General features: G+C 39.3%; 2 protein-coding genes across 3 annotated transcripts; one reads left to right on the top strand and one right to left on the bottom strand.

The window, feature by feature from the left end:
• Positions 1-37,092: 37,092 nt before the first annotated feature.
• LOC115787031 (platelet-derived growth factor C-like) lies at positions 37,093-90,086 on the bottom strand. The gene is made up of 6 exons (XM_030739596.1): positions 89,909-90,086; positions 59,708-59,900; positions 53,628-53,808; positions 41,056-41,263; positions 40,643-40,863; positions 37,093-39,511 (listed from the first exon to the last, which is right to left on the bottom strand). Exons 1-6 carry the CDS (start codon positions 90,084-90,086, stop codon positions 39,398-39,400), a joined length of 1,095 nt encoding a protein of 364 aa, XP_030595456.1. The 3' UTR covers positions 37,093-39,397.
• A 12,978-nt stretch (positions 90,087-103,064) lies between these two features.
• Positions 103,065-131,021, top strand: LOC115787404 (glycine receptor subunit beta-like). 2 transcript variants are annotated; one of them, XM_030740096.1, is made up of 10 exons: positions 103,065-103,379; positions 105,742-105,880; positions 108,314-108,420; positions 109,883-109,950; positions 116,778-117,004; positions 118,834-118,916; positions 119,413-119,553; positions 123,174-123,326; positions 126,185-126,477; positions 129,891-130,187. In XM_030740096.1, exons 2-10 carry the CDS (start codon positions 105,759-105,761, stop codon positions 130,185-130,187), a joined length of 1,491 nt encoding a protein of 496 aa, XP_030595956.1. In that variant the 5' UTR covers positions 103,065-103,379; positions 105,742-105,758. The 2 variants fall into 2 exon arrangements, with proteins under 2 accessions (XP_030595956.1, XP_030595957.1); XM_030740097.1 differs by lacking the exon at positions 103,065-103,379 and having other exon boundaries at positions 105,759-105,880; positions 129,891-131,021.
• The last annotated feature ends 13,158 nt before the right edge of the window (positions 131,022-144,179 follow it).

Below are 144,179 nucleotides of genomic sequence, written 5' to 3'. Positions count from 1 at the left end.
TAATGCTATTTTCAAAGCATCTCACTTGCAGCCACCCAAATTTGAATATATATAAACTGCGACAGCAATATTTACAGTTTCATTTTTTTTCTCTTATATTATTCACGAACTAAAGCGTTTTCCTTTCCTTTTGTCACTTCTCAGTCACACATTATCAGGCTAGAAGTATGCAGTGTACTAATGTGGACAATCTGAGACTTAAAGGTTAATTAAATGATGTTACCAGATGAGATATAGAATAATAGGATAAGCATCTAAATGAAAATGTAGAATGTGATGGAAATAGAAAAGACTGGTGACATTATGCTTAAAAATATTTTTATCCTCAGAAATTACAAAGTACAGTAATGTTTTTTTCCTTACTTCTTTATTAACCAAATACCCACATATACTGTAGCTCCTACTAATCTAATCAGCATGATGTATTAATGTACTTCATATATAATGGTTCATTGTATCATTTTAGAGGATTTTTTTTATAGTTGTTTTGGCTCTATTTTCACTGGCCAGGGTTTGTGAAAGGTGCTGCACACTAAGGAAGGAGAAATCCACTGTGACTCTCCACTGGTTCACTCTGAACACATTCACACACGCAGCAGGGGAGCATGTGTGTGTGTGAATGTGTTCACTCTGAACACATTCACACACACACATGCTCCCCTGCTGCGTTTGGAAGGAAGTCCCTCGTGAAGCTGGAAACATCCTGAATCCTGTGTTTCATTTGTGACAAATATAAATCTACTCTCTGCATAAAAAAAAAAAAAAAAATGCCATTTTGATTAACTCATCTGAAATTTACTCTTACATTTATTGTATTTGTTCAGTATCAAGCAAAATTGTGTTGCATAATTACCAATGACAAGAAATAACCCGTCTGGTTTTAAATGTGAACCATGCAACCTCGACTTTGCCACGAATAATGTATCTTTATTGTGGTGAGTGTTTCCACATCCCAGCACTTGATTCACACATGCCACCTTTCAGCAACAACAACAGAAGAAAACATGTTGAACTATGTCACTGTAACAAAATAACAAAGTGCTGCAGAGGACACAAAGTCCAAGTTAGGTGGGACTTTTGAAAAGGTGTTTTATTCACAACAAAATGGCTGCAAAAAGAAAAAGAAATAACAGTACCTGCCAGCGATGATGCATTCCTCCTCTAGGTGGCAGTGCTTCCTTTTTAACCAGTTATCCTCCTTCTGGGAGGAACTGCACAAACCCGCGCTTCTCATCTCCACCACTGGAATCACCATTTAATTGTCACTGGAAATTTATATGCACTATAACTGCATTAGTTTAAATCAAAACGTCAAACCCTGCTGCTGTATAAGAAGGGAAACTTAATTGTCAGTTGACATCATTACATTACCCCCATATAAAGCATAGCCTACTGTTACACTAATTTGATAATGGCATTTTTAATGAGATGTAAATGATGACCCTTGATGACAGCTAACAAGTCTAGGAATACTTTTTTCAGATCAGCATCAGTTCTGTTCTGTAGCTGCCTCCACCCGCTGACCTGTGAAGACTCTAGAGCCTGGATCCCAGTTCCACAATGATGCAGGGATGACCCAGACATACATAGAGACACTGTGGCCACCCTGCCTTTGTCACTTACCAGATAACGTCAGTTGAGGTTTTAGTTCTCCTTAGAAATTTGGGTGGGTAACTGGTCTGTGGACTATAACGATTCAACAAGTGAGAGAGAGCGTATCCCTCTCTATCCCCTACTTTGGTCATAAACAACAAATTTGATGTAAGGAAATAGGCTTATGGGAAAAGGATACTCTGGAGAGCTAAGTCTATTAGAATAGTGAAGAGCATCTGCTTCACAATAAAAAAAATATAAGGAATAAAGTAAATATGCACTTAAGACAAGTATAAAAAGTAAAAATACTATACAATAGAAAAAAATAGGTATAAACAGGTTGGTTTTTTTTTGGGAGGGGGGGGCCTCAGAGAAAAAAAAAAACAAAAAACTGACAGCTACCCAAGCCATGCAGCACGAACAGCACGAACAGGAAGGAAACAAAAAAAAATAAATCATTTATGCTATCTGCTACAGGCTGGGGTATCTGTCAGTTGATAGTGTTTTAATACATCATTGGCCCTCTTTTTTTTTTTTTTTTGAGTGTGTGTGTGTGTGTGTGCTCATGCTTGCATGTCCCTGTGCCCTGTACGTGCCCATGTTCATGCTCCTGCGAAGGCATGCATGTGCACCCTTCCAAATTTAACGTAGTGATCCCAACTCATATTTTTATTTTCTTCCCCTTTACAATAAATAAATAAATAAAGAATATAATAAACAAGAATGAAAGCACCTCAGTGACAACCTGCATCCAGACCCCTGAACAAGGACAAGGAGTATCAGAAACCAAATCAGTCAGTGTCGTGAGTCCAAACATCACAACACAGGATGGCAACAAGAACCCAAGTGTCAGCAACCTGCACTAAATTGTTTTTATTTTTAAAGAGGTTATAGATATTAATAACCCCATTTGAATCAACATCTCTGTCAACTTCAAAATAAATGATAAGCAGCAGTAATTTTACAGTCACCCAGCCGGCCTGTTTTCCCTGCTGCTCGAGATCTGCTGGGGGGGAGCTAACGGCGGCTAAGCTACCATGGTCCGCACCCACTACAGGGGCCTGGCTAGATACAGGATTTTCCAGGGTGCGGAGCCGAGTCTCCAATTCAGAAAGCCTGGCCTCCAGAGCTACAAACAGACTACATTTATTACAAGTACCGTTACTGCTAAAGGAGGCCGAGACAGCAGAAGAAGTCATGCTGCTAATGAGTCGGCTAAGAGCTAAGCTACTAGCTGCGCTAAGCTAGCGAATTTCTAAAAACAAATAAAGTGAATAATGTGAATACAGGTGATTCAGCAAAGAGTGTGCTCTAGATAAAGTAGGTGAAAATTACACCAAAATATGTTGTTATCCAGATAGATCGAGTTATACAGCTAACAGACAGCAAAACACGACTGTGCTCCGAAACAGGAACAGGAAGTGATACAATGGCAGTGGCGCAGTGGGTAGGCGCTCGCTTTGCAGCTGGAAGGTTGCAGGTTCGAGGCCCTGTCCCTGCGCTACGTTGTGTCCTTGGGTAAAGACACTTACCCCACATTATCTAACGGTAGTGCCTGTAGCGCATCAGCATGACTGCAGATGCTCGTCTTTGGATGAGTGATCTGGAACGATCATTTTGTGCGCACAGTGACTTGAATCTAATCTAATACCGCAGTGAGAGCCAACACCAAGTAATTATTGGGCGCTTATTTTGCAATTATTGGGCTCTTATTTTGAAACATTCAACCTGTTTTTTTTTTTTATCTCAGAGAATGACATAAAGATCTGGTATGGAATCTTGGGCATCAAAGTCAACACGCAGCACTTACCGAACATTTCATTTGTAGACTCACTCTGCAGCGTTACAACAGCTGAATTCAACATCTGAATATTTGCAGTGTTTTTTTTTTGTACAAACATATAAATCTACAAAAACCATGTTTAATAAGACGATAAACGTCCTTCATCCTGCGGCCTCTGAGCGAAACTCAGGTATGTCAGCTGCTGCTTTTCATGCAGTGCATAAAGTTTCATATGGAGCCTTTTATCTAGATACTGGTCATTTTAAAAACACAACTTAAAAATCTGCCAATGATTTGAAGTATTTACTACAGTTAGGATCATTTCCCCTGGCTTTAGTGCCGTAAGCTGCATTCCTCTTTTTTGTCTTAAGGTACACTTTCTGAATGTTATTGGAAACAGATCGAATGTATTTTCAAGGCAAGATTCTTCACGTTTTAATGAAATACAATTTTAGGACTCACTGACAGACTTGCGTCACTTTATCAGATGGACTGTATTTGCAGTATGATGGTGCTGTGATTTCACAGCTGGGCTGTCAGAGTCAGTCACCTGTTTAAAGTGTCCTTACCAGGGCCCATGTTCACATTTCAACTCAGGTTAAACAATGAAAACACTTGTGTGCACTTCTGGGTGTTTTATATTACAAATGTTATTTTATTCAACAAAAAACATACAAATTTTATTTTACAATTACATCCAAGCAGCACCTTAGTGTCTCTGTTGAGGTGACTTCTTCTTAAAGTAGCTTCTACAATGCTAAATGCTTCATGTGATGGTGTAGTAGAAGGTGGAGAAAGTAGAAATAGAAGTAAATACCTGGAATAAGTGTAAGTGTAGTACTTGGGTAAGTGTACACAGGAACCTTCCACCAGTGCTGAAGGTGTAAATAAAATGCTGCTGTAGAATGTGTGACTGCAGACAGGTGGTTGTGTCCTGTCACAGGCCTGAAACTAAACTGCAGTCTTTCTGCAAACTGTAGCTGTCATTTAGTTTTGTAGTGATTTATTTATTTTAGATTTTTAAAATGCTGAACATTAAAACTGACACTGAACACCACCCAGACTTTTTGGGCATAGTTTGATGATAGAAGTAAGAAATCTTGATAATAACTGGGTTTATCTCATTTGTAGAGAGCTGTGGCATCACCACCCAACTCAACGAGAGCTTGGGACAAAATTGCAGCGGATCTGCAAAGAAGAGGAAGGCCGACACAACATCCGAATCTCCCAGAAAAAGGCAGAGGTGTGCCAGTGGAGCTGCTCAGTTGGCATTCGAGGCTGTTCCAGCAAAGGGTGTCAAAAGGAAGGCCAGCACCGAACGAGAGCCACTTGGAAAAAAGCAGAAGTGTGGACCCAGCTGCACAAACTGCGATGAAGCCATCGCGGGGGCTAACTTGAAGGAGCAGGACAATGCCGAGAAGCTGGTGGCATCACAGGCTCCCGAGACAGCAAACAGTGACCCCTCCCCAGGTCCATCAAACTCCACACAAAAAAGAGCGAGTGCATCCCTCCAATTCGCACACAACAGAGGTAAACTGAAAGTGTGATAGGCAGTGACAGTTAGCTTAAGCTTGTATTGTTTAATCATGTTTGCAAATTCTTTATTAGCCTGCAAGTTTTAAGCCTTTTCCCATCAACACTTGCCACATTTACCCTTCCTGAATTTCTTTCACTAATAGTAATCATAGTAATTTGATACAAACAGCCGTCGGTTTGAGGGCTCAAAGTGTTATGATTAAATGGTCAGTAAGCAGTACAAATATGCAAACATTTCAGTGGTCAAACAATCATTTCTGAGTTGTGGCACAGCATTGGTCTCCTCCACACCAACAGTGTTTTGGAGCTGTGTTTAGCTTCCAGGTGCTTTTTCTAAATGTGAACCATTTCTAACAGTCAAAAGTGTATCTGTGTTTGTGTAGCTTGCTTTGAGAAGAAGTACGTGGAGCGCGGCCTGCTTGGTCGAGGAGGTTTCGGTTCAGTTTATGCTGGGAGGAGAAAGATGGACAGATTACCAGTGAGTAAAACACATAATATTCTTATATCTTGTGCACTTTGCCACCATTCCACACACTAACCAAAGTACCCCTGTCTTATCTGTAGGTGGCGATCAAACACATCCGCAAGGAAGATGTGGACTGTCAAGAAGTGGTGAGTGATTCAAACATTTAAAAATGTTTCCCCTTCCTGTACCTTTGCTGTTCATGAGGAAACAGACAGAAAATCTCATGCACTCATTCACGTTTCTTTTTTTAGGACTTCAATGGCAAGACATGCATAATCCCGCTGGAAGCTTTCCTCATGCTGAAACTGGGAGCTGGAGCAGCATCAGTAGGCACTTGTGCAGCTGTCTCTATACTAGACTGGTATGAGCTAGAGCGGGAGGTTCTTCTGGTCATAGAAAGACCAGTCCCATGTGTGGACCTGCTGCACTATTTGGCGTACAATGGTGGATACCTGAAGGAGGATGTTGCTAAGGTACTAAAATCCAGTCCAGAGAAGCTCCACGGAGCTTGTCTGATAGTTGCCACACTGTTGGGAATCAGTCCCTTTTTCAGCTCTCTGACTGTCCTCTTTGTGTTTAAGAACATCATGAAGCAGCTGGTGGATGCAGCTTTAATGATGCACACCAAAGGCGTCTTCCACCGTGACATCAAGGCCGACAACCTGCTCTTTGAGACCGGCTCCAAAACCCTCGAGTGCGCATCATAGACTTTGGATGTGGCTGCCTGGTACAGGAAGAACCATACAGCAGCTTCAGTGGTATGACATCTGACTCTCCATTCAGCCGTTGCTCTGCAGAGTGATGATTTTGATTTCAGTCTGAACCTGTTCCTTCCTTTCTGTCTGCGCGTTGCAGGGACCAGAGTGGGTTCCCCTCCAGAGACTTTCAAATGCAGGAGCTATGAGGCTGTCTCCACCACAGTCTGGCAGCTGGGCATGCTGCTTTATGAAATGCTGCATGATGTGGAATGTTTTACCATCTCAGAGTTGCTCCGTGGGAAACTTCCTTTAAACATTAAAATGTCCCAAGGTGAGACAATGGTAGAATAGCTGTGTTTTGGTCCTGACACTATAAACATTTTGCTTAGAAGTTCCAAAAGATTTCTGCAGTTTACTGATCTTTGCTTTGTTTTCTGTCCTCTCTCCAATCAGACTGCTGGAATTTTCTGAGGCTCTGCTTAACTCCAGACCCACAAGAGCAGGCCACCTTAGAGCAGCTTCAGCAGCACCCCTGGCTGCAGAATCAAGCTGTAGTCACACCTGAAACACCTGGTGATATGCCTGTGTAACCCGTGTGGTGTTACGCCCATTAAAATCAGCGTTGTGTTCTGGCGTGAAGTGATGAAATACGAGTCAGAGCTGGATCTCGGGTTCATTTAATGATGACACACTGCAATACAAAAACAGAAAAGCCCATGAACCGTGGGTATGGTGTGCTCAGCCAGACCTGGCTCTCCTCCGGCCATGTCAGAAGGTTCTGTGTCCACTCAATAACCCGAAATAATAGAATATTATAACAAATAAAATGAGCAACTGGCCCTTTAAACACCAGCTCTACGTTACAAAAAGCATAAAAGAAAATAAACACACCACTATAAATGAACTTACAAAATATAACACACAAAATAATACACAATTCGAGCATTAAATCAGGAAAACAAAAAGTCTCACTTATGATCTAAAACCTTATAACAACCAAAAGGGTATCACCCACTACAACACAAACTTATTCTATTATGAAAAACAAATAAATACTTCCATACCTGCAATACAAAAACAGAAAAGCCCATGAGCCGTGGGTATGGTGTGCTCAGCCAGACCTGGCTCTCCTGGCGAAAGAAAAAAAAAAATGCGCCGTTAAAGCACAGCAGGTACCCGCCCTGCTCGCGACCAAGCTAGCCCAGCGCGCCAGGTTTAGCCTCATACATTTGAAATTGAACTCGTGATAAAGAACACCAAATAACACTCAGACCTCTGCGAAACTCGCATAAGACGAGCCGAACAGAAAATAAAACAGAATACAACGGCGAAGCCGTGTACATTACACAATCAGTGACTTTAGCGAGCTTCTATCGGTCAGAGTGCGACGTGACAACCTACCTCCGGCCATGTCAGAAGGTTCTGTGACCGGGGCGCTCACGCGCGTGCCCATGTCATCACGTAATGCACGCATACCCATGGACTCAGGAAAAAAAACCACAGGCAGGAGAATATAACCCAAAATGAGCATACAACATAAAAGAGGGATTTTGGTGAATATTCATAAGATTTTTTACACACCGCTACACCTGGCCTGTAATCTTTCTCTCTCTCTCTTTCTTTCTTTCTTTCTTTCTTACTTCCTTATTTGGATTTTGTTAATTTACTTTGGTTTAATTAATTACTTGATAGTTATCAGTCGCGGCAGATGACTGCCCCTCCCTGAGCCTGGTTCTGCTGGAGGTTTCTTCCTGTTTAAAAGGGAGTTTTTCCTTCCCACTGTCGCCAAGTGCTTGCTCATAGGGGGTTTCTTGTTATTCTTATTAATATTGTTGTTTTTCTTATTAGTAGCAGTAGTTGCTACTAATAATAAAAACAATTTGTTATTTTCATTCGTCTTCTTTTGTTATTCTTATTAATATTGTTATAATTGGTTTTGTTCTTCTTCTTATTATTAATAGTGTTATTCTTCTTTTTTTTAAAATTTGTAACCTGGGCCAAATATTACATAACTGTGCCCAAATTTGAACTATAAAAAAATAAAAATTAAAAAGAAATCAACTCCAAGTTTCTTGATATGAGTTTTGTTTTGTTATGTAGTTTGTTGTTGTAATTGTTGATTTGTCAAATTGTTTCCACCTGGTAGAGTCAGTGGCCCTGACAGCTTTTATTTAAAACAGCACAAATGTAAATGAATGAATGACTTTCAGCACAGAATGACCACAGGCCACAGTGAGGTTGGACTTTGGTGCAACGGTAACATGTGTTGGTAAGACAGGGGTAGAAATGCTCAACATAATGTCACTTAAATTGAGACCTCATCAGTCAGCAGTTACTTGCAGCTATGTAGATGGTGACTGGAGAGATTCATCTCAAAAGGTAAGCATTACTCAGCAAGTGATATTTGACAATCCTGGATTTAACGTCCTAATGCATGTTAACTACAGTGCATCTGTAGCTCATTGGGACTCTGAGTGTGGCAGGTCTTCTGATCTACTTGGATGTTCCTGCCCAAACATCTTTGGGTTTTACAGAGAATGGTGTGAAAAAGAGAAAACATCCAGTGAGCAGCAGTTCTTTGGGTGAAAACATCTCGCCGATGTCAGCGATCAGACAAGAATGGGCAGACTGCTTAGAGCTGAAATGAAGTCAACAGTGACTCAAATATCAAGTTGTTATAACCACGAGATGCAGAAGAGCATCTCTGCGTCACACCTTAAATATGAGCTACAGCAGCAGGAGACCACACTTGGTACCGCTCCACTCAGCTGAACTGGAAACTGAGGCTACAGTTCACACAGACTCACCAAAATGGAACAACAAATTGCAAAAACCTCAGAGAGTAAGAATTTGGCATACAAATGATAGAACACAAAGCACATTTAAACTAACATATTCATCCTGCTGTAACCAAGTTTCTGTAAGGCAGAATAAATCAATATGTTGATCAATTATTAAGTAATTTTCTAATAGGGACTTGGAAGAGAGAGACCTAATGTTTAACAATCCACATTTAATTGTTTTATTCTTTGGTGCAGTTGATGAAGCTGTATTATTTATTGTTTTTGAATTTTTCTGCTTAAATAGCTTTTTGCTGATTTCAGCTTTGGTTTTTGGTGGTCTGGGAGCAGGCACCGACTCTATGGGGATGGGGTTTTGGGGGGATGGCAGGAGGAGAGAAGCTGCAGAGAGGCGTGTAAGACTGCAGCTCTGCTTCCTGGTCTCAACCCTGGGTAGTCAGGTTTTAGGGTTAATAAATTTGGCCAGATTTCTAGAAATGAGAGCTGCTCCATCCAAAGTGGGATGGATGCCGTCTCTCCTAACAAGACCAGGTTTTCCCCAGAAACTTTGCCAATTATCTATGAAGCCCACGTCATTTTTTGGACACCACTCAGACAGCCAGCGATTCAAGGAGAACATGCGGCTAAACATGTCGCTCCTGGTCTGATTGGGGAGGGGCCCAGAGAAAACTACAGAGTCCGACATCGTTTTTGCAAAGTTACACACCGAGTCAATATTAATTTTAGTGACCTCCGATTGGCGTAACCGGGTGTCATTACTGCCGACGTGAATAACGATCTTACCAAATCTACGATTAGCCTTAGCCAGCAGTTTCAAATTTCCATGAATGTCGCCTGCTCTGGCCCCTGGAAGACATTTGACTATGGTCGCCGGTGTCTCTAGCTTCACGTTTCTCAAAACAGAGTCGCCAATAACCAGAGTTTGTTCCTCGGCGGGTGTGTCGCTGAGAGGAGAAAAACGGTTAGAGACGTGAACAGGTTGGTGGTGTACCCGGGGCTTCTGCTTAGGACTACGCTTCCTAGGTGTACTTAATGACTACTGACTGTTTATTGTATAGAATTTAGACTTCAAAAACTGGAAAACATTGAAAGGTTAGAGTCCTCTTACATGATGGTATAAAATATGCATAAAAACAAGCCAGAAATGGCCAAAACAGAGTAAAGGGCAATCATTTTGACTTGAGCCAAAATTCTTAACCTGCCCTTTGGAACCAGGGGAAAAATATATATATATTTTTTATAGATAATTTCACGGAGCTTATTATTTACCAAATTAAAAAGAAAATAATAAACTGTTCCTATCCCTGAGACAGATCCTTGATCATTATCCACTGACATAAAAAAAAAAATCTGCCTGTATAAATCAATGTTTTTTAATTTGCAAGTTTCCCTAACAACATGATTTGGTGCACATCCTGGTCCACCTGTCTGTCTCATGTGTGTAACATCTCGGTTTACTGCAATGTAATTTGACTAAATATATCTTAATTGTGCTCTAACAGCATCACTGCATCCAGTCAAGCAGCTGTCTTTAGTATGTGTACAGAAGTATCCAGGCAAGGAATCACTAAGGCAAAATACAACATCTACAGCTTAAAATATGACTTAAGCTGGCAGCAACCCTTAAATCTCTGCTTGTTCTCTGTTTCTCATGCACATTAGAATTACACCTTATATATTTGCAGATGTGTATACTTATGCATTTTATGTACATCTTATTTACATGTACTAGCATGCAGAAACAGTGGGACACAAGCTTTAGTGTAAAGGAACTAACACAGATTTTCAAAAGTTTTTGAGTTTAAATACCTGAGGTCAACAATGCAAAGCAACAGACAAGAGTGATGAAGGAGAGAGTGCGGGCAGGGTGGAGCGGGTGGAGACGAGTGTCAGGGTGATTTGTGACAGGATAGCAGCAAGAGTGAAAGGGGAGGTTTAAAAGATAGTAGTGAGACCTGTTATGATGTGTGCTTTGGAGATGGTGGCACTAACAGAAAAACAGGAGGTGGCAGAGTTGAAGATGTTAAGATTTTCACTGGGAGTGACCAGGAGGGACAGGATGAGTCGTGAGTACATCAGAGGGACGGCTCAGGTTAAGCCGTTTGGAGCCAAAGTCAGAGAAGCAAGGTTGAGATGTACAGAGGATCTTAAAGATAGAGCTGCCAGACAGGAGGAAAAGAGGAAGACCACAGAGAAATATTCCTGCCTAACTGTCAATCAAACTTTTTCTTAAAAAGAGGCATCAATGCTGCACTTAATACAGTTTTGATTATATGTGCATATTTGATGTTTTCCAAGGTTAGCAGGGATGCACTGTGCATTGAATCTTTATTTAATGAAATATGTGGTACACACTCTTTGAAATATGTCTTTTAAAACAGATGGTACAAAAGGAATGTTCAGATTTCAGTATGTCTGATATTGATTCTAAATTGGACTTTTGCTCCTCTATAACTTAAACCTGCCTGCAACAGTGTAGGCGACAGAGATGTTTCAGTCCTCAGCTCTAGATGCTTTTATGATTAACTGCAAAAAACATACAATTTGGATACAATCCAAAACTGCTTCTTTATGCAAAAATTTTATGTATTTTGCAGTAAGTCAAGCCAAATGGCTGCTTATTAGAATTCAGCTCAGATTTCACACCACAGAGGCCCACAGCAGACTACTTGTAGCTGAAAACCTCAGACTGGAAATACTTTTTAAAAATATGTTTGCATTTGCAAGGCTTGAAACCTCAAAAGTAAAGAAAAAACAAACAAACTAGAACAACAACAAAAAAGAAAACAAAATAAAACAATCAAGCAGAAGAAAAAATCCTTCTACTTGAGTTGACATGGAAATATTATACTGCATTATTCAGAGAAAATCACGGGGTGCTGGTAAACAGAGTCCTGCTAATTGTGTTTTCTTCTTGGTTTTCTTCCTAACCTAAAGGAAGGGTGACTAATTAAAGGGGAAACCTGAAACATTTAACTTCTGGTTATTCTTTTATGCTGAGAGGGGCACTTGGCTTGCTTGGCTTCCAAGATTACAGTCCTACATCCACGAGGCCACAGGATTACTAAATGGTTTGATATGTACGGAAATTATGTAAATCACATGCTTTGGCCTTCGCAGTCATTGTATCTCAACTCCATTTGAAAAGTCATGAACAGTGCTGTCCACCACCATCATCAACACCAAATGAGAATACCTTTAGGAAAAAATGATGTTGCATCTGTACAAACTATAAAACTTGTACTATAAACTTGCTGAATTAGTATCTCAGGACACAGTGGCCCATTTCCTTACTAAGACATTTTTTGCTGGATTTTCTTTGAGTTTCTCACTGGTCTGTAGTTGTTTTGGTTTGGAATATAAAGAAGTGAACCAAACGAATGCCAAAGCAGTTCAGTGCTTTTTTTTTTTTGTTATCACCCTATATTGACCTATTGTGCTTGACACACTAATTTATCTTTACTAAATGCACATTACATTTAAGAAGTGTCCTGTCTGACTACACTGTGCTTGTAGAGCTCTTGCCACCAGCACTGATCATTTTTTTTATTGTTTCTAATTATAAAATTGAACAGCTATTGCAAATCGTAGCAATACAATGTAAGAATACACATAAAAAGAAAAAATATTTATCAGTATATGTGCTTACTGTTCAAATGTCACTCTTTTCTTTCATTCATCTTCTTGCAGTCTTTATTATCATTTGTCACATTTTATAGCTGTCATGTATGAACACTACCAGCCTGTATGATTACATGCTGACAACTATGATGCAATGCAATCAAGGGGGACTCACTTGGTGCAACAGGTACACCTGCCATTGTAATATGATCTTTCTCTTTAGCGCTAACTTTTCTGGGATAATCACACACCCACACATACACCAAAAATGCATGGTCATTATTTTGCCCGTTGCACAGCTAATCCTTTGATCTCGAGCCTTGGTTTTTAGGGAGCTGCTGTGCTCTCGGCTTCCTGAGGCTGCATTTGAGTTCTATTATTTATCACAGAGTGTCATGCAGCCCAGAAGGGAAAAGAAGACGAGTCAAAACAAGGATCGTCTTCTTCTTAGTACTCTTCTTTAAAAAAAAAATGGACAGATGTCGGAGTGCTTGGTGTAAGTTTTAATTGGTCTGTTTCAGTCGGTGTTGTTGCTTTGACAGTATTTTATCTGCCGTGGTCCGTTGTTTGGATAACACTGTGGCTGAAAAACAAGCAAACAAACAAACAAACAAAAAACAGAAAAAACAACAGTCTGAATCATTCTCTCATGCTTCAGCGCTACAGTCATCGCTTTTAAAGTGTTATTAATGTGTAATACCGTATATTACCTTAAATACATGCAGTAAATGCATGTAATAAAATGGTCCTCCAGATAAACCGGACAAGGATTGCTCCAAAGGCAGTTGACTGAATGGATAATTAACTTGACCCACTGTTGCCATTTAGGCTGCTCCCACTGTCATTATGTCTTTCCTAAGTACCACAATTGTTAGTTTCTTACAGAGCTGCATAATGTTTTTGTTCTTTTTTTTTTTTTTTTAAACTTTGGTGGGTCATAGCTTTTACACTGTACAGGCGCCTGTGGCATTATGTTTTCTCATGTATCACCCAGTGCTTGATTTTTCATTAAAACACAGCTGCATGACATACTATCTGACAACATTTAAAATACTTAAATGCTCTATCTGTCTGCTAAACATGAGGCTCCAGCCAGCTGCTTGGCGTAGGAAAAAATGAAGCAGCAGGGCAAACAGCAATCCTGGCTCCATCCAACAGTAACAAAATTTGCCTCCCAGCAGCTCTAAAACTTTACAAATTAACACATTATGTCTGGTTTATTCCAAAAAACACCCCATAAAGTTTTAAGGCAACAGTTCATTTTACAGTGGATTATGTGACAGACTAGTTCTTGGCCGGGGACGGTGCCTTCCCTTTTCAGTTGCCTGGCAACTGCTCAGTGACAAGAAACAGTCAAGCTCAAAAACACATTTTTGCTTTTATGCTTTGTTTTTTTTGTAACAAACAAATATGTAAGTCTCTGCCAGAAAGCCAAATGTGCATGATTTACTCAGGGTAATTTCATCAAATACAGCAATCAAGAAGGAAAATCTTACAACACTTAATGAAGATATTTAGTATCTGGATCTTCATGTGTCTGAGGTGTGTCTCTTCAGCTTCTTCCCACAGCAGCACAAGACACTCATGGACCTCTTATTGAAGAAGTTAAGCACTGTTTAACCACTACCCTCCTAACGCTATAATCCTCATTAGCCTGCACATCTAAACATACTGTAAAGACAATTATAAGTTACACAAAATCAAAAACACACCAGAAAGACAATGTTAAAATTAACAGAAAATTGCAATTTAGTTCCAGAAACGGTCAAAATTCGAGTCTGTGCTGCAATCCAGATGCATCCAGACATAATTATTTTCCACAGTCTGCTGCAGTAATGACTTGGTTAAAGAGAGTAAACAAGTCCTGTTGTGTGTGGACAAAGATAAATTGCATACACCCTCTCCTACCCTTAACGGTGATATTTCTGTCTGTGTATCCAGCTGGGCCTACAGGAGTGCGGGTTACACTTTTTCATGCTCAGCCTTAGAATTTCAGTTCTGAGCTAAAAGATAAAGGAGAGGCACAGGGAGCACATGGGGAAAAGGGATGCTCTAATTATTTAATTGGCCACTTGTGGTCTGTCCTCTGTGGAGATGGCCTTGTAACGGCTCTGTAATGGGCTCTGTCTCACACAGGTGCTTTCCCAGTGCGACTTAAGCCACCAACACAGATGGAGGAACTTCATCATAATCTTCCTTCCACAGTCATTTGGCTTTTGTTCCTTTTACTGCTGAAATGTAGCAATGCTGTTCCACACCATTTTGCAATTGTTTTTTTTATATCTATAGTATTATGACTTTCTCTCTTTCCCATCTTTTCCTTTAATTATTGATTGAAATAAGCCACATATCTATAGTCTTCTATTACACAAGACAATACATACACTCACTGGCCATTCTTTTTTTTTTAGGTGCACCTGTTCAACTGCTTGCTATTGCAAATAGCTGACCAGCCAATCACATGGCAGCAACTTAATGCATTTAGTGTCATAGTCCTCCTGGGTTGACCCACCCTTTCTTACGTTTCTCTCCTCTCAGCTCTCTCTGTATCCTCTCTATCATGTGTGTCTGTTTATTGAACTCACCTTGTGTTTCAGGGGTGGGTCTAACCTGTGTTCTGACTTCCTAGTTTACTCACCTGGTGGCCATCAGCTAATTATGGAAGGTCTTATATGAGGAGAAGACCTTCAGTCAATGTGGAGTCGTTGCACCTACAACAGTATGGTGGATTGCTCTTCAGTAAATGTGACCTGCCCCTGTGTTAGCGTTCCCTCATCATCTGTTCTCTTCTGCACAGTAAAACCTGAGAGAGCTGTGGAGAGTTCAGAGAGGAAGTGCTTTTGTTTGTGGAGCGGATTTGGTTTGGAGCGTGGCCCGACCGGCACCTGAGCATCAGCTGGTGGAGCTGGACCTTTTTTTTGGCATTTGGCTTACCTTGGTGTAGATAAACTTGTGAACATTTCCCTCAGTCTCCACACCACTGTTCATGACATTTAGGGATGTAGACATTGTCAAGGCAACCTGCTGCAATTCAAACCAAGCATCAGAATGGGGAAGAAAGGTAATATAAGGGGCTTTAAATGTAGCGTGGTTCTTGGTACCAGCTGGTCTGGTCTGAGGATTTTAGAAACTGGTGATCTACTGGAATTTTCCCACACAACCATCTCTACAGAGAAAGGTCCAAAAAAAAAAAGGATCCAGTGAGCTGCACTGGGTAAAAATGCCTTATTGATATCAGAGGTCAGAGGAGAATGGCTAGACTGCGTCGAGCTCATGGGAAGTGAACAGTAACTCAATCACTCGTTACAGCAAAGGTGTGCAGAAGAGCATCTCTGAGTGCACAATGTGGAACCTTGAAGCAGCGGAAGGAGAGCACACCAGGTGCCACTCGTGTCAGCTAAGAACAGGAAACTGAGGCTACAGTTCGTACAGGCTCACCAAAATTGAACAGCAGAAGATTGGAAAAAAAAAGTTGCTTGTTTGAACGAGTCTTGATATCTGCTCAGCATCTGCTCAGCTTAAACGACATGAAAGCATGAATTGATCTTGTCTTGTAATAAAGGTTAAGGCTTCTGGTGATGCTGGTGTAAGGAGGGTGAAATGTTATTTTTTCTTGGCACACTTTGGGCCCCTCAGTACCAACTGAGTATCATTTCAATACCACAGCCTACCTGAGTATTGTTGCTGATAATAATAATAATGCATGCCACAAAGCTCATGAATATAACAATGAGTTCACTGTACTCAAATGCCCTCCGAGATCCCCTGGTCTCAGTCCAATACAGCACCTTTGAGATGTGGTGTAATGGGAGATTCACATCATGGATGTTTAGCAGACACATCTTCAGCAACTGGGTGAAGTTATCATGTCAATATGGAACAAAATCTCTGAGGAATGTAACCAGCACCTTGTTGAAATTATGCCATGAAGAATTAAGCCAAAAGGAAGTCTAACCCAGTACTAGCACCTAATAACACCTGTTTACCTAATAAAGTGGTGGGTGAGTGTATACTACACAGTATAATTACATTAACTTGTTCTACAAATGTAAATACACCTCATGGGACAGTACCTCAGGGTACTTTCTAGGTAATGTTTTCTTAGCGATTGTAAAATAATGTATTGTTGTAAAACACTTAACTTTGTAACAGTTGTGCGTAAGAGTGAAATGATGGATTGTTACATGTTAGTGCAATAGTACCCTCAGATCACAATGAGCTCCGGTGTGCTCAGGCTGTGCTTTACTTTTGAAAAGCTGGCCTCATAAGTCTGGAAACAGCATAAAATAAAAATACCATAAAAACAGAGACTGATTGTATTTTCTTCTTCTTCTCCCTCAGAGTCTGCTCCTTGCTCCTGGAAATAAATATAAAAAAATAAATAATCCACATTCCCAGATGTAGATAAAATCTAAATTGCAAGATTCATTATATGTACAAGCAGTATCCTGATACATTAACATCAACATCAGAGAAAAGCTGAGCTTATGATATGTATAAAAAGCCTCACAGTCTTGTGCTAAACTTGATATACAATCTGAAATGACATGAAATACACACAATAGAGAAATCAAAACTTAATGGGCTCGTTTTCTGGTAATATCACTGTAATAATACAATACAATTTCTGATGCATTAGTCATAATGATCTTAAACCATCCATCTAGCAAATGTGTTTGCTGGATGGATGCACATAAATGAACATGAAAAGCCTGCATGTGTTTTTGGTGCATCGCTGTCTTTTCCTTTCATTTCGTCCCTTCGACTGATGATGTGAGGAAACGCAGAGAGAAAAAGGGAAATTAAGCATCTGCTTCAGTCTTGCTTTCACTGTATTCACATTTGTGACTGCTTGGAAAGCATTTTTAAAAATATTTTCCAAATCTGTGTAGTTTCCATTAAGAGAAGTTAAGCATCTTTTTTAAAAACCCAAATAATCACACTCTATCATAGACTATTTAGCAAACACGAGACTCAAAAATGTACTTTATTAACTATCAAAACCTTTTTTGCATATGTTAAAACATGCAGTCAGTCACTCACTTTCATTGATCACTCTGTGATCAATGAAGCCTTTTACCGCAGTTTCAAGACTTAGACACCAAATATTTTTTTGTTTTTACTTTTATCAAAACATTACTGACTCTGGAAAGAGTGCTGCAAAAACGAGTGCCAAATGTAGAGTAAAAAGTGTTCAGACACAAAAATGAAATGTGAAGGATTTATTTGAAACTTTACAAAATTTCTGAAATCACGAAAGGCAAAAATGATACTCTGGAAACTTTATGCATCAGAAAACAGAAAGACAATATATACAATCTGAGAACATACTGTAGCACCAACTATTGTATAATCCAGTAAGGTCATGTTACATAGATTCAGCTGCCACTTTATTAGGTATGGCTGTTCAACTGTTCATTAATGGAAATATCTAATTAACCGATCATGTCTGCAACTCAAAGCATTTAGGCAAGAAGTCATGATCAAGACAGCCTACTGAAGTTCACACTGAGCCTCAGAATGGGGAGAAAAGGTGACTAAATGTGGTGTGGTTCTTGGTACCCCATGGTCTGATCTGAGCATTTCAGAAACTGCTGATCTACTGGGATTTTCCGACACAACCATCTGTAGGGTTCACAGACAATGGTCTGAAAAAGAGAAAATATCCAGTGAGCAGCATTTCCCTGGGTAAAAATACCTTGATGTCAGAGGAGAAGGGCCAGACTACTTCGAGCTGAGGCAACAGTAATTCTATCAATCACTTGTTACAAACAAGGTGTGCAGAAGAGCATCTCTGAACACACAACACATCAGACCTTGGTGTAGATGAGCTGTAGCAGCAAAAGACCAGGTGACACTCCTGTCAGCTAATAACAGGAACATTTCACATGGACTCACCAAACCTGGACAATAGAAGATTGGAAAAATGCTGCACTCCAATGGCCTCCACAGTCACCCAGTATCAGTCCAGTAGTGCACCTTCAGGATGCGATCACAAGGGAACTTTGGAGTAACAGCTGACAAATTTGCAGCAACTGTGTGGTGCTATCATGTCAATATGGAGCAAAATCTGAGGAATGTTTCCAGCACCTTGTTGAATCTATGCCATAAAGAATTAAGGCAGATTTGAAGGCAAAAGGGGGTCCAACTTTATACTAGCAAGGTTTACCTAATGAAGTGGTCAATGAGTGCATATAAATTAGTATATGCTCGTGTACCTGACATGTACCTGTATTTATTTCTAATTTATTTGTGGCAATTAAAACTCTTCTGACAATGTGTTTATATTTGCTTTCACTGCTACCACTGACTTTAGTGTCCTTTGCACAGGTGAGTCTGTGTTAAGAAAAATGCCTTAACTTTTTTTCAGAACTGCATTAAGAGTGGTGAAAATAATGTTCCTGATGTGACAAGTGTTTGACATACTGTAATATGTCTGTCTTAGTGACAGATACACTTTGTGCTTTGGTTCAACATAGATTAAAGAGTTAAAACGTTGTCTACTCTTAAACTAGTTTTTCTTAAAAAAGAAAGAGAGAAAAGTGAAATAAACTTCTTGGGTTACTAAGCCATGCTTAGAAAGAGTTAGAAAAATTATGTAGCATCCTGGGGCCCTTTGAGCCATCAATCCACTTTTATATTGAAGCCTCTGAGAGAGCATGATCACAAAGAGCTAAAAAGAAAGAGAGGCAAGAAAAAAAGGTGTGGGTGGAATTTATCTCCTGACCAGACAGCCAGTCTTTAACGAGGCCCGAAACGTCTTCAGGAATTTTAATGGGTAAATTTTCCAGGTCTCAGCAGTCACCCACACTCACTCACAGCAGTGCGTACTGTCAGAGCCAAACGCAGGAGAAAAAAAAAATCTAACAATGAAAAATGGCACGTAATGTCATTATATCTGAGCTCTAGTCTTACATCAGCAACAGCAGAAAAAGTACTTTGAGAAATTAAGGGGAAATTGGAAGTCAGAGACAGGGAGCTAATTAATTGGGGTAGTAAAGCCTTTCAAATGGGCTGTTTTGTGAAATCTGACAGAATAATTTGCAGCAGAAATTTATGCACAGCAGATACAGTATATTACTGTTCAGAGAAATACCTCCTGATTCAAACCAATTATTTTTTAGATATTTTATTTATCTTGCTATTGCCAAGGTATCTGTATGCATGTTTTTGGCTTTTATTGCCTCAGATAGATGAACTTTATCAAATAATTTAATAATTTATTTTATAGACTGTTTTGTGTGTCAGCTTTGCATGTTCTTGTTGAGTGCAGCACCATACATTAAAGATACTCAGTACATGAACTATGTTGGTGTGGAAATCTAAGTACCTTTAAATAGTGCTGCATCCACTTATTGTACACTGAGAAAGGAAAAGGAGGAGGAGGGAGATCGATGAGGAGATCCTTGATCCTTTAGATCCCCAAGACTGGGGTAAGAGGAAGAATGCACAATCTCAATTTTGTGACGATAACATGCAAAAACACGTGTGCTTTTTAATCTAAAGACACTGTAATAGCAACATTTAAATTGCTGAATGTTTATTTGTGTGTCTGCCCTTATTGCCTTTTAAAAATCCAGACTAACACCATGCTCTTCTGACTTGTTTAATTAAATGTCTGGCTGTGTTTGGATGGCTTCCTTTTGAAATTTGCTTCGCAGGAAGTTTTAGTCGAAGACACTCCAGTTCCAGCAGCTCTCAGTGCAGTTGCCTGGTAACCATTCATACAGTCTGTAAGCTGCAAGCTCAAAAATATAAACCCACTCTTTTTAAAATACCAAGCTGGGAGTTCCTCTCTGCCAAACTGGCATTCAAGTGTCCCTGTAGCTGTATACTGTGTCATTCTAGAGAATGGAAGCTCCCATTGAGCTTACATGAAAACATGGGGCACGTGAGACTCATATCTTATGTGTTACAATCAAACTAAAATTATGGCAAGCACTAATTGTTGTGTTACTTGGCAACAGTAACCCTTTTATGGAAATTTTACACTACATTTGGCATTTAACTGTCTTCCTTCCCTAAATACTCATTCATGTGCTTTGATTGCTGTGCAGCTATATCATGCATGTGGACTGTGCTGCTCAAAGTCAGAGCTGTAAGTGATGGTGACTTTGTGTCTCCACTCTAACATTGATTTGTTATGTCACTGCTGAATGATGTTATGTACTCCTATATCCAAATTTTCAGCTTAAATTTTTTTTTTTTTTCACATTTTCTGCAGTTTATATGTCAAAGCGATCACTAATTTCCCTTCTCGTGTGAAATGCAACTGTGTGTGACAGTTAGCTGTAAACTAGCCAGAGTCAGATTATGATCGCCTTCAGCTCTGTTTAAATAATGTTTTAACACCTGCATTTTCTCAGGATGTGTCTTAAATCTCAAAAGGATTGCTTGTCTAGATAAAATAAGGCATTTGTCACACAGCAAGCACATGCCAACATCTTGTGCAAAACAGTTTGGCAATCAAAAAGAAGAAAAATAATCATAGAGAAAGAGAAGAAATAGAAGAAACCCTGAAACTGCTGGCTAAGGCTAAATATAGATTTCATAAAACAATGAGTCACATCAGTAGTAATGACACCCAGTTATGTCAATTGCCAGGCACGAAAATTTGTACTGAATTGTGTGTAACTTTGCCAAAACAATGTCAGACTCTGTAGTTTTCTCTGGGCCCCTCCCCAGCTGGACCAGGAGGGACATGTTTAGTCGCGTGTTCTCCTTAAATTGCTGGCTGTCTGAGTGGTGTCCAAAAAACAATGTGGGCTTTATAGATAATTGGGATACTTGGGGAAAACTTGGTCTTCTTAGGCGAGATAGCATCCATCCCACTTTGGATGGAGCACCTCTCACTTCTAGAAATCAGTATTATTAAACCCCCCCCAAAACGTGACTATCCAGAGTTTGGACCAGGAAGTAGAATTGCAGTGTTTTATTTGCTTCTCTGCATCTTCTCTCCTCCTGTCATGCCCCCAAAACCCCATCACCATAGAGACTGTGTCTGCACCTAGACGACCAAAACCAGACCAAAAATGAGCAGAAAACAATTTGAGAATAAAAATTTACAAAGAACAAGCAATATAGCATCCTCAGCTCCACCAGTGAGTAAAAGAGTTAAATGTGGATTATTAAATACTAGGTCTCTCTGTGGATGACACACAAAGGTTTTCAGATTCACACTGAGGGAGACACTAGATTATAGGGAAAGTTAATCAATATAAAGCTGCTATTTTTTCCAGAGGGTATTGATACCAGCAGGTGGCCTGCTCACAGTTAATCAATGACATTCTCTAATAAGTATAGACTTAGTCATGTCAGGAGTGGGATTTAAACCCCTGCTTCCAGGGGAGACTGTGACATTAACACAGCACTTTAGACCACTTAGCCATCCTGACACAGTGTTAGCTTATTCAATGCCATGTGCCAGCACACGACAGAGCAGCTACCTAAACTCTACTCCTACAGAGGTCGATCATAGTGTTGCATCCTCATTGCGTACGACTCTGGATACTGTGGCTCCTCTGAAAAAGAAAGCCTCAAATCAGAGGTGTTTGACTCGCTGGTATAACTCACAAACGCGCAGCTTAAAGCAGATAACCCAAAAGCTGGAGAGGAAATGGCATCTCACAAATTTAGAGGATCTTCATTTATCCTGGAAAAAGAGTTTGTTGCTCTAGAACAGGGGTGGCCAACTCCAGGCCTTGAGAGCCGGTGTCCTGCAGGTTTTAGATGTGTCCCTGATCCAACACACCTGAATCAAAAGGCTGAATTATCTCCTCAGTATGCAGTCAAGTTCTCCAGAGTCCTGCTAATGACTTCTATATGTGATTCAGGTGTGTTGGATCAGGAACACATCTAAAACCTGCAGGACACCGGCTCCCGAGGCCTGGAGTTGGCCACCCCTGCTCTAGAAAAAAGCCCTTGGTAAAGCTAGGACATCTTACAATTCATCACTGATTGAAGAAAATAAGAACAACCCCAGGTGTCTTTCCAGCACAAAGAGTCAGAGCTCTGTTGAGCCGAGTATTCCTTTAAACTTAACTAGTAATGACTTCACGAATTTCTTTGCAAATAAAATTTAAAAAGAAAAGGAAAGAAAAGAATATTCACAACCATCTCATAGACTTATTATTATGTACAGCTTCTTTCAATAATACTGATATTTATTTAGACTCTCTCTGATTGATCTTTCTGTTAACTTCAGTAGTTACTTCCTCCAAACCATCAACGTGTCTATTAGACCCCATTCCTACAAGACTTCAAAGAAGTCCTACCATTGAGTAATACTTTGATCTTAAATATGATCAGTCTCTATTAATGGGCTGTGTACCACAGGCCTTTAATGTGGCAATAATCCATCCATCTTTTTTTTTTTTTCTCAAGTACTGATGGATACCTCTGTGGGGAGAAGAGTTTCCAGCTTCTTCACTGAAGTGGAGCAAATCTGGAAGCTCCCACCTTATTCCAGCTGAGATGAAGAGGTGTTTGTGTGGTTGCAATGCTGGTGCAAAGGGGAAGGCTTGGAAGTGGAGATACTGTATAAGCCCTTTCTGCCAACAGTCATCATAGGAAATATCAACTCTGCCCAGCAAACATGATGAGCTGGGGATATTGGTGAAGACTCAGAAAGTATAACGTAAGTGCAGTCTCATGTGCTTTACTGAAACATGGTTGAATCAGAACATCTCAGACTCTAATGTGGCTCTACCTGGTTTCACCATCATGCGGTCAAACAGATGCTAAAGCTAGTGGCAAGAAAAGAGGTCTGGATTTGTTTGTGAACCAGAGATAGTGTAATCCTGCACATATCACTGTCAAGAAGATGTGCTGTTCTGATATTGAATAATTGGCAGCTGCTATGTGACCATATGATGTACCAAGAGAATTCAGTCATATCATAACAATACTCATGTACTTTCCACCCAAAGCAACAGCCAAAGTTCCATGTGAATTTCTCCATGAATATGTTGCGGGGATACAGACTAAACATCCAGAGGCACTCTTCATAATTTCAAGAGACTTCAATCATGTTTCTCTCTCCTTCCACCTGACTGGATTCACACAATTTGTTGACTGTCCTACCAGAGAAAATAAAACACTTCATCTGCTGGATGCCGATGTCAGAAGCTTACAGAGCTGCTGTCTTGCCACTACAGAAGCCGTCCTGAACAACTCTGATCACCCACTTTATAACATCTTTATGGAACAAAAAAACAATCAGTACTGGAAGACTCCTCTCTCTGTTGTAAAACAGAAAGATACAGAAATCATTTGTATCCACAGCTATCTGTGTTTATACACCACTCTGCATTTAATCATTTAGTATTAATCTCTGGCTGTTTTCCAGATGGTGTCTTTTGTACCATCTCCCTCCCCTCAGCCCCAACTGGTCGCAGAAGATTGCTGGCCCTCCCTGAGCCTGTTTCTGTGAGATTTCTTCCTGTTAAAAGGGAGTTTTTCCTTCCCACTGTCACCAAGTGCTTCCTTATAGGGGTCGTCTGATTGTTGGGGGTATTCTCTGTCATGAAACACACTGTGGTGGGCAGGTTTTAGGACCCCAAAGCAGGACTCAGGACAGGATGTTACTTTATCAGCTTTAATACTGGAAACTCAGGACAGATGGAACTGGACCGTAGCCAGTAGAACAAATTACAAACTCACTTGGAATAAGAAAACTGACTGACAGCATGCACACAGCAGGAAGGACCCGACAACAAGGGCACAACAGAGAAGAGAAATGCAGACAATAAATACACATCAGGTCAATCAGGGAAATAGGACACAGCAGGGAGCACAGCTGAACAGAATCACCCTAACAAGACTGAGGAAGCAAAACTGAATATCAAACCCACGGCACAGAAGACTATCAAAGTAAAAGAGGAAGTGATTAAATATGATGGACAGCAACCAGGACTAAGCCATGTGGACTTGATACAGAAACCAGACAGACACAGGGCCACAGAGATAGAGACAATACCAGACAGAAACCTCAGGGAGTCAGGCAATAACACTCAGGGAACAGAACCAGAATTAACAAAGCAAAACTCTAGGAACATAAATACCAGGAAACAAATCAAGAATTATAATACAAAAGGTACCAAAACTGCAAAATCAAACAGAGACAAAACAGAACTTCAAAGTCCAAATCAGACACACTGGATCCTAGACCCAGCACCATGACAATACAATATGAAGTGCTTTGGGGAGACTCTTGTTGGGATTTGGTGCTATATAAATCAAACTGAACTGAACTGAATGTAGTCACTGTCTTCATCTTTTTTCTGCTGGCATATGCATAGAAACATCTTAAGGTTTTCATAAAACATAGTTTTGACTTTATTCATAGCTGTTCAGCTACAGTTTTACTTACAATACTACATGTTCTTCAAGTAATGCATCCTTCATTGTGTGTTTGATTATTATTGTCTCTAAATACATTCTGCACCTGAATACAAATGCCAAATGTGGACCAGAAGAACTTTATATTGTCAGCAGGGGCGCTGAAAGACAAGGTTTATAGAAAAATAAATGTGAGTGCTTTCATTCAAAGTGCCCGATGATACTGCCTCAACGTGGCAAGATTCTGCAAAACAGTTGTGGAAGAAGCAAGATGAACTTGCATCTCTCCTTCATTTGCATTTGCATTTGTGTGTGTGTGTGTGTGTGTGTGTGTGAATGAGAGATATGAAGTAGTCACATGTTTACTCATGTCAGCATATCTACCATTCACAAGTTAATCCTGCTATATATGAAAGCAGCACGATCTGTTCTCAATCACTGCCTCCTCAGACAGCTCACTGTGATTTATGTGCTGTTTAGGGTAACTGTGCTTTTAGGGGTCATCTCCCTTGTGTGCTAGCCAAGATGACAATTACCATGGCAACACAACCCCCCCCAACAAAGATGGAGTGGTGCATTGAACAGACGAGCAGGTTGCTGTGTCATTTGTTTGGAGATATGACTAATCAATGACAGAAGAAAAGCCACTTTATTGATCAGAAATGCACTTAAACAAGGCGCAGTGTTATATGATGTGTACATCAGAGTGCAATGTCTCAGGAGCTTGTATTGAGTCATTTTCTACTGAAATTACAGGTGTGAGATGGATTCTTTTTTTTTTTTCCAAGTGAATGAGGTGGTCGGTTATATAAAGCAAAAAACAAACAAACAAAAAAGTAAATGAAAACGACTTGGTTTGTACTCAATTTATTCTGTTTGTCTGTGTATGTGTGTGGGTGTGTTATCATCAGGCATTGTGGTCCAGAGAGATCTAATATTGAAGGAATTACCATAAATGCAGTCTGAGCACTTTCACTGGTTTTAATGTATATGTCTGTGGACAGATTCTGTCACAGCTATGGTGTTAAAAACATGCAAGGCACAAAAACTTCAGAGGTGTGTTGGTGTGAAAATGTTCATTTGGACTACAAGACCAAGCTGCTATCTAAATGAATGGGAAGCAAGCCGTCATGTCATTTTAAGGACATAAAATCAGTTGTGAGCTCAAAACTAATTAAAAAATTTGTTGACTTTGCTGCAAAATAAATTTAAAAAAAAATTTGTTTTGTTTTGGGTTTTTTTAACCCATGGATTTCACCTCAATCCAGAGCTTAGATCTTGCAAATACTTAAAAATCACCTACCCAAATATTTACTACATAGTGGTAGTACTGAGTAGATATGCCTGCTGTCATACGTACAGCTGAAACTGCCGTGAACTTCAAATGTAGTCCTGTATCAGTGGAACAACTGGCTGTAATATTCCTCATTTCTACTGCTGATTGGCTCGTTGGGGTGTGGCAGTTTTTGGCAATATTAAATTATCCCATAGATTTATATTCAGGATCCTTTGAGTGCCATATCCGCTTCTTATAATGTCTCACTTTTAATTAAAATGAAAGTTAAAATTGAAGATAGATGTGGTCTGATCATGAGTAAGGGTACTGGAATTAGGGGGACCAAGTGCCCTACCACGCTACACCCCTGTCCCACATTCTTCCCACAGCCTGTAATGTATTAGTAATTCTCCAAATAAGCTATCCTCATCTGGTGTGTAAACATATAATATAGGTTGGGTCCTAGAAGTCACTGGTGTTACAATGGCGTGATCCTGCTATGAAATGGTCTCAAATTAAGTTTCCATTTTCCTTCAACATAGAATGAAATGTGCCTGAAGGATGAGACCACTGCAGATGTTTTGTATATAGTTTTAGCATTTTTCAAGTCTGTTTCATATTTTGGCACATGCCAGCATAGCATAGATCATCCCTAAAGTATGTGAAAAAAGCCACTTGATCATGAGAAACAAGTGTTTTTACAGTTCAATGGAAGAAATGTCATTGCAGTAAATATATCACAAACTTAAATTCAAATTTGAATTAAGCGAACTAAGAAACTATACTAATTTTCTCACCATTAACAAGACCATTCTTGGTTATTTTCCTTTCATACCAGCACAGATGCAGACATGAGTGGTCAGAGCTCCAGTGGGCAGGGGTGTGGTCAACGGCACGGAGGAGTTTGTTTTATTAAGTCCTCTGTGAAAATCCTCATGGGAAATATCATGGATTCTGCTGCAGATGTTTCTCTGTGTTTGCATGCTTGGAAATGGGGTTGGGCCCTTTGATCTAAATGAAAATGCACCACAGAGGTTTGCAGTGTGGGCGAGTCAGAGCTCTACTCAGAGAGCAAATCAGAACCTCTTCCCACCTCCGGATTTTCCCAGGTTTTCCTGCAGAGTCTACCTTCTGTGATCAGAGACATGGGAATACCACGGCCTGTCGCCTTGATCCATCTCTCTCTTGGCACAACCTGCAGCCATTTGGCATCTCCAGTGGAAACACTCACAGTCAGTGCCAGCAGTGGCAGACCACCAATGCCTGCATACTTCCTCCCACAGAGTTCATTTTTATATCAACTCTCCTCTATCATCAATCTTTCTTTTCACCACACACAGGATTCTCTTTTGAAATGTTTAAGTAATAAACCAAACAGCCCAGAAGTGGATATATTTAGGGGAAAGTGCAGCATATCTCTGATCTCAGACAGTCAGTGACTCTCACCTTAGACTCAAACAGCAGTCCAATTAGAGTCATATTCGTGGGTTAATCTATGAGTAGCTACAACCCGGAAGTACACCATACATGGCTCCACACAGCTCTCCACAGCGCACTTTTGACCTGAGTGATGCTTGGTCCCCTGGCAATTAACCGTGGCCTGTCTGGCGTTGCCCTCTGCTGATATTCCTACACTCAGTTTGACTGCTGACACACAGCGTTTCCTCCCTTCTGTCTCCACTAGATAGAACAGATGCGTTTTAAAAATCAATTTTCTTTTCTTTTTCTGGAGAATCCATTCCCTGAAATACTCTTCTTTAAGCTTTTAAATCAGAATAAGAATCTTTTTCCCCAAGGAGGACACACGGTGATGCCACAGTGTGTGTGTGTGTGTGTGTGTGTGTGTGTGTGTGTGTGTGTGTGTGTGTGTGTGTGTGTGTGTGTGTGTGTGTGTGTGTGTGTGTATAGATATATATGAGGTCTTTAAAAAGCATCTTATGTCACCTTTTCTCTGTCTGTTAGAAACTAAAATCAGAAGCATTATTTGGTCTCTTGTTTGAAAGTTTAACTAAAGTTTACTTGAGAATGTGTAAGTAGGCAGGAGAGCTGGGGTGGGGCAGGTTGGAGGTGGTGTAAATCATAAGCCTGAACCTGGAGACTGCGGTTTGTTGTCCTGTTTCACTCACTGCTTAAACTTATTTTCATGTACTTCTGCTAGCTGTTTTGTAAGGTCAAAGCTCCATGAATACTGTGTTAGATTTAGAAAAAGATCAAGGTTTAAGTGAATGCACTAATATGTTTTCTCTCATCATTTCTTAGTTCTTTTTACTACTCATGTTGATTGTTGTTACTTGTTTTCTTCTGTATCTACAAAAATAATTTCTGTCTCACACTGTTTTGTCTCATGGAATTAAATTTTAGGTCAACATCACTGTGTCTTTTTGACGACCTGAAATGGCACGATAACACGGGGCATTCTTGGAATACTTTTCACAAAGAAACTACAATTTAGCAAAAGACTCTAAAAGGCTTCAGCATTGTATTTCCCACATAAGACCTTGTCAGCATTTAATCTTAATAATTATCAAATCCAAGCGCTGTGCATCACAAAGTGAGAAGGTGTTCTGTTTCATTTGGCCTTTTGGCAGCTTCACATTAGAAATGTCTTTGGGGGCTTTCCTTTGGGCCTTCTGTAAGTGTTGCATGGTTATATGCAGTTTGCTTCTTTCACTCATAAAGCAACAGGACCTGACTTACCCTACCCTGGAGTTATTTCCTTAATAAATTCAGACTCACATGCACAAAGTTGTAAATGAGGTAACTCCTAAGTAAAAATGCCCATTAAATTTGCCACAGTAATACCAAGGAGCTCAAATACAAGAGTTCATAGGTATGAGCTACTAGTACGTCATGCGTAATGGCATGCTGCAAAAAAATGGGACACATGTGGAGGCGAAGCTTTTATCAGTTACATGAAATATGCATAATTGTTTGTGGCTGAAATAATTACAAACTGCCTCACTCACCGCTGAAGTTGAAAGCAAAGTCAGGACCTCGCAAGCTATTTAACACTACAGGCTCTGCCTGCCTGCTCAAGCTAAACTCACCATGAGCCAAGCACTAAGGAGCCAATAAAAACAGCCTCATTTAAGGCGCAGTAACTTGGCACAGTCTGCTTTCAGATGAAAACAGTCTCTCCGCCCTGTCAACTTCATGTACCGCTGTGAATGTACATTGTGCAAGCTGAGCAAAAAACATAGTTAAATGTACAGTTAAGTCAGTACTTGTTCTTTGAACAGCCAGAATAAATTACTGCAGGCCTAAACACAGCTTAAAGAATTACAGTGCGCCAGTGCCAAACTACTTATCTAGGAATCAATTTCACAGCTAACTCAGTGTAAAAAAAGGATATAAAGGGTATGCTGCAAGAAGATCCTTTTATTTGCGATGCCACCAACCAGAGCTCGATGACCCTGTTGTCTTCTTGGTGGATGTTTCTGTTACTGGTGGCTCAGTCCATGGTAAACGCTGCGTTGTCCAAAAAAAAAAAAAAGAAAAGAAAAAAAGGTAATTTATTTTTCCCTCAACAGGTTGTCAGTTTGTTTTTGTGATCTCCATTAACAACAAGCTCTTTAAATGGAATAATTTAAAGTTAGTAATTTTAAAATTGCACTATCATTAAAAACGCTCATTTGCAAAGTGCGCACTTGTTGGCAGTACATAGCATTTGTCAAACAGCACTGGCACATCGCTCATCTACAAGTCCTGTCGTGCCACTTCAACCTATTGAAGCCAATACCTGGGGGATTCAGGAGGCTTTGATGCCTTCTCAGACAAAAAAAAAAGCAAGTGGATTTTTTTTCTTGTTCTGTGCTTTTTGTATTTAATAATTCTCTAACAGATTTATATTAGAGTGTTTGATCTTATCGGAGGGCAACTTCAAAGACATTTTTGTTAGAAAAACTTATGCAGTTAGTGTTGTATGAAAAGCCATGCCGCACACTAAATGCCATATAGTCTCAGCGGAAACAGAGAAACCTTGAAAAACCAAGGTAAATTTTTTTTTTCATTATGTGAGCAAAGGTTATTGTATTACATCAAATCCTGAATGCAATTTTTGCAAATGGTTGTGACCAGTATTTTCACTGGACAATGAGAAATGAGCCTGCAACAAAGGGTAGCATCAATTTGCTGAAATCTTCAACTCACCTGAACATCTACTGCAGCTGAGCCCCACTGCTGACAAAAACATGTTTATCACAGAAACCTGTATGAAAAATAGAAGTAAAGTTTAACCCACACACTCCCAAATGTCAGCGTGTGTACAAACAAATGCAATTTCTCCCCCAACAACCTCAAAGAGGTACCCAGCTGGTGATCACACTCAAGTGCCCCCTTGGGGACCAGACCGGGCCCTGGTAGAGAAAAGTGCTAGCACAGAGCATAAACTGAAAAGGGGAAAATGTGAGCAAGCAAGAAAAAATGCAGTAGAAGGACTGAGATAAAATAATGTATAAAACAGAATAAGATTCAGTTAACGGAGCAAGGGGCCGGCAGCGCAGGCAGACACTTGGTATCTGCTGTTGTCTTTGGTCTCTCTTCAAAGTACGTGGTTCCCACCATTATGTTTCAGAAACTGTGGTATGTTCAAACATTGTTCTTCATTCCTTAAAAGGACACTGGCTGGTCTGTGTTTATGAGGTCATATGATGAGTTTATTTTAGTTTAAAACCCAGGACTTGGAATACATGTCTACATTGTTAACAAGGTGTGTGTGTGTGTGTGTGTGTGTGTGTGTGTGTGTGTGTGTGTGTGTGTGTGTGTGTGTGTGTGTGTGTGTGTGTGTGTGTGTGTGTGTGTATGGGGTGGGGTTAAGTTGTGCTTGAAGTTGTGCTGAACGCACTGATATTTGGTGTTCGGTGCCTTGCATAATAATGAACAAGGTCCAGAAACTTAATGATTAGAAAAGAAACTACCACATGTGATCAGCTTCGGCCCCTTTCCTAAATTTGTGCACTTGTGTTACTTAAGGATAAACTGACCCCATGTGTTGTGTTTTTTTTTTTTTTTCCCAGTGACCACATCAGTCGAGTAGATTTTAAGCACTGGCTCAGCAGTGCTTCAACATGAATAGGACATTTAGCGGACTGCTGACTGGGACCTGTGTTGTGCCTCACATGTGGTCTGTGACCCCTCATTTCAAACAGTGTTGAAAAAAGAAAACAGGATGCATAAACCATTTGACTCGGCCCATTTACGTGTGTGACTCAAGGCGATGGGGCAAGTCCGGGCTTGTAGAAAAGAAAATAATTCACCGATGGTCGAAGCCTCCTGTGCCTGCTGTGTTCAGTCCATGATCTAATGTGCAGCCCTTTAAAGGTGTAACACAAACTTTTTACCCCTGGCTTACACACATGAATTTAGTCATTTCCCCCTCTTCCTGTGAAACCATCATTTTAACACAGAACAAGGTTTTTGAGGATTTAATGTGTTTGTAGAATTAACTGTCTTTTTAAATTTTAAACACTACAATTGCACAACAGAACAAGTCATTTAACAAGTCAAGTTGATTTTATTTATAATCCATCCATCCATAAAGCCAACATAAGCCTGATAGAAATAAAAGTGATGTGTCATCTTTTTGCCTCGTAGTGTTTTGTGACAAAGTTTCCGCTTTGAAGCAATATTGAATGTGGTCCCCAGAGTCAAAGTCAGCAGGTGACTGCTCTGTGTGATATTTACTCCACACAATCAAGACTGTAATGAGTAAAAGCACACAGAAGTGGAATTACTCAAAATAATATTTGTGCTTTGATACTTTTTATGTTTTTAAGTTTAAATGTAAGGTGAAAACAGAAGAAAAATTATGAAGTTGAGTTATTGTTGATAAAAGCTTTGCTGTTCTATGATTAATCTAGAATTAAGGTGATGATAATAATTTAGTGGAAGGTTAATTTTCTCCCCCGACTCAAACATCTCAAGAGGGAGAGCAATGCAAAAGCAGTACAGGTCTTCCTTGAAGTGTCTTTCTTTAACTTAAGCTTAACTATCCTGAAATCACTTCATTCATGCTTTCAGCAAATGTATACAGTAGCATGTGACCATTATTGTAAAAGCCAAATAATATATCTCTTGTAATGTGAATAATTGTTACCATTTTAGCCACATTCATGTAGTCAATTTGACAGCTTACATATAAGAAAGTATAACAACTAACTAGTGGCTTCATGTATTTTGGGCTGGATGGATATCTGACGGTCTCAGAGGGGTATGAAGATCTAAGTCCCCTGGCAGACACATGACACTCCCAGTGATAATCTGATTCTCCTTGGGGATTATGTGACCTTTACATCCTACGGCCATATGGAGCCCACATCTGTCACCTTGATATGTAGCCATGACACATCACTCAACTGCCATCTCCAGCTTGATATGCATTTACTGCTGGGATTCATAGTCATGCAATAAAAACATGCAACAGGCCTTTCCCACAGGTGCCAAATTCAAAGGTGTAATATTAACATTAGCTCTGTTGCTCTTAAATGTCCCAGTAATGAGACAGCATGCATGACACCAATGATTTAAGTGACCAATGCTTTCTGCAAATTGCTCAGTTGAGTCAGATTCAGCAGTTCAATATCACTGAGTTCAACTTCAAGCTCTTTTTCCTGACTTTACATTTAGATTAAATTAAGTGTGTGAACACAAACAAATGACACTGTGAAATAAAAATCATCACACTACACACTATGAAATAACTGACATATCATTAATTTGCATTTAACTTTATTATTATTATTTTTTAATAAGTAATGCTGCAGTGTCTTACTCTAGCCTGACTCACACGCCAGTGAATTCTACTGTGTGGATCAACTCTGTAGTGTTAGCAGTGAGCCAGAGAGAGAGACACCATTGTAACATTACATGAATTGTACATTTAATGGCTTTAATATAGAGCAGCTAACAAAAGGCACAACATTTAAATGGCTGCTACACTGATACTAGTGCAAATCTTATAGTTTTCTTTATAGTAACTTAATCACTGCTGTCAGCATCTACTTCACAGTCACTGCAGCTACTGATAATATTTTCACCTACTTCACAAACTTCTCTAAAGCCCTGTGTAACATACTTTCTTTAAAGTGAAAATGTCAGTTGGTTCCAGGAGCATCACTCCACCCTAGATTTCTGCCATCTGTGTGTGTGTGTGTGTGTGTGTGTGTGTGTGTGTGTGTGTGTGTGTGTGTGTGTGTGTGTGTGTGTGTGTTTTAAACCTCTTTTTAGGGGAAAATCTAAAAAAAAGTGGTTTATTTACCTGGAAACGTCTTTACTGCTTTTATTTTTGGACTTTATAATTTTAAAATAGCAGACTAAAGGCTAAAAAAAAAAAAAGCTCTGATTTTCCAAAGCTTGAATTCATCATTAGAGACCCAACAAGTTCACCTCCAGGGTTAGCAAATCACTGCTAGTTAACTGGATGACACAGGAATCAGTGAAACTTTGATCTTCTTTCTAATAAGGATGCAGTCCCTTATGGCCATCTGTGCTGCAAGTTTGCTGATAATAGTGTCAACTATAAGAATCTTGTCAGAATTCATCAGTCCTGGACCAGCAACATATTTGCCAGCATGCCCTGCATGTATTATAGGAGACATGCAACACACTATCACTGGCCGAAGGGTGTCTGCAGGTGAAGCAAGGCACTTATTCAGTATTCATTTGCTGTGCTATTTAAAAAGCACACTGTAAAGCAGAGGTCATGACAACTTGGATAAGTGGAAGGAAACTGGATGGATGGATGGATGGATGGGTTTCATAAGCCTATATATTTGATTTACAGCAGGATGTTTAATGTATAGTGTATTATAGAGTTCAGGGTAAATGCAATAACCTTTCATCTTTGTGTGGTAAGGTGGAGTGGTTAAATGTTGGATGTAATGAGGAGATGAAAGCTGAAATGGGAGACATCTGTCAAATGACTTAACCTACAGTATATTTAACATAAAGCTCTCCTCTGCTGTGCTGCTTTGTAAATGATGCCTTGACCCATGATTAACTCTACCTAAATTCAAGGACCTTACATTCCCAGAAACAACAGCTAATTCTCTGAAAACCACCACTGCAACACCCTATAATTATCAAAACACAACATGCACCCATCAATTTGGCCTTTCCATCCATGTACCGTGAACCAATTAGGGACGCTGGAGATATCATCTAGATGGGGCTGCCAAATTTCCTCCATCAGGCAGAGCTCCAGCACAGTAATAAACAACCTCAAGCTAAGATCAATTCACAGGCTGCATGTTGAAATTTAGAGTCAGCTGCCAGTTACAGGAGATGGATGGCTGCTAATGTGAAGGCCCCGAAAGCTGTAGTGAACCATTTTGTAAATAAAATAGGATAACTTGATGAAAAATAGTACAGTAATTTAACAATTCTTTAAAAAAAATTGTAAGTAGTAGCATTGTCATGATGTTTCAGGTATAGTAGACTATGTTTTCATGAGACATCTGTCAGGCTTGTGTAAAGAATATCTTTTATATCTCTTTTTTAGTTTTTTTAGACTCGTTGAGATCATGCATAGTGACCAAAGCGTTAATGGGGGGCATGATTACAAAACCTGCAAGCCACTTCAGGGAAACTAAGAAGAATAGATGCAAAAATCTCCCCCCCAAAAAAGTGCTGCAACAGCCCTTTACTGTTTGATGAGTTGGAATCAAACGTTCGGACAGTATAATTTAGTTAGGAGTGATGGAAAATGACAGTGCCAGACCACTAGTGTGGCTGCCATTGGCTAAAGTGCTGGTGGTTGATATCTGAGACAATGTCAGTGGGTATTCAAGCTCTTGGGTACAGACAGTGGTGAAAGTTTATTAAAAAAAAAATCTACAAAACAAGCAGAAATAAATTAAACACGAGAAAACATGAAAACTTGAATTCAAAGTTGATTTGCTGTGCTTACATCAATCAAAAATCCGTTCAGTAACTTGTCATCAATTCAGTAAAGCCAGGAATGCATTTAATTAGCGAGCTTTAAAAATACAATGCTAGTTGTATTTCTAGCTTTTTCATTCTTGGTGTGAAGCCACACTGCCTCTGTCTCTTCCTGTTTGTGTGGCTACTTCGTTTACAGGTATTGGACTGAAGGTGTGACTTGTGGCTGCCACATTTGCAACAGCTGGCAGTTGTTATGGAAAACACCTTCTTGGAGCTCAGTTTCTGATGTGTTCTCTTGATTGAGTCATTTTACTATGTTTCATTCATGTGTCTGCTCATCTTGGTAGGAGTTTCCATGTTGTGCTGAGGGAGGTTAATGGCCAGTAGTTGGATGGGACTGGTCCCTTTTGGGGATCAGGACTGTCCGGTTTTCGATCAGCCATTCTGGGTGTGTCTTAGCCTTTAGCAGCTGGTTCATTTGTGCTGCCAGGCCCTCCTGGAGTGAAGTTAACTTCTTTAGGCAGTAGGTGTTTATCATGTCAGTGCTTGGTGCTGTCCAATTCTTCACATGTGAGACTCTTTCCTCTTTTCCTCTTTTCTTTCCACTGTGATGGTTAATGGAGCCTGTTCATGGAGGTTGCTGTGGTCTGCTCTTAGATCCACTATATCACTTCAAGTGGTTAGCCAAACCAGCGAGGCTTTGCTTGGCAGTTTCTAAGGCCTCAGGTATGGACAGCCTGTTGTACTTCTTAGGCATCCATTTCTTCATCACACCTTTTTGCAGCTCTAATAGCAGGTAACTTTCCTCCGTGCTGCGTTGACTTTGGCCTCTACTTCTCCATAGAGAAGCTCCTTGTGGCTTCCATTCATCTTATAGCCAAGCATCTCAAGGATCACTGTCACTGTGGTATAGATCTACTGGTTGGTTTCAGTGATGGTCACAGTAGGGATTGTCTACAATGCTGCATTCACATCTTCTAGTAGACTTTCAAAGTCATGGTAATCGCTATGGAGGTTGCAGGTTTCCAGCGTAGCCACGATCTTCTCTTTCAGGTCAGCTGCTCTCACATTCAACGTAGCAGTCATTCTTGGAGCTTGGTACCCAATCTCAGGGTGTGGGGATGATGATATCTTATTCCTGACCTGATGTTCTGGTTCCCCCTTACTGGAGCATTTGTGTTGTATCTCATCAATCTCTAGTTGTGACAGTAGTCGTGATAGTAGTTGCTTCTTGCGGATGTTGAAACACTGAGATACTAGGTTTTTTTGTGTGTTAATTGGTTCCTTTCTGTGTGGAGTTTGAATATTTTCCTCATGTCTCCATGGGTTCTCTCCCAGTACTCAACGACATGGATTTTAGGTTAATTGGTGATTCTAAATTGGCTGTAGGTGTGACTGTGAGCATGAATTGTTGTCTATCTCTCTGTGTTAGCCTTGCAGTAGACTGGCATCCTGTCCGGGGTGTACCTTGCTTCTAGCCATATGGCAGCTGGGACAGGCTCCAGCCCAGCCGTGACCCTGAATTGGATAAGTGGAAGAGGAGGAATGGACGGATGTATATCCATACAACATATATTTTTCATGTGTGTAACCAAGACATGATTGATAATTTGAGAAGTCCAACCAAGTGGGTTATAGAAACTCTTTCCACAACCATCTGTGAAAATGCATCTGTGAAACAATTCATTGAGGACTGTTTTTATTATGTTCCTGTGATTATTTGGACGGATGTGTAGGGGGCTTAATCTTTTCAGCTACTGAGGCATGCAGAGGCAAGGTCAAAGCTGCAGTTTATCAGAGGTTATAGGGATTTTGTTAAATGTGTCTTTGTGGGCAGAATATTTGAACTGAGTGTCTTGTATTGCAAAAACTGATTCATTTATAAAGGAGGCAGAAAAAGAATGCCCTTGTGCCTCAACCTTTGGTCAAAATAAGTCCAAAAGCCTCTGCAGAATCATACATTATTACCTTTATTGCTGTGAATCACTGATGTAGAATCAGCTCTAGACTACAACATGTCAGCAGTTACAGCACGGTTCTTAGTAAGGTTTTTATTTTTTTAACCTGACAGAGTATTTCATAAAAAAAAAAAAATCCTAAATTTGAATGCAGAATAAGAGTTTATTTTACTTCAGAGAGAAAATTATTTTAAAATTGGTTAATTGCCAGACGTATTGTGCTTAAGAGCAGAAGGGCACGTGGGTGAAGGATGGAAGGGCTGGATTCAATTGTACACATCCACACTCACACATCCACAAACACAACAAGAGCCAGACCAACTGCCCATATAATGTCACATCTCATGCCAGTGCAGTGAGGTTTCCTTTGCAAAGAAACACTCCACCAACAAAGGAAGACAGTCTGTTTAATATTATAAAAGCCGCACTGGGAGCCGGCAAGTTTATGCAGTAGCATCTGGCGTCACCGCAGATTCCTGCCAGGGCGCACATTAGATCAGAGTAATTGGCCAGGACAGCAGTGTGAGATGGACAAATGAAAACCTCCTCCTGGGTGACCTGATGGCCAAGGGGAGAATGAACAGTGCTGCTCAGAGCCTGATAAAGAGCTCGTGGAGTGAAAAACACACTTTTTCCCCACAACATATGCTTTTAGGGACAAATGCTGACTGCTCGTCAGGTAATGTTTTGGATTAAAATGTATACGCATACATAATCATTATTATCATTTTCTACTGTTCATGTAATTCTAATCTGCGAGTTTAGTCAGTCATACACAGTCACAAGATCCTATTGCAAACCATGGTTAAGTGTTTCTAAGTTTGTAATTTAGACTTCCACTTGGTCATTTAAAATCCACTTGGAATTTAATCAATTCAGGGTTTAAATGCATCACTTTACATTCTGTTATATACTTTGAACAAGAAATGGTTGTGTAATCGGCCTCGGGGTATTTTTCCCACCAGATATTACATTTGATGGATAAATCCAGCAGATTGCTGACTGGAATATTAGCATGTAAATAAATATAATGTCTCATTGGCCTTTTTTTGGTCTAACAAAAAAATTATGGCTTGCCCTAGGCATTATTATCTACCAGGTCATTTTCTATGTACTCGGTAGATAATACCTCAGTGTACTGTACGTCAGAATAAATCCAAACCCCGTGCTTAAAAACAAAAAAAAAATCCTTTCAATAATATAATATGCTACAATTTTCTATTTAAATAAGGAAGCTCTCTATTCACGTTATTTGGCAATACTGTTCAGTTTTACTGGAAATATTTTAGAAGCTAAACATTTATTTTCATGAGCATTGTGTGCCTTTGGTTTGGTACTCTGGTATTTATCTCAGTGGTCGGATCAACATTTCCAATCCCAAGTAGTGCATATTCAGATAGAAATGGAAGAATTTATTTTTGCTATATAAAATGCACAAATAGTTGTAGCAAAAGTAGAGATAAATAATACTGGCATACAGAAAATGAAACCATGAGAAAAATCAAAATATAAAAATTAGAAACAAAATGGAGGCTAATACTACTGTACAGTGAAATATGTAGTAAACAAGGCATCTTGGACCTAAATTCCCTTTCATTAAACAAATAAATATTTACTATGAACAGCCTCAAATGTTGAAATGGTTTGATGGCAGGCATTTCTTAAGGAAGCAGGTTTAATTTAATCTTGCTGAGATGGATCAAATTAAGACTTAAAGAACTACTTCGAACTGATTCTGCATGTGCAACTTTTATCCTTAAAAACTTTGGCAGAAAATGCACACCGATAAAGAAAAGAAACGTAAACAAAATATTTACACATAATGCAGTCTCATTAGTGATGCATTTCAAACTATACTGTGGCTGTACATTGCCACAGATTAAATCTGTGGTAAAACAAGAGGGGAGGAAAAGAAAACAGCTCTGAAAAACCACCTTTTTTTTTTTTTTGCCTTGATGGTAATAATAGAGGAGCCAAGGGAGTAAGTGCGGCTGGAGCCAGCTCACTTATAGACATAAAAAAAGGACTTGAACAAAGAAGCTCCCATTTTTCATGACAGTATCAGCCCACACTGACTGAACTTTAAAAAAGACCTCAGGAAGAAGAGGCACAAATGCCTCAGTGTTCTTATCTCAGAAGAATGGAAGAAAATAGTCTTCAGAGCTCATAGGTAATGGTCCAGATCTGCTCCAGTGATTTTTTATTTTTTTTTGGCCTCTCTAAAATGCACTCAGAGCACTCTATTGGTATTCCACAGCAGTCAAATCCATTCGGAAGATTTATTAGATTCCAGTCTGTTCTGCTTCATCCAATTAGTAAAAGGACAACAGGATAAAAGGGGAATCTTGTTAGCTTCCAGTGGTAGTGGATGAGATAGGAAGAGCGGCAGAGCTTCATTTCTAACATCCCGTGTGCTTCCGTTGGCAGCTATTACACATGTCTGAGGTCAGTCAGAATCATCTTTACACACACAGGCACACTCCTCATGGTGCTCCAAGGCCACATCAGTCATGGACTTCTGCAGGCCTCTTCCACCACTTCGATGTTTCAGCAGTAGAACCTGTTTGAAAAGAGGATGCTTAAGTTGACAGATGCCAGCAATTATTTATTTTAAACATGCTTAGTGGATTGGTTATTTAGAAATTAAACTGTTGTTTTGCACAGAGCCTTGGAATCACAGTGTGCAAGATATCTTGTATTTAATGGTAAAGCATGCGTTTAAATCTGTTATTTGTTTTCTGGCTGGTCATTTGACAAAAATGTTTAAAACTTAGCTTGATTCATATACACAAACCAAAGGTTTTAGAAAACTGGCATCTTCCAGTTTTGATTGAAACACAAACACTTTGAGACTTGTAAATAATAACTTGGTATGCAAGTGGTAAACTGTGGGAAAATTAGATCACCAAAAACTGAAAATTCCCAAACCAAGAAATGACAAGTGTTTATAAAAATAGCTTCATGCAGCAGCCTGAGTACCAAGAAAATGAAAGAGAAGCTTGTAGCACACTGGAGAAATCTGCCTTCTAAAAACAGAAGTTAATGCAAACAATTCCTACTACTGCCCCAATTTTTGCTGGTCTTACTAACCAGTAAACCTTTTGTCTGCACAAACAACCTATTTCACCTCCTGACATGTTAGTAAGAGAGAAAGTAGAATCCATATTTTTATCAGAATGAAAAGTAAAAGGAAAGTAACAGGGGAAGATACCATGATGAGGATCCAAAACAGGTAGCCAGGAGGTTTTAAATGAGGAAAGACCAGTTTCCAGACTTAAACCTCATTGACTTGGTTTGGAATGAACTGAAAATGAAGCCACTGATGAGTCTGAAATTTAAGATGCATTTAGAAAGATTCCAAAATAACTTTAAAAAGTTATTATTATCTATGTGTTCATGTTCTTTTATGTTTATTTACCCTTTTGTTTCAGAGTACACTGGTACATTACTCTATGTACATTTTAACAAATTGTGGAGATTGACTGACAGGACAAAGTCAAATGTTTTTATTGTTTCTAAATTAACCTGAGTAAAACTGCAGTAATATACAAGTATTCCATAATTAAAACCCTTGTTTAACTGTAAATATGTGCACAGGTGTCTTTGACGTCATTTTGTGGTCAAATGAAAACTTACTAACAAACTGAACATCAAATGGCTTCCATCACATTATGATTAAGTCGATATTTACCTCATGATATTTCTTTGTAACTCTGGCAGGAGTGCACTGGCAGTCATAGCAGCGGTGGGAGCAGCAGGCGCAGTTTCCACCACAGCGCTTCACCAGGAGGCAGCCGGGCCAGAAAATGGCATCTGTCCTTTTCAGCTCTTCACGCAGGGATACGGAGAAGTTACGTGGAGTGCAGCTGTACAGCTGAACTTCTTCCCTCAGAAGATTGAGATCAGCTCCACCTCAAAGACATCAGATATTTTCATTTCAACACATCACCTGCATTCATTTATTATATGCTCAGATATTCTTTTAATATTAAACATTTTTATTACTATACAGTATGGTAGCTGGCTTGTACTGAGTTGCTTATATTACTTTTCTATCTTTCCTGTCTAAATTGAATTCTAACATACATGTTAATAATTTCCTACCTCTGGCCTTCCTAGTGTGGATGAATGATTTCCCCAGCACATGCCATGTAGGTTTGTACAACTCCTCCATATCCATCTGCCACCTTTCTGGTTCCAGATACTTCATGACCTCCTCTACAGTGATCAGCTCTGCCACAGCCTCTGACAGCTCCTCGATGTCCTGCAGGGATGGAGGGAGAACTGCAGGGGCTTTGGGCTCTGATACACTCTGTGGGAAAACCAACAAATCAAATGAAGAGGGATGGAACAGACGGGTCATTTGCATACCAAGGTACAACAGTAAATGTATTTTTAATATAAAGAGTCCAGCTTGCATTGGCTTCAACTCTGAAAAGAGAAAACATCTTTGAACAAGCATGAAATAAATACATAACTTTCTCAATAATATCAAGTTTGAGACACATAATAAGGTAAAACTAATTATCTCATTACACAAACTGCCTCAAGGATACTTACATCTCAGCCACTTTGTGTGACATTTAAAAACTTGGAAGTGTACTCTAGTCTATGAATATTAAAACAGGATAATTATAGAGAAGGAACAACTTTGTCACTGGTGACAAAATGCAAAAAATTACCGTAGACTGCTATTGCACATTTTATATCATGATAAAATATAAGATTTACATTGAATTATGGGTCATTAATTATACAGTGGTTTGGACTTGAGTTGAGTTATACAGAAATCGTGACAGCCCAACGTCACCGGGGCCCAATTTAAGCTTTGTGTTTGAAAAACGATGTTTCAATTAACAGTAACTGCAGCCCCTGAGGATCGCAGACACATACAGGAATTTCCACACTGGACTGAATTGTAAGGTATTTGCCTAAATTTGACACAATTATACTCTTCTGGAAGCAATAATATTTTAATTAAATAGTCCACTGGGCCGCCAAGGTGTTAGCTTCCTCTAAAGGTAAATAAGAGATTTCTAGACTGAAGTTCATTTCAGTCCAAATAAAAATGAAAAGAAAGAAGAGACAAGACCCAAAATCACAACTACATCACACACAACTAAAACTGTTGTAGTTTAAGACTGAAAAGGTACACGGTAAAACTCCTTTTACACCCATTACATTTACAACCATTAGTCCTCACCCTTCACCCAGCATTGGAGCCTATTTCAAGACTACACCTGCCATACAACCCTGAAAATTGCAGGTCACAAACTGGGTCAGGTGTTGAGGAACCAGGAAATACTGAAGATAAGTAGTCTACTGGAACAAGGATACGGCATAAATGAACATGAGCTGAGAACTGTTGGAATGCTACTACACATGTAATCCCTGTGAAAGGGGTTGCACGAAGAGGATGTAGGACCTATGGATTCTTCGAAATCCAACATCCAGACTGACTTTGAAACAACTCGTAGCTCAGTGTTCCAACATTCGCAAGAATGCTATCGCAACTAGAGACTGACGAGGTACAACACAAATGCTAGGGAGATATCATTATCCCCACACTCCAAGATTGGGTACCAAGCCCCAATAATAACTGGTACATTGAATACCAGAGCAGCTGACCTGAAAGATAAGATCGCTAAGCTGGAAACCTAAGCTGTCAAATGAGCTCACATCTCTGTCACCTCTTTTTCTCACTTTGTATACCAGCATTTATCTGTATAGCTTTTGTCGGCAACAGTATTATTTGTTTCAAGCTCTCGACTCTCCAGTGAGCTACAGTGAGCAGTCACGGAGAAGATTGATACCTGGTGCGTTGTGTTTCCCGTGAGAGAAGAGGCTAATCTGTTAGACCTTTCAGTCTTGTGATGGTGCATTTGTCCAACATGTCAGCTCGCTGGTCTCTCTAATCTTACGTGACTGACAGGTAGAAGGCAACATTGTGACACTTACAACAACAGCAACATAAAAAAAAAGAAAAAGTTTGAAAACACTGAACACGTCAGCTTCTGGCAGCTGTGTTTTAAAGCTTTTGGAGAGGCAGAAATATATGAAAAGAAGAAGAAAAAAGACACCAGAAACCTGCATCTTCCTTTTAATGACTTATAGGAGAGAATTACAAGGGAATAAGTGAGATGAGTGAAGGTTTTCCTTCTTGGCACTAACCTTGTGAAGATATGTGGCTCATCAGCTATTTCTGTTTTCCCCCCAAAATAAAGAAATTGTTTACACAGTAGATATCATATACTTCTGTTGACTACTGAAGTACATTACATCTCAGCATATGGAGGCAGTAAGATTAAGATAGATATATACTCCAGTCAGCTGGGCTAGAGGCAATTAAACTGTAAAAAAAAAAGATCAGGAAGCGCTTTGACATCTTCACAATGAATGAAAAGGTAGAACACCAGCACTGATAAGATTTATTGGCAGCATAAATGTGTTCAAAATCCAAGCCCCTTTGGCAATGACTTTAAAATGAGATGCCAGTGGTTTGACATGGCTGCACCACAGGCTGGAAAAATACAGCTGACGCACAGCTGTGTTCACGCCACAGATTTGAGTCATACTAATGAGGTTTCTTTTATAACCACCGAGCATATCTTTGGTTTATTTGGCACCAACTGAGATAAACAGTCACAAATGTGACAGGAATATTTATGGGAAATGGAATGGTCATATAGCACCATAAGAAAGAGTGATACAGTATTTCCAGACAACAGACAGAATCTGTGATTCTTATTAGTTGAGCCTTGGCAGCGGCTAACTGCATGGAATGGAAGCCATTAACAGCTTGTGAATGTCGATGGTGCAACGCTCCCCCAATTAGCAGCTCTCTGCAAACTCAGCATCAGAAAGAGAAGCCAAGCAATCCTCCAGAGACACATCAAGATGGTATGAATAAAGCTATAAGTAGCAGATGACGGAGCTCATTTAAGAGAACTCAGGAACAAAGTGCTTACATGGACCACCGTGACTGAATTCACAGCAGTGTCTGTGTCAGGTGTAACACATAAACTCTTGGTGTACAAACAAATTTGATGCATTCTATAATGTCTTTTCTGGGTTAAATAAAATCATTAGCTATAGAAAAAAAATGTGCACGTTCCAAAGTAACTGAAGCTCCTCAAGCCATTTTTTAGCACGTGCAGCTGATGCATAATTAAGATTTATGATGTAAGAATTTTGATTGTCTGTATAAAAACATAATCACTGCCACTTCACAGGATCTTCATTAGTTGTAATTTTGCGGTAAAATAACATATAAAACAGAAATGGCTAAAACAAAGTGGGTGAAATGACATTTAACAAAGGCTTTCGGCTGATTCTTTCCTTTTTCTAAAACCTTATTTTGTTTTTTTAATAAAGCGTATAGTTTGGGCTGAGCCTGAATCATCCCTTAGTTATGCTGCTGCAGACAGGCTGCTTGGGGACTTCTCATGATGCACTGAGCATTCTCCTCCACTCAACCCTTTTCACTCCTCGTGCATTTTTAAGCCACTACTGCATGTCTTTAAATTTCGTCTTCTCTCTCTCTCTCATAGTTTTGTCCTTGTCTATCTAGACTTTTCTTTCCCCTCACCCCCCAATTAGTCATGGCAGATGGCTGCCCCTCCCTGAGCCTTCTTCTACCAGAGGTCTCTTTCTGTTAAAAGGGAATTACTTACCAAATGCTTACTTGTAGGGGATAGTCTTTTTTTTTTTTTAAGTCATGTCTGGCAGATATTGCAACCAGAATTGTGATCTGAATGCACTGCTGTGCTAGACATATTTACTCTTCCAAGATGAGCTCTCTAGATTCTCTATGGGCTTCTCTTGTTAATGTTGTCCTATTATTTTATTTATGTGTGTTATTTATACATATACATATACAGGGTTGACAGGCTGAGAGAGAAGAAAAACAAGGAGAAAAAGGAGAAAGTAGGAAAAGGGGATACCCCAGCAAATAGCATATAAAAACGAACAAACAATACCTGGAAAAATAAATTCATAAGGAAAAAAAAAAGACAAGACAGAAACAAAGCATGGTTACACAAACCAACAATGCTGCTATATCGTACTTGCATGAGTAAGTGTAGGGGATAGTCTGACTGTTGAGATTTTCTCTTTAATACTGTAGGCTGCTTTCTTTACAATATAAAGCCCCTTGAGGTACAGTTGATATGAATTAGGGCTGTATAGATAAAATTGAATTGACTTGATATATCGAGATGAAAGATCTACCTCAATGCAGTACCCAGGTCAGTCAAAGTGCTAGTGTATGAATTTGCTTTGTGTCTAAGAGCCTGAGAGTACAAAACACAGAGAAAATAATTTCTTGGATGAAATCATCTCCTGCAAACAGAGAACATGTTGCAACATTGTAATAAAGGGATGGAAGGTATCTTTGTATGAAAGTGTACACCAATACCAGTTGAAGTTTAACATGATTAATATGATTATTTCTCAATAATAGAATAATAATAAAAAAGTTGATTACATCTAATAATAAATATAAAATATCAAAATAACTATAAGCTACTTTACAGTGACATTATGTAATTATTAAACACTTAGCTAAAATTGCCATTTTTAACCTTTATTAGTGTAGTGGGTTTTTAAACACAACTTAAACTTGGTAGTTTAGACATAAGATAATTATCTCTATTTCAGACTGACATCTATCATTTTGTTTTGGCTACCTCAGTAACTCCTGTTATCTTCAATTTATATCTTTTATGAAATTTAATGAATAAATAAAAACATGCTGAGCCAGCAGCCCAAGGCACGCTCGGCAGTTCTGCATATTAAGTACAGACATTGTGGAGTCTTCTGTCCTCAAACCAAACTGAAGCACATGAAATTTTGAATCTTATGGAAGTTGAAGCACACAGAGACGGCATCCCAAAATGGTTTTTGCTCTACTTATTGTCAAGTCCACTGTCAAGCATTTGGACAGTGAGCTGAGTGAGTTTCAAAAAATAGGAAAGCTGGAATTCTTTATTCAGTAGATTGTAATGTGCTTCTTATCACTACCAAACCCTCTGAACCCCCTTCCCCTAAAGAATGACTTTGTTCTTGAGCTGTGATTTCCTTGTTTCTGAGTCTCTTTGTTCTCGTGAAGCACGACCACATGTCCTTATTTCTGGTATCTAAAATGACAGGTTCAACTACAGTAACTATGTTGAGATGACAATTCCGAAATAGCTTTTTGAAATAGCTCTGAAAAACAATATCTTCTCTTTCACATGGATTCAAAAACCACTTCCTTGCACAAGAGGACTTTGAGTAAGCAACTTGGTTTGTTGTGTGTAAAAAAAAGTGTTTTTCTTCCTTTCACTATACGCCACACACTGCAATTGAGGTTGGCGTAAAAACAGACCTTAGTTTCATCATACCAACGGTGAAACTCCTGCGTGACTTTGCGTGTCGTTTCCACTCTCTTTAACCAGACTTACATTTTTCACCTGCCCCATCACCGTCTATGCAGGTGTCCCTGTCCACAAATACACAACTGTAGATGATTAGTTTAGCTTGCTCTGCTATCCAGATGAACATGAGTGAGTCTGGATAGGAGAGTAAGAGAAACTCTCTTCAGTGCATTTAAATAAACAAAGCTAGTGGGGTGATCTTTGGTGGCAAAGTAATAGTGCAGTTTAATTGTGAACGGAGACCTCACAGAGACAGTGATGTATGTTTTGTTTGTCCATGTAACCCACAGCACACACCACTCAACACCCCTCATGGCCTATTTAACAGGCTCCTTCTCTTCTGTGTTTTAACAACCTCTTTCAGCCTTTTTTGCTTTTTCTAAAATCTCTTCCTGTGAATTACAGGCTGGGTCTTATTTTTTCCCCCTTTCATTCCATGGAAGTGGTGGGGAGGAATTATTGCTTGTTTAAATATATACTAAAGTGCTGGCCCCTGCATGGCATGAGGTTCCAGTAGCTGCTGGTTGACCACAGAGGAAACAGAGTGCTGCTGTTCTTGTGTGCTCCTCCTCAGTCAGAGGAAGGTTCAAAGGGAAGGCAGACTGAACGTGCAGAGGCCAAAAGTTCCTTTTCCCCATCATGGTTTCCGCACCTTCTAGAGTTGGAATATGAAAGAAAAACTTGGGTCTCTTGTTTCATCAAACAGTTTGCGGGAAGGCACTGAACACCAGAGAATAATGTCGATCTGCTATTAAAGGATTAAATTTAAGTTTAAAATTCTCAAAGACCCTCTGTTTCATGAGGTGCTCTTTTTTCCAATTAAAATGTTTTCCGAAATGTCACATACATTCAGGCTTTGAGAAAGACAGCCTGGTTTTTAGTGTGGTGAGTGCATTTTTAGCTTTTAACTGCTTTTTTTTTTTTAATGGTTTATTTAGACAGGTTTTCTGAACTATGAACCACAAATCCTTCACTTTTCAATTCTAAACTGAACCCTTGCACGAATAGCAATGTATAGATATGGATGTTAACAAGCTCAGAGAGAAAAATAAGTAGAGAGAGCTTTGGTTAGCAAGGTGCACAACTCCTTTTACACTTGAAAGTACAGTGGAAGGTCTTGAGCAAGTCTTAAGTAAAAAATGAGGGGAAAGGAAAGCTGGGACGGAGATAAAGTGATGTAAAATCAGGACATTTTAAAATTGGGCAGCTTTTTTTCCAAGAATGATAGCATGGAGACTAATTTGGATGAATCAAAGCACCAGACCTTTAAATTCAGTTTTCATGTATGTCTACCATTACTTTGGGCCTTCCAGCCAGTGAAGGGTAAATTCCTTTGGAGAGGTAAATCTCTATCATCTGAGATGTTACACTGTAATAGAGGTACAGGGTCAGGGGTAATCAAGGAGGACCTTTGAAACGAGCAGACTTAAGTGCCTCATAGTAAGTTAAGTTTTTGTGATAATGATACAAACCATTCTTTTTTGGCTCAGATGTGCAGTCTGCCTGACTTTGTTGTACTAACTAGTAGGTGTTTTTGATAGATGCCAAATGCTGTGTGCTTCAAATGTTACTATCTGGAAGGATAATTTCCAGTTTCAGTTAATGGAAAAACAGCAGCAGATCACATTTTGGTTAAAAGAAGGTTTAAATAACTGTTGTAGGTTTTATGTTGTGACCCTAAATGTGTTAACAGCAGAAATAGAAGGGGACCATACATCAGAAAAGCTGCACCACAGTGGTATTTTTTTGTCCTGAAGCCAAGGTTACACCATATTGACAGACTTCACTGAGCAAATAAAATAGCAAAGGGGATTAGGTGCTTGATATGAGAAACTCTGTAGCTTCATCTTTTGCAAAAATGTGTTATGCCATAAATGTTTTAGAACGTCTTCTAAACTACTGGAATTGAGATCTGTTGATTTCACAGGACGATCAGACACGCAGAGAAAAAGAACAAAAACCCGAGGAACGGCTAAAAAATGGAAGATAAACAAAGGAAATTAAATCTGACAACAGATTATTCAGGGTAAAACACATCCCACTGACTACAAATACACAATCCCCAGCAGTTTTGGAATGAAATTCATAGACTGGATCCCAGAAAATCTATGGTAATTGTAAATGCAGCTCTCTTGGGGGCTGTATTGCAAAAGCTAGAAAAAGGCTTTTGGAGATTTGTTTTCTGATTGCAACAATTTATTTGATAAAGTTTCGAGGAAGGAAATAACTAGTTTAAAATAGGTAATGGAACCTAAAATTAAAGTTGATAAATGTTTCTGAATGCAAAATATTCAAAAGAAGAGGTGAAACATATTAAAAAAAATAAAAGAAAGAAAAGCTATTGAAATTGATTAACTTCCCATTAAAGTGTTATATTCTGCTGAATGTACTGTATGATTCTTTTTAGACATATTTTGACTGTGGCATACAAGCACAGTGTCATAGTCATTAGTAAACTTTTTTTCTTTTCTTTTTTTTTTTTTTTAATTTTTAAAAGATGATTTTAAGCTACCACCCAGATAAAGGACCATAAGTGTTATTAGTTATTTGTTAATATTTTTCTTCACTTTTATGTGGACATGTTTGCTTGTTGCTGAGCCGAATGGATTTAGAAAAGCCAGAGCTTGCATTGATGAAAATGTAGGTACTCACTTCCACTATACTTGCAATTTTTCTTTATCTCTAATTGTTTGTATTTATGTTAATAATTAAGCTCTTCAAATTGAAGGCTCTTACTTAAAATTGAATTGTCAGATTGGATGATATTAAGGAGATGACATACAAAAAATCTGCAAATTATGATGAGCATTGTTGCAGGATGTGGGTTAAAATGAGAGAAAAATAAGACATTTTAGATAAAAGCCAGTATTGATTTTAGTTGTTTTTAGTTTTGGTTTAATAAAGAGGTCATAAAGTAATTGGTCATAAAATGACTGAGATCTGTAATGAACCTGTAGTGAGGGAATCTGGGATTTTATGCATATACAACAACTACAGCTACTTATTACAACTCTGTCTGACTTTACTTCTTATATTTACAGTTACTGTGAACATCCAAGTTGAATCACTGCATCACAGATCTAATTACTCTTTTCTAGGAGTTTATAAATTAACTAAAGATGATGCAAATTTCTTTTGGCTAATCAATAATGAAAAACATGAATTGTGCTTAACCCTGCAACAGATTGGCGACCTGTCCAGGATGTACCCCGCCTGGCGACAGCTGGGAAAATCTCCAGCCCACCCACGATGAATGGATGGATGGATTATGCTTCTAGAAGGAAGACCCATTATGTAGTAGATTTTATTTGACAAGCATGGAAGAGAGGGCAGAATATTTTGCTTAAGACAGCACTTGTAATGAAAATACTTGATCCCCGCAGATGTACTTTTGGTTTCTTGTAGACCCATTAGGGTTGGACACTTTCAGTGTGTGTTGTTGTTGTTTTCTTACCAAAATTTAGTGTTACTTTGTTTTGTCGGAAAAGTGTTTTGTGGTATTGTCTGGAACCTTGACTCTGGCCTACCTCTTTCTAGGTGCATATACCTTGCAAATACAGTATGCACAGTTTATCTTCTTAATAGTGTGATTTTGTTTTATTCAAGTCTCACTATATTCTTTTTTCTTTTATACTGTCTACTTTATTTATTCAAAACCATCTCAGCCTGTCCTGAGTGGCTCCACAGTGTAGTATTTAAGACATTTGCCTGATATGTGGAAGAACCCTGATTTAAGACTGGGAGGAGGCACAAATCACTAGGAGGGTTGTGCCAGGAAGGGCATCCGGCATAAAAATCTGTGCCAAATCAAATATGCAGCTCTACGTTTGCGACCTTTTGTGAATGAGCGCGCAGCCAAAAGAAGCTTAATTTGCTAGTCTGTCCTGCAAGGGCAAATTTGTGATTTTCTTGGACCAATTTTATTTACACTATACGTGCTTCCCTTAGGCCATATTATTAGAAAGCATTGTATACAGTTTCACTGTTATACAGATGATACTCCGCTTTATCTATCCATGAAGCCAGATAACACTCATCAATTAGTTAAACTGCAGGAATGTCTTCAGGAGATAAAGGCCTGGATGACTCTGGGTGGCATTACCTTGGCCTCCAGTAACACTGTGAGAACATTTTGGAGTCATTTTTGACCAGGATATGTCCTAAATGTGCTACTGCTTTGCTGAGGTGTTTTTTTGGAACCTCGTAAGGTGTTCATAATGAACACAGTACGAGATGATTTTTTTAAACCTACCTATCCCAGTGTATCTCTTTCTGTTTTCCTGCTAAAGGTAGTGCCGGCAACGGCTGCACGACCTCAGACACCTGTCCTCCCCGTTTGTTTCTGTTGTTTGTATTTCTCTTGGATGGGTGTTCTGGAACGCAAATTTCGTTATATGTTTACATATAATGACAATAAAGTCTTCTTGAATCTTGAATCTTCAGTATATATTTTAAGCAAACATGTCAGTCTGCATTTGCACAAAATTTCTTTTGTCTTGTCTCTCCCCTCAGCACCAACTGGTCGCGGCAGATGACTGCCCCTCCCTGGGCCTGGTTCTGCTGGAGGTCTCTTCCTGTTAAAGGACCGTTTTTCCTTCCTACTGTCGCCAAGTGCTTGCCCAAGGGGGGCCCAAGGCGGTTGTTTTTACTGCTGGGTTTTCTCTGTAATTATTGTAGGGTCTTTAACTTAGAATATAATGCACCTTGAGGTGACTGTTTGTTGTGATTTGGCACAATATCAATAACACTGAATTGAATTGATAAAATGTAATTGAATCATGGGCTAAATTTGACATTTTACTTTAAAAAAGTCAAATAGTAGCTTAATTACTCTGGAAATGCATCGCTTAGCATCTGATGACTTTGCTTCAAAGGGCAACATCCAATATTTTGTGGCTTTTAGCATTTGGATATCATGATAACGGATATCTTGGTAAAACTACCTGGTCTGTGTGTTAGTTCACACTTCCCTCTGCTGCAGAAATTTTGAAATCAAATCATTCCTTATAACAGTATCTTATTAGATTCATCCATTACGATTAGTTAAAGCGTGACCTTGCTTGTGGCCCTGCCGCTGTCCAATGATGCAGAAGCAGTAATTACATTTACTGACTTTACCACAGGGAGATGAGACATGTAATGAATGACTTGTATCTTATTTAACTTATCTATTTAACTTTTAACTCTTTTTGAGATACAGCTTTGAGGTATGCCTGACACTCCGTATGTGTTTAGAGCGCCAGTAAATTATTTGTCGGTTCATGCTGCTATCATCAATGTTGTTCTGCATTTTAAGGTTGATGAAAGAATGCAATAAAAATGCGAATGAAGACAAAAAGAACAAAAAAATCTTATGAAGCACAAAAAAGTTACACAGTGAATTTAAAGCGCTATCCGTAACTTCAGTTGCATATTTGTGCCACCGGCCATCAGGGATTGATGAGGAGTAGAGCTGTTGACTTGGAGCTTGAACAACACTAAAACATGACAGCTTAAAACATGGCAGCAATCTCTTTAGTTTATCTTGAGGCTTTTGTCAGTGTGGGAGCTGGGATGAATGGATTTTATGTTTTTTTGTGTGGTCTACAGATCAGGAAAGAAAAAAAGAAAGTGAAAGAGAATGACTAATGCGAGGAGGACAGATGAAGACAAAGAAATGTAGTCATACAGAGACAAAAAAGTATGTTCTAACTTTTTTAGTTATTATTTAAATCACAAGTGTTCTAGTTGCTATTAACTGGTTTAGTTAATAGTTTTTTTTTTTTTTTTTGTTTTATTCTTGTAAGAATATGACAGGCTAGCATATCTGGTTTTTAACCTCAGAATCATATTTTGTGGCCATTTAAAGTAAAAAAAATAAAAATAGGCACTTAAGTTTTTAACTTTAGTTTAGTCATATCACATAACAGCTATACAAGGTGAGAGGGTTATTAGGACCCCCTTTTTTCTCATTCTTATGTGAGTCTTTAGCAGGTGTGGCAGCTGTGACATGAAAACAGGTGAAATTGAGAGGCTAATAGAGAGGAGACACGGGTGGACGGGTTGACAAAGCAACTGGACTTAGTTCCTTCTTTCAACCCGTGTCTCATATTTTTCTTTCAGTTTAATGGCATTTAAACATTTGTAATCTGGAATTTATTACCATTCCACCCCTGCTGTAGAGATTTCCCTTCAATCGTGGCTCTATGGACAGCAGACTGGAATTATCCTTTAACGAATGACTGATTCGTTAAATGACTGATATTTAACTTGTACGGTATCTTTTCCACAGTGTGTTTTTATACATGATCACATGCAAACCTCATGGGTACTGTTGCTTGAGCCCCCACTCATTATGAGTTTTGGCTTACGCACACACTCTAAATTATAGTGGATAAATGTCTGCCAAAAGTTTAAAAGGTGAATGGAAACAAAGATTAGGTAAGGATGGAACCAGTGATTATAGTCTCCATTACAGGCAAGAGAAATCTTACAAAAACAGCAGAAATAAATATTGTTTGTGTGTTTTTGCCTGAATTATAGTCATAAGTATAGAGTAATATAACTGGGGCATTTCTGGAAAGTGGAATGTTGTAAAAGCACATAAAAAAGATACTAGATCTGAATGATATATAATGTCTTGATTGAACCCCCCACCACAAGGGTCAGCAGACAGATTGTGAGGCTACATATTTTCTCTGTTTCAATCTATCAATATCTTTAGTGACACTGCAACACCTCATCTGTCAGACTCATTGACTGGATAGATACATCACAGGTTCAGAGGTTATATGGCTTTATATAGAACAGTAATAAATATTTAAGTTTCTTTTAAACAAAATAGTCAATCCTGAGAAAATGAGATTTTGGTGATCATGCATTGGGTTGGAACATAATTGTACTTATGTCTTTGCTGCTATTGCAGATATTTAGTTTTTTCTTTGTAAAAGTGCATGTGCTGTACTAAATTCTGTGTATCTTCATAACTAAAATAAATGACAGTACAGGTGCCAGATGTTCCAGAGTGCTTAAGCATAATTTCTCCCCAACGATGCTTAAAACCTTGGGTACACATAAGCAGGAATGGATGATTGCAAATTAAGACCCCGTGTTATGTAACAAGCAAATTATTTTAATTGTGCTTACATGGAGAGGCACTGCTCACTGCCATGTGAACTCCCTAGATGAAAATGGCAGGAAAGAAACACTGACAGCCAAATGTTTACTCACAATGCACTTTTTTTTTTTTTTTTAGCTCCTGACAATTAACCGTGTACGTACCACAGGCAGCAGGGAGTAGCGGATGCAGAATCCCGGCTCAGATGGGAAATACTCATCAGAGATGAAACGAATCGTGATCTGGCTTCCTTTGGAAACGTGACTGCCTTGGACCAACTGTGACCCGCACCAGCGACCCAGGAGAGTCTTCTCAGTCGGATCCTCTATTTCCACAAAGTCGTACCTGGCAGAGTGAGACAGAGAAAGAGCAGGACATATTTTTGTTTTTTAGAAATCATTTTACTGCTGGTACGGTTTCAGGCCTGATAAATGTAAAGCCTGTTACTTTTAATTGTGGGTTTTTTTTGCTTGTTATTAGTCTGTCAGCTCCTTTAAAACTCCCATCGGCACAATTCATGCCCTTCTGAAGGTGAGATTGTTAATAAAGCTGCAAGGGTGAAAAAGAATACAAAAATAAATATCTTTAACAGCAGGGTAGCTGCATGAGATGAGATCTGTCTCCATTATTTACAGCCTGAGTTAAATGGACAAAAATAACCTGGAGATTACTGGTGCATTAAGGTCAAATCTCAGGTTGAAAGATCTAAGGATAGTGCACCATAAGCATTTGTTCTTTCTGTTAAGCAATTATTGGCTGCTGATGCAGCCTTTTGACAGGCCTATTACACTACATGTTGTCACTGAAATATAGTTTTTAATTAAACCTTGTTGACTGCACAAGAGACCCAGTCCTCTTTAATTTAACTCTAAAACAAATTTCCAGTAGCAAATTAAAAACTTTGCCTTTGCTGTGTCCGAGCTGACATCCTTTGGCGAGAGAAAACAATGCCCACAAGAGGGGAAAACTGTCGGCCCTCCAACATACAACCAGGGGTAAAAGTCTGTTAAATATTAGATTTCTGCTATATCAAAGGATTTTTTTTGTTTTTTACTGCTAAACACTGTGTGAGGACTGAACATGTGTTCATCTCCACCACTACCTCAAATATATTCTCCCTCATAATTTTTTTCAAAGCTGCCTTATAAGTTTCTTGTAAGTTTTAGAATTTTGCTCTATGAACATACATATCCTGCATCACATCATCTTGTTGGTTTCTGTTTGAATGTACATGTGGTTAAAGTGGGCGCTGCTGTGTATAATTGTGTGGACTTGTCCCTTAATCAAAAGCACTGTGGCCTTGCCTGTCACTTTGTCATTTTCTTTGTGAAGAGATTTTTAGATCTCTTTATCTTAAGCCTTCCAGCGTATGGCAGCATGCTCATCAGACTGTCAGGTTTTAGTGCAACCTAAAGAAATACAGCAGCCTATGACTGACTTTTGGATGTTTGACACAGCAGTGACAAAATAATTGCTAAGTACTGCACACACGTACTGTGTGTCAGGAAGCCAGTGTTCCAGTCTCTCTGCAGATGGCATTTCAGGTCTAGAGGCTGTATATAAATGATGGATGTAGCTTCTGGGTCTAAACGTGAAGACAACGGGACCAGGAGGAGTGACTCCTGCGGCTGCAAAAAGACTTCCGGTTATAAAGAAATCTGGCTGACCTCAGTAAACATTTTCCGGATCCCTTTATTATTATGATGAGTTCATTAGCTCTTTTAAAATCATGTTAATTATGATATGATGCCCATTTTGTACATTATTTCCCTCATAGAGTTGTAAAGGAGGAAAAACCTGGAACACTGGTTGAGGACTTGTGATTGACAAGTCATTAGCCAATGGGTGCGCAGTGTCCCTTGGTTTCTTGGTCAGATCCGATAGATAATGTCTTGTTTCAAACAGCTTAGAGGGAAACATTGAAAATACCCAACTTAAGGACTTCACTAGCCAGTGCCTGATATCATCGATCTTTTATTGTCATGATCCTGGGCAGGTGGCCCAGTGTTGAGTTTTTGTGAAGTTCTGTTTTCTGATTGTTCAGGATTTTTGGAATCTTAGTTTCTTTGTTTTCTGTTTTGGTTTTTCATGTTCTGGTTTTCCATGTACTCCTGTGCGTTTAAGTCGTGACCCTCCTGTGTTTAGGTTCCCTTTGGTTTAGTTCTCCCTGTGTTTCTTAGTGTCTCTCCCTTGTCTCAGGTCTTGTTCAGTTGGTCATGTTCTCATTCCCTCTGTCAGTCTCTGTGTTAAGTCGGCATGTATTTGGTTAGGTCACTTCCTGTTTTATTTTTGACGATCTTGTGTTCATTGTGCTTTGTGTTGAGGTTTACTTCCCCTTGTCTCGTTAGTGTATTTCGTTCACCTGTGTTGTCACCTGTTTCCCTCATTGTGTCTCAGTGTATTTAAGGTCTCTCTGTTGTTTAGTTCCTTGTTGTGTCGTCAGTTATTCTTTAGTCTTTCCTGCTGTGTGCCTTTCTGTCTATGCTTCATGTTTATGGTCCAAGTTATGCCTACGCTCCAAGTCTATGTTACCAAGTTTATGTTATGTCAAGCTGAATCTAAGTTGCTATTAAAAGCCAAGAGTTAAATTAAGCTCCTCGCTTCAAGTCCTGCGTTGGGGTCCTCTGCCACGTTGGCCACAGCCTGAAACCTGACATTTATATGCAGGCAGTGCTCAGGTCTCATTGCTATCCACTTTATGTTTCCTCAAAGGCTCAATTTTAAGTTCACAAAACACACTCCAGTTCTGGGCTTGTTGAATTCTGGTAGTGCAATTTAAGTATTTCAATTTTTTTTTTTTAAATGAAAAGTATAAATAGATAGTAGTTGGTTTAAAAAATATATGTTTAACTTGTATTATGGTGAGTATTGAACACTCCCAATGATATAATTTATACATGAAGATTTTAACATGTCCTAAGTGTCATGGAAACAACACAAAGGTTAACATAAACTCTGAATTTTAGTTTCAGAGAAAAAGAAGACAACATGCTGCTTGTGGGCTTGTCTGTAATTACATGTGTGCCTGTCTCCTCTGGCCATCCTGCCAATCCATAGTAAACATTATGAAGTGCAGAAGCATATGGCCATGCTCCAGACTCCTTTGGTGTGCCAATGATAATATTGACCAATGTCAGCACTTAAGACATGCAGTTCAGGAGTTCAGCCTTTATTATTTATACCTGTGTTTAAACTAGTGGCTGCACTGCAGTGAATAAAGCCTTGTTTCACTGACTCTTCACAGTCTGGGATTAATCACTTTGCCATTTGCGTCAACAGGCACGCTAACCTCTCATTCAGTGCTGCCAATTCGGATATTTGGATTTCAAGGACATTGTTTACATTTGCACAGGCCTGACGGATTCAGTTCAAGCTGGTTTCAATAAAACAACATGGAGGGACATGAGCAATGCTAAAAATGGATTTTCTGTGATGTTAAATAAACTAATGGGGTGGGGGTGTCAATAAATTTACCGACTCTGCTACCTTTGATGTGGAAATGTATACAGGAAATTTGTTACCTGCACAAACAAACTTATTGAGAAGGGCAAAACTGAAATGGCTCTGTTCCAAAATCAAGTATTTACAGTTTAAATGCGGAAACGTTAGATAACTACGTAAACGGTAAAGAAATGATTTATTTAAACTGAATCTGTAATGGCAGTAAATCATTTTGGAAAAGGATATGACACCAGTTTTGCTCATCCCTGTTGTCCTCGATGGAGGTCAGCGGATTGAGAAGCTTTCTTCTCTAAAATGCATAGCTGAGACAGCTGCAGAGCTCTGACAGATGGCTCATCAATAATGCAGAATACGCTGATCACTACACATCGACATGTGTTCAGAATCACCACGTTCAACAGTGGCTTCTCTGATTTACAAATGCGGTGACATACTCGCAGCGAGCAGGACGGGAACAAAAAAAAACGCGACCTTATATATGTTGCAGGAGAACCTTTCAGTACCCGTGTTTAATATTCACAAAGCTTTCTCCTGCATGTTTTTTTTTTCTTGTACATTATTAATAGATATAATATATGCCACAGAGATGACGCAGATTAGTAACACAAACACTGTTTTTTTTTAGCCCTCTCCTTTCAGACTGGAGACAGAGAGCATAAATGCCTTTCTCAGAACACTCCTGTCTGGGAGCCGTCAAGCACGAATCTGCTGCCATGCCAACCAGCAGTAAGACCAATCCCTCTCCAATATGCCTCTCCTCCAGTGGATTTGGTAAGAATGCTTTTCATCGTGCCACAGAAAAACAGAATAATGGATGAGCATCTCGACTATACAGCCTCCCTCTCATCACAGCAAAGACGTTTCAACTCCAGGGTTGCTACCAGAGCCGAACACGTCTCCCGCTTCTGTTTGTTTTATCCACATTGGTGCGAATTACTGGACAGGACATTAAACTCTTGTTTATCTGCGTCGCATTGTGCAGTGATGTGAGCGTGTATCAGGAGCACTGCGCATAAATATTTTTTTTTGTTATAACACCAGGGAAATGGGGGTCTAAGAGGAAGTTTTGTGAATTAATTTTTAAACACACATAAAAGATAAAGTAGCAGACTAGGCCAGAGGCTTATGTGAGTGTGTGTATGTGAGGCAGAAAAAGAGTGTTTGTGTTTGAGGGGGGGGGGGGGGGGGGGGGGGGGGGGGGGGGGGGGGGGGTGGGGGGGTGGGGGGGGGGGGGGGGGTGAGGAGAGAGGGTGAGAGAAAGGCAAGCAGATAGGCTTGTGATTCTGCTTGTGATTGCATGCAGCGTTCATCTGTCTGCCAACCCTAGCAAGAGTATGTATCTTGGGATCTGAGCAAAACCTGTTGGGTATTGTTGGGGGCTTGAGAAGGGTTGGACAGGGATACAAAAATGCTAGAGCTGGAGCAGTAAGATATGAATATGACTTGCATGACCCTGGAAAAGGATGTTTTTATTGTCTCTTGCCCCTTTCTTTGAGGGTGCTGACTAGTGCAGTCTTGTGAGGGCAGGATAGCACAAAAGTTGTCAATCGGCACCCTGCCCCACTGTGCAACTTTCCCCTCACAGTTTTGACAGCAACATTTACCTCATTAGTCAACAGGCACCTGGCCCATGGCAGGTGTGCTAAGGGGCTCAAATTACCTCCAACTGCACACTGCATTTTTAGTTTTAGTCAGCTGCCCATAAAGATGGGATCTTTATGTGCACCAGAAGCCTAAATACAGGTTGGCAACACTATACAGCACTTAAGACAATTAAATTAGCTCGAAACAATATTTATGAAAACTGGACCAAAATCAGAGCCACGGAATCACAAACACCTCATCAACTGATGGAGGTGAATTTCCAGGAACTGTCACTGGAGCAGAGACACACTCATTCATGCCCACAGGCTGCTTTTGCTTTGTGCTATGCAATGGCATCTACACGTTGTCAGCTCTGTAGAGAAGTACAGTTGTCGTTCACCTTTTCATCCATTAGGGGGCTCTCCAGGAATGACTAGTGAGGTTACCCTCCGAAGAAGCTTCCCTTGATTGAGCTCCATCATGCTAACCAGTCAGATGTGATATACTGGCAGCAAGGTACTGAGCATAATGTGCAATGAGTAAATGGGTAAATTGATCGCTGGGGCTTAAGATCCTGTTTCAAAATGAATGGAAACAGAGCAGTAATTGAAAGTGGGCTCCTCAATAAATGATAGAATGTACTGCGTGTGGTTTTGTGTTTGTGTGTTGCTGTGTGTGGCACGCATCTTTCAAGCTCTCCCATAAGCTGATCAAAGCATCAAATATATATCTACTAAAACATAATGCTAGTCTATACCATTCCACTCCTGGGTGTCCTGGGTGCAAAAAATAACTATGCTGCTGGGTTTTCAATATTCACGCTCTGTTCTGGCAGACCAAAGGCAATTTCACAAATGGCCACACTCTGACTCTAAATCTTCAAAGATGGACTAAAACACAGATGGGACATGTCTTCACCTCACACCAACATGTATCTGGCATGCAAACTGGGAAAGTGCCTATCTGATCTCAGCAGGACAAGCAAGCAGAGAAAATGCTCTATGAAGGACTGTGCACGTTACTTCTAACTGCTGAAAACTGGTTATATCGTAATACAACACAATATTTTCTTTGAAAAAAATTATACCATTATACAAGAAAAATATCTTATAAAATGACATTTAACACTGAAATATTTTTGGGAGGTTGACCTCTTAGTTAAATAAGTGATTTTAGTTTTCCAAATGCATGATCTTACTTGCATATTCCATCTTCAGGGTCCTCCAGACCAAATCTCTCATCAAAGGTAAGTTGGATCCTCATGTTGCTGTTGGCCACTAGTCTCCAGACTAGCATAGTATTCCTGGGATAGGTGTGTGGGAAGTCTGGGCTGTGGACCATTCCCTCTCCAGACACTGTTATGACTTTCTCCTGGTTGGAATCTTGCACTCCTGAAACAGAAAAGAGAATTTACAGACCATGGCTACCCATAGGGTTTTTACTGACAAGATCTTGTTTGAAAAAGACATTCAGGTTATAAGTTGAAATATAAACATGTCTGCCAAATATTGATCTGGTGTCCAGTATAAAAGGTGAGACTTTAAAGGAGGAATACCAGATTGCCAAATTTAGACCTCACTGGTTTTTTTTTAAAGACCTCACTGCTTTACCATAAGGCAAATCCTTAAGTGATTTTCCTCCTATGGGTGGTGGGCCCTCAAGCACTCCCCCACAGTGGGTGCTTCCTACCGTCACCTGGTCATAAACCAAAACAGTGAGACTGTGAATACAAGCAGCGGAAATTAACTTCCTCTGAAGGGTGTCTGGGCTCAGCCTTAGAGATAGGCTGAGGAACTCAATCATTCAGGAGTCAGTACTGCTCCACATCAAAAGGAACCACTTGAGGTGGTTTGGGCATCTGACCAGGATGCCTGCTAAGCTCCTCCTAGTTGAGGTGTTCTGGGCATGTTCCACTGGGAGGAGGCCCTGTGGAAGACCCAGGACATGCTGTAGAGATTATATCTCTCAGCTGACTTGGGCTGGAGAGAGGCAAGTCTGGACATCTCTGCCTCAACAGCTGCCCTCTGCGACCCAGACCCAGTAAAGCGGTGGATAACGGATGGTCGCATGGATAAAAATGAAAGCAAAATTGTGGAGATGTGATCTCTCCCCTCAGCCCCAACCAGATGTGGCAGATGACTGCCCCTCCCTGAGCCTGGTTCTGCTGGAGGTTTCTTCCTATTAAAAGGGAGTTTTTCCTTCCCACTGTCACCAAGTGCTGCTCATAGGGGGCCGTTTTGACGGTTTTCGCTGTAATTATTATAGGGTCTTTACCTTACAATATAAAGCACCTTGAGGCGACTGTTTTTTTGTGATTTGCTGCTATATAAATAAAATTGAATTGTTTTCACTGACATAATTTACATTTCCTTGACTGCGTCATGATAACTCAAGAGGCAGCCATAGCGCTGACACTGTTCCTTGAAAGGAAGCCTGAACCTGTAGCTGAGGGAATGGAACCTGAAGGCAACCGAGCAAGCTAAAATTTAGGTGACAGATTTAGTTGATAGTGTAGGAAACACAAGTCCAGTCTCCAAAGAGAAACTCAAAGTGTTTACAATCATCATCATTTATTTTGCCTCATCACTTATTTTACTGTTTTGTTGACATTTCTCTGTGAATAAAAGACAAGCTTTTGACCGAACCCAATCATCAAACTGGGACCAGTGGTTGACAAAACTTGTCACTGTCCCCTGGGGATCCATCAGACCCCGTCACCTTCACATGAAAAATTGCCAGGATGCTTCCACCTGAGCCTCACAATCATCACAAGACAATACCCCGAAGCTGACTGCAGGACCATTTTTAAGGCACCATGTAAAGCACAATATAAATAATGTAAATACACAAGAAGCCATTTTTACAATTAAAACCATTAAAATCATATTGTTCTTACATTATATTTGCCCTTGCAGTATTAATAATTATGCCTGTATATAATTCTCATGATGATTCTCATTAAATGGAACAGTCTAAACACCTAAGCCAAAATTATAACTAAAAGGGGATTCCTATTTATTTTTATGCATTATTTGTTTGTATGTTGTAAGTGTGCTTTATACTGAAACATCAGGTGAGATTTGCCCACAGTTAATAAAGTGTGTGAATGTTATTAAGTTATTAAGTTATTATTCCATTGATACGGGCACAGTTCACAAATTGCTGTAATACTGTAGCTATATTTAAGTGAACAGCATATGATCTGGATTCCCCCATCAAAAAATACCTTTAAGCAAAGCCACATTTTTATGATTAAGGGTTTATAATTCCACATTAAGAACGTGTCAACACTGCAATACTTTGTTTTGCATAGAACAAACTGTCAGCAGAACAGTTTACTAATATAAACACTCACTCAGTGTATTCCAATTAGCAATAATGTACTGTGTTGAAATTTTGATGACTTTCAGTCAAAGTTTACAATGATAAATTGATACCATCCCCAGTTTGTCCTCAATTTATTTTAATGGTATTTATTTTTGTACCACTGATGAACATTCAGTATTCATAAACCAATGCAATGCATTTAACCATCAGATGAACCAGCGGGGGCTTAATGTGTTCAGGAGAAGGAGTGTGCCGCTGGAAGTTTGCTAGTGCATTAAACGGATGAGTAACCATTTCCCCGGTGCAATACGGACAATTTTATGTTTGAAACACATTTTGAGCTTGACTACTTTTTATTTTGCCATAAATTTGACTGAGGATGTGATTCATACTCAGCGGCCTGATTCATTGTGTTGTTATTTGCATTACAAAAACACAGACAGGCCAGGTTTGTGCTATGTTTTCACCATGTATAATGTCAAATAGCAGCTCCACAGCAACTCTGAGTTTCTCTGGATGGTTCCAAGGACAACAAATCTGTCTGAAGGAGCGGTCGGTGAAAGTAGGTAAGAGAAACCAACTTCGGCCGTGACTCTTTTTAACAAGCTGTTTGAATTCTGATGATGTAAAAGAAAACTTAACGTTCATGCCCTATATGTGATTTACAGTGGGAAGTTTGGAAGGTAGTCCCAGAGCTGAATTAGGTGATTTAAAAGTTTGGACACATCCACCCACTCAGACTGGATTTATATATACTTGAGCTGTGTCTCATTGTCATATATTCTTCACTGCTTAGCTTACATACTTGGAAAAACAAGAGATAGAGGAAAGACTTCTGACTGGAGAAAAAAGGCACACAGTCTTAAAAAATTTTGGAAAAAAATTGTTTGTTTTAATTTTTTAGATATGGCTTTTCAGAATTCAGTAATACATTTTATCTAAAAAATTATCTGCCTATAACAAAAAGTTGCGTAAAAGTAATTTTCTTAACATTTTTTTGTTTGGTGCAACCTGATGGTGTTTGGTTCTTCTCCACTTGCATATTCTCTGATTCTGCCTATTAAATTGAATGTGCATATTAAAAATCAAAGACGCTTTTAGGAAAAAAGAAAACTCACATTGCAAATATCACTTTGATGTCTTCATTTGTGTTTGATTGTGTGCCAGGTGGGAAAAAAAAAAAGCTGAATAACTGTATGCCAGATGAGAAAAAAAAAATATATATATATAAAGCCCAGGCATGACTTCTCAATGAACAGGCTCTTTCATAATGATGTGAGGAGTATACACTCAAGTACAAACTGTCTCATCAAATGAGGACCACCGTTCTGGGCAAATCAAACTTCTTGCAAAAATAAGCATTACATCAAGCATTATTAAAATAAAAGTCTTATCTTGTGCTTCAAGGCTACATGTGGGTTTAATAACAGCATACTTTCAAATAAATCAATGTTTTTGCAGTCTTTAAATCTCTGGCATCTTTTAGCAACAAACTGAAAAAATGGCTTTTAGTCTTTTAGACTGTAGTTTATACAGTGGCAACACATGGAGTGTGATTGACTGTTTTTATATCCACTTGCTGAGTCAAGAGGAAATAAGGAGGTAGCTTTCATGCTATTAAAGCTTTGGCCTCTGTCACAATGATATGTTTTTAATTACATCCCTATTACCGTGGGCTCATAAAATGCACCGTAGTTTTGTGGGAAAAATGTGATTTTATAATGGATGACTGCAAATGCAGGTCTCATTTTAAGTATCCATATGGTATTAGTAGAGATGGCCAAAAACATCCAAAAAAAATTACTCCAAGAGCGCATTAATGACTCATCCAGGAGGTCAAAGAAGAGCCCAGAACAACATCTAAAGAACTGCAGGTCTCAGTTAAGGTCAGAGTTCATGATTCAACAGTGAGTAAAAGTGAAAAAGTAAAGGCTCAAAGTCACAAAGTAAAAAGTAGCTCTCTGAAGGATGTTCCTACTAGCTATTTGTATGCAAAGCTAACTGAATGTGCTTTGTGCTAAGTGTATTAATATAATATTAATACATTGGAATATAAACTTTTTTTACTTTGCACCTAAATCAGGGGTCAAAGTGGAATTTGGCCGGTGTGGAACCTTAAGATCGGTTGCAGTGACCCAGCGTGGGGAAAAGAATCACAGCTCACAAACATTTCCATAGAGAGGAGATTTTCTTTGTGTGCAGGCTGTGATCAGCTGACCTGTGCTGCCACTGCTGCTGCTCTGAGTTTTACTGCTCTTGGGATTTACACAGATGAATTCAACAAGATGCAAGCAAATGTTTTACAAGCCATCTTAGCTGATTTCCATTCTAAACACTTACAGGATTTACAGTATACCGTTTATACTGTCTTCATACTAGACTGCACACAGTTGGTATAAAGGTTGAATTGAGGGAGCGAATCTAAGCATCATCAGCTTAAATTCAAATTCATCTCTGCTACACTTGATGTAACCAAACTCTGACCATGAACACCACAGCCACTGTGCAGCAGCCCAACACTGAGCTTTACTGTAAACTCACCGCAGAACATCAAACTAACCTGTTTATGCTGCACTAAACTGCAGAGTGTTTTCATGCAACCTTTGAATAACACAGAGTTAGTATACTTCAGTTTTGCAGGATGCCTCACAACATGAAAAAACACAACTTCACATCATAAACAGATCCATTATGTGATTAAAAAAATGATGACTTTACGTGTAAGCTTTAAATTTCCAGTTTATTAAGTGTCACTGAGCAGTTGTTGCTTTAAATGTTAGTTCTCTTCATCTTACATCTCCATCTCTGACTGAAGTTCACTCTCATTTGTTTCTCTTCCTGGGAAAAACAGCAGCTGTACCTGTGAGATAAACTGCTCAGAAACAATTTATGTGTTTGCTAATATTTGTTGAACTGATAGAAACGGTACATTTGAAATGACCTGCCATCTAAAATTCTTTACTTCCCTTATGTTGTCGCCTCTTCTGTAGCACCAGCTACACACTTCAGTACTGCGACCACAACCTATGAACATCTGCACCAAAGATACCGGTCCAGGTCATTCTGGCCCACTTTAACCCCGAGTATACAGCTATAAATTATGCATAAATTATGTCTTTGTCTCTTTCATCTCTTTGTATGTGATAAGCCTCAGTGATAGACACACAAATATAATTATCTTTTATGTGTTATTATTCCCTCTATTTAGACACAAATTGGCTTTGATGTCTGAAGGTGTGCGGTGACACAAAATAAAAACTGCCCTCAAATGTGTAAAACCGAAAGTAACGAGAAGTAGAAAGTACTAGGAGGGCGATTGCTCTTTCACACAGGGCCAGGTAGGTTTGCATAGCTTTATTTCTCTTAATGGGTTATCTTTGTCTAATATTAAAATTTGCCTGATCATCTGAAACATAAAAGTGTGACAAATACGCAAAAACCTAAGAAAGCCAGAAGGGAGCAAATATTGTTTCACAGCACTGTACAATTACATCACTTTTAGGGAAAATCTATTAAGTCATCACTGGGATTTGGACTTTTTCCTATTTATTTTAAATAAGAAGCAAAATGAAAGGAAAATCTGAGCTTCCTGTTAAAGAGATAAAGGAAAACCAAGGAAAAAAAAGGTTGATATAAAGGAACCAGGGCCTGATGAAAAGGTATTTCAGAAATCTTAATGGATGAAATCACACTTAATCCAGAACGTCTGCAAATATCCTGCCTAATCCTTACACACTCACCACAAGTAAGTGCAATAGGTGGGTGAATGATGTGTTTGTATTCCTCTTTGGTTCAGGTCTTTGCCCATGAAGCCTGAGAATGAATTATCAGTGATTCTTCTTTGTGGATCTTTTGTGCACTTGCATCAAAGCAGAAAGTCCTTAAAAGTGACCTCCTACAGACGACATCATCTGAAAACCAACATCTGATTAAAGTAGAATCCACACAGTCAAAAAACAAAAAAACCCAGCCTCCTTCTTTCATATAAACAATACTGTCTTTTCATGCGTTTCCTTTTCAGCCTTCTCATTGATAGCCTCCCTCTGTAATTTATCCTCAGCGCACTGTAAAATGCACAGACACGCTACCACTCAGGCCATGTTCTGGGTGTAACTTTGACTTGAAAATGACCTCACTCTCAGGGTTAACCAATGTCATCTAATGATCAGAGATGTGGTCCCCTAGAGTGAATTACCTCAAACATGACTTTTCCTTGACCTACTTTTTCCTCTGTGAGTAAAGTAGAGCCGACTATTAAGGGAGGAAGTGACTCTGAATAAATAGGAGCCTATACAGTGCAGCCATTGTGCTTTGTTCACACATTAGTGGGTGAACCATTCGTGCTGTTAAACATTAACCTTTCCCCTGCCAAAACAAAACCGGAATGCCCATGCGGAAAACCATGGGCATGTGCGCACTTAGATTACGACACACGAGCAAAGCCATACGAAAAATAATGAGATATATACGACTCTTATATCAGGATTAATAATATACATCTTAACATATAATGAGGCCAAACATGTACACACACATGTGCACCCAAACACAAGTACACACTTGCATTTAAGCCCAGATGCTTCATCAAATGCAATAAACCTTTTTTTTTTTTAAAAAAAAAGATTAACTAATGATAATGGCTCCTTTGTCCACACGGCTGCATGTTTCTCATAAACAACCACATGGAGGAATGAAAATCATTTATCCTGGCTTTGGTTAGGTTCGCTAAATTCATCTGTCTTCGCATTCTAAAATTACAGTATCTCATTAAATTGAACCTCAGCTTAGGAGTTTACCTGCCAGTAGTACTGTATATAGTACAGTAGCAGACATGACTTTGGCCTTCCCCTACCAAACCACTATTCAGACCTGAGAAAGCAATACATATGTTTCTGATATGAGGTTATACACATACACTTTTAAAGGAAAGTTGTTGTTTTTTGCAGTTTAACAATTAACTAAATTCAGTCAAATAAATTCAAATCAGTATGAATGCATTTTCAGTAAGTTCAGTAAATGATTTTATTATTTTGACCATAGTTGGTAAAAGATGGCCCAGTGTTTTCTCAGCCTCACATACATCACAGATAACCGCTCACGACAGCTTTTTCCTGCCTGGTAATCGACAGCTCAGTCAATATGATACTAAATCCAAATTTCAGCTAAGTTACCTGCTGATCAAAATGAATGAGGAACCTCTGTGCAACAGAACTGCAGCATTTTTTGATGAAACTGTACCCAACAAAGAATTCCCTTCTTTTAGTGCATGTGTTTCAGGCTCAGTGCAATCAGTCCACCATCTGTTGCTTATTAAATTAGCGCAGTGGTTACTACAGGTGCAGTAAATTCCCGACCTGCTTAGGATATTTATTGCATTTGGGTTTACAGTCAGCCAGGCAGAAAAAAGGAGCTGAAACATGCCATGGGAAACTTTCATACCATTAAAAAATAATTTGGCTCTGCGGAACCCTTTAATCTGCCAGACGCAGCTTCTGCATGTTGGGCAGAAGAAGAAGCATAGCAGAGTTGTAGAAACACAAAGTTGTAGAAAGTTACAGTTGCACTTTTTCTGTAAAAAAAAAACACTTTTAAAACCACACATGTAAAGCTAGAATTATCACTTCATGAATTTATGCCTAACCAGTCAGACCAATCAGGCAAGGTGCAGTTATTTACATGTTTATTCAGACTTTGGTGGAATTTGATTAAAACTATTATGTACATTCATGTTAGCCAATCAGTCACTTTGCAAAAACACAGAGTCGAAGCCACGGCAGTCGATAATCCTTCAAATATGAAGCTAAGCTTCTAAAACCTGGCTGCTTTACACTTGATCTAAACAATCGCTGTGGTTTTAAGATAAGCACATGAGATTAGTGTCACTTATCTAGTGTTCTGTGAAGTATGATTAGATTTCTCTTCTGTTCTTCAGGTAAAATATGATGTTCAATAATAAACAGATTTTTTTTTTCACACATTATGGTCAATGTAGTCCTTTAACACTTTGGATATGAAAAGTTATGCTGAATGATGTCTAATTTGCGTACAGGCCTGTGGAAAAGACAGTTTTGCACAGGGTTCTATGCAGTACATTGCAAATTTAAGTACAACCCAAAGGTATTCCATATCAATTAAGAGGGTAAGTAGCATTCAGGTGCGCCTAATTAAATGCACTTGATTAACTGATCTTCAGTAACTGTGAGCACCTCAATAAAACAAGATGTTTTGGTAGTTTGTTGGAGCATTTGCATGTGTACAACACAATTTTACAGTTTTCCCAGGAGCTGAAGTCCCAGCAGATTCACCCCAAGGTCAGACTGTGCAATGCTCACAGAAATTGCAAGAGAAAAAAGGAAAAACAAATAGTTTAGGGTTGCAACGTTGTATCTAGTCACAAGACTTGTGGAACAATGTTCTTTGGACAGACGAGACCAAAGTGGAGATGTTTGGCCATAATGCACAACACCATGTTTGGCAAAAACCAAGCCAAACACAGCATATCTGCACAAACACCTCATGCCAGATGTAACGTACAGTGGTGGAGGGGTGATAATTTGAGCTTGTTTTACAGCATTGAGACCTGGATACCTTGCAATGAGTCCAAAGTATGCAAAGTATTCTAAAGTCAAATGTGTGGGCATCTGTCTGACAGTTAAAATTGGTCAAGCAACAAAACAATAATCCCAATCACACCAGCAAGTCCGCAACAGATTGCAGGAAAAACAAACAAACAAAAAAGAATCAAGGTGCTGCAATGATCCAGACCTCAAACTGTTTGAAATGCTGCAGTGGGACTGCGCATAAACAAAAACCTCAATGAACTGAAGCAACATTGCAAAGATGAGCGGGCCAAATTCCTCCAGAACAACGAGACACTGATGAAGTGCATGAATTCTTGACCTCTGATCTTCAATCTCTGATAAGTTTATTCCTATTCCAAGTGGCTGACTGTGGCCCAGTGTAATAAAATATCTTCCAGGTATGTCATGTTTACAAGAATAGGGATGCATGTGAGGTCACAGCGACTTCAACCTCTGACCTTTTGGCTATAAAATGAATCCTATTAGACAACTTTTGTGTGAGGTAATAGTAACTGAGACTTTTGACCACCAAAGCACAGATATGTAATGTGATGTTGCACAGCCAGCCCTATGGTTTCTAATATAATGGTTAATTCTTGTCTGTAGAGAAGCTTTTTCTGATTTTTAAATTGTTGCATAATAAAGAAGGGTGAAATATCATATGAAGTGACCATAAATTTACGATTAAAACTCATCTAAAAAAATTGTAAAATGTTTCTTCTTCATTCATCTCTTTTCACTCTCTTTGTGTTCATACACCACTACTATGAATTGAACTGAATTGTAAATAAATAAATAAAACACCAGATACTATAGCTGGTAATGTGGGTGCAATTACTCACTTATGATATCCTCCATTGATATCACTTATATTTCTACCTGACTGGATGCAAAGTTTGACTGACAGCATGAATAGACTGAATTAAATTGCATAACGTCTGCACATCTGTGGCCCAGAGATTAGAGTACTTCCCACTGAAACTATTTCATTGATAATCAGTAACACCTCAAAGAGTCCTCAACACAAATATAAAGATTTGCTGCTTAATAAATCATATCTGTGCCGACCTCTGAATGGCAAATGCGAGTCAGACAAAATAAAATGCCCCTTTAATCAACCTACAACCTCACAAAAAATGGGTTTGTATGCCGGAAAGGCGAGTCTGTGTGAGTCTAGGTGGTGTTACGCACCGCTCAGAAAGGATATAAGGGAATGCGAGAAAGGTCACTGGACTTGTAATGATTAATCTGGGAAAACAGTAACTTGGTGCTCAGAAAAGCTGTTTCCTCTCAATGTTTTTAAACCTACAAAGGGAGGAAAACGTGCAAAACACAAAGAACTTCGCTCCTGTCCGTCTCACTTTTCAAACCTCCTGCACATCAACTTCTGTCATTATGAAGAGGAAAACTATAACCTGCAAAAGCATTGTAAGTGAGCAAGTCAAAGGTCAAAAGATATGTAACGATTGAACCACGTGGTTAAATCCATCTTTATTAACGTGATACTATTGATCCCCTGCAACGAAACGTTCCATTTTCTTGAAACCACCTACAGGGAAGTCAGAAGAGTGACTCGTGATTGATGACCTCAGAACCAGTAACCGTTGCAGAGTATTCTACAGGCATTTGAATGAATAGTGTGCCTCCTGTAGCTGCAAGGTCAAACTAAGAGGAGAGGAAGGACATCTATTGACACCTGCTGTAGAACATCTGCAGATCATATCTGATGGCCCATCTGACACCACTGGTTTTTCTGAGTCTGCCTAAAAACCTAAACAGGAAGCACCTTTTCATTAAATAAGATGAATTTTGGTTCATATTGTTTTCCTTGTGCTATTTTCAGTGAATGACACAAAGCATGTACTACTATGAATTACTTGTATATGATTTGCTAAAAGCAGTGCACTACAAAGAGGAACAATAAAAATGTAAACTTTATAATATTAGGATGAAAAGGAAAATTGAGAATCTTGATATTTTGGAGAAAGAAGCACATAGACTGTATCTAAGGGTGAAAATTTGCATTAATGTGAAGTTATTGCTGTTAAATAACAGTTCAAATACAAAGCATTATCCACAATCCTTCATAAAAATGCTGTAGCTTTGCTAAAAAGCCTAAAGTTACATTAATAAGAAATCCTCAAACCAACAATGGCTGTGAAAGAAATCCTGAATGCAAAGCACAAAGTGTTATCTGAGAAATATTTACAAATTGTGATAAAGTTTTCCTAAGCCACAGCTGCAGGCTGTTAATGACAGTGAATGAATGCACAGTAGTGTGCAAGCTCCTGTTATGCTTGCACACTACTGGCAGACGCACCAAACCTAAAGTGAAGTCTTTCAACCCCTCAGGCTTTGGTTCCATCGAGCACAAGAGCCTCTCCTCAGATTACAATGCTTCCACACCCCTCAATGATTTCTTGGAGCCTCTAATTAGTGCCCGCATTTGTGTTTGGCATTCAGAAAAAGACAGATTGAATGTCACTGTTTTTACTACAGCCATCTATTTCTGCTGACCGCCTGGAATTCCAAGTCTGAGCCCCTGAGCCTGGATTAAGACATGATATCAGCATCATAATCAGTCATAAAGTGAAGTCATAAAGTGAAGAATAAATCCACTCACCCTCAGAATTGAACCCTAATTCATACAGACAGTTTTTGAATCAGCATTGATGTTTTTGAATTTCAAAAAGTAAGTAAGTTTTTTTTTTTTTCATTTTAGGTTCAAGCACGCTACAAGAGTGCACGAGATTTAGCATCAAGCAGTCTAAGGACTCCAGTGTAGAACGATGGCCCTCATCAACCTGAATTTCCTTGTTAGCTGTCAAACACATAATTAATATCAAAGCAAATTACTGTAAAGGGGATGGACTGATAGTTTTAAAAAAAGAAAGCAAAGCAGGCTGTGAAATGTGAAACACCGGGAGACAGGAGTATCCTCCCCTTCTGGCTAAAGAAAAAAAAAAAAAAGGCATTGACAGATGAATTGGGTCTTTTTTAAACTTCGTTTCACAGCTGTGGATGGCAGCTCCAGGCTGCTTTGTAGTCACATCTGTGTGCTGGACAGCTGGATATTTGGAGAAAATTACAGTTTGATCTGTGGCGAACCAGATTGGAAAACAGCTTTGCTTTACCAGATCCAGACACTGCAATTAAGACTGATCAAAGATCCAGATTTTGCAGTGAGCATAGCTGAGAGGTTTGATAGCTGATCACGTCTACCTTGGAGCTCCTTGGCTCCGAGACAGAAACATTCAAATCCACAATGAAAGGCTTACAAGAGGTCAATAATGTTTTCAACTAATGATTTCTAAATTGTTCTGGGGCCACACAAGTCTGCTCTGGAATGTCGGGAAAGCTTAGGTTGCAACTTGGAAAACAGCCAAAGTCAGACACTGAGTGAGTTTGTCTTCACACATCTTCTTCCCTTGTCCCATTACTTTAATCTTATCTTAAATCAGAAAAATCCAAGTAACAGAGAACTCCCAGTGATCACTGTACAGAATTTCCTGGAACGGAAAAACTAAGAGCATTACAGCTACTAAATAATGATTATCTAAACACAACATCTGTCTTGAATTCCAAAAAATAAACTTACAATTTACATGGCAAACATAACCTCTAAGCAACCCTTTAAGAAGCTCCGAGCAATGCAAGAAAATCTGGGTAAAACCTTTAACGGTCTGATGAGATTTTAGCTATGGCAGATTAAATGATTAATCCAAAGCATTCAACATAGACACGGATAAGCATACAATTCAATTCAGTTCAATATTGGCAATTTAAAAAAACAAATTCTCTGGCTCTGCTTCCACATACAGATCAGTTTCTTCAAGCAGCTTGCCATGGATCTCTAATTACTGCCACCCGACCAAGTATCCATAACCTTTTGGTCCAGCTGTCGACAGAAGAGAGGTTGAAGTTCTGAACCGAGGGTAATGAAAGTATACCCATTAGAACCTCTATTTACTAAAGGAGGGTTTACTATGACATTCTGCTTTTGCTTCCAAACACACAAGCCTCCTGCTACATGCTACAGACAAAACTGCTGAAAAGAAGCACGTCATTGTTTAGCAATTGTTGCAGAATTTAAACTGATGAAAAACCCTGTTCAAAATCTTGCTTTGCTGTTAATTCAGTCAACTGTGTCCCATGATCAAATTCAAACTCGCTCGTTTTTCCTTGTGTGAGGAAATGTACAGTGGCTTGCAAAACTCATACCCGTTGAACTTTTCCATATTTTGTCACATTACAACCACAAACATAAATATATTTCACTGGTATTTACTGTGAAAGACCAACACAAAGTGGTATACAATTGTGAAGTGGAACGAAAATTATACTTGATTCAAAACATTTTTTACAAATAAAACACTGAAAAGTGCAGTGTGCAAAAGCATTCAGCCTCCTTTTCTCTGAGTGCAACCAATTGCATTCAGAAGTTGCCTGATGAGTGCTAATGACTAAAAAGAGTCCACCTGTGTGTAATCTAATCTCAGTACAAATACAGCTGCTCTGTGACGGCCTCAGAGGTTGGTTAAGAGAATATTGGGGAGTAAACAGCATCATGAAGTCCAAAGAACACACCAGACAGGTCAGGAATAAGGTTGTGGAGAAGTTTAAAGAAGGCTTAGGCTATAAAAAGATTTCCCAAGCTTTGAACATCTCACGGAGCACTGTTCAATCCATTATCCAGAAATGGAAAGAATATGGCACAACTGTAATCCTACCAAGACAAGGCCGTCCACCTAAACTTACAGGCCCAACAAGGAGAGCACTGATCAGAGATGCAGCCAAGAGGCCCATGGTGACTCTGGACCAAATGCAGAGATCCACAGCTCAGGTGGGGGAATCTGTCCACAGGACAACTATTAGTCGTGCACTGCACAAATGTGGTCTTTGTGGAAGAGTAGCAAGAAGAAAGCCATTGTTAAAAGAAAACCATAAAAAGTCCCGTTTGCAGTTTGCCAGAAGCCATGTTGGAGACACAGCAAACATGTGGAACAAGGTGCTTTGGTCAGATGAGACCAAAATTGAACTTTTTGGCCAAAATACAAAACGCTGTGTGTGGTGGACAATTAACACTGCACATCACTCTGAACACACCATCCCCACTGTCAAATATGGTGGTGGTGGCAGCATCATGCTCTGGGGCTGCTTCTCTTCAGCAGGGACAGGGAAATTGGTCAGAGTTGATCGGAAGATCGATGGAGGCAAATACAGGACAATCTTGGAAGAAGTCTGCAAAAGACTCGAGACTGGGGCGGAGGTTCACCTTCCAGCAGGACAACGACCCTAAACATAAAGCCAGGGCTACAATGGAACGGTTTAAAACCAAACATATTCATGTGTTAGAAAGGCCCAGTCAAAGTCCAGACCTAAACCCAATCGAGAATTTGTGGCAAGATCTGAAAACTGCTGTTCACAAACGCTCTCCATCTAATCTGACTGAGCTTGAGCTGTTTTGCAGCAATGGGCAAAAATTTCAGTCACTAGATGTGCAAAGCTGGTGGAGACATACCCTAAAAGACTTGCAGCTGTAACTACAGCAAAAGGTGGTTCCACAAAGTATTGACTCAGGGGGGGCTGAATACTTTTGCACACCGCACTTTTCAGTTTTTTTATTTGTAAAAAATGTTTTGATTCATGTATAATTTTCGTTCCACTTCACAATTGTATACCACTTTGTGTTGGTCTTTCACATTAAATTCCAGTGAAATATATTTATGTTTGTGGTTGTAATGTGACAAAATATGGAAAAGTTCAAGGGGTATGAATAGTTTTGCAAGCCACTGTATGTCTCTGTGTGTCTGCAAATACACCCCAAACTGCCAAAAGGCTGGAATTGTTAAACTAAGCATGTTTGTACCTGGTTCTTGACATGAGGGGCAATTTCAGGATTAGAAAAGGGGAAAATTGATGTTTCTGAATGGTAATGCTTGCAGGCAATTCAGTGACTTAAAGTCTCCAAGTTAATTCACATTTACAGGGAATGTCTTTCTCTATCCATGTAATCAATATTATAAGGAATTACAGTACTGTAGAGTGGTTTAAAAAAAAAAACCCTTAAAACTTTCAATTATCTTAAACACAAAATCTTTAGATGAATCCTCTCATTGTCTTACCCTGGTCATAAGATTACTAAATTTCACATTTCAGAACTTATTAATTAGATCACTTACTATCATAGTTTAGCTGAGATTAAAATGACATGAAGCTACATTCCAGCTCTGTGCAAGTTAGTGCAAGAACACAGATGGACATACGTGTTGGTTAAGGGCAAATTTGGCACTTAGTACTGATTGATTTGGATGAAAAGGGGAAAGGGCTGGGGGTTGGGGTGGGGATGGGCACTTCCTGATGTAAAACATGGGCGTGTCACACTGCATGAATGAAATTAAATGGCAATTGAGTGTGAAAGTCAGGCTGCTGTCTTCTCCAATAACTCTTTGATTAATTCATTAAGCACCAGATGAAGCTGTTGATTCAGTGACCTTTCATGCTTCACCTTAGCTGATTCACTAAAACCAGTCATTGGCTAATTGCAAACAAATCATTAAGGCGAACAATTTCTCATTTAAAACAAGCTCACCCCATATAAGCACATCCAGTGATTATTTAATCGTTTTCTCTCTGCATGTTATTGTAACTCATCAAATAATTTGTTGTTTATTGCATATGGTGAACTTTCTTAACTCTCGTTCAGCACCTGAACTACAAGTAAATCTTGCTTGACCTTCAATCACATTTGCATCCCATTACACAAATATAGTACTCCACAACGACTAACATTAGCTGAAGAGCGCTGTGATATCATCAAACTCACTGGACCTGAATTTTATGTGCTTATTTGGGGAATCGTTTTTAGATATAACAAATAAATGGGAACTCTCCCCACTTAGCTTCCAATTTGAGTATACACAGGTCACTGAGCCTCTGATTGTCCACTGTTTGAGGAAAGGCCTCCCAGCTCTGAGTGTCTGGCTGCTCATAAAAAGGCCTTTCAATCATCCATGTCTGTTTGCCTCCAAACATAACAGTTTGATTATTCTCTCTTTGGAAACAATGAATATTCATGCTACTGCGTTCAAGAAACAATAGCTGCATAATGATCTCTGGAGATAAATGTACACAAAACAGATGCTTTTCCTTCTAACATGTGAATAGGTCGGGGGGGGGGGGGGGGTAATACCCTGGAGAGGTTGCCAATCTATTGCAGGGCCAACAGAGAGATACAGATCATTCATGCTCACAGTCACACCTAAGGCCAATTTAGAATCACCGAATAACCTGACATTGAGGTCTTTGGGACAAAGCCAGAGTACATGGAGAGACCCTTCATGAGCACAGGGAGAACATGAAAACATTACATAGAAGGGCCCCAGCCAACCAGCGGATTTGCAACAATGAATGCAACGATGAATTAAACTGCATCCTATTTGACATGTATTTAAGTGTTTCTTATTTTGTTTTATATTTTTAGAGCCTGTAAACCCATTGGATTCATCTTGGACAAAAACTCTGGAGTGCTATGTGCAGTCATTGGGAGTAAGCTGGAATCCTTTATGGTCAAAACCTAACCCATTCACTTATAGGCAATATAAGCCTGACTGGTGGTCACGGTGGAAGACAAAAATGTTTGTTTCTCTCCTGCATCAATAGTTTAAATATTCAGCAAATGTTTACTTTGGAATACAGTGTTTTGCACTCACTGCAAATGAGTTTACCTTTGTAGATGTTGGAAAGCACCTATGAGTTCCATTTAATGAGTAACCAATTATTTTCATCCATCCATTCTCTTCTGCTGATCCAGTTCAGGGTTGCAGGGGGGGCTGGAGCCTATCCCAGCCGTCATAGAACAAGAGGCAGAGAACACCCTGTGCAGGTCACCAGCATGTTGCAGGGCTAACACCAAGAGAATTCACACCCATGGGCAATTTAGAATCACCAATTAACCTAACCCCACTAACTGCATGTCTTTGGATTGTGGGAGGAAACTGGAATACCTGGAGAAAACCCATTCAAACACGGGGAGAACATGCAACCTTCACACAGAAAGGCCAGGGCCAAGGTGGAATCGAACCCAGACCTTCTAGCTCTGAGGCAACAGTGCTAACCACCACGTCACTTTGCTGCCACCAGTTATTTTCTAATAAACTAATTAATTTTCCATGGGTAACAAGTTATACTTGTTACTTGGTCTCGTGGTTATTTAGGTAGACTAACTGAAGCCGCTTAGCAACAACTGTAAATGTTTGTGCTTTGATTGGGTATGGGGCTACAATTTGTTAATTTATCTCCTACCAATTATGTTTGTTATATTTTGGTCTCTGATTTACCATATCGTCTTCTATGAGTCCATTTTAATGTATTTTTACAATATTAGTTATCTACATTTAAAAAATATTTATGTGTTTTTGAGACTTCTTCAAAATTCTTTTCTGAAGCTTGAACCTGTCTTATAATACAATGATACATGCAAGTAGCATTTAACTACAAATCCAGGTGCACTCAGCTTCTCTCTGCCTGTGTGATAACTGATAATATTTAACATTAACAGAAACACTGGCAGCAGCAGAGTGGTTAAAAACTCTGACAGAAAGCATGCAAACATGTCCATAATCTGCCTGTGAAAACTGAACATTGCAAGCATCCAATGCTGCAAATGTTGCCAAATACAAGCAAACTCAGTGACCTGCTTAAATCTCCCCTTAAGCCTGTCAACAGGTGTGAAGGGAAACAAAGTGCTGAACAATCTTTGGCTGTCAAGGCAGAAAATGAAAGATAGATCTTGACAAACAGAGTTGTGCATGAAAGATTGGCCTTGTCATTGGTGTCTCATTAGTTCCTGTGGTTCTGAGCCATTTTAATGCTGTCGTCTGTAAAAGTCCTAATTAGAGGCCGCTAAACAGATGTAAGATGTGGAGAGGAGGATTGGAGGAGGAGAAAGAAAAAGGGGCACCTTTTTTTGAGGAAGAGAGACTCTGTAAGAAGTCTCTCTTCCTCACAGCATTATTAGAGATTAGATATTAGATATTAGAGAGATACGTATCTAGACAGATTTTGTGTCATATACATGCAGTACCAGTTTTGATGCACCTTCTCATTAAATTTTTTATTTTATTTGTTTCCTACATTGTAAATTAATACTGACGTCATCAAGACTATGAAGGAACACATAAGTAAAAAACACATGTAGTAAACTTAAAAGTGTTAAACAAACCAAAATATGTTTTAGATTTCATATTCTTCAAAGTAGGCACCTTTTGCTTTGATCACAGCTTTGCACACTCTTGGCATTCTCTCAATCAGCTTCATGAGGTAATCACTTGAAATGGTTTTCCAACAGTCTTGAAGGAGTTCCCAGTTGTTGGCTGCTTTGCCTTCACTCTGCAGTCCAACTCATCCCAAACATCTCGGAATGCTGTGGTAGCCATGCTCATTAAGTGTGCCTTAGATTCTGAATAAATTGCCACCAGTGTCACCAGCAAAGGACCCCCATACCATCACACTTCCTCCTCCCTACTTTACGGCACCTTTTCCACGTCTTAGAAAGACATGGCTTTTGGAACCAAACACTATTCCCTGTATACCAACTCTACCTCTTCACAACACAATTGATGGTCTCAAAACACATTAAGAGGGCAAGAAATTTAAGAAATTATATATATATATATATATATATATATATATATATACACAATGTCAGTCGATGTTCTTAAAGAATTATTCAAAGAATTATTCAAAGAATAAGCAAGATTTTGCACAAGTAATCCCTGTAGACCAGTCTCGAACATTTATTATGTTATATATACTATTATATCCTTATACATACCAATTGGTACTTCCGTCTTCAACTGCATTTTAGATACTGAAAAATACACACTAAATTTACAATTATAGGTTAAGAGCTACATTGTGAATTTCTACCCAGTGTTAGTGTAGTTGACTCCAAAAATAAAAATATGAACAATAACAGGTTCCTTTTAAAAGTTTTATAGCACAACTGGGAACTACATTTACAAGGGAAAAAGCTACCCAGCCTGTGTGTTCACTGCTGTGGTCCATAACTGAGATTTAAGATCAGCCAAGAGAACAGATAAGACAACATGTAATGAACACATTAATATATAGCAAATGTACAAAACCTGGAAACAAAATAAAGCTCAAATAAATAAGACAGTTTTTGTCCTAGCTAAATGCCCATTACTGACTTGAGTGGCAAACTGCCCACTTTCTGTCATGTTAATGATCACCTGTGTGGAAACAAACGCAATCCTTCCACTCATTACAGCCCGTGAACACTATCTTTAACTTCATTAAAGAAGTTAAAGATCGAAGGCCTTTAATACACATAATGTTCGACATTTAAGGCTTTTTGAGAGATTTACAGTCATTCTTGTTTCCACTTGTCTGTAATACAATGCTGTGTCACCAACAACACTAAACACCTCTTAGTCACAGGGGATATTTTGACTTTCCAGTCACGGATCTGTCTAATACATTAATAAAGGCTCGTCTGACCCATGTATTGTGCATTCTGGCACGGCTTATTGGCAAACATGTGCTTTTCCTGCTAATACAAGTCTGCTGTGAGAAATGCCACACCCGGTGGTGTAGTTAAATGGCATAATACCTAGCAGTAAAATGCACATTATACCCAGTACTTCCAAAAAACACTATAAATAATATAATCCAGTCTCTATATTTCCCATTTTCAACCGTTCTAAGCTTGTTGCCATCTTCTAATTACACCATCTAGTCCCTATGTGTAATTCCACATCACCAAGTTTCTCAAATGTTGTATGCCTCAAGTGATAATGAGCTATGCAACATCTGGGCACTGAGCCCTTTTTATTCTGCACATCTGCACCAGTTGCCCCAAAACAACCACAATCAAATTCCCTTTTAGTCATCGAGTGCGATCTTTTTAATGGCATTTAGCATGGCAACATGTGCAGAGAGCTCCTCATAGTGCCACCTATTCAACATCCAACTAATATCCATGTTTCAAAAGAAGTAAAAGTAAGAACTGTCAAAGGCTCCATGACTAACTCCCTGTTAGAGGGCCTGTTGAATGAATAACGCACACTCTTCCAGTAAGTCATTTTGTTTTTCTAACCTTTTTTTTTCACAGTGTACAAGGACAGCAAACTGCCACACGAACACAGTCGATCATATTCATGACAAGTTTGTTCAGTCCACAGGACGGCCAAGACAAGTGTCAGTATCTCCCCTTACAAAGTTAATTTTTTGAGCCAGCTTTGAGCCAGAGGCTTTTAGTTCATCTTTGAAGGAAACGCAACTACCTGTATCTTCACTGCATGTATAACACTAACCAGAGGTTAATGTGTTGGGCCAGCATAAAAAATAAACAACCATTTTGGACATTGTTAGAAGAAAGGCCAGGGAAATGTTACTTCAGATGTCATCTTTATGGGAAGTAATATTACATCTTGTTTTAATTTGTTGTTCTTTGTTTCCAGTTCCAGCTTAAGGAGGTGATTGACAAGGACCTCTGCCAGCTTGTGGCCTGAGAGATACAGATCTCTTTTTTTTTCACCTTTTTTTCACCTTGCTGCAGCAAACTCTTTCTTAATTTATTTAATAATCTATTCAAATAAACAGATAATTCATAAACTTGATCCTATGATCGGTAATGTTGTGTCCATTATTATGTTTGACGTTTGAACAAGCTGCAAATTCCACAAGTAAAATTGTTTTCCTTTGGTATCCAACAAACTGTGAGGTCCTGTGCCGAAGACCTCAAAGACAAAACATTTCCCAGCACCACAGCACGACCCTGTACTACACATAACTTGAGTAACTAAAAATCATTCTTGTATAATCGCACTTATTCTTTATAAAAAGAAACTGCTGAAGGCCCCGTTCTGTGCGCAGACAGTGGCACACGAACATGCTCACACATTCTGGTCAGACATGAGACCTAATAGCTAATGTGCATTTTCATTCCAGCTGGGCTGTAGAAATGGATACCCTCTCAAGGGGATCCAAGTGTAAGCATGCCGAGGCTGACTACATCCAGCATGCACCTAAAACCTATTTGTGCTTTGGGAAAAGCCATACATTCTCAAAATAGTATGTGTGATTGGGTTACCGGCTCTGTGTGCCACTGGGATAGCATCATATATCACATCTCACCATGTGCTAGGTGACATAATCCAGCCAGCATGGGACGGCACTATACCAGTGATTACTGGGACAGGTGTGTTTTTTATTTCACCCCTTAAATGCATTAGAGATGGGAATCTCCATTTAATAGCTTCTGGTCCTTTTCTCACTCTCCTCTAATGGCACATAAAGAAGAAATAGAGGTTGTTTAATTTCCACTGGCATATTTGACTTATTTCTAAGTATTTTAGGCAATGACTTAAAACTGAAAGCAGGAGAAATAGCTCCATATAAACTATGAATATTTGAATCACGCTGTAGATCTCCAGATGCCTCCATAAGCAACACATGAAAAAATAAAGATCATTGAAATGGTAAATGGTTCAGCTATGCATGCATGAGCCCTAGGAAGCCAAAAGCATCTTACAAGGGATAAAATATTAATCTAAAAAGTATTCACTTCAGTATTGATTCTCCTAGATGCTTGTCGATCAGGTAAAAAAATGTTCTCCAAAGGAAGAGTAGTTGGAGTCCAGTCCGACATAGAAGTGAATTTTTTTCTGGTCAGATGGGTGCACAAGTCGATTAAGCGCAAAGGAAACTGACAAATCTCTACTTAACAAAAGCAGACACTCACTAAAAGCTGCAGTGTGCACAGCAAAGACATTACAAGCAACTGTTACAGATGTAGAGAGCTGGTGATGAAAGTTTTAAACACATGCACGTCTCTGGATGTTGCTACCAGTTTTCAACATATGAGTCAGAGATAATATGTGCAATTTTAGAAACTTACAGTATGGTAGTGAAAACAATATTTAACAGCAAAGGTGTGGACATATAGTATGCCAACAATATCTCTGACAAACAGTCCAGACTTACGCTACACTCGACATCTTTCCCATGTTTGCACCAAGCACAGACTGTATGCCACATTTTTATAAAATATCAGACATACTTTAAAAGTTGTTTTATGATGAAGCTAATCATACAGGCCTATTTAGGCCTCATCTTCCCAAATGCATGCTGGTAGTAGAGATTTCACTTCTTAGGTTCTGAATTATGTTTTGAAGTCACTGAAATCCTGCCATTACATACAGATCATTTCCTTATTCTCATAAACTGCTGAAACTACACATTAGGCACTGATCTGTCTAATATGTATTCTAAACTGTTAGAGGGTGTTCACACATCACTAACTCTCACTGCTGCTTTCTAAAATTAGCATGCTTAATGATGGTGCTTGATAACCATGAAATGTCTCTGCTGCATCAGATGAACCTAGTAGCTCAGTTTCACACATGACGAACCCTTCACATCATAATGAGGAGGAAGGGGGATGTGGCAAAGTGAAGCCAGCTGGGATTATTTGCGCCACAGTGCTGGGTCTGCATACTGTGACCCCTGATTCATGGCTTCACTGTTTACTTTTCTCTAGATTTAGCCATGTTTTTGGCATGGATCTAAGACTCAGCTGTGTCAAACCAGTTAAAACTGAGCAACTTTTAACAAGTAGCTTTTTGTTTTTGTGAGAACATTAGAGCCAGACTGATACAGAACTACCTTCTGTGAGAAGCTCCTCCAAATCCCCGATCTCAGCATCATCATCTCAGTCCAAAAGAAGCAACAGATCCAGCCTAAATCAACAGAAACACTGTTCTCCAAGACCTCTAAGATCTTCAAGGTGCCTGAAAGCAATATACTTGCTGAGTACCATGAAAAATGCAACTTTGTGCTGTGCTGAGGGCAAGGGAATCCTCCCACCAAATTTTCATAGATAGATAGATAGATAGATAGATAGATAGATAGATAGATAGATAGATAGATAGATAGATAGATAGATAGATAGATAGATAGATAGATAGATAGATAGATAGATAGATAGATTGATAGGCAATGTGTTGCCAAGAAAGTGTTCAAAGTGTTATTCTATCATAAAAAAAAACAAACAGCTGTGAAAGTCTTCAGCACTTGTTCTGGGTCAAGCTCCCTGTCAATCAACTGCAAGGTGATGCCGTGAAGCCCGCTGAATCTGAAGGGGAGCGTCATTACAGAACACTTTGAAATACTTCTGTGATAGGAGGCGATGACATCTGCCAAGTTATGCAGCCATGCCAGAGACAGTAACCAAGGTCAACTCATCTCATTGCCAAGATTTTTACTCCAGCTGGAATTCCAGTTACCATAAGAAAACCAATACTCACAGGACAACTGAGGTCTGTGTTATTGGCTGGATTTCAAACCTCACAGCCTCAAGCTGATCCAAATATTTTATCAATGGAACCTCCTGTTATAGAGGGAATCTGTTTTGTTACAACAAGAATGATACTTGCCAGCCTTTGATCAAACAATCTTTTAGAGCTCCTCTTTGTTTTTTCAGACAGTACTATCATAGTTTTTATATTACATGGCTTAGGAGATAAGTACAATTTCTTGCCTTGACATGTTTTGTTTTCATTGCAAAACGCACCTAAATTACCCCTGTGTAACTCAAATGCTTATGCAGAAGACTGTCTAAGTACAATATATAAAACCATGGAAATGTGATATGCACAATGTGTTTGTGAGGAATAGATTAGTTTGATTAGAGTGACTCAACTGTATAAACTAAATGGAAAAGGCATGCCACTTATGTTGTGAGGGTCATGCCTTTATCTCCTTCAGAGATGCAAAGAAATCAAGCACACCTTGTTAGTATTTGGATTAATATTTTTTATAAATGCAAGTCTACATACTGTTCTGGAGATCTCGGAGGCATGCAGTTGACTCGGAATTTCTCATTTTCTTTCTGCTTTGTTTCATTCGCTCTGCTTTATGTGTAGTTGCTTTGTTCTGTGCCAGCTAGTCTTGCTGTAGCTACTTGAGCCACAGCGCCAAAGCAGCTGATAACATTCACCAAGTCCTTCCGCTTAGGGAGCTAAATTGCTTTTCGATTTAAGTAATTTCATTCCACTGATAAGGAAAAAAAACACGATAGAAAACTTATCTGTATTTATTTTGCTTGTGAAGGATAATAAAACATTTTTAACAATGTCAGTGAAAAGGCAGCTTTCAGAACAACTATTCACCAGGACACACTGACAAAGCTGAACATTTGAAATGATATTGCCTGCTCTCAGTGCTTATCTGGGAACTGGTAATATTTCTGAAAGTGGGCTTCTTATTTGAGGGCAGCAGACAGAGGCAGTACAATGACACTGGCGCAGACGTCGAGCTGATAAGAAGCTGTAAGCAAAGAAACACAGTGCCACATCAAAGATAGAATTTTAAGACAATATTTATCCTATTAGTGCATAAGAATGGATGTGTTTGCTCCCTAACACCCGATTTGCCGTCTCAGAAGCATCAGAGAGCAAAAAGTGCGCCTACTGAACTTCTAAAGCCACTCAAACTTAAGTGACTTCGTTCAGGGTTACCATGACGGATGTAAAAACTGATATTATGGAAGATTTTTAACCACTTTTTTACTTTTCATGTTCTTTCATGCATTCTGTCTTCATAAGGTTATTTGAAAAAGATCATATTTGGGGTGAAAATGCTTCATTTTAAAATGTTAAACATATGTTTTAGGATATGCGGGTAAGTTGATGACACTGGTGCACATTGCAGGCACTCAAAGTCAATTAACTTTAAAAACCGAGGACTTTCTTATGATTTATCAATGAAGCGGAAAAAGCAATCCACACAAAAAGACCACTACTTTCAGGTACATCCCATGATGACTTGGTCCAATTTTATAGAAAATTACCTTTGTGCTTCCATGTAGCTCTCAGCGATAATTACAATAGTGCTGAATAGAAAATTATAATAGAATGAATGGTTAAACCACTGAATGTCTTTTACACAGAGAGTAGTGAATGAGCGAGCATCAGGATGTTTTTGAACACAACACATTTTCTTTTTTTAATTTTGTATTATGAGTTGGACACTAATTAGTTGGTAATATTATTGTAATTGTTGGACAAAAAGAAAAAGTTGCTTCCATGTACGCACAAAATCACATTTTAAAAATTAGTTTAGACCTATTTTACATTTTGTTAAGAGACCGAGTTGTTCCCTCAAGGCTCAACTAATTTTTACTGGGTCCTTGTCACATACTGATGCTTGGTCAACATCCTGTTCTCATCATATGTTAATGCAGTGGGTGATCCATTACTGTTGTGCCTTGTAAGAAAGAACAAGCAATAATAAAAGTCTAATAAAAGTTAGGAGGCAAGTTGGATGGCTGATGGTGCAATCAGAGCGCTTCAAACCAGCTTGGATTGCTATCATTAGCAACACTTTTTCCTTTTCTGCCAGTGTTTTGTTAGATTTAAGCAACAAAACTAGCTTTATAGAAACACCATTTTTGAGCTAAAACACAGCCTTTCACATTAACCACATGTTACAAGACAAGTTCTTCCATTTGCAACAAGCTTCTCAATTATTTCCCTGCAGCACCAGCAGAGAAATTTTCTTGCAGCCTAATGGAATCCATTTAATACGCTGAGGGACAATTGAACTCTATAGCACCACCCTGCATGATAAAAAATGCATGAAAAGGACTACCCACTGCAATGAAATGTGGAGCCTTTAGAGTCCAGAACAGATTGCAGTGATTGGTGGAACCCAAAGCCTAGTTAAATGGAAACTGACTATTGCATTTATACTGTAGTTAATAGTTTGAGACACATCTTCAAATGCTCTGGGTGTGTTCTTTTATTTTTTCTTATGTGCAGTTGCAAAGAGGCAATCACATTCATTAACCTTTTAAAGAACAAGGTAACAGTTCCCTTGTTTGCCAAAAAGGAGCCACAAAACCGTTTAGGGTTGCATCAGGAGGGGCATCTGGCATAAAGATTTGCCAAATTAAATTTGTGTAGTTAACCACTGTGGTGACCTCTTGTGAATAAGGAGCAGCCAAAAGTAGCTTTAAGGTATTAGCCCCCCCCCCCCCCCCCCCCCCCCGTGCATTTTGTTGTTACAAAGAAATGGCTTTTATGCCACTGGCTGCCAAAGCATTGTGTGCAGTGAAGAAAAATTCACTAACATTGAGCCAGGCACAGACAGAGCGCGTTTCTATAGAGACTATTTTGCCTCACTGGAGTTTAAACCTATGACCCAGACCCCCCCCCCCCCCCCCGAAACTCCCTTAGCCTCTTGAGGTGGTGGGACAGACAGTGCACTGGCTGCCCGAAATGACAAACAGCAGGCAGGCGGTGGCATGCTTTTCTTGCCAAATACAGCACTCCATGTTCAAATAGTGCTGACAGGAAAAACATAGACACTTTTATCCAGGGTCCCCCACTCCGGAGTGAGATGTTGAGGGGAAAATTTCCTCCTGCCAGAAGACATAGACCTGCCTGTATCCAGTAGTTTCTACTGCTGCTGTTGTGGAAAATTCACATAAGTGCATAATTTTTCTTTTTCTCACTAACACTAAATGGTTACTTAGAAGCTGACATATTTAGTGTCTTCCACAATGGACAGGAACAAGAAGCCAAACTCCTTTGTACAAATGAGAAAATCCATCACCTTCACGCAGCAAATAAAGACCTCTCCTTATAATTGTGTTTTTCATCTCACTATAGCGAGCTCCTTGGTGTAACTTCTGCCTTCTTTGCTTCCCACTGAGTTTATCGAAGAGTCGACCCATCCATTTTCTTTGATGGTTTTAATTCAGCCAAGCATACCGGCTGCTATTGCAATGCCCGCTGCAATGATTAACTGCGCAGTGCTGCATTCATTCATTCAAGCGCATCCATCAAAGCATGGATCCCTCTAAGTGGAAACAAGCTTTCCCAGCTTCAGGAAACATCTAACCTGTATTAAAAAATGAACAGAGATTCCAAGGCAGGTAAGTTTTGTTATGTCTGGTTTGAGAGCTGTATCATAATTTCAAATTAAAACCCAGAGTTAAGCACTATGGGAACCACTTAAAATACCATAGTGGAAACATGACTGCCAGCTGGTCACATTTAGTAGAAGAGGGTTGACCCAGTATAAATGACTATGTTTGGTCTTGTCAGGGCAGATTTAGTAACAGTGGGCTGACAAGGAAAAAAAAACACACAAAAAAAAATATTGCTTCTTAACTTTATATGCATAGACTGTACAATATGACTTGAGGTGACATAATAGAGCCCTAATTTGTATGAAATGTCTGTTTCATCTTTAATGGAAAAAATGTCAGATTGTGGGATAATGACTTTATTTAGAATGTAGTGTGAAAAAAAAAAAACAACCCTGCAATAAATCTTGATTATGAAGATACTAATTAATAAAGCTGTGTCATAAACACCTGCTCCACTGACTGCAATGGATGTTTTTAGATTCATCAGTCCTTGAATGAAACTGAAACTGACCCAAAGTCAAAAAAGTGATTGAATTTAAACTCACCGACATATATGGCTTCAGTAAAGTAGAACATTTAGCTTCCGTGTGCACGTTTCGGCTCTATGATGAGATATTTCCTACAAAAAATGTTTCTTAGGAATTGCAATTTACTTCTGCCCTCAAGTGATTTTGTACACAGGCTGGTATCTGACTCTTTATTAAATTAGCAGGTATTTCTCAAGGCAGTTGGTAATCTTTTAAATACTGTGGCTAGGCAAGCCTTAGAAGTACTTGAGCTGTCAATCACTTAAATGAATAGGATTTTGCCAGCAACCGAAATGACTCCTCCTACTTTGCTACTCTACAAGTATGCTATGAACAGCTGTTCTCAGCTATCTGTGAACGAATAGACAGCATGCTCTGTGTTACACCTGAAACAGTTATGATTCCTAACAAGGCCACCCACTGTCTTCCCTGTTGTTAAATTCTCACTGCAAATGTCTTATTTATCTACATCATAACCCAGTGAATGTATAATGCTCCTCTGTCCTTCATGTATGTATATGTGGTACATTGCATATGTTCCCCGTAGGCCTGTGACCCTTATAACCTCAGTCCTCCCTCTAATCTCTTAATCTTTAGCGGAACAGCAGCCTCTGTGATCATTGGCAGGTCTAGTGTGGTGCATACCTTTCTCCAGCGGTGCTCAGGGGGGATATGTGGGAATATCACAGGTAATCCACATCTCCTACAAATATCTGTTGCTGGATTTTTCTGAAAATATCTGGCTCTGTGCTTATGGGTGGCCTAGGTAAAAAAAACAAAACAAAAAACATAGCCTTCTATGGGGAAGGAGAAGGTAAACCACTTCACTCAGGGAAGTGATATGAAGAGGTGCTCCTGAGATGACCTGTGTGATTGGGAGACTGAGTTGGAGCTTTAGCTGGATGTGCAGTGTTGACAGCTAATGTCAGGCCATCACCGCATAATGAAACAAGCTTAGAGGCTATTAAGTAATAAGCCTGAAGACAGGGTGAAGTGTATTTTTTGGTGTATTTGCTTGGATGGGAGAGCATTTCCTGAAAAATGCCACTCAATAGAGTCTGAATCATGTATTTTCATAGCAAATCAAAATCGTGTGTCGTATAAAAAATGTTTTATGAAGACATAAACTGCTAATTTCCTCTTCGAAATGGTTGAGAATGAAAATAAAGCTGCCTGGATCAGATTCTCTGACATTATTTGCTTCAGTCCAGAAAGGCAGGCTTACATGTCCTGCATCACTCATGATGTCTTTCTGGTAAAAACAACACAATGTCTTTGCCTCTGACTTTTTTCAGCATTCAGTCCAGTTGTAACCTTTTATAAAACAACATTTAAAAAAGACATTTTTCCATACAATTAAAGATATGTTTGTGTTCTGACTTAAAGCTGTGGTGGTGTTTGAAGTGGATGGATACATCCATTTTCCTTCAGCAGTATTTCATTTTCAAAACTTAACAGTGCACAGCTTTTTTGGAGTGAATGGAGAAGTGGTTTTTTTTTTTTTCTTAACAACCATGAAACCCTATAGCTATGTGGCAAACACATGAAAATGGCATGCATGATGCTGTAACACAATTCTCACTGGTGGAGGAAGGAAATGTTCACATTATTTATCACCACAACACACAGAATTTAGATTTCAGAGTTCATTTTGAGAGTTTTTGTCCCAATCATTCATTGTGACAGATTGTTACTCTGAGCAGCTCTGGCTCTCAATGGGAGATGGTGCCCTCTGATATCTTATGGAGTCATCAGCAGCCGCTTGCCAAGTTTAATACAACTGGGGACCGTAACTCTCCAGGCAACTACTACTAAACATGCCAGACAGGTCTGGCTCTCTCCCCTCCATCAGATCGATATCAAATTGTCTCACAGACCATCTGCAATCAAGCACAGCAGAATAGAGCACTCAGACACTCCAGTCAAAGGTTACAGACGGTCTGGCCAGCTTTGCCCTCAGCCAAAGTGTGACCGCCTTTTTAAAGAGTTCTTTGACAGTTTAACATCTCCCCCACCACACTTCCCCCTTCACCTCCTTCATCACTCTCCCTGCCCTCCCTCCCGCCTCCCTCCTCTCTGTTGTTTTCCTTTCTCAGTCGTCCTGATTAAACCTGGATATCCCAGGAGGAGGCTCTGATTTCCCAGCACTGACTGTTAACTGTAGTGAAGTCAGCGCTGCATGTCCTCACACAAGTCCAGTCAAACCTACTGGCTATTGAAGACTGAGTAATATATGAAGTTTATATCAATTAATATTAAAAAAATTTTCCTTATGATTTGCATTTCTAGTACCAGAATATCCTGGTTTGTTTTGTAGTTCTTATAAACCTTCATCATTCATATGAAGCATATAAATAAGCTTATTTTGGTAATGTCAGGATTGGGAATAGCCTATAAGGGACCAGTACATAAGAATTCTTAATGCGCAATCTTAGGTATTATATTAAGATCTGAAAGATGCCTACAACAACAAATAACTTGACTGTCAAATTACCCGTGATGGCAATATAATTATTTATTTATCCACCTAAACATTATCGTCTTGGCACAAGTATGGACACAAAACACTGAAAAAAGGGTGAAGAAAGGATTTCTGAATTGGTGCAGTTCATTGGAGTCATTTCACATGAGCAAATTACATCGCCCTGAGTGACTGCTCCTGTATGAATGGAGCCTTTTTTTATGATCACAAGAAAAAAAAAAAAAGAAAAAAAAAACGTCTCTCGGGGACGTGGAATTTCAGGAGGGTTTCCCCTCTTAAACATGCAGGGGTACACTTTAAAGGCAAAGGATAATGCTGCACTTCCTCTCCTGGATAATGCTGTTTGAACTAAATAAAAATGCTCCTATTCATTCAAAAAATGCACAAAGATGTGCATTTTTAAAGGAATCTCTTTAAGTTGGGTAAGAATGAGCATCTAGGTATAGCTGTGGGTGTAAGACAATCCAAAGTTTGAACGTATTAACTTTTGAGACTGAAACAGAATCCATCGAAAACTTACCGTTTTGCTCCTTTACACTTGGAAGGTGAAATTTGCTGACAGGACTTGATTCAGCTTCCGACCCATATTGTTGGAGAAGCGATGCAAGAATGAATATTAATGAAAGGATCATTTGGATGAGTGGTAGATGGCGATTACAAAGCGCTGTAGACGGGACGGTTTGTATCACCACACACATGCGTCGTTTACAGGACACCGGTGCTGTTTCGGACACATTTGGAGAGGATAAACGCAGAGTAAAATCCACTTAATCTGAAGCATCAGTCCTTCGGAAGAACGTGTAATTTTTAACTTGATAAATAAGAACAACTCCTCTGCAGAGGTTCCAAACCTGCCGCTGCTGCGCAAAGCAAATGCGCACCTGTTGGTTCAACGGAAAGTTTGAGCAAAGTTTACTTTTGTGTTGTTGTAATCCTGGTATTAGTTATAAACCACCCTTGTGCACGCATATCATCTATGAAACGAAAACATTAAAAATACACAGATGCATTTTGGGTAAACCGCGCGTCCACGGTGCGTTCTTCAGTCCGTCTGATAAATCCCTGCAGATCTTTACGCATTACAGCAAGAGCTCACACACTGAGACAGCGAGAGAGCGCAGCAACTTGATACAGCCTGTACCCAGAAACCATTCAACACCGAGACGATTTCTGTTGTGTGGCGCGGTCTAGAGTCATAACTTGGAGACTGAGATAAAATATCGCTGCGCGCCCGGGGTTGGCTTTTTGGAGACTGGCAACTGACGGCACAACAGGTGCTATACATAAAGTAGCTAGAAGTTCTCAGCGGAGGAAACTCCCCAGGATGTTAACTATTCAGTTGCTGCCTGGTGTTTCACCCCTTTTCGGTTCCATTTTTTGGTTTGTTGCAAACACTTTCACACATTTAAAGTATTTTCTTTTCGCAGGGTTAAGGGTTTAATGGCTCTCTGTCACTAAAAGGGTAACGTTTAAAGTTTTTAGGCTAAATATAAGACACAAAAAAAAAAATATCAAGGAGACATTTCAGGGTATTTGCAGACACATTTCACTTTCTACTGTGTTGTACCTACTGTCTTAGTGCTCCTCTGTTTTTCTGCTTATTTTACTGGGCTACAGCATCGTGGCCTGGTTACATTTTTAGCCCAGTAAATCATGGTCCATCCGATGTGTAATATATACAGTGTAGCTCACAGGATGTATTCACATCAGGAGCTAAAACCTTCCATACAACATTCCTAAGCAACATTGTTTAACCATTGAGTAATTGTTTAAAACCTTGATTCACTGAATGAAAGATAAATGTCCCCCAAAAGAAAACTTTTTAACATGCATTTTTGTGCTCTTCTGGAATGTTTCTGTGGAAGGAAACGTTTAAGGTTCTCAATTTGTCATATCAAAGCAGAGACACCGCTTGAAACAATACTCCCTCCTGTTCCCAATTTCCTTTCTCCCCGGCACAATGTTGTACCTCATCAACTGTGTTTTATGTGGTTCCTCCCATCCTATTGTTGGCAAAATGCAACAGTGGATCCCCCCGCTGTATGGTAAGTCTGCTGTAGCACAGACACAACAATCAAAGGAGAGCTGGAGACATATTGAACCCATTGAGCCAGACACATGATGCAATGCTGCAGCAATTTACCCCCAGTCTCACATAGCTTAGAAACTACCACCTCAAAGAGAATGCAGAGCAATGATCTCTGCAGCATCAAGGTAAGCAGGGAGGTTTCTGTGGTTTTAATCAAAGTTAATGGTTCAGGAAAGAAGGCGTGGGACACTGATGCAGTCATTTCATACTCGTGTTGCCCCTGTGGAGAGGGGCATTTAGAGGTCTTCATGTGCCTGTTGCAAGGGCCAAGGCCCTTTGTGTAAAGGAGGGTATCACATTCCAGCCCTGCAAGTGCCTGCAGCAGATGTCAGCACTTCACATTGTGGAATCCCTCTCTTTTTCACAAAAACACACACACACACTCATTCACCCCATGAGGTTTTGTCTGTAAAATCTGAGTATTTTGTCTTGTTGTCCACATTTGATTGCTGCTTCCATGGTGGTCTTGTGAAACGCAAAGGCTTTGATACAAAGAAATATAATAAACAGAGGAAATTAGAAGCAAGTTAGGCCTTTTGGGTCATGCCAAACATGCAGAGACAAGCCAGCTAGGAGGGCTCTGTGTCCACTGAGTAGAGTGGAAATGGAAATGTATACAATGGAGAATTCACACTCATCGTCTACTGCCTAAATCCCATTAGCCTTGCTTGCCTTTTTGGGACACATACTGTCAAGCAAACAAATGCCCTCCAACAATCAGTCATTATTGTTAAACACATCTGTCTCCTCCTTTTGTGGTGAAGAGAAACACGGGGGAGTGAAAATGTTAGATCGCTTCATTTTGACTGTGAAACCTGTTGTAGCAGCAGCATGAACTTTGGCTTCGTATCCCGCTAAACATTCTATGTGGTTTAATGGAAAATATGCCAACAGAGCAAAAAAGAGCCCCCACCACACACACACACACACACACACACACACATAGCGGTTACATTTATCATCATTGTAGGTCATGCTAATATTCATCCTCTAAAAGGTGCACTGACTTTCAGTAAGCAGTCACACTTTCATATTAGTGAAATGTTGATCTTTTATTGACCTTAAAGTCTCATGCTGATAAGTGGAAAGTTTCAGTAATTGCCCCTGGCTGCACATGGCTGTGAGACCGGAGCCCCCTGGTGGTGCCCCTTAGGGCTACATGCAGTGTTTTGCCCCTTGAATTTCTGGATGCCACTGCAGGTGCTGTGGAAAGTTTCTTTTTCTGTTCAAAACAACACTTATTTTGATTTCACAGAAGAAAACATATTTAATCCAGTATTTCAAGATGTTTCCGGTCTTCTAACATCCATTTGCTTGTCCTGTTCATGGTCACAAAGCTGCTCCTCGAGCCTTCATCTTCAAGCATGTTTCAATTCTATGTCTAAAAATGATTATAACTAACAAAGTACAGCTCTATGGTAGTTCTTGGTAGTTCTACTGCATGGCTTGTTCTTGTCTTTCAAAGTTTATGACACATTAATACCCCAATGTGCAGTGCAGGGGTTCACATAAAAAGTGATAGATTTAATCCGTTATGGTAATTTTGGCAGCACAGTGGCGCAGTGGTTAGCACTGCTGCCTCACAGTTAGAATAACATCTGAAAGGTCTGGGTTTGATTCCACCTTGGCCCAGGCCTCTCCCTCTCTCTGTGTGGAGTCTGCATGTTCTCCCCGTGCTTGCGTGGGTTTCCTCCCACTTTCCAAAGCCATGCACTTACTGGGGTTAGGTTAATTGGCTAATCTAAATTGCCCATAGGTGTGAATGCGAGTGTGAGTGTGAAAGGTTGTTTGTCTCTCTGTGTTGGCCCTGCGACAGGCTGGCGACCTGTTCAGGGTGTACCCTGCCTCTCGCCCTATGACAGCTGGGATAGGCTCCAGCCCCCCCTGCAACCCTGAACAGGATGAGCGGAAGTGAATAGATGGATGGTAATTTGATTTCATATTCTCACATAGATATTTACAAGTTGTGCTCACACTAACGTTATCAAATGTACAATGTGTCATAATCAGATCACCCTGCCATGAAGAGCTTCAAAGCTGGACTTTGATGTGGTGAAAAAAGAAGTGCAGAAGGATAATAAACACTTTTCAAAGCCTTCTGAAAGACCAGAAGTAGAAGCATTATTACTGTATTAATATGTAACTATAAGTTTAAGTCACTTGTGTTGGAGGCATGGCTTTGGGTACTGATTGGATGCATAGTCGGTAATACATCATAATGTGTTACTCACGCAGCATGTTTTGTATGTGAAATCTCAATCTTTACAGTAACTATGAATAAATACATTAACAGACACTTCCTTCTAATGAGCTTTAGCAGAAACAAATATGCTTTTTTGGAGCACTGATTGTCACAGCACAGCCTGTACAAACCACACAAAGTAGTATTGTACATAAAGTATATTCATATTATTCATGTGATTATGCACTATACAATTCAGATACTTTGAATGATTAATCTTTATTAACTAATGTTAATGGCTAACCTCACAAATCAAAACTGTCACAAGTTGCAGTGCATTTCAAGTCATTTCAAGTGTGTGACCTTGTTGCCATAGTCACTGTCTACTGTAGCACATTACTTCAGTTTGGCTTCATTAGACACTGATGCATGTTGTGCTGTATGCATAAATCACACAAAAACAAATACACTGATGTCCAATACAATTGTCTGCGGCTAAATTCCATTTAAATCAAATTATTAGTTTAATAATGCAGTCTGTGACTGCTCGATGCTCTGAAAATGAGAAAGAAGCAAGGCTGCAACTTGACAGTGCAAGCTTGGATAAAAACCACTGCTCTGATATCCAGGAGATTTTTAGTGTTTTAGAAATCTAATGTAAACATTTGGGAAAGTTGTGGAATATAGATACTCAAAACAAATAAAACAAGCTCTGTTGTTAACCTTGCTGAAATTAATCTAACATACCTTTAAGCTTTCACAAACGCGTGTAAAATTTTCATTCACTGTAATTGTTTAGTAATGTTGGACATTTCAGTTTGGAGAGAATTTCTTGTCCTTCAGGATTTCCCTCCTTAAGCAGGAAAGTGGTCCAAAAATATCTGAAAGGAACTCTCCTGCTTAACAGATTTCTGGCTCGATGCCTCCACCATAATTTTGGAGAGTGCTGCACTTACTAAACATCTGCTGACAAGGAAGACTCAGTTTCCATTATAGCAATCTGCTCATTTAATGATGAAGGATCTGATATTAGACTGCCAAAGTTCATCAATACATTATTGAACTGGAACCCTGTGCAGTGCAATGATGAATTGTAGTTTTAAATCTGTGTGTGTCTCCCCTCACCTATTGCTTTTATGAAGTATGAGCACAGTGTTTGAATAGATCACATGTGTGTTTACAGATCAGACAGAGAAACCATCATGCAGCGGGGAAAGACTTTGATCAATAAACCAGGACGTTGGAAGACGCTGATGTGCTAGTGTAATGAACATGTTCCACACTTTCAGACAGCTTGAAATGTATTTTCCTTGTACATAGCAAAATAGAAAATGTCTATGGAAGTAATTTTGACAGCACTCACCTTAACACACACCTCAAATGACAGCACTCTATAGAAACATCAAGCTGACGTGTGAATCTACTGTATTTTCAGTAAATACAGTTTTATCTCCATCCTTCATGATTTACATTAAGTTCTCATTCATCATGACTACTCTCATATCAGCTCCTGTGACATGTCCCTGTTCCTCTTCCAAATAATTTATCTCATTAATCTGAAGTTTTGGCAGCAAAGCTTCTCTGGGTTCAGTTAAAACACGAAAATGAAAACGGACCTGTTACTAAGCAGCACACAGAAAAAAAATATAATAAAATGTTTAGCGGTACACTTCTTTGTCTCCAGATCTGTCAAAAACTTGTTTTTCATTTGAATTACAATGTGACAACACATATAACTCTTCAGAGCTGCAGCGGTAGCAGAAATGTGGTTTTCATGCCAGGTTGTATTAAACCACAGTAGGTTGTTTCAGTCCAGCCTGACATATTTCTGGAATGGCATATGATTGTCCATCACACTCATGGCTCTTAGCCAGCCAGCCAGCCCGTGCACAGTCTCCTAAACAACACAAAAGAATCCTTGTGCTTGAATGTCTGCCTCTATATTGTAGCACCGGAGTCTTGCCCTGTGACATAAATCATTAATCTCTATGCATATGGTGCTGATTAATTTGTGTATGCAAATGGAATGCCTTGTCAATCAAGATTATACTACAGGGATCATCGCAGGAAGACCGCACAAGTTGTTTGACATAATGATGCATGAGATATGGATCAAATCTGTGGGGGAAAAAAGCTCCCTGGATTTTTCTCCTTTTTTTTGGACTTAAAAACAAAGGATCTGCCTTACTGTTCCCTTTTCTTAATGTCTTAATTTTTTTCTTTTTTCTTTGAAAAGGGGCACAAACATTTTTGGATGTTTTAGAAGGTTCCAAAAGAAGAAAAATATGACAACAATTAAATCCAGGCACATGTTGTGGTTCTTCCAAATCTGTACAGACATAAAAAAGTAAATTTGATGTCATCTCTGTCATCAACCAGATAACCAGTTCTAGACACGACCTACTTTTGAAGACAGATTTCAAAAGCCAACAGCAATTTTATATGATTTGGAAAGACACAGTTAAAACTGGGAACTATGGCTCAACTATTAATTGTTTGAATCCCTAAGATTTAATAATAAGCTGTCATAACACAGCCAGTGTATATTTATTTCTTCTTATTATTAAATGGTTTAAGGTAATTGGCGGGTCACCCACCTAGCCAAGCTTTACAGTGCTTGTAAATGTTTGGAGAGAAAGACTTGGAGACAAGTTGAGGACATTACACACACACACACACACACACACACACACACACACACACACACACACACACACACACACACACACACACACACACACACACACTATTTAGCTGAGTTTCTTAGCAAACACTTCTTGGAGCAGAAAGACATTTTTAGATTAATATTTATTTACAGCCCTGAATCCTTTCCAACATGGAGGAGCATCAGTCATAGGCCACATAAAAAGCCTTATATATGATTCATAAAATGACTTTATATACAATGGCTTTTAGACTGAGTATAAAAATTAATGGTAGGACCGTTTGAAGTGATAATCTTTGATGAGTTTGTAGCCATTTGGTCTTCTGCCAATAGGTTTGTCACAGTCAGTTATTATTATTTAAGATCTGCATTCATTTATATGTCCATCCTTCATTTCATTCATTTGGTCATGAACGTAATCACTGCACACCAAAATGAAAAAGACATTTCGTCCTGCTATAAATCCTCAACGTGTTTTAACAAACAGGCTGACAGCACAGACGTAGCGACTAAATCCAACTTACTGAATTTGGCTATAACAGCATTTGAGAGGCAAAAGTCCATTAAACAGTTGTTGTGGGGATTTCGGTAAATTTATAGTGCATCTCATTCCCATGAACAGACACATTTTGGCCAATATGGATTTGCAGATTTTCCAGTTTCCATTTTTCTAAGCTCTCTTCTCCATCTTCTTATGAAAATAGTGTGAAATTTTAAGAAATGGTTTCTGTGGTGGACCTAACTGTAAACACATGCAAAAGTGTGCAAAAGTGTCAAAAGTGGTTTATATTTGGGCATTGGCTGCTTCCTCACTCATTTTCAGTTCAGTCCTTGTACTTGACCATTTTCAGAGGAATGTTTTTTGTTTGTTTGTTTGTTATTAAGCGTTAAGCTTCTTAACACTGACCTATGACACATTCAAGTAAGAAAAGGCACCTAACTGAAGGAATAAAACAGTGCTGTGTAGTGTTGTAGTACTCGAGATCGGTCTTGGTCTCGAGACCGGTCTCGAGACCGCTTTTTGATGGTCTCGGTCTTGTCATGGACTCGACCGCATTTGGTCTCGGTCTTGTCATGGACTCGGACCTTGAGGACTCGGGATTTTATTTCAAGACCAGTCAAGACCACAGCTGTGGAAATATCACTAAATTGCCAGAATACTGTCCAATTTATTTGTTAACATCTTTGCTTTTATTGGATGCAAAACGTACTGATTCAAATCCAACAAAGATTGCGCTCCTCTGCCTCTCAAAGGAGCGCACCTCGCAGACTCTGCTGCTAGGTCGCTGCTATTATCGCTGCTTACGCCTGTATCATTTCACCGCAGTTTGCAATCTACCACAGAGCACGGACAGTTTCATTCACAATGTGTATGTTTGATCTCACTATGGTCACGCGTGTGCTGCATAAATCGAAATAACCGCATGAACACCAAGCGAAGTAAGAGGGAAAATGAAGATCAAAGGAAAATTTCAGGCTTCCGATTCAACAAAAAAATCCCAGCATGAAAGGTAAATACCAACCTTCATGTATTTTGATACACAAACTAAAAATTTAATGCAAGTTTTAGGGCTGCAACGATTCTTGGAATAACGCAATTCGATTATTAAAAATCCTCGACACAAATTTGTTGCTTTGATGTTTGGTTTCAGCTCTGCAGCTCAGGTGTCTCCGTGTAAGCGGAGCATTTCCAAAAAAAACAAAAACGAGCCTTTAACACGAGTGGATGGCTGAGATGTTTTTTCACGCCCCCACTTCTCTGTGCTGTGAGTGCGCATGTTTGAATGTGCGCGCGTGTTGTGCAGAGGATGTCAGCTGTTATTTTTTTCTTTACGTCAGCTGTAGCCACCAGAACTGATCTATAACCACAGTGTACTGGGGAAAGGGGGGCTGCCATTAGCACTAGCAATCGTTCGGTGCCCCCTCCACCACCATCAGTACAGAGGGGATCCGTCAAAATGTTTTTATCAACCACCTGATCAACAACATGAAGAACAGAGAACTTTGTAGCTGCTCCATCCACCCTGTTTGTTTCACACAGAGAAACATCTGCAGTACGGAAGTTAAAATAAGCTGATGAATTGTTAAAATGAAAAATTATTTCTTATCCAATTACTTGATTAACTGACGGAGTAATCAATTAAATACTTGATTACTAAAATAATTGATAGTTGCAGCCCTACTTGTATTCAGAAAGCCATAGTCAAACATTAGTTTTCAGCACCAGTAGAGCTATGAGAGGCCTTCAAGAATAAAATACTACAGTTCCCAGCAAGATGATGTCACTTCCTATTGTTGCATTAAAAACGTGATAGTTTATGCTCACAATATGGTGGCTGATATTCAAATGTAGGAAATGCTATTAGCAGCGGAGGAATCTGGATTATGTTTTTGTTGTGTATTTTTTTATGTGATTTCTGCAAACACAGTGGAAGGAAACGGCACTCTGGGACACATTAAATGCGTGATGTATAAATGTAACTTTTCTGGATTATATGCAAAAATGATCATTCTATCGATCTAATAAGGCCTGATTTAGAGTTCTGTATTGATCCTTTGTGTATAACTGAAAATCCTCTCTGAAGCAAACTTGACATGCACCTCGAGAAATGTAACTACACGTCCAAAAAAACTGATTACTGCTTTCTGGTTATGTCTTAGGCCCCATCACTCAATTAACAAGTGGGAGCGGCATTTGGTGGTTAGTATTAGCTTACTAATTAGCATTAGCATTAGTGCTGGGGTGAGAAATATTTCTTGCTAGAACCCGGAAGTTACCATGGCCACCACCAATGGTAACAGCAGAGAAGTAAGTAAGTTGTTTCTCCGCCATCAGTACATTGAGCTAGTGGTGGGCAGATTGATCCTGATATCGATAATATGGATGCCAACGTTGTATTGGTATTGATCAATATCAGTGTGATGAGATCGATACTTTGGCTTGAGTTTCTCTCCTGTATGCAGTGCTGCGGTTTCATTAATGATGCGAGCTGACTGTCTAAGTGTCGCTCCTGTCACAGCACAGAGCACTTTGCTCCTCCCATCCCCACAGTGTTTTGTTATACTGTCATGTGATGCATAACATATTTTATTTGGGAAAAAAAAGGATTTTGCTATGAAACATTTAAATCAAATTTAAATTTAAATTTGTAGAAAATTAGTGAATGGAGGAACATTTTTTATTAAATTTTTTTATTATACTTTCTGAAAAATCTACCTGGAAAAAAGTTTGCATTTGTTCTTGAGTGATGATTTTGTACACTTAATTTATGAAAAAAAAAATCCAGACATCAATTTATGGGGAAAATTGTTTTGTTCTATTGTTTCAGAACAATAACTTTTATTTTGATAAAGTATTTTCTACTTACATATAAACTTTGCCCAATTCTATCCTGGGTTTTAACTAATTAATGATCCAAAGGAAAAAAATCTCAAACCTGTTAAACTTCATGGAAATTCTTCATAATTATTAAAAAGTATTGGTATCAGTATCGGTGATAATGGCCCTGTGTTTACTTTACATAGGATCGATACCAAATTATGAAGTGTTGCACACAACTACATTGAGCAGCATACACCAGGAGTGATTGACAGTGCTAAGACCCTCCTCCTGGCTCTGACTGGTTGTTTTTGACTGGGAGCGGTTCAGGGAGGAGCTCCATTTTTTTCGCAGATTATCGGTCTCATACTGTCTGACATGGTGACAGTTTTAACAAATATGTAAAAACCAGATTTTTTTATAAAAGTTACATCCTGCAGCTTTAATCTGTATAAGATTAAAGGCTTTAGTTCTTACTGTTGATGAGTGTTTGCCATTTTTTCAGTTTTACACATTTAGCTATGTGGTTTTGAAAAAGCATCCATTTTTACAAAGGTTGTTGGTTTAAAAACAACACAACTTTATGCATAGTTTATGAAAGGCAGAGAAAAGTTAAGACTATTGTGATGAACTATGAATAATTGTTTTACATTCTGTGATAAATGATGGAAGTCACCCAGGAGTATTAAATAAAGATGGTTATATTTATTTGAGCTGTGAGTGTTTAATATCAGGATGATTTTATGGGAATGCGGATCTTTCAGATCAATTTGAGAAGTGATTTTGATCATGTTTCACATTTTATTGTGTCATGTAGTGTCAGGCACTGGTCTTGGTCTTGTCTCGGTCTCGCCCCCCCTCGGTCTTGGTCTCGACTGGTCTCGGACCCTAAAAGTCTTGGTCTTGTCTCGGTCTCGATACCCTCTGGTCTTGGTCTTGTCTCGGTCTCGGGTTAGGTGGTCTTGACTACAACACTAGTGCTGTGTCTACACATGACAGAGAACTTAGCAAAGAAAAACTGGAGTAAACTGGACAAGTGGAGGACAAAAGAAGCCTTAAAAACTATCTACAGCATGGGAACTGTATCTGAAAGTCATGTCCTTAAGAAGATAGATAGATAGATAGATAGATAGATAGATAGATAGATAGATAGATAGATAGATAGATAGATAGATAGATAGATAGATAGATAGATAGATAGATAGATAGATAGATAGATAGATAGATAGATAGATAGATAGATAGATAGATAGATAGATAGATAGAAGCAGGCAGGGCATACATGGAATGCCATAACCAAGTGTCTAGCATAGTATACAGGAACATCTGTGCCATGTATGACCAGGAAGTTCCGAGGTCAAAATGGGATACGCCCCCAAGGGTGGTCGAGAATAACAGAGCTTAGATCCTGTGGGACTTCCAGAGACAGACGGACAAACTTGCGATGGCTAACCAACCGGACATCATAGTGGTGGACAAACAAAGGTCCAGGAGCTCAGTGATGCCAGATCTGGGAGAAGATGCACCACTCGTCATCTCATTAGGAGCATGCTCCGATGTTGTCAGCCATGCATACAAGCTCATGGAGGCCATTAAAAACTACCGCACACCAATTTGAGCTGCTGCAATTAAATTTCAGCAAAATTGGCTAGCCTGTGGCATCACTGTTTTTACTTTGATTTTTGGGGTGTCTTTGAATTCAGTAGGTTGATAGTTTTCACTTCCATCAAATGATGTGGATTCACAGACACCAGGATGGCTTAGAATTTGAGCAGGCGCCCATATATGCTGTGTGGCAGTGGGGGTGGTGCAGGTTAGAGTCCCCAGGGACGTGGATTCATTTCACTCCTAATACATTACCCAGCCCATATCAGTACAGATATTCAATATGCTGCTGCCCCCCCCCCCCTTCCACTGAGATCTGATGTGTTTTTAAAGTGTTCCTTTCAAAACTCAGGTGGGGGAATAAGACACAGGTGAATAGTTAACAACAGGTGAAGACAATGAGGGTGGGGCAGATGATCACACAGGATGGAAATGAAAACAGGAAATAAAACTAGAACAAGACACGTGAGACTAACCTTTAAAGTAAAAAAGGGAAAATGACCAAGAGACAAACACCTAACGCAGCAATATTAAGATTGACACTGAATTACACAACAGCGGTAGAACACAGGAGGAAAAAGGCAAACACACAAAGACAAAAGACAGATGGCTAATCCATGGAAACGGTGAGTAAAACAGGAAATGAGAACATTACAAATAAGAATGATGAGTAAGATCAAAACTAGACTCACAAATTATAATAATGCTGAACAAAATCCTGAAAGCGTGACAAAAAGCTCCAGGAAAAACAAAACTCAGCTTTGGAAATGTATGTGACAGTGCTTTTCACCAACGTTGCTAGTTAGAAAGTTTTTTTTCTTAGAACTGGCCAGCCAGTTTGGGCCACTTAATGGTTTTGGAAAGTGTGAACCTACAGAGGAGAAGGACATCGTTCTTTATTTCTGTTTAGCACCAGGAAGCACTGGATTGCAAGTCTGTGAGAATGGATCATGTCATGAGAGTTTCTGTCAAAACTGTTAATTTCATTTGAGCCAGAGGTCTAAACCACGCTCGGCTCTGCAATATTAATATTACCCTTGGCCTTCTGTGCCACACCAAAATAAGATAGTCAAGCCAAGAAGCTGTGGAGGTGCATTTTTCTGTAGTGATATTTTTTGTAATGACAGTAAACTGCCTTAATGTGGAAAACCTGAGACATATTGCTTAAATTTAACTTAAAATATCTAAGGCTGTATAATATCTATTTCATAAATAAGCTGAATGTTTACCAAATATGAAAATACGCTTAAATACACAAATTATGAGATCAAATTGCCCTGTTTGTGTGCTACAGACTAAAATGAGTTTGAGACTCCTGTATTATGTCAATAAAACATTACTTTGATCAATAATATTGAAACACTGCATTAAAAGAGGGTTATGATTCCACTAATAATAATTTTTATCTGGATGATAGAAACATGGATTAAGCCTATATCATTATCTTTTTGCACTCAGGCATTTAAGGAGTCACATTTTTTTCTCTCACATCTAGGTCTTGGTCTTACTACGGAACAAGATTACTACATAAATCAATATCAATAGAAGCTTTAGTATGAATCGTATTGGATCAATAATTTCTGATACAGCCCTTTTTATTCTCATCCGTCTGCTGCTAAATACTACACAGACCCAGCCATAAATAGTGATGCGTTTGGGTCCATCATGTGAAAGAGAGCTTTTATTTCCTGCCGTCACGTCACGTCTCCGTTTAGCAGCGGCTGTGGATGTGGAGGCGGGGAGCGGCTGTCCGTGGTGCTGATGGGAGTGATGCTCTCCAGTTCTGTGCAGCCGCTACTGCGCATGTTGCATGACAGGTACACGCAAGCCTCCATCTTGGGCATCCCAAGCTGAGGCGAAAGGGCAGCAGCTATATACACACTGATTCAAAAACAACAACAAGCGGGCTCGGAAACCAAAACAAAGAAAGAAAAAAAAAATTGGCAATTTGCCGAGATGTAACTTTTCCCCTCAAGCCAACTGAACACAATCGCATCAGTGAAGAAGAGAAGGTAACAAAATGGGAAAGAAAGACACCGACTGGTCGTGGAGGCTCTGTTAACGACTGTTTGCACAGTCAGCTTGACTGGATCGAGATTTCTGAGGAATTGACAGGTGACAAAGCCAAACGGTGAGTGGGACTCCGTGCTATGCTTCGTGACAGATGGCTGCTGTGTTATTTCTGTTCATAACATGCGCTCGCGTAAAGTGGAATCGCATGCTCGTGTTCATACGTGATGGCATCTTCGTCGTGCATCCCCCCCGTCATGGTGGTCGTTGCTTGCTGTGTTGTGCTCACCTCAGTATCCTCTGCTATTCTGATGCTCAGGCTTCGGGCGAGTGTCAGCCTCTCTTACTTACTTTTCTCTTGTTAGTAAGAGACCCAATGCGACGTGCAGCCACAGGTTGTGAGAGTCCCGGTAGTCTGCGGATTTATTTTGTGCTGGTAACATGTCAGTATTTTTGCTGAATACACCTGAGGCCTTTCCTCGTGAATTATTGCATAAATATGTAATAACATAGCAAATAATCCAGCTTTAAGTATATATATATATATATATATATATATATATATATATATATATATATATATATATATATATATATATATATATATATATATATATATATATATATATATATGTGTCCACCAAATAGAATAAAATAAATATTATTTTATTTACCTTAATATATACCCTCCTCCTGGTTGAAATTATTACAGATATTATGTTTAATTTCCAGAATCTTAAAAAGGATCTGCTCATGAATTGTTTATTAGCCCGTGACCCATAGGGCAAACCATGTAGCCTGCTTGAGTCACTGTCAGCCACTGCATGACAAAGCCTCTGCAGTTTTAACTTTGCCCCTAGTAAAACACAGCTAGGGCAATGTTCTTCAGTGGTGGCACACAGTTGAGTCAGACAGTGCCAAGGTCGAGTTACAGTTTCAGCTGAACTCACATTTATGTTTTAATGTCAGTCAGGTGGCATGGTGATTGTGTTTTTTTTATATATATATTGAAAATGTACACAGTAAGATACTGATTGAATTCAGTGGTCCCCACTTTGGGAATAGGACAAAGAACAGGTGTCAAAATAGATACATTTTAGGGGTTGTGTGATGATGCATATTCAGCACTATCAAGAATTTCATATGTGTCTTATTCTGTAATGAAGTAATCAAACTCTTTTATTCCCTACAGTAGAATATACAGTATACTGGTTTTATACCTTATGCCTCTCTATTTATCAGGCAGACTGTAGTAAAGATGCTGAGATTTTACCCACAGGAACGTTAAGGGGGGCATGATATAGAGAATTTGTAGATTGGCTAAGAAATCGTTTCTCAGAAATGTGGTTGGGTTGCCAAGTCAAACATTTGATACCGCTCCAGCTGTTCCCATCTGAGATGTGTGGATTAGCTCTGACATTATGTTGGCCAGTCAAAGCCTCTGGTTTTCAGGAATTTTCCAAATCAATAAACAAATGTTGTCTTAGTTTAGACAAGGTGTTTGCATGGAGGCAAAAGGCGCTGTACTAGACATGGAGAGGATTTCTGTTGAAGAAGATGATGATCAATGTGCAGGTGAGGAGCAGACAGGGAGTTGCTGGGTCAAGGAAGTGAGACAGGGAGAGAGTGTCTCTGTCTAGACAATGAACTGCCTCGGTTAATACACAAGATGTGCTAAGATGTGTGTCTGAGTGAATGCGTGTTTGTGAGGTGGTATTGCTTCTTTGCTGTAGGTCTGAGTGTCCCTGTGCAATGAAAGGGAAGCACTTTCAGATGGACAATGAATCACACAGGTACTGTGGTTGCGAGGTGATTAATGGTCTCTATCAAGAAATGCTAAAATCCACTGTCTGTACTTCTAAGTGTACATTTGTATAGTTTTGTTCCTGTAAATACACAGGACCATATTATCTGTTACTTACCTTTACTTAAGTATTATACTGTGAGAAATGAATGACAAACAGGACTACACCAATCATAAATCAAGCCAAGTGACAGAACTCTAAACATGATTTGCAAATCCAAAGATGCATGCCGAAAGCCTTCTATGCAGGTCTCTCGAGTAAAGTGAAGGATATTGTAAGTAATATTTATTTCAGCTATCCTTTAAAGGTCACATTCAGCTGACAAGTCCTCAATGACCATTGTTATTCAGGTGCGATGCTCCAGTGATTGGATTTATGGTTGAACTTGCCCTACTTTATTAAACCTTGTCAGACTGATTCATCTATATTTCAGACATTTATTGTATATGACATGCATCTAAAGTAAATATGAATGGATGTCAAAAAAGTAAAGGGCAAAGTTGCAGTGTTCAGGAAATAACAAGCTCTGAAGCTATATCTTCTAATCAAGGAGCACGCCAAAGAACAACTGTGACATGCAGGCCGAGATTTGTGGGATGTGAAACAAACATGATTGGGTTAATAAATGACAATCCTTTTCATTTTTTTCCTGTTCTTGTCTCTTTTTTTCCTGCACAGGTTCAGATCACGCCAGAATGGGCACGAAGAACTTTGTCGTTTTTCTCCTGGTCCTCTTTCTTTGTCTAGAGGTAGGATTTACCAAAGAAAAAGGAACAAAGAAAGGAAAGAAGAAAGGGAAACATGTTTACTGTCCATCGTAAGTACAGTGTGGAATAAATAACATCATGCTGTCATATTGGCCTCTGGGGTGGTGATTACATATATAAGCTTGATTGGTCCACATACAGTAAAGCCCATGCATTTTGCTTGTGTACAAATCAAAAAAAAAAAGGAGAGTACGTTTTTTGTTTTAAATCTGTTTTTGGTTCTATTGGATTGGTTTTAGTCAGTGGATTGGTAAGTGGTTCAGCCAACACAAATTTATTTATTTGTACATCTCAGAATTGCTTAATTTCACTGGATTCTCAAGCCACTGGTCTCAGAACTCAAAAAAATGCACAACACTGTCATCATTACCACCATGTGCCATGACTGACTGACGTTGACCGAGGCTGGATGCTGTCCAAGCTGTGGCTGCAACCTTGTATGTCCTTGGATGTCTATGAGAGGACCATCTGATTTGACTGTTCTTGGTGGAAATTCAACTGGACAGAGGTACTGAGATGAGGCACTCCGACCTCTACTTGTTCCATTCTTATGGCAGCACCCCCCCCCGGTTGCTGTTTCATCAAGATAATGCCTGGAGCACGAGCATATGCAAACACTTCCTTGGACAGCATTTATATGTCTCCTACTAAACATACCTGGAAAGTGCTGGGTAAACATGTTCATCTGAGGCGGCCACAGCCAGTGACCAGACACTTACACAGATGGCTGACTGGTTGCATCACATCCAGAGGATTATTAAACATCTTGCATATACATACATGTTATAGTGTTGGGCTATTAAATTTATTTACACCACAAACTTGCATATATTTTTGACTAGTATATTTCTGACCATTTGGTAAACAAAATGGTTATTATACTTAAGTAGAGCAATGGTGCGGTAGTTTGCACTGTCACCACATAGCTAGAAGGTTCTCAGTTTGAACCTACTGGCCAGCTGGTGCCTTTCTTTGTGGAGTTTTAATGTTCTCCTTTGCCTGCGTGGGTTTTCACTCCCCAGCTCACTGACCCTGATTAGGCCGAGCAGTTAAGAGAATGGATGGATGGACATTACAGTGATTTTTTCCCCCCTTTTGGTGGCTAAAGGATCTTTAGGGGTCAAGGATTCCTCTTTGTGGGAAAAAAAACATGTCAGTTCAGCGCTGAGCTGAAGCATGAGTTTGTCAATTTTACACTTTATGGATCTTACTTTCCAGTCTTTTCGCCATACACGTGAAGCAGATCTCAAGTCATTATTGCCTCTTTAATACACTCCAATAGGTCATTCTCAGGTCATGGGTTAAACTATAGAAGTAAATACTGTGCATGCCTCACAAAAGGAATTTAACTTAGTTATATCCTGCAGGCTGTTCGAGGGTGCATGAGTTGTGTGTAATGTAGAGCTGCACTATCTTCTTCCTTAAATGGTAACAAATGGCTCTACAATGAAAAGTCTTGAAATGCGGGATAAACTGTTTGATGTAGTCCAAGAATTGGCAAGTGTAAGCTGTACGACATGCTTTGTGTTTAATGCTGCAGATGCCTTTGTGGATCAACTAAACCACTCGGTTCCAGCTTAGCTCTTGTGCTTGAGGTTGTCAGAAAGGTCTCTTAAAAAGGTGGAGGGGGGGTTAGTGGATGGGAATTGTGTTTCACTTTGATCAGGGGAACATATACACACTGCTGTGGAGCACTTTAACTTATCCTCAGTGCATGATAAGGTTTACATAATGATATGTAAAGAGCTTTGGGAAGGGGGAATTCTTTGGCAGGAGAATTCATTGCCACCCAGGAGGAGGCTTTCTGTGTCTCCTTTCTCTGTTGCCAGATCTCCTCCTCATCCTCATCATTAGTCAAGCTCAGAAAACAAATTATGTTTGACTGATTGACTTCACATCGTTAATGTCTTCGCCACTCTCTGCTATGGTGGTGATATTCTTCTGAAAGCTGTTGTGTTTTTACAGTTTTGTAGGAAGATTTAAAGTTGGCTTGAACAAAAATAAATACATAGCACAAAAATAAAACTTTCTTTAGAAGCACAAATGCTTTATTTATGCTTAAACATTTATAAGTGAAAAATAAATGTCAGTACATCCTAAGCTGTTCTGTGTTTCTTCTTCAGGAACATATTTTTGTATGAAAATGCATTAAGATGGTAAATATCTCAAAATTCAGCATGTTGAGAAATGTCTTCCATTATCCCAAGGGATCTTGTCAACTTCCTCAGTTATAATCTGGAAACATCCCATAATAGCAGCACATTTCATTTCTAAACAATGTGTCACTCTAACATTTCCTCGGTGGTCCAAATCTTAAAAGCCAATTTAATCCCAGACTGGTAGCTCTCCCAGGTTATAGTTTAATCAAAGAGTATACAGAGTAGAAGTGAGTGCACTGTGCACTCTGTCTGTTCATCTGCCAGGAATTTGACCCGCTAATGTAATCGTGCCTTAAGTTCTCTCCCTGTCTTTTTTATTTGCAGACAGCTGTCATCTGAGGATCTGGCCCGAGTCCCTGCAAATTCAACCAGCAACATCTTGAACAGGTTACTGATCAGCTACGATCCCAGAATAAGGCCCAACTTCAAAGGCGAGCTTTTTGCTCTTTATCTGTTTCTGTCTCGTTTTAATTTACATTCTAGGTGCAGCGCTGTCACGCTAATTAAAGAAACACGTGCGTGTGTGCCTCCAGATTTCGTCTAAGAGTTTAATCCTGGAAGTAGGAATGCAGAGACATTAACCAAAGTGCATTCCCTTGCAAATGTAACTTATGGTAAAAGACAGTTAGAGAAGGCTGGTGTTCTTGAGTTGACTTCTTAAAGATACTGCAGCATGGGCAGATTTTAATAGACACTCGTACATAGAACAAATCAATCAGATTCATGCAAATCAGTGAAACGAGCTTACAGGGAAAAAAAAAAAAGAAAAACAGCTGGAACACAACACGGAGCTAAAAATTCGATTCACTAATCTCTTAATTTGTTCTCGCGGTCATACTTTGCTGTGTTGTTAATAAGAGTGATGTGTTTTTCACTCTTAGAAATTAAAGCATACCTTATCTTTCACGCTCATGCAGTCATTTTTCTCTGCTCACAAAGCATCCATCTTCAGTGTTTATAGTGGACTGTACATATCACACTGCTGGGAGTACTATGCTTCAGTCTCACAGAAACAGCCATGAAAATAACAAAGAGGTGGCTGGTGGCCTCTCTGGCTGACTGATAGTCTCCTCAGTCTTGAGGTGGATCTGTAGTTTCCTTCCTCTGGCACTTGGCACCAGGAGCTGCATCCGAGTCTCAACGTTTGATGTGTAGCGAGCCGACTTAGCGCTCTCCCTCACTCTCTGCGACTGACCCAGCAGCCAAACATCTGCTCTTGATTTCAGGGTGGGCTGAAAGCTCCTAGTCCATTAACATCCACATCATAATCTCCCAAATTAACAACTAAACTACACCTTATACATTACTTTGCCCAAAGCTGTGAAATTGCAAGCTGCTTTTATGGATCCTACAGAGAACTTTAATGCAACACCAAAATTGCTTTTGAATATTAATTTGTTTGACTTGTTGCATTAATGCAAAGAAGATGTGAACTCTATAATGCCTCCATATTATGCATTAATTTTGTGACTTGCATGGTAGAATTTATCCAGTGAAACTCATGAGTCTCAAGTAAACAACTCAAAGGAAATAATTTATTCAAAGCAATGTGAGCGGTCGACATTCTTCAAGAATTTTATTAGTTTATGCAAAAGGCTGAGTGGGGAGAGGTGCCAGTGTACAGTAAATGAGTGTTAGCTCGGTAAGGAGATGATTTCAAGAAGAGATTTTTAATACATAGCAATATTGGGCCTTTCACAGATCCCAAGCAGCAATATAATCAGTTAGGTACTATATGCGTTGGTTTAGAAATGCATGCACAGGGATTTACAGAACAAATTTATGGTAAACTGTAAGCACAGTGGTAAAACGGTATCATAGCAAAGCAGTTATTGAACACAGCGGATAAAATTCCCAAAATTACAATGGTTTTTTTCCTCTTTCTAAATCCAGGAATTCCTGTGGAGGATAGAGTGAACATTTTCATCAACAGCTTTGGCTCAATCCAAGAAACGACCATGGTAAGGATGTGCTACAGCATTTCGAAAGTATTGGTGATCGATACTTCTGCCAATCACAAGCACTGAATCAGGGCTGAAAACTGCTTTGGCCAACAAATTTTCTGGAGAATTCATGAGCATGTTTTCTCGACGGTATCAGAACATTTAGCAGTGAATCATTATGAAGACTGGGGTTTGCATGCCTCATTTATCTGATGGCTTAATTGCTGATAAAGAGATGCAGTCTGAATACTAATTACCAGATTAAACTCAAGGACAACGCCGGGTCGACTCTTGATCACGTAGAAAGCAATAAATGAAAAGTTCCTGTTTCTAATAACTCTGGCTCACCTGTTGCTTTTGTTTAAGAAGTGTAATTATACACACACACACACACACACACACACACACACACACACACACACACAAAATATGAATGTCAGAAATGACCAAAATCTTTATTTTCATTAGTCAAGCTCTGAAAACTTTATTCCCTCATGTAGCATATAATGTGTTTTACTACAAAAAAAGACCCTTATTCCCACTCTAAGAAATCATGGTTGTTTTGGGTGGTTCATTAAGGTTAATCTGATAAAACATCAAAATTTGACATTTTTCTATGGGAGTACAATCAAAATAAAAATTTAAACTTCAAAGTTTATATGAGGTTCCTGAGATATATAGTGTGTAAATGACTTTCTTTCACAAGTTTAGCAGACAAAACTGTGTACAATGTTTGTGTGTGTGGCAGCCAACGTGCAATTCATGCTGGCTGCCTCACACACACATGGCGTGAATGATCCTATTTTAGTTATAGAACATAAAGTTAGATCCATAATTTTTTGGACAGAGAAATGTGTTTTGTTTTGTTTTTTTCTCTTTAAATTTGCCTCTGTACACCACCACAGTGGATCTTAAATCAAATATGTGATTTAAATGTAACACACGGTTAGGTTGCATGGCTGGCAGGGGTGGGTCCAAATGCAGGATGCATGAGACAAACTAAAGTTTTAAAGCAGCTTTAGTGCTGAAACAAAAACACTTGGAAACTGATGCACACTCAGCAGGCACAGTACACAGAGGACACAACAATGAACAGAAGAAACCTGAGGGCTTAAATACACACAAGGTAATTGGGAGCGTGGCGACAGCAGGGAACAACAGGTGAACCAAATGAAACTAATAACACAAAGGAAGCAAAACCAAACACAAAGCACAGGGAACACAGGACTGTCAAAATAAAACAGGAAGTGACACGCAGACTTGACAGAACACGAGGAAAAGAATACACAAGAGACAAGGGACAAAGACAAAGAGACAACCAGACACCTGAACACAGAGCTGCGGGAAGGACAACACAGGGAGCAGGGATTTAATATAAATACCAGAAACTAATAAGACCTTCAACCTAAAATAAACTAAGAATGGAAACCATATGAACACTAAAACACAGGACTCTCAAATTAAAACAGAACTTAAAGAAACATAACACAAAATGCTGGGCATGAGGCCCAGGACCATGACAAGTGCAGACTTTATTCCAAAGAGGTTTACAAAATGTTTGCGTTAACTCTTAAGAAATACATTCTTTTTATAGATAATCCCCATTTTCAGAGGCTCAAAATGAATTGGACAAACAAACGTAATTGTAAATAGAAGGATTTTTTAAATAATTGGATAAAAATCCTTTACAGTCAATGACCGCCTGAAGTCTAGAATCCATGGACATCACCGCATGCTGTGTTTCCATCCTTGAGCTGCTCTGCAGCCACCTTCAGCTGCTGCTTGTTTACATGTCTTTCTGCATTCAGTTTTGTATTTAATAACTCAAAAGCATGTTCCAATAGGCTGAAATGAGGGGACTGACTTGACCATTCAAGAATAAATAATTTGAGTCATTATCCATCTGCACTGTGAGAGGCTGTCTGATCAGCTTTGCAGCATTGGCCTTAATCTGAGCACACTTAAGGATTCAGCCAGCTACTTCTATCAGCAGTCACATCATCAATAAACGCTAAAGGCCTGGTTCAACTGGCAGCCATACGTGCTCGTGCTATAACACTGCCTCCACCATGTTTGACAGATAATGTGTTATGCTTTGGCTCATAAGCTGTTTCTCTACTTCTCTTCCATCATTTTGGTGCAACTTAATCTTGGTTTCATCTGTCCAAAGATTGTTTTCTGAGCCGCACAAGCTCTTTCAGACTAATCTGGCCTTCTTCTTTGTGAGTCTAACCTGTGGTTTGTACTAGTGGTGGGCGGATCGATCCAAAATATCGATATTATCGATACAACGCTGGTATTGATATCGAACAATACTAACATGATATGATCGATACTTTAGTTTGTTCATCTGTAAATTCAGTGCATTGCTCCTGTTTATCAGAGAGCAGATATATCTGTGCAAACACAGGTCCTCTCATGGAGGCACTCTTTGCTCCGCCCCCTCCTTCCTGCACTGCTGTGATTAGTTGTCTGTGGTCACGTGACTCAGCAATCATGTCGGCTGGAGTGAGTGAGAAAGGGGAGTGTCACGCAGATGTACTTTATAGCTGGAAATGAAAACATCGTAAACAATGATGCGTTTTTCTCTACTGTGGAAACACCATGGACTTATTTAAAAAGGTGAAAGAGCTCTGTGCACTAAATCACCAGATTAACGGTTTGCTCTGGCATTAATCATGTGTCCTTTTTAACAACAGTGTTGCCTTTTACTGGCATATTTTTTAATGTTTTTATGTGATAATGAATCAGGAGTAGGTGGCATTCATAGGGATCATTTTCTGTGGAAGAGTCATGTGATGCGTGAAAGGCCTCTTTTAGATTGATTAGATGCTGCCAACACCACCCTTTCATGTTAACCTGTAGGCCAAACCTGCTATTAACTAACTTAACCGGTTAACTTAAGTTGATAACCACTGTTTATCCTGATCGCCAGTGTTAGGCTAAGTTAATCCAGATAACCGAAAGATACCCTGCATATGTTGAACTCGCTTCCTAGTGCAGGTCCCTGGTTTCCAAAGAAAATCCAGTTTCAGAATACATGAAAAGCTGAAAGGTGTGTTTTATTGTGTTAACTAATTATTGTGGAAAGTAAAGATTGAAGTAATTGAGTAATTTAGTGGCCATTAAAATGTGTTCAGATTTGGCAAAGTGATGATGATTCATGTCATAAATCATGACACACTGCTCTCCCCTACATAAGCAGCCTTTATAAGTTAAAAGTATTGGTATCGGTATTGGTATCGGCAATACTGGCCCTGTATTTACTTGTATCGGCTCGATACCAAAATTTGCAGTATCGCACACCACTAGTTTGTACCTTGTTGTCTCTTGACTGTAGACTCAGACAATGACATGGCTACCTTCTCGAGGCCTTTTTAGGACTCATAGTTAAAATTAACTATAAAATACAAATTAAATACTTTGAATCAGCTTCAGACACTATGCTGCTCCATTTTTCATAAAATATTGAGGGAGCAGGTTTCACATGGCCATCAAACTGCTTGTCAGTTAAGTGTGAGCCACTTAAAATGGGGGACTGTGTATAAAAAAGCAGTTCATGCAAAACTTTTGTAAACCCTTAACTGTATTGCAATCCTTAGTCTTCACAAGAAACAACCAAATGTCCAAGAATGATCAATGTTCAGCAGGGTTACGTATTCCATTATGCTCATTTTTATGAGTCATGGCACTCTGAACAAAGTCTTGGATAATATATCCTGGGGTTGGCACTGCATGAAAATCTACCACATGGGGAAAAATTGGCAGCAGATAAGTAGTGTGTATTTGCTTATAAAATATTCCAGGGGAGGGTTTCACTCTATTATAGACCATTTAGGATGATAAGTGGAAAATTCTTGCAACTCAAAGTATACAGAGACAGTAGAAGAAAAGGAACAGATGAGGAGTAAACAAACCAGACGAAAAGAAAAGAAGAGTAATGAAGAGAAATACTGACACAAGATCAGAAAGAAGATGGGCAAAAACCGAAGACTTACAGTAGAAACAAGAAAAACAGACTGCAAGGGAAAAAAAAAATCAACCAGTGGCACAAAGTGTGAAAGGTAGACATGATGTTAGGGAGAGAGAATGACTAACTTAAAGTGATATTGATGCATGAAAAAAAATTAAATCAGATCATTAAAAGGGATGAGGGGTTTGAGGAGTGAAAAAGAATAAGACAGAGGAAGGGAGAATAAAATATAAATATAAAGTGTGATGAAAGCAGAAGAATATTGATTAGAGGGAATAATCTAAATAACCATAACAGTAAAGAAAAAAAAAGAGAGGATTGAGAAAGAGAGAACAAGAGCCAATAAATAGAAAGTGGAAGAAAAAAAAGCACAAATGGTAGCTTCTGTCTTCCTTTTTCTCCCTGGACACCCCCAAAAAATGCAGTGACTGAACGAAAGTGTGGAAGGTTTGAAACAAATCCAGCAGGAGGAAGAAGAGACAGCTGGTCACCTCTCCCCTCAATTTTTCACTCTGTGGGGTATCTGATCCCAGGAAAACTTCTTTCATTATTCACACCTCCCTCCACCAAACACCACCAAACAGCCACTCTATTTAACACACCTATTTTCACATTATGATTATAGTCCTTAGAAAAGAATGACTAATTTGATCTGGAGATGGAATAAATTGTAGTGATTTTTTTTTTTACTGCTTCTCAGCTTTAGTTTTCCTCATCAAGTGGTTGTGTTAAATCTCTCTGGAATCGAATGCTGTTCTGGCAGCTTGATTGTGAGCCAGTAGGAAGATATATTTCCTTGTCTGGTTTTTAGAAAAGCAAATGGTGTGGGAATTGGCCTGTGTCTCCCTTAGACAGAGAAGAGCCAGCAGAAGCTATTTGTGTTGTAGCTTGAGGACTAGTTGGACACTGGTGTCTTAAATTTGGTTTTATAGAAATGACAGCTTACTTTCTAAAATAAGATATGAAAAGCTTGATTGCAAGGTTCCCCTTTCAGAGGAAAATAATGCATCGTCTGGGCTGCTGCTGAACTGTTTATGTCAAATTCTGACCCTGCCATCCGAATGTCACAGCAGACATTGAGACTCATCAGACTAGGCAACAATCTTCTATTGTCCAGGATTGGTGTGCAAATTGCAGCCTCAGATTCCTGTTCTTAGCTGACAGGTGTGGCACCTGATGTGATCGTCTGCTGTTGTAACACATCTTCTTCGAGGTTTGACATGATGTGCATCCATTTATTCTCTGTACTGATGTATGCAGAATAACATGCATCAAGAGGTTATTTCAGTTACTGTTGCCTTCCTGTCAGCTGGAAGCAGTCTTTCCATTCTCCTGTGATCTCTGGCATCAACACTGCATTTTCACGCAGAGATCGTCAGCTCACTGGATTATTGTTTTCTCTCTGTTTCGGACCATTCTCTGTAAACCATAGAGATGGCTGTGTGGGAAATTCCCTGTAGATCAGCAGTTTCTTAAATACTCAGACAAACCCGTTTGGCACCACAACAATCTTGCCACCTTCAGATTCACTGAAATCACCTTTCTTCCACATTTTGATGGTCGGTTTGAACTTCAGCAGGTCGTTTTAACCATGTCTATATGCCTAAATGCACTGATTTACTTCCATGTCAGTGGCTTATTAAATATTTGCATTAATGAGATGTTGAACAGGTGTACCTAATGAATTGGCTGGCAAGTGTATACATGCTGATGAAGAGCAGGCCTCGTTAATTTAAATTATTTTTTTGGATACATAAAGGCCACGTCCCCTCAAAAAAAATCCACCAATTAGCTGGTTTTGGCTTAGCATCACTTTCCAACTGTGGACTGACTCAGATAATAATAATATCTATGTTCACCAGCAACATAGGTGCCAAGCTACGCAGCTGCAGGAAGCTTTTGTTGCACTGTGAGAGAAGTGAGTGATTTCATGATGTACTGTGTCATCATCATATCAGAATTTCTGATATGATTATTTATGTTGGCACAAACCTGGTGCATTCCTGTCGTCTATAAACACATATATTCTGTTTCCATCAATTTAATTGTTGTACTTTGATATTTTTTTCTTTAAATTATAACAGTAGATTCACATGTGGCAAAACGGAGTTGTTAAAAATGTTATCATGGTCTCTCATTGACTTTACTTTAGAGTTAAACAAGCTGCCATGACAAATAACAATAATCCAAATAGTAATATAGTTTAAGGCAATAAAAAAGGAAGAACAAAAGGGGAGAGTATCAGTTTAAGGCTTATTTCTTAAGAGTGAGCACACACAGCGCTGACATATCGACAGGTTTATTTGACATACCATCTATCTTCAGCTTCAGCTTAATAGTTCACCTGCTCCCAGAGCAGCTTGAGGCCCACCATCAATGTGTGCACAAAGACGTGTCCCAGAGTTGACTGTGATACTTTCCCACTAGCAGGAATGTGGGCATTTTACTAATATGTGCACTAATGAGGTACTTGCTGTTGCTGTGTTGATAACATTTGATCCTTGGGTTGTGCGGTTTCTCGCATGTTTGCATTCAAAGACATCATGCTGCAGATGTCAACTGTCACTCTGCACTTTAAGTAATCTATATGTTATTATCCATTATTCCAACAGATTTATGAGGGTTAAAATTGTTCTGTTACACTTTTTAAGGCATCTCCTTCATTGCCACAGACAATGCATTTCTGTACCCCCCCCTCTTAAAGCTTCAGAAAATGTTAATGGAAAAATTAGCATATACTTTATTTTATTCCATTTAGAGAATTTGCCTTTGGGGCATCAATTATTCTGAAAGCACCCAAATTGTGTCCAGTGGAGTTTACGTGGAACTAACATTAACTATGTTTGTACTTGTCTGGTGTTAAACCTAACAGGATTACAGAGTCAACATTTTCTTGCGGCAACGCTGGAATGACCCCAGGCTGAAGCTGCCAGAGGACTTCAAGTCCGATTCGCTCACTGTTGATCCCAAGATGTTCAAATGTCTCTGGAAACCTGACCTCTTCTTCGCTAATGAAAAGAGCGCTAACTTTCATGATGTTACCCAGGAAAACATTCTGCTCTTCATCTTCCGTAATGGAGATGTCCTTATCAGTATGAGGTAATTTATTTAGTTTTTCTTTAAAAAGTGTTTTTAATTGAAGTACTTGTAATGCTGTTGTAGTCTTTTTTTTTCCAGTCTTGTGTAATTGAGTGAAAGTAATCACTTCAATTATGTTGGTGTTTTATAACGTACATCTGGGGTTAAGCACAGTGGTAATATGCCTACAGTTTGAAACAAAGTAATATCAAACTTCTTCTCTCTGTTTTGGGTATACTTGACTGTAAGTACAGATTTTAGCAGACTATCTAGCCGTTAGGGATTGTTGCATTTCTAGCTGTTCAATGACAAGCACGCAACACCTCAGACAACTTGGCTCTAATGCAGGAAAAGCAAATTTTTCAAGATAAACTTGGTGACAGCTGAGTAGCATTCTGTTATTTCCTGTCTTGTTTTGCCTTATCTAGTGACTGAGAACGCATCCATGGAAGATACTGACTTATCAGCAAACAAGATCGTAAAACTTGCAAAAATGTATCACAAACTGGAAACCAACACATTTCAACAGACACAACTTTTACTTTGAAGATAAACAGTCTCCATTTCTGGTTTGCAGTGCACTCTTTACATTTTCACTACACTTGGAGAGTGGTTGACGAGTGTTTGCAGACAAGTTGGAGTCTTCCATGCACACTACAGGCAATAGCAATCTGCTAGCAACCAAAGCAATCGCAAAGAGGTTTTCAGTGCAGCACCGTATACCTCTTTGCTACCAGTTTGCTGACTGGTCTCTAGGCCTGTGTGACTGGGGCCTTATATTGTTACATACAGTACACAGCAGCACCATTTGTTTAGCCATCTATCAATATTAATACTTTGGCAGACTAATGATGACTCTGGAACTGGCACCAATTTGATACCAGTCATCAGTACCCATTTCTAAGTTGTGATGCTGTGTCCCTTGAGGGCTGTATTTCTGGCTAGAGCAGCAGTTCACCATTAAGGACGTCATATTCTAAGTGGTCTTTTTAGTCACTGCTACAGCTTTTATGTCAAGTGAAAAACAATCACCTCTTGCCACTATTTAGACCAAAACAACCCCCCCTGAACAAAAAGCTGACTAATATGATATAATGTCAGACTGAATTAATGTAGCGTCAACTTTAATAGTGACAAAATGACTATTTAGTGTTCTCAATACCAGGCTACATAAAAATAGAGAAATTATGTTATGTAGCTGTGGGCACATCTGTAAACAAGACTAAGCACATTAAATAATTTATGATCCAGTTGCATGGGACTATTACCTGTAGTGCTTCCAATGCACTCATTTGTGTCCATGCACTGAAATACTGCAATTTCAGGCCTGTGTGTTATATTTCAGTCTATGGTGGAAATATTTTTTTCATGTTTTCAGGGCTTCTTTGCTTTTTTATGACATATTTTTCAATAATTGAGTGTGAAAAACCTAAATCTCAAAATATAAAACTGTTCACATGCATAACATTTGGTGAAACAAAGAGGTGTGCGCCGCCTTTCACCCTGCAGCAAATGGCATAAACTCCAGGCCTACCTGCAGCAGTGAACTGGATAAGCAGTTAAGGGAGTGGACGGACTTCACCTTCAAAGGGACTCCCTATAAACTGGTTGAGGCTACTGAGGTTTTATTTACCTCCAGGGATAATAGTCTGTGTGTTTGCATGTTCAATTTTATTCCATGTTAATCCATCACTCAGAAAAGAGACTTTAGGTTAAACCCTTAAATCCAATGAGATCTGGAGGAATTACTCAACATATGCAAAAAAATTAAGTGCATACAGTAACAGATACATACATACAATAAAGCAGTGTATAAATGAAAAAAGAATAAAATCTTTATCCTCCTCCAGGTTGTCCATCACCCTTTCTTGTCCACTGGATCTGACCTTATTCCCCATGGACACACAAAAGTGTAAAATGCAACTTGAAAGCTGTAAGTGTTCCTAAATTAATGCCATTTTAAAGTGTCTCATCAGTTTATACGTGTGCCTGTTGATATTTTAGAGATTCAGTATTTATGAGTTGGGAATATATGTGTTGGTTTTGTAAAGTAGTTGGTTGTGGGGTAAATGAGAGCTTTTTGCTTGTGTTCAGCAGCCAATTTCAGTGGCGAACACTTAGTGAAGTCGAATAAATCATCATATTTTAGGGTTGTCTGAGAGTTTCACAGCTAATTGAGCTTGACTTGTGTTTACTGCATCTTGTTTACAAAGCAGTTTAGACTTAAATAAGCAACATAACTTACAGTAAAGCCATTCCCCTCTAATGCCAAACCTGACTGCTGAGATGCAGCACTTTCTGCAGGTCTTCATGCGTTTAGTTTTACATAAATTTGAACTATGTTTATTTCAAGGGTGATAACAACAGCAAATGGACTGTGTTTGTTTGACTTTTTTGTATCTCTGTATCTGTGCACTTGTGTTTTCCAGTTGGTTATACAACAGATGACCTGCAGTTCATGTGGCAGACAGGAGACCCTGTGCAAATGGATGCTATTGCTCTGCCACAGTTTGATATCAGACAAGAAGATATTACTTATGGAAACTGCACCAAATACTATGCAGGAACAGGTACTGTCCTTGTCATAAATCTGTTTAAAGCCCTTTCAAATAAGAAATTTACAGAAATGTTTGTTTGAAAAAGAAAAAGTAAAAATCTTCATAATACTCCTTATAGTTTGAACTAGTCAAAGAGGATAGTTATCCTCAGCTGACAGTAATAAATGCACAGCAGAGTTATGAATGCGTATATAGAACTGGTAAACTTACTTTATTCTGCATAATATCTAGTGACACTTCTGTGGGTTCTGTTTAACTGTGAGTATTGTTTCAATTTAATTCAATTCAGTTCAATCACAGACAATCACTTTAAACAGTCATTTGAAGGTGTTTTGTTCAGTAAATTAACCAAGATTTTTCTGAGTGTGTTTTACAAAATAATTTTGATTTTAGCCTCACATGACCAAATGGAAACAAAGTCAGGTGTAGAGCTGCACATTTATTATCAGAACAAACTATAAGCCTAAACAAATATAAATAATTTAAAATATAATCCAGAATAAAAGCAAATGTTGGTTGGTTCAGCTAAAGCAGGAATGAAAGTTACCAAAAAAAAAATGGTTTAAGTGGCCCAAAAGAAAAATAATTCACACTTGTTACTTGGCTTACTTACAAATTTCATTTGAAGTTATTTAAAGTGTAAATCTGCAGTAGGATTATATTGCTATACAAATATAAAGTAATAAAATGGTTTGCTGTCTTGATATACAGGGGTTGGACAATGAAACTGAAACACCTGTCATTTTAGTGTGGGAGGTTTCATGGCTAAATTGGACCAGCCTGGTGGCCAATCTTCATTAATTGCACATTGCACCAGTAAGAGCAGAGTGTGAAGGTTCAATTAGCAGGGTAAGAGCACAGTTTTGCTCAAAATATTGCAATGCACACAACATTATGGGTGACATACCAGAGTTCAAAAGAGGATAGATTGTTGGTACACGTCTTGCTGGTGCATCTGTGACCAAGACAGCAAGTCTTTGTGATGTATCAAGAGCCACGGTATCCAGGGTAATGTCAGCATACCACCAAGAAGGACGAACCACATCCAACAGGATTAACTGTGGATGCAAGAGGAAGCTGTTTGAAAGGGATGTTCGGGTGCTAACCCGGATTGTATCCAAAAGACATAAAACCACGGCTGCCCAAATCACGGCAGAATTAAATGTGCACCTTAACTCTCCTGTTTCCACCAAAACTGTCCATCAGGAGCTCCACAGGGTCAATATACACAGCCGGGCTGCTATAGCCAAACCTTTGGTCACTCGTGCCAGTGCCAAACGTCGGTTTCAGTGGTGCAAGGAGCGCAAATCTTGGGCTGTGGACAATGTGAAACATGTATTGTTCTCTGATGAGTCCACCTTTACTGTTTTCCCCACATCCGGGAGAGTTACGGTGTGGAGAAGCCCCAAAGAAGCGTACCACCCAGACTGTTACATGCCCAGAGTGAAGCATGGGGGTGGATCAGTGATGGTTTGGACTGCCATATCATGGCATTCCCTTGGCCCAATACTTGTGCTAGATGGGCGCGTCACTGCCAAGGACTACCGAACCATTCTGGAGGACCATGTGCATCCAATGGTTCAAACATTGTATCCTGAAGGCGGTGCCGTGTATCAGGATGACAATGCACCAATACACACAGCAAGACTGGTGAAAGATTGGTTTGATGAACATGAAAGTGAAGTTGAACATCTCCCATGGCCTGCACAGTCACCAGATCTAAATATTATTGAGCCACTTTGGGGTGTTTTGGAGGAGCGAGTCAGGAAACGTTTTCCTCCACCAGCATCACGTCGTGACCAGGCCACTATCCTGCAAGAAGAATGGCTTAAAATCCCTCTGACCACTGTGCAGGACTTGTATATGTCATTCCCAAGACGAATTGACGCTGTATTGGTGGCAAAAGGAGGCCCTACACCATACTAATAAATTATTGTGGTCTAAAACCAGGTGTTTCAGTTTCATTGTCCAACCCCTGTATGTTTAAAGCTAGCAGATTAGGTGTGCAGCATAAGTTATCGTGACAGTGTACCCCACTAAGAAGTGAACCACCTTTGTGAAACTGAAAACACAGGGTTCCTAAATACTGCATTATATCACAGGCGTCAGCACCCTTGTGTGCAATTCTGCAATCCTTACTGTACGTAATATTGTTGATAAGAGTTTTCCTATTTTTCAAATCTATGTCTACACACCAGCAAATAAACTTTACAGGTAGCAGGCAGCTACAGTTGCCATTTTTCCAGGCTGCTAGAAGAGCTAAGAATACTATTCCTTTAATAAAAAGAAGCAAAACTGCAAAAAAAAAATAAAAAATTCTAGCAGTGCATTATATACTTATTCAGACTTATATGAGTACAAAATGAATTCTCAATGAAATGGAAAAACCTCTATCAGCCAACAGAGCTGGTCTGACCTCAGCGCTCTCGCACTTGGGGAGGCACACTGCTGGCGATGAGTCAGGCTTTTAACTGGTTGCCATGGCTACCTGGCCAGACACAAAGATCACCTCTGTCTACAACTGGTTCAAGCCTGCTTGGCGACACAGGCGGCCCTTATATGCTGTATAAAAGCTCCAGAGATCCCTGAGCTAGTTAAATATTACTTCAGCCCACCCACTCCGCCATCCCATTGGACCGACTAACTAGCCTCTACATTCAGCAACAAAGTGCTCCTGGGAAAGGTCTGAATCTTATGGATTTTTATTCCTCCTGCTTACTAATGATGGCTGCACTTCCAACAGAAATGAGTGAGTGAGAAACAGATCATTTCTGAGTAGGAATGTATACAGTACCAGAAAATGGGGCGCCAGGGTGGCTCAGCAGGCAACCATGTACGCCACATGGCAGTCTGGGCTCAAGTCTGACCTGTGGCCCTTTGCTGTGTGTCTTCCCCCATCGCTCTCTCTCTCTCTCCCACTTTCCTGTTGCTCTTCACTGTACACTATCTAATAAAGGCCAAAGGCCCAGAGAAAATGGAAGTGCCAATCCACTAACAATCATAACTCACAGCGTTTGATAGAGGGCAGTTTCAGGCATCCTGCACAGTTGGCACATTCACAGCTGGAAGCAGTATTTTCTGATGTGCTGCCCCGACTGCTCAAATGGGTCTCAGCTTTAACAAAGTTAGATGAAATTATGTTAAAGTCCTTATGCCTATTGGCCCTTGTCTTTTCTTTTGCATTTTCCATGACAAATGATACACACAGCTGCAGTTGGCTTTCTGCTTGAGCCAAGTGCATAAAGAGCTTACCCTGGCTTCTACCTTTCCTCCTAATGCCTAATTTTATAGACCATTCAGTAAAGCACCAGTTCTCTCACCTGCTCAGTTTCAATTAAGGTCCTGGATGTTCTGAGGACCACCTTCCTGCCAAAATACACAAACATTTAATTTTTTTTCTTATTGATCGTGAAACTACTATTAGTTATAGCCTCTAATCAACTTTGCCTTCTAGGAAAACTTCTTATAGTGTCCTCTCTCTGAATTGGAACACATTGATCTTGCGCATGACGGCACTGTCTGCCATCACGCACATTCCCACAATATCTGTTTCTCATTTTTATTTAACACTTCAGCTATGTTTTGATTAAATCATGTTTTGATATGTGACCATTGTCTCCGCTGTCATGCAGGGTACTACACGTGTGTAGAGGTTATCTTTACCCTAAGGCGACAGGTTGGCTTCTACATGATGGGTGTCTACGCCCCTACGCTGCTCATCGTGGTCCTTTCCTGGCTGTCCTTCTGGATAAACCCTGATGCAAGTGCTGCCAGGGTTCCTTTGGGTATGGATTATTTGATAAGTTCCACCATCTTTTAGTGACCTTTACCAGTACGCATTATCTGTAAAATGTTTCCATCTAGGGTTAAGTGCGTAATTTGACGTTAGGTCAAAAAGAGTAATGGGTGAGAGTGGAATTTTTAGTGAAGTATTAGACATTAAAACTTGTGTCTAAAAGGATTTCTATTGGGCAAAATTCTGTTGTATATAAATAGAAACCACTCTAAAGTATTTGGATGCTTTTAGGGATTGCTGACATCATCCATCACTTTGACACCATGAAGGACTTCTCTGTCGAGGATGGTGACACTGGCCATCGTTTTTCTGTATGTGATAAATCACTGAATATAGCTGTAATTGACAGATGGGACCCATGGAGCAAGAACCCTTGTCCACTGTAAACTAAATACACAGGAATCTGGGCCGGGAACTTAAACCCATTTTAAAGTGCAATAACCGCCCCCTTTGCTGGTTGGTCAGCGCAAAAGAGACCGAGATTATGATATAGGTCATAACTTTGGTTTCTCTGGGTCATTATGCTTAAAATCTAAAATATTCATCTACTGAAGCTAGTTCTTCCTATAAATAGTAAATTGATAAAATTACTTTTGGTAAGTTTTGGCTTATTGTTGGAGACAAGTGCAGGTACTTGTGGTTCTGGTAAATTGTTCTGTTATCCCGTGTAGTCAACAAGGTGTTACTGAAACAGTGGGAATTCAGAAGCTGCTTGAGCTGGCCAACGAGGCACACCGGATCCCCGTTAACCAAAGTAATGAAAGGTTGTGCTGAAGTGTACGGGTGCTGTTTTTTTTCTTTTTTTCCAAATCAGAGAAGCACACATTGTGTTTAGCCCGAAGGAGGTCCAGCTAGATTACAAGAGTGCTAGAACAAGCCCCGAGGGGATGTTTACAAGGATAGTCCAAGACTGGTAGTACTTAGATTATAGTGTGTCTTTGTGTATGCACTGCATAAATCACAGGACCCAGATGAGCAATATCTAGTTACCTTCTTTTTTTATAGTATTGATTGTCGGCACAGTTTGTCTTTCACTGAGGACTGTGTGGTGGAAAAGGGAACTAGGTTGATATACTCTAAATAATGGAATCACTGGCTGATAAAAAGTCTTCAGTTCTTCATTTTCATGCATTTCCTCAGCTAAAACCCACTCTTCTCATAGCATCTTTATATTTAAATTTCTTTGTCATGTCCTGCATTTCCATTTGTCCTGTGTCGCCAGTTAGTGGATGTCTTCACGATACCTGGAATCCAAACTTCTGACTGTACTGTATGTCTGCGTCTTACAGATAATTATACATTATCTTTCCTATATACAGTGTAGATGCTAATACTACACTCTACACATACTACACTTTTCAGAATTGAGACAGCATTTGTAAATCTTGTGCTGGCTAGAAAAAAAGTCTCTCCACTTTGCTGTCCCCCTCCCCCTTCATAATTTAACCTGTGGGTGATATGTCAGTGTCACCCACATACAATGTCACACTGGCACCTCTCTGTGTGTGTTCAGGGCTGCACAGATGAGATAATCCATTGTTATCCCACTTCAGTCTTCCACTGCTTCCTTTTCTCCATCCTCCCTCCAGTTGTTTATCACCACTTTCATTCCATCATCACTTCAACTCCTCCTGGAAGCCTCCTCTGACTTCTCTCTAAATGGGATCAGTCCAGGTCAGTTAGCACCCAGGTGTGGGAATACTTTCATTTATAGCTCCTTGCTGTGTGTGTGTGTGTGTGTGTGTGTGTGTGTGTGTGTGTGTGTGTGTGTGTGTGTGTGTGTGTGTGTGTGTGTGTGTGTGTGTGTGTGTGTGTGTGTGTGCGTTTTAACATGAATGTGTGTTTGAATGTCGGTGTACGTGTTCATATGCTGAATGCATCCATGCGCTCATTGTGATGTGTGTGTTTTAGGTATAAACAGCATGTTTTCTTTCTGCATAGGGAGTGTGAACAAATGTATTAGTGTAAATTGCTTTACCATAACAGAAATGCTCTGTACAGTATGTTGCACCTGTTTTTTTCCTCTCACATCTTTATTTTGTACAAGAAGTGTGTCACTGGTGAGCAAGACAAACTATTTCAGCGTCGCCAGCTTTAACGTTCCCCTCTGTTCGTTGGTAATAGGCGGGCTTGCAGCATTCTCTCATTAAAGTTTATTCCAGTGAGAAAGAAGCAATTTGTTTAGAAATCCTGAACCCAGTATGAACCTTCTCTTGATGAGTGACCAATATGAGACCTGGAGGCAAAACCTAGGAACCATTTATATGTATTTATTGTCTCCCTGATGCAACATAAGTGTTTGAAAAAAGTGAGTGAAACTCTTTGTTGGTGGTTAGAACACCCTCCAAAGACTGCCTGTAATTATTTCAGCTATAACCTGAAAGAGTGCTTTGGTGCTTTGCAGGGGGAATCTCTAAGCTGAAATCCTGTTGGCTATCAGAGATAAAAATGATTTAGAATATTATTTCATTAAAGGCTGTGTTGGAGATGACCTAATAAAAGAGGCAACCATAATCATAAAATATTTTGTGCAGATGAGTATATTAATTAACTTGAAATCTTTTGTTCAATAAATAAAGATTAAATGTATCAAGTTCTCTCCCTCAGCAGTAGGTTAATCAAATGCTTTACCTCTGTGCAAATACATATTGTGGTTATACAGGAAGTAATGCCTTACAGTATGTCTCGAGTACTGGCAGTTTTTGCAGGGACCAAAATGTACCCATATCTCCAAATATCAAAAAAATGCCAATTTTTATTAATGCCTCATAACTCTGGCAGCGGTTGTATCCGATCTCCTCTGACTTTGCTGACTGACAAGGTTTCTTGTTATACCTGTCCATACAGGCATCCTCTCAGTGCTCTCATTGTCCTCTGAGTGCACCTCCTTGGCCTCGGAGCTGCCTAAAGTGTCCTACGTCAAGGCTATCGACATCTGGCTCATCGCTTGCCTGCTGTTTGGTTTCGCCTCGCTGGTGGAGTACGCCGTGGTTCAAGTGATGCTCAACAGCCCGAAGCGCATCGAGGCTGAGAAGGCAAAGATAGCATCCAAAGAGAAGGCTGCGGGAAAGAGCCCCGCCGCACGGAACAACACGGTCAATGGAACCGGAGGGACGCCACTTCATGTCAGCACTTTGCATGTCAGTATATTCGCTTTGATCATTTGAGTGTGTCTGTTTGTGTCTTTGTATCACCATTAATGTAGTCTTATTTTATAACAGGGTCATACAAAGACTGTTGCTTGCATACAAATAAAAAGAGGGAGGAGGAGAAAAAAGTGGACAGCCAACACTGACATCGCTTTAACTATTACATGTCATATATTTATCTTTATGGTGAATTTTTTTGATAACCTGAAAGGTTGTTAATTGGCAGAGAGACACCTGGTGAAAGGGTCCCAAGTATGCAGCTATTCACAAAGCCTATCCAATAAACTGTATGTAACAGTCTCATAGGCAGCCAAATGTTGTTATTCAGTCTCTTTATGGGGGTTGGTGCTTACACCTCCAGTTTCTCAGTAATATTCATTTAGCCATGAGAAGAGCCAGAATAAATACTTTTTTTTCTTTTTTTTTTTTTACAAAGGAAGAGAAGTCAGAGTCTTGAAGTGCAGTTGTTGAACATAAGATAACCAGTCTTTTCTTTAAGACTACAAAAATAATCTCTTGAATATTAATCCACCAGTCTTTGAGAGTGGTTCAAGCCCATACAGTAGCACATGTAGCCCCTAATACCCCACACCAAGAGCAGTAGCTTCCATCTATATAACTGTTGTGGTGTCCAGAGCCACCTATGTATTAGTTTCAGTTGCCTAAATTTTATTTAGCCTTATTGCAACAGACCATATGTGAACTGTTGCAATAACAGTTTGCATATGGTCTAACTGGACCTATTCAAATCAAAACACACCAGAAGACACATGCTTTGCAGATGCTGCTCAGACTAATGTAATATACTAATTTCAGTCCAAGTGAGATCTTTCCTCATGATCATCAACAGCATTTACTCTTCCAGAGTTTAAATTTTGCATATATACAATATGATTGCAGTGTCACCATTTCTCCCATTTCTCACTTGTCTTCTGTCTGCATCTGTTTTCATCTTAAAAAAAAAAAAAGACAATGCCAAATATCTTTCAAAAGAAGGAGAAACAGGAACTTTTTTGCTTCTATTTCAGAAATTGTTGACCTATTTTTTATTTTTAATTTGGCCACAATGGAAGTTGTTAAAGCAATATGACTTTGCTGCTACAGAGAAAGAACAAAGTTGTGTTGATATAACAAAGGCTAAAAATTCACTGGGTTTGTAACCTTTGATTTTTTTTTTTGCTTTATCCACTCGTATATGTATTTATTTTTTGCTAAAAATATTTGGACGTGGAGATGAAAACCAAAACAGCTTTAAATTGCCTGAAACCCTAAATGAGCCTAAATATCATCCACTGAGATAGCATTGAGGGTATTTGTGTTATGCGTGACTTGATTTCAGTTGCATGTTGCCTAATGAGAGCACAGACTCTTGTGTAATCGATAATGATCATATCCATAAGGACCTCTTTGCATTTTGATGCCTGAGTTAATCACCAAAACATTTCAGTGATTATGCATTTCTGTTGAGTGAGTGCACAGTGTTTGGATACCTTTGTGTGTGTGTGTGTGTGTGTGTGTGTGTGTGTGTAGGTATATTTTATATATATATATATATATATATATATATATATATATATCTTTTTTTTTTATGCAACTCCCCACCCACATTAACAACTAGATCCATCCCATAGTAATAGTAAGGCACTGAAAATAGTGAAATCCAGTCATCTTGGTGAGGACGTCTGACACTTATATGCACATGCAGGATGTTGCATGGGTCTTCCAATTGTTTGCCTAATTGAAATGAATTTATTTCTGAGTCTATGGTAGTCTGAACCACATTTGGTCTGAGAGGATTACATTATTCCATTGAGGTTTAATAGGTTTTCTTGTCAAAACCGAATCAAAATAATGAAGCTTTAATGAGCTTAATGACTTCAGTGGGTAAGCATCCTTAGTCTGATTAGATCCTGTTCACCCTGCAGGCCCTCAGGGAAGTCGATGAAAGGGATTTTTTTGGATGACGTTAACTTAAATCCTCCTGCAGATTGTTTTGTATAAGCACAGGTTGTGATAGCATGTAGAGGCTGTAGAGGGGTAACAAGAATCTAGATGAGAGAACAGCCATATTAGGCAACATTTTAGAGCACAAAGTGAGTCTAGTTTTGGCTCCAAAGATATATTTTTTTTCCTCTTAAAATAGCAGAAGCTTTGATTTAGCAGCAGACTTCTGTCCGAGCTTCGGGATCAAACAGCTCTTTTACATCATTTTCAAAGTGTAGTCTGTTTTCAATTGAGTCCAGCTATCTGAAATAGCCTCATTTCAATGTTCCTTTTAGTTTAGAGAAAACCTCCATGCAGAGTAGATGTGACATCATAGCTACTGTACAGAGACGGACCATTTTTTAATGTGTCAAACAGCAGTGAAAAGAAGTGTGGCATTCAGTTACCTTTTGGCACTGTAAGATATTTGAAAAATGGCACAGTCAAAAAAAAGTTTCTACATGCCGTGTTGTCCCATTTGATTCACAGGAAAGAGCAAAGGGCAAACTGGACAACATTTTTGAATAGTAAAAAATCGGAGTTCTACGCCTACTTCTTCCAGTCTTAGTCTGATACAGTTCAATTCCAGCCTGCCAGGGAGCAGAAAAATGCATGTGTCCATATTTGTGTCAGAATATCCTTAGTCAGCAGTGGCTGCCATCTGTGGTCCTACGTGATGTGGTTCAGTTCAGTTAGCTGCATAATTTGTTGGACAGAGACACATTTTTTTTAGTTTTGCCTCTGTGTGCCGCCACAGTGGGTTTTAAATCAAACAATCAAAATGTGATTGAAGTGCAGACTTTCAGCTTTAATTTAAGGGGTTTTACAGCAACTTTACATTAACTGTTTAAGAATTACAGTCGTCATTTTCAGAGGCTCCAAATTAATCAAATAATTGACTGACAAGCAGTTTCGTGGCCAGGCCTGTTCCCTTGTAATTTCATAATAGACATGCGTGAGGACAGATGTGCAGAGCACTAAAGTAACAGATGAGTTCTGTCTGCTCTGACAGCTTAACTTTGGTCAACATGGCAAAAGTGCCCCAGTGTGAACTTTGCAACTACCCATCTTTATTTAATTGTTACTATAGTACAGAATAATGCAGTAGTGGTATGGTGTAAATGGAGTAAGGTTTTAAATCAACTGAAGAACCTGCTGTACAGGTGGAATAGTCTTTGTAGTACCACTAATAAAACTATAAGCCTTTGCAGACTGCACAGTTGGTCTGTTGCTCAGTCAACCAGTTTTGAACCACTTTGCTGTGGCTGCTCTGCCTTAGGGGCTGCCCGCGGTGCTTTCGGAATATTACTTTAATCTTATCGTAGCTCATGTGTTTCACACAGATTAATGTATTTACAGTGAAACGATGCAGAATCCAATAATCAATTCGCTCTGTCCTTGTGCTTTTCTCTGGATTCCAGGTGGCTGAAACCCGCTGCAAGAAGGTGTGCACCTCTAAATCAGACCTGAGGACCAATGATTTCAGCATTGTGGGCTCACTCCCTCGGGACTTTGAACTGTCAAACTTTGACTGCTACGGGAAACCCATCGATACTGGCACTGGTCTTGGCAAATCCCAAGCAAAGAACAACAAGAAACCTCCTCCTCCAAAACCAGTTATCCCCTCTGCTGCCAAAAGAATTGACCTGTACTCCAGAGCTCTCTTCCCGTTCTCCTTCCTCTTCTTTAATGTGATTTACTGGTCCATATACTTGTGATTATCTTTAAATGATCTTGTATTATTAACGTCCCATCTCACTGTCATGAGTTTCTTAATTATCAAAATAAACTTGAAGAAATGTGAAACCTACCCATACAAAATTATCTCTGAGAAGCTACTCTATATCATTAGAATTATTATATTTATCTTCATTAAAAAAAAGACCATGGTCACCATTTGTGTTTAAAAAATGATTCCAAATCAGTCTTTCTTATCTTTCCTAAAATGGATATATAAAGTCTTATAGTGAAAAGCTTTATTTATTGATAGTGGTACTTGTGAGAGTAATACAGGATGTGACGGATGGTGTGCAAACAAATCCACAAAGACTGATTAAGAAATGAACTGAAGATGCACAGATCTGTTGGTGATGCTATTTGATTTATTTATTTATTGATTGATTTTTTTTTTTTTTTGCCCTTGCCCAGTGGGAGTATGCTTGCAAGTTTAATAAGTTAAAGCATTTAATTTAAGCTTCTATGCAAAGTGTAACAATGTAATTACCTTGCATGTTAAAAAAATAATGCATGTATATGAAAGCAAAGCATAAATATATATGAAATATATATTTATTAAATTTCTTTAATATTATTATGATTTGCTCTTGAGAAGATATGTGGCTGTGAAACACTCCTGTTCCTGTTCAGATGGCCATGTGACACTGCCACTCCTCCAGCAAATGTAACATTTGACACCTTTAATGTTTGTAAATGGGTCGCTCGTGAGCTGTGACCACGTGTTTGTGAAATACACGAGCAAAGGAAAATAAACGAACAAGCAACTTTTCACCAATTTAATGTGATTAAAGAAAACAGAAAATTTTAAATCAAGAACTGCTTATAAAACTGCATTTTCTTTACTCTTTTTTTTTTTTTTTTTCACTTGTCTGTTGATTCTCAGCTTGCAGCCGGGTAACATGTATTGCTTACAATGGGGGGGGCAAAAACAGTGTATCCCAGCATTTTCCATTTTGCGCATCACACAACATCTGCTTCTTCACCTAGGCCTGACCTCCCCTAATCTGACAAACCAGCCATCAATTATTCATGCAAACCTGCTTGGGAAATGACACCAGACCATCGCTGTGAGACTTCTCTTATGAAATCTGTCTCTGGCTTAATGAAGCAAGATGGATGCTGACCTGAAGTCATGACAATGGGATCATATTAATGACGTTTGAAATCATTTGGGCCAGGATTGCTCATGTAAAGGGACAGTTAAAGTATCATTTGCTGTGATCTCTCTTTTTTTTTGGTCTCACTAGAAACAAGCTTCTTTTTCTTCTGTGGCTGCCATGGTTACAGACAGACTACAAAAACCAGCCTATGACACAGAATTGGAGTCAGACTGAGACTAGAAAAAATGGTATGGAAAGCCTCTAAAATCACATATAAAAACACATTTAAAAATGACTCAACATGAGTATATGTTTTACTGATTACATATATGTAGTCAATTTTAATAGATCTGTAGACTCTAGCCAAGTCAGACTGAATCACAAATATAACAGATTTTGCATTGCAGTGCCCCCCGATGGCTGCATCTATATTTGTTTAAAGTAATGAGTAGATAAAATGCAGATGTAATACCAGGCTTTGCACTGTGGCAGTGGCATCAGCAGAAAATAGTCGTGAATATCCACTTATGCTAATATATATATATATATATATATATATATATATATATATAGTCTTTATGAGCATTTCACATTGCAGGTACTAGCTGATGCTGTTATCTGCTACAAAAATAAACTTACATTAATGATACATCAGCTAATAGGTCACCAGCAGTGGAAGCAATAAAAACAAAAAGATTAACGGTGTCATTTATAGCACCACAACAGTAGATGCAGCTCTTGTTACAGGTGTGACTCATCTGTTTGTGGCTGTGTGTGTGGCTTGTTTGTGTGTGCGTGCGTGCATGCGTGTGTGTGTGCGTTCCACCCCCACAACCCAGCACCCTGCTAGTAGCACAGTGCAGTAACCTATATCACACAGGGTGCTTTCTAATCCAACATGACCTCTCACCAGGCATCCACCCAAGCCACCAGTGCAAGCACCAGTCAGACAGTCAGACAATGATTAGTGGAGGAACAGTTTGGGAGAAGAGGCCACAAGGCTTATTGGAAGCTCATTTACTTTAAACAAGGTTTTCACACATCGGCGCTGTGCTTTTAGAACCTTTCCCTAGCCACTGAAATAAAGAAATACAGTCTGGACAATGATTTTCTTGTCAGGAAATTAGCATTTCTACCATTATTACAGCACTAAAATCAATTAGTGCAAATTACCATATCATGCAATCAGTGCCATGCTGTAATATTGCAATGACTGTCACATCTATCAGTAAGTAAAGTCTGTTTTCTTTTTCTTTTTTAGCTATCATGTTTGCACAGTGTCATTAGAAAAGTTTTATCTGAAACTGATGACATTTTTCCAAAGGCCACAGCAGATTTTGGGTCAGCCACAATTTTCCACTCCCTCAGCCTTCACAGGTACCATGGCTGTCTGGTTCTTGGCAGGACCTTAAATATGAACGTTTAGAAAGTGTGGAGGATGCCATTTCCTGTCAGAGCTCAAAGTGGCTAAAAGCTTAGTTCCAGCCAGACTGAACCAATCTGTAAAACAGCCATGACCACAGGTCCCATCATTAAAGTTAGTTCTGCACAAGAGGGAAAAAAAAAAAAGAGTGAGGAAAGACAGGGATGAAATGGTGAAGATGAAATACTGTCATCAAGTCCAAAAAGGCTGGCACTGGCAGAAATAGAGGGTAAGAGACAGTAAAAGCAGAGAGTGACCAGTTTGAACTAGTTCAAGAATCATAAAGCATTTTATTATTTTAAGCATTCATTCTTGCATTTGTAATTAAATTTGGATATCAGTTTTCAAACTCATATTTTTATTATGCACAATATCATATATTTCTGCCTATTGTAAAATAGGCAGAAATATATAACACAATAAAGCAGCAAAGAACACAAAATACACAGAGGAACATAGTGGTATCATAGAGTGATTAATTTCATACCACGCATGACGCCTTAACCAATAATCTTCACCCTCACCTTTTCATGTCATTTAACACCATAATGCAAAAGAACTTAAAATGCATAGATATGTAAAATGTGCATGAAGTAGTGTGCTATGTAACTGCAATCCCAAGGCAAAAACAAACACTCAAAAATCAGACATGAAACAGTTGAAAACTATTATATCACAGTTCATATCAAAGATCACTATAACTGTTGTTCTTTGGCTTGAAAATAAATGATTAATTAAAACAATAAAAAAAGAAAACCAGAGGACAGGATCATACCTAACGCTAATGTTATGCTCAACATTGTCTTTTCATATATTTATGTGAATCTTTTATTTATATATTAATATATCATCTTCCTAAATGCTCATTAGCCCAACACTAGTTCACATCCTTCCTTAGTTTGAGTATGTAATTTCTGCTACAAAATTTCCTACACAGGAAATATAATACATAACTAAAGGAACATTTTAATTACAGTACTGTGCAAAAGTCTTGAGACACCCCTTATTTCTTTATATTTTGCTTTTGCTGCTTTTTCCACATATTTTCAATCCAGTCTTTGTACCTGACCATTTTCAGGATTTTTTTTTCTTTGTTAACCCAGTTAATCCTCATGTATGAATCATTCAAACACAAAAGTTACTTAACTAAAGGAATGAACCAATGTTGTCTTTACACATAACACACAGTTTAGCAAAATTTACTAAATGTTAAATTGCATCTTTAGGCACTGTTGCATGTCATTGGCTACCATTTCTTTAACTGAATCTTCAAAAAATGCCAAAGATAATGCAGTTCGACAGGCATAAACTGGCACATTTGCACCAACAAGATGATTACAAAACAGCCATTAGCTGAAAACCTGTTATATCTCAGCATGGTGTGCAGTGTGTCCTTAAAAAATTTGAGGAAACTGGACAAGTGGAAGACAAAAGAAAACGTGGCAGGCCTTAAACGCTATCTATAGCAGATGAACAGTATCTGAAAAGTCATGTCTTTAAGAACTAGGGAAAAGTCCAGCAAAGATCTGACGCAGGACCCGAGAAATGTGTCAGTTGATTCAAAGTCTCATCAGACACAGTCTCAGTGGGAGGATGGCTGTCAAAAAAAAGCATTCTTAAGGAAGGGGAACATGGAGAAAAAATGAGGTATGCCACTGAAAATCAGTGGCAACAGGTCTTAAGGTCCATCCATCCATCCATTTTCTTCCGCTTATCCGGGGCCGGGTCGCGGGGGCAGAAGCCTAAGCAGAGAAGACCAGGCTTCCCTTTCCCCAGCCACCTCCTCCAGCTCATCCGGAGGGACCCCAAGGCGTTCCCAGGCCAGCCGAGATACATAATCTCTCCAGCGTGTCCTGGGTCTACCACGGGGCCTCTTCCCGGTGGGACATGCCCGGAACACCTCACCCAGGAGGCGGCCAGGAGGCATCCTTATAAGGTCTTAAGGTGTAATGAATCAAATTTGGAATTTTTGGTTCTTGTTGTCAGTACGTACAAAGGAGGTCAGGAGAGAGGTACCGAAGTGTGCCTACAACCATCTGTAAAACACGACTCTATCATGGTTTGGGGCTGCATCCCAGCATTTCAGTGTTGGGGACTGTTAAAATTACGAATACAGAAAAGTACCATCTGGAAAGTGTGTGATTGGTTCATTTTACAGCATGACAATGCTTCCAAACACACTGCCAATGCAGTAAAAGTGGATGGAAAAACATACAGTGGATCATGGAGGGCAGTCAACATCCAAAGAAGAGTCCTTCAAGAAGCCTGGAGAACTGTTCCTGAAGACTACGTGAAGAAATTACAAGAAAGCTGCTTAAGAGAGTTCAGGCTGTGTCGAGAAATAAAGTTGGTCATACTGTACCACATTTTGACTTTCAAGCTCCTTAGAGTGATACAAACTCTGTTTTTGCCTTCTATACTGTATTTCCAGGTATGTTTACACATGTCAGTGAATCGCTGCACCCATTTCCCATTTCCCAGCAAAAATAAAAAGACGGAGGTGACATCAGAGTTTTGCACAGTACTGTATTTCTCTTAATAACACAGTTTAAATATATTACATAATGTTACTTATATAAGGACTAAGTGAGTTTTAGGCTAATTATTTGGAAACTCTCATATGATTCAAGGCTGAAACAGTGTTTTAGAGGTCAGATGGTCAGTGCGTACCTATGAAGATTGATTGAATGCTATTGATGGCAGCATAGGCAGGCAAAGTGTCCAGTCTCAGCACTCTTCCTGACCTTGGGACCGATCCCTGCAGGTTCAACTCCCCAAAACTGTTTTAATGGTAGGATATGCTTGGCTTAGCAACTTCTGTGTGACCAAAGGTCTTGTTTTGTATTCACATCACCGCTTTACTGTATGCACAAACAGCCCTGAAGACAGTGTCACGTCAGCAGCAGCTGCAAGTCACAGAACAATGCTGTTTTCCATTTTCTGATCAGGTGGCACAAGACAGAGAATTATTAAATTTGGTTGATTTCATGCTGCATTTGTTTCTGTAAGTCCCAACGTCCAGTTGAAATTCCTAGATTTGACTACAGGTCACTAAATACTGAACAGTACCTTTTCATACCTGAATAAATATGGCTGATAAACATGTTTCAGAATGAATGATGGCTGATTTTCCTTTTTGTGTTCTGTTGGTTGTCACAGGAGTTAAAACCATGTTTCTAAAAATAAATGGCTATAAAATACAAATGAAAAAAAAAAAAAAACATTTGCAAATTATTTCACTGCTAGAATGGATTGAAAATACCATAATTAATAAACTATTTAATTCTTTATTTCTTAGGATATCCTCATTTTGAATTTAATGTCAGCAAATATTTGGAACAAGGGCAACAGACTGCAGACATTATGTAATACTAAAAAAAAAAGGTGGAACAGCCAAAATTAATTAGGTTAATTGGCAACAAGTCAGAAATGTGATTGGGAGTAAAAATGGGGAAGAGCTCGCTATGCTGTGCCTTGGTTAGCCACTGCAATGAAAACTAACAAACAAAGAAACAATACAACTGTCTGGGGAGCACATTTCTAAAAATCATAGTCAGCGAACTGTGAAACTGTATGAAGAAGATCTAGAAATGCTTCTGCTTTCTCTGGAAATCATGGTGGTCATGACCTTCAGTCTAAAGAAGGGAGGGGCAATCTGCCATGCTATCAGTGCAGCCAGAATCCCTGGTGGTATGGGGTTGCTTAAGTGCATGTCATAGTTAACTTGCACATCTGTGAAGGCACCATTGATGCCAAACAATAGTTATAGGTTTTGGATAAATGTGTATCCAAATGTTTGCTCTTTTTTCAGGGAAAGTCTTGCTTATTTGAACAAAACAACTGCAAACTGCGTTTTGCATGTATTACATCAGCACTGTAGTAAAAGAGTCAGAGTCATTGCAGTCCAGGCATGTCAATCAATAATAAAACTACTACAAAGGAGGACCCACTGAGCAGCTGAAATCCAGTATCAAGACTGGAAAACAGTTCACACTGAAAACTACAGCAACCGGTCTCATTGTTTCCTTCCCACATAGCTATAAAAGAAGAGGTGATGCAACAGTGTGGTAAACAAGCCTCTCCTGTTTTTAAAATGAGTTTAAATGAGCATAGAAAATGAACAGTTTCAACATTTTTTTTTTCTGCATATTTTTATTCATTGGGCATTTATTGGGCAGCTGTTTAACACTATGGTGCACTTAGCGTCAATGTTTTCCCTGAGGTATTATATATTTTCCACACATAAACAACAGGTTTACTAAACAGTTACATAAAGAAAAAAATGTGCGTTGCACAAAGCAGCACATATACCAACGTACACATTTATTACGTGCTAATTTATGACATGCAGTAATTCATATCCTGCATGTGCTGTGCTTAGATGTGGGTCTTGCAGTTAGTCTTTTTTGAGGAAGAAGAGTGTTGAGTGTTGAATTTTTCACTCTACACAATGTAGCCTGGAGGCAGCGCACTGGCTTGGCAGTGGAGACTGTTACCTCATGATTTTAAGGAAACACTTTGGCATTATTTTTAAATATTTTCCCGTGTTTGGCCTGAATTATTAACAAGATCAAAAATGTTTGGAACATTATCGTACATATCAATAATTTAGAGCCAAAAGATGGGAAGATGTTCGACTGCCTCAAACTATCCTTGAAGTACATGATTTCACAATGGAAATATGTTTTAGCTGAAACTTGTATTCCTGCATCTGACGGCAGTGTGGTCATGTCTGAACTCTTTCTCTGCTTCCTGTGCTGGGAAGTTGTCGAGCCCTCTGGAACTTTCTGAGAAATATTGAGAACGTTAGAATGACACTGTTGATTCTTCGAGTACTGAGAAAGAATATTCAATTTGTGTTGCTCTGTAACATGTTTTGGTCCTATTTACCCAAGAGGATTGCATATTTAACTAATATCTAATTATTTTATTTACAAAAACACTATGACAGAGGAAATTCTCTGCAAACCTGTTTTTAAGGTTAGTTTAAACATAGAAAGATTTTTCAAATATATAGAATAAAACACATATAATTAAAGCTATTAATAGCCACATATGGATCCTGCATAAGGAATAATGAAAATAAGTATTCTGTTGCAGAAAGGGCATGTGCTGGATTTGTGTACCTCTCTATAGATATGAGAGCCAACCTAAATGCCAGAAATGTAAATTATTTCTAGAGTACAACCTTTCTGGGATACACACACCTGAGTGATTAAAGATTTCTCAAAAGGTCAGTGAGTTGATTTTATCAGTTGTTTGCTCACAATGATGGATTTACAAGGCAGTAGCAGTTCATTAGCATATGTAAATTCTCCTCTCACTCTTTTGGTTATTTGTGTAAAGATACTCCATGTAAATGTTCTTAAGCGGCTTGTGGGGTCAGGATTTGATTATGAGTTTTGAACTGTTCATCATGTTGAAAATGTTATTCTCATTTCACCCCTAAAAACTCATTAGGTCACACTTCAGCATTGTGGACAGTTAAATTATCTCGCAGGCTGCCAATTCAGTACATTTGCGAATGTGCTCTAAATAATCAAACTGAAATGGAGTTTCTTTCTAGCAGCAGCAGAAAAAAGGAATCCATGCAAGGCAGAACCTCAAGACAAGGTCAAACAGATGAACATATGTGTGCCTGTGGAATATAAGAAGTCGAGTATAGAATTAAATTGACCAGGAGGAGGATTGCAAATGAAAACAGAATAAGAAAGAAAAGGTTTTGGGGTTCTATTTAAATGAAGGGAGTTATAGGTATAGCCCATAAAATTCCCAACAGGTTGAAAGGAAATTATGATGTTATACATGTTATGTTAAAGTTTTCTGTCATTTTGGGCATTAATCTTTTTGGTAACAATATCATTTTGCACCCAAATGAATTGCTGAGATGTGAGGATGTGGCAACAGTCTGACAAGCAAGTAAAAAATACAGCTGAACACATTCTATTAAACAAGAGTCTGGCTTTGAAGCTCCTGGTTGACTTGGTCTATCTGTGTGTAGTTTACTCGTGCCCGTGTGGGTTCTCACCACATACTCGAGCTAGCATTAGGTTAGGTTAGGTTAATTGGTGGTTCTAAATTAGCTTTGGGTGTGAATGTGAGTGTGAATGATTATCTGTCTCTCTGTGTTAGCCTGTAATAGACTGGCAACCTCTCCAGCATGTACCGCTCCTCTCAACCTACAGACGCTCCAGCTTGGGTAGGATGAGATGGACCGATGTTTACAGGTAACATGCTAAGGATAAGAGAGTATAAGGGTGTATTTTTCTGATCTCTATGAAAACTCATTCCCTGCATTTGACCTAAGCATCAGGAGCAGCAGGCTACCAGCAGAGACTGGGTCCAGATGTTGTTTTCCTCCCAAGCCAGTGCCTTTGTGAGGACACAGTGACAGGTGAATTAACTTCAAAATTACCTTCTTGCTGTGAGGCAGCAGTGCTAAAACGCTGAGGTACTTTACTCTTTGTCTGTCATCTCAAAAGTGAGTGAAAAGACAATTGGAAATTAAATACATAACATGAAAAATGAAAAATTACAGGTTAAAATTGAACTAGACTCTACCATGAATACCGTGTTTTTTTTTTTTGGTTTTTTTATGTGTAATCATGTCTTATAACAGATATTTTGCATTCTCTTTTGGTTGTTTTTTAAATAAAGTTTTGAGATAAACTGTAAATCTTTTGAACTGAATTCTACTTGTGTGATCATGTGGGTACTTACACTCACCAGCTTCTTTAATAGGTATGCCTATTCAACTATATGTTAAAGCAAATATCAGCCAGTCACGTTGCCAGCGATCCAGTGCCTTTAAGTGTTGTAAAGATGGTCAAGATGACCTGCTGAAGTTCAAATTGAGAATCAGAATAGGGAAGAAAGGTGATTTAAGTGACTTTAAAAGTGAGGATGGTGGTTGTGGATACAACACCAGATAGGCTGGTCTGAGTATTACAGAAACTGCTGATCTTCTATTTTGCCTCACAACCATTTCTAGGGTTTACAGAGAATGGTCTGAAAATGACAAAATATCCAGTGAGCAGCAGTTCTCTGCCTAAAATTACTTGAGATTAATTACAAGAGACCAGAGGCAAATGATCAGACTGCTTCAAGCTAACAGAAAGGCAACAGTAATGCAAATCACTACTTATTGCAACCAAGTACGTAGAAGAGCATCGCTGAATGCACAACTCATTGAACCAAATAAGCTATAGCAGCAGAAGACCACATCAGGTAACACTCCTGTAAAAACTGAGGCTATAATCCACACTGACTCATCCAAATTAGACATTAGAAATTGGACAAAATGTTGCCTGGTCCGATGAGCCTCTGTTTCTGCTGTGACATTTAGATACTATGGTAAGAATTTGGTGCACCAATCTGAATGTATGGATCCATCCTGCCTTGTATAACAGTTGAGGTAGGTGGTGGTGGTGGTACAATGTTGTGGGGGATATTTTCTCGCACACTTTGGCTCCTTCTGATCTTCTGATGGCTGCTTTCCAGCAGGATAACTCCGCATGTCACTGAATGGCCTCCACAGTCACCAGATCTCGAGATAACAGAGCACCTTTGGGATGTGGTAGAATGGGAACTCACAGCCAACAATCTGCAGCAACTGTTGCGATGATGCTTTCATGTTAATACAGAACAAAATCTCTGAGCAATGTTTGCAGCACTTTGTTGATCTAAGCCACAAAGAATTAAAACAATTCTCAGGCCAAAAGGAAGTCCAATCTAGCAGTAGCACTACTACCCCAGGTGCTACCACCCCTACGTGTTCTCATTCACCTAAAGGACTTTCTCAACAGGAGACGGTATATAGGTGATGTGCTGTCCATGGTGCTGAAATCTGACAAACTGTTGCTTATAAATGCCACCCGCCCTCAGCTCCCACTCACTCTCAGCCTCATTAGTTTGCTCCAGACTGCTATCTCGCACTGCCAATGATTAATATACATCTGTCTGTGCAGGCTGAGATATGCATATCATAAAACCCAGGTGACAGGATTGCCACTTATTTCCTGTTGGCTGCAAGGCAAGCTCTCCTCCATTTAACCCCATTCATAATGGGATCCAAGACCAGGAATATATTTGCATCAGATTTGTATGCAGAAGGTGGAGATAAGCACTAGATCAAAGTTAAAGAGGAGATTCATTTGATGGTATTCCTGGGGGCATGAATGATGGCCTCCAGCTGATGTACTTGATGAGTTTTCCCAGTAAGAGCCTTGAACGTGCTGTAGAGGAGGCTTGTTTTTAAAGTGACCAAATATATTTGATTGTCTTACTCCAAGCTTTCATATGTCTCATAGACATGTTTGATATCTGTCACTTATAAAACTAAGTATAGACTTAATTGATCCTTACTAATGTTTTTGATGCAAGATCAGTAATAAATCAATTAAAAAAAAAATAGCAGGTAAATCTTTTGTGCAACTACATAAATTAACTTAAGAATAGTCCTAAAATGTAAAATACATCACTAGATTAATATTTGGTCATGCCTTTTGGATGGCTCAGTGATTGATGGCACTGCAGTGGTCTTGAGAGATAATTTCCTTCTGGATCACTCAATAAGATTATAAAAGTGACAAAGATTAACTGATTACTCAGTCAACAGTAAAATCAATCAATGGTTTTGATCATTACAAGTGAAATTACATATAGTTTCGGAGATGATTAAGCATATCTTTTAAATGATTATACTTATTTAGAAACCAGATCGCAATAGGCCTTTTCAGGATAGCGTCACAAAAATACATATATCCAGCTTTCTGTTTTCTGTATCTTATTATAAACTCAATGTTCTTTGAGTTTGAACTAATGATTGTGTAAAATTGGTTACAATAGCAGGTAAGTGCCAGAAATGTACAACAGCTACATACCTGTGTAGACACAGTAAATGTTTGTGATGACGTAATGTAAACAAGTATAAGCACGTGGACAATTATACTAAAATCTACTCTATAATCGGAGTCTGCTTTGTTGTTGTTTTTTTTTTTTGACTCAAGGCAATGCAAAAACAAAAGAAAGTTCATGAGCACAAGCTTGGTAGTAGCAATGTTGATTTGGGGCAAAAAAAAGGGGACTGAGCTTTGGAATGAACTGGGACTCTAGCCAAAAGAAAATTGAAGTGCACCTCGGGAAGATTATACAAACAAAAATAAAGTAGGACTAATGACTCACGGGTGTTGTGAATAAACAATTTTTGGATATTTAACGTCTTATTGTTGCTCACTGGCGCGTGTTTTACAAAGAGAAGATTACATTATTTAGAAAAAGCGTTTTCTCCAATATTTTTCAAGTGCGCCGTGCTCTCTTATCGCCAAGTAGTTGATTCTCGGCTTTTTTCGTCTCTGTCCGCCTTCTCATTAACATTCCTCACTTGTGGGTGTGATGCTGAGAAGATCTGCTTGCCGAGCGGAGACGCGCAGTGTGCCTGTGCGTTAGAGGAGGTATCAGCTGCCAGCAGGGGGAGCGACGAGGAGGAGCAGAAGAAGAGACAGCAAACCTACGTTGCAGGCGACCATTCCTTCACTGCTGGTGTCCTTTCACTGCTAGCCACCTGCAGAAAACGGTCCTTTCCTGCTGATTTTTTTTTCTCCCCACGGCTAAAGCTGTCCAATATGTCTGGGATCTAACATCTCCGGAGAAAAAGAGGAATATCAGAATACCCTAGTGGATGTGGACACCTAACCTGTGGACATGGAAAAGATAGTGAATTATCCGTTTCAGTTCTCCTGGTTTTATGGGGATGCGCGCTTGGAGGCTCGCCAGTGTTCAAATTGGTAAGCGCCCATTAGTTCAACCGAAAAAGCCAGTTGGCTATAAACATTGTGTGCGTAAAAACCCATGAAATTAGTTATAAATGTGTTAAATTATTCTCATTTTTCAAGAGTCAAAAATTTTTTTTATTGTATATTTTTTATTGTAATTTCAGGGGGACTTTTTCCAAGGGCGCGGATCAAGAATACAGCGCGTTTCGGATAGGAATGGTTCAGTTTGGCACCTCGGAATTCAGACTGACGCCTCACATTGACAATTTGGAAGTGGCAAACAGTTTTGCTGTTACCAATTGTTGTAAGTCCCAAACATATTTTAAGAATTCTTTTATTGAAAGAAGACTTTAATGTCATCTGCGATATAATCTCCAACGTTGTGCTTTATATCATACGAGTTTGGATAAACCTTATCAGCTCTCAGGATGGAATGATCTGAGCTGTCTAATCTATATTCTGTCAGCAAACCCATCCAGACTATGAGCTGGGTAGTTGAGGATGAACGAGGATAGTGTAGGCAGGGGAAAGTTGGTTTCCACAGAAACAGTCAGTCACATCCATCCATTTTCATTCCTTCAGATTCAGTGATCAAACGGACAATACTGCAAGAATATCGATCACAATATTTATTTTCATCCAGCTATTATTTAAAGCAACTTATTTTTTCGAAAGTAACAGAAGATAGGTGTGGGGTGGGGGTGGAACTAGACTTAATTTCAGTGATCATTAGCCTGTTTCTTGTAACAAATGGCATTTTAAGTAGCCACCTTTGTGATGACTTTATCTTTAGTATTCAGTGAAAGAATAAACGGCACTAGAAACAGATAGAGTCACTCTATCGGGCCACATTCGCCGTTTTCTTTTATCTTTTAAGAAGAAAACTGAGCTGCAGGACTTGCTGAGACTCACGCTTTTTCATTGGGTACCGATGTCACGTCTTTTCTCAGTCCAGAAAGAGCGGTGTTCAACCATTGTTCATAGAGCCTACATACTAAGCTTTAGACTGAGCTTCAGGCATAGCCTGGCGACTGGGCGAAGCTCTAACATCCCTACTGAGAACTGATGATACCAAGAGGCGGTGAAAGGGTTGAAAGGTTCTTGTGAAAAGCTTTCGACAAAATTTGAATCACGACATTGAAATGGTCTGCCACACATTTCCCCAACGTTACTTGTTTTTGGACGAGATGACAGGGAACTGAGTTTTCTGATTATCGTGCATTTCTTCTTTAAAGAGAGAAAAGAAAGAAAAAGAAATCCAGGCTCCTGTAATGCTTAATTTCCTTGACAGGTTCGAAGGTCGCTATTTTAACAGCCACAGTTCATACATTTCATTAGGCGGTTGCCAGGCGACTGCTCCTCTCAACAGTCCCTTAAACAGAAATCAAACGCTTCTGATTGGTGCGCGCATCTGTCCAATCGATTTTATTACCATATAAAAGCTTCCTGCTTAGAGATCCTCACTGCGCCCGACAGATCACAGTCATCATGTCGATGATTGAATTGTTTACAGCAGTCTATATAAACCACTGCTGTTTGGCTGACTTGTTTTAAATTCATCTCACATATTCAACAATTCTTATGAACCATATCCTGTGTGTAGGCTGGATTTCCCCCCACTTCACTTCCCTCTACAAGTGTGTCTCTGTTGTGTAACTAAATATTAATCTGAGTGAT

Source organism: Archocentrus centrarchus, chromosome 10, assembly GCF_007364275.1.
Source record: "Archocentrus centrarchus isolate MPI-CPG fArcCen1 chromosome 10, fArcCen1, whole genome shotgun sequence".
In the NCBI taxonomy this organism is placed as follows: Eukaryota; Metazoa; Chordata; class Actinopteri; order Cichliformes; family Cichlidae; genus Archocentrus; species Archocentrus centrarchus.
Note: the sequence above shows the minus strand (reverse complement) of the source record. Positions and strands in the feature narration are given on the sequence as shown.

Bases quoted from the DNA above. Each gene is read 5' to 3' on its own strand.
- LOC115787031 (XM_030739596.1), bottom strand. From the start codon at position 90,086: ATGTGTGTGGTGATACAAACCGTCCCGTCTACAGCGCTTTGTAATCGC. The intron at 59,901-89,908 runs GTAAGTTTTCGA...TTTCTGTTTCAG, and splicing joins AAGTGTAAAGGAGCAAAACG to GAGTGCAAGATTCCAACCAG. The intron at 53,809-59,707 runs GTAAGATCATGC...TCACTCTGCCAG, and splicing joins CCTGAAGATGGAATATGCAA to GTACGACTTTGTGGAAATAG.
- LOC115787404 (XM_030740097.1), top strand. From the start codon at position 105,759: ATGGGCACGAAGAACTTTGTCGTTTTTCTCCTGGTCCTCTTTCTTTGT. The intron at 108,421-109,882 runs GCGAGCTTTTTG...TTCTAAATCCAG, and splicing joins AATAAGGCCCAACTTCAAAG to GAATTCCTGTGGAGGATAGA. The intron at 118,917-119,412 runs GTAAGTGTTCCT...TGTGTTTTCCAG, and splicing joins TAAAATGCAACTTGAAAGCT to TTGGTTATACAACAGATGAC.